This window comes from Homalodisca vitripennis, chromosome 3 (genome assembly GCF_021130785.1).
Source record: "Homalodisca vitripennis isolate AUS2020 chromosome 3, UT_GWSS_2.1, whole genome shotgun sequence".
NCBI classification, from domain to species: domain Eukaryota; kingdom Metazoa; phylum Arthropoda; class Insecta; order Hemiptera; family Cicadellidae; genus Homalodisca; species Homalodisca vitripennis.
Window position 1 is genome coordinate 205,942,354 of NC_060209.1, and position 129,836 is coordinate 206,072,189.

The 129,836-nt window shown below is 35.6% G+C and overlaps 1 protein-coding gene and 1 non-coding gene across 4 annotated transcripts; one reads left to right on the plus strand and one right to left on the minus strand.

Moving 5' to 3' along the window:
- Positions 1-16,597: 16,597 nt before the first annotated feature.
- Trnar-ucu lies at positions 16,598-16,670 on the minus strand. Its single transcript has one exon. It is a non-coding gene; the product is annotated as a tRNA-Arg (tRNA).
- Positions 16,671-16,920: 250 nt separating this feature from the next.
- On the plus strand, positions 16,921-103,444 carry LOC124358054. 3 transcript variants are annotated; one of them, XM_046810338.1, is made up of 11 exons: positions 16,921-17,155; positions 35,075-35,197; positions 38,165-38,372; positions 42,615-42,847; positions 44,855-45,013; positions 45,722-45,938; positions 54,952-55,070; positions 86,736-86,838; positions 96,828-97,019; positions 99,479-101,108; positions 103,209-103,444. In XM_046810338.1, the coding sequence occupies exons 2-11, from the start codon at positions 35,121-35,123 to the stop codon at positions 103,367-103,369; spliced, it is 3,099 nt and encodes a 1,032-aa protein (XP_046666294.1). In that variant the 5' UTR covers positions 16,921-17,155; positions 35,075-35,120; the 3' UTR covers positions 103,370-103,444. The 3 variants fall into 3 exon arrangements, with proteins under 3 accessions (XP_046666294.1, XP_046666296.1, XP_046666295.1); XM_046810340.1 differs by lacking the exons at positions 16,921-17,155; positions 35,075-35,197; positions 38,165-38,372 and adding an exon at positions 39,398-39,472; XM_046810339.1 differs by lacking the exons at positions 16,921-17,155; positions 35,075-35,197; positions 38,165-38,372 and adding an exon at positions 39,618-39,692.
- The last annotated feature ends 26,392 nt before the right edge of the window (positions 103,445-129,836 follow it).

Here is a 129,836-nt window from a genome sequence, read left to right on the forward strand (position 1 = left end):
GAGTATACAAAATTAACTGTAGTGACTGTGAACGCTGTTATATTGGACAAACTGGTAGAAATTTTAATAAAAGGTTTAAAGAACACGTACAAGCTTTGAAAACAAATAACGTGTCTACAATACAATCAATTTTTGCTAAACACTTATTGGAAACTGACCATAACTACACAAATATTGAACAGAACATAAACATTTAGATATCGAAAGGAAAGAAAAGAAATTAAACACAAAAGAAGAATTACATATCTATCTAAATTATAATAAAGATTCTCATATTTTAAATAGTAATCTGAAAAATAAGACAAATCCAATTTTAGAAAAAAATAAAATATTAAATACAGATTACTAATCAAAAATTACAACTGTGTCATTTAAACTTAACATATGATTAAAAGGTCCACATGTGTATATTTAATTTTTTATTATTTATTTATTTATAGATAACCTATAATAATCAGTGTGAACCCCAGCTGTGCTGTTTCAGTGTTGTGTCCTTTATTTTAATTTAAAATGTAGTTTTTTTTACCCAATTAGTGGTTAAAACAACTATATAAAACAGTTCTTAAAAACATTTTTGTTCATAATTTACATAAAAATGTTTTAGATTTTTTTCGTAATCTTTTTTTCCAGTACTTTTCCTACAACTAACCTTACCCGTTAACTTTAATTGTTTTCAGTGTTTGTTTACTATTAGTAGTTTTTCAAGTGAGAAGGTAATGGACAACTTAAAATTTGCCCCCTTCAAAACAACTCAAACTGTTTGGATTTTGATACCATAACTAAATGATCACAATTATTGTTCTAATAAGCAAACAATGAACATCATTTCAGGAAAAACTATTTCTAATGACGATGTCAATAATCAAAACGAGTGGCAAATCGAAACAACTATAAACAAAAGACAATTTGTCAACAGCCAAATGTTTCAGATGTTTCAGATGTTAAGAAACCTTGTAGACCTACAGAGTACGTTGCAAAAACTGCTAGACCTATTGAATTGCACAACAGATTTGAAATGCTGAGTAACGCCAACCTAGGCTCTGAAGAAGAAACGATGAATGACGACAAATGTAGGACGAAGGTGAGGCCTCCACCTATATTTGTCCCCAACATTGTCAACATAAGTAAAATGATGGTAAACATTGAACAAGTAATTAAAAAAAAGAGTCATATTCATTTAAAATGCATAGCTAGAGATAAAGTAAAAAATTAACACTGATACTATTGAAGCCTACCGCGCATTAGTCAAACATTTTAACTAACATGAAAGTAAACTTCCATACATACCAAATAAAGGGTGACAGAGCTTATAGAGTAGTGCTTAAGAATATGCACTTCTCTACGGAACCCCAGGAAATTAAAACAGCTATAGAAGCTTATAACCACAAAGTTAGGAATGTGTCGAACCTTAGAAGTAGCAAATCTAAAGATCCACTGTCAATTTTTTTTTTGTAGACTTAGAGCCAGCATCAAACAACAAAGACATTTTTTAAAATTGAATTCCTACTAAATGCCAAAATTGTACTTGAGCCCCCTTACAAACGTAATGATGTGGTGCAGTGCAAAAAATTGTCAAAGATATGGGCACACAAAGGCTTACTGCTGGTACCAAAACCGCTGTGTAAAATGCGGCTCAGATCATGATACTAGCAGCTGTAATAAATCTGTAAATGTTCCTCCCAAATGTGTATTATGTGGTGGTGAGCACCCAGCCAACTATAAAGGTTGCTCTATTTACACAAAGATATTAAGAAAAAAAGGCTTTTTCCACCTCTAAGACCAGCGTTTAAAAAAAGACACTTCATCCTCCAGTGCAAGATCGAGAAGTAGATAGACCTATATCTGTTCGTACTCAAAATTCAACAGGTAATCAGTCTCAACCAGTATCACCAACCTTATCTTATGCTAGAGTGGCATCAGGTCAATCAAATATAGAAGCAAATCACAATCTGAATCAAATAATTGATGGATTTTTAAATAAGTTCGAAATGATGATGTCCTCAACAAGCCCAGCAATAGGTACATTAATTAACCTATTGACAACTGTCATATCAAAACTAAAATGAATAGATTTTATAGGATTGGACTCTGGAATGCCAATGGCTTGGCCCGACAATGGCCAAGATATTCAACTTTTTATTTCAATACACAAAATAGATATTATGTTAATTTCTGAGACCCACTTTACAAAACTTAAATTTTTTCAAAATCCCAAATTTTACTTTTTTATTCTACAAACCACCCTGACAATACGGCGCATGGAGGTAGCGCTGTGCTAATAGAAAACAAATAAAACATTATGAATTACCTAGATTTCAAGAAGATCATATTCAAGCTACAAGCATAGTGGTTGAGGACTGGATGGGACCACTTACATTTTCTGGTGTTTACTGCCCCCCCGAGGCACAATATTACCAAACTTCAATTCAAACGAATTTTTCGAAACTTTAGGGCCTCGTTTTTGTAGCAGGTGGTGACTTTAATGCCAAACAATGTCATGTGGGGTTCAAGGTTGATTAACCCTAGAGGTAGAAATTTGTTAAATTGCATGAATGACAATCACTTGAGTTACGTATCTACAGGGGGAACCAACCTATTGGCCTTCAGATCCCAACAAAATTCCAGATTCTTCTTGATTTCTTTGTTACGGAGGTATTTCTCCTAACTATATGGAGGCTGTTTCATCTCTTGATTTGTCGTCCGATCACTCTCCGGTCATCCTATCAATAAGTTCATCATTTGTATTGAAAGAAAAGGCAGCGTCCTTATCGAATAAAGGCACAAACTGGGTGAAGTTTCGTGAAACGTTAAATGACAGTTTAAGTCTTAATATATCACTTAAAACAAGAGAGGAAATAGACAACGCTGTGGAAATTTTTAATTTATACTGTTCAGAAATCTGCTTGGAGTGCAACGCCTGAACTTAGTAATACAACGTGTGGCAATATCAAATTACCCAATATATATTAAGCAGCACATTGCTCAAAAACGTCGCTTACGAAGAATATGGCAAAATTCTAGAAATGTAAGAGATAAAACAATGTTTAACAGAGCATCAAGACAGTTAAAGATTTTGCTTAAAAACTTAAAAAACATATGGTTTTCAAGAATTCACTTCAAATCTCTCCCCAACTGAAGCAACAGACTATTCTTTATGGAAAGTAACAAAAAGCACAAAGAAACCGCAAGTGCCCATTCCTCCAATATCTAAACCAGATGGTTCTTGGGCGAAAAGTAACAGAGAGAAAAACTGATTTGTTTGCTGCATATTTTTAGTAATGTTTTCAAACCATACCCTGTAGATAACAACTTTGATAATAGACATGTTGTAAAGGAGTTTCTTGATTCACCTAACCAACTCTCACTACCTATTGGCTCCTTTAAACCATCTGAAATATATGATGAGATTAAAAATCTTAATCCCAAAAAGGCCCCTGGTTATGAGTTAATAACAGGTAAGATACTACAAGAGCTTCCTAGGGAAAGCCATACTCTTTCTTACCTTCGTATTTAATGCTATTTTGAGGCTTGAATACTTCCCATCACAATGGAAGGTGGCTCAAGTTATTGTTGTTCCTAAGCCAGGAAAAACCTCAAAACGAAGTAATGTCCTACAGGCCAATCAGTCTACTACCTATACCTTCTAAATTATTCGAAAAGTTATTTTTAAAACGACTTCAGGTTTTTATAAACTGAATGCAATTTAATTCCCAATCATCAGTTTGGTTTCAGAGTGCACCACTCCACTATCGAACAAGTCCATAGAGTAGCTAATATAATAAGGCAAGATTTGGAATCAAGAAAATTTTGTTCTGCAGCATTTCTCGATGTGAGTCAAGCCTTTGACAAAGTGTGGCATGAAGGGCTTCTATTTAAAAATAAAAGTCATCTACCTCACACTGTTTTACAACATTATAAAATCTTATTTAGAACGAAGGTATTTTCAAATCAAGTTTGATGATTGTCTTTTCAGATCTGAATGAAATAAACTCTGGTGTACCTCAGGGAAGTGTACTAGGACCAGTGCTGTACTTAATTTTCACTGCAGACATTCCAACTAATCAAAATTCTTTGACAACAACATTCGCCGATGACACTGCCGTACTGGCATCTCACTCCAACCATGTTGTAGCATCACAAATTCTACAAACTAACTTAAATTTCTATCACAGTTTTGGCTTAAAACTTGGAGAATTAAAGTGAATGAAACTAAATCTGTTCACGTCACATTTACGTTGAAACATGACACCTGTCCACCAGTGTTTTTTAAACAACATTCAAAATTCCTCAAAGAAATGAAGCTAAGTATCTGGGTGTACAATCTCGATAGGAAGCTGACTTGGAAACCACACATATGGAAACAAAAGGCTCCAATTAAATTCAAAATTTTCAAAACTAAATTGGCTTTTTGGGAACAAATCCCATTTATCAATAGAAAGCAAACTGTTGTTGTACAAGACTGTTCTAAAGCCCATCTGGACGTACGGAATTCAACTGTGGGGAGTTGCTTCTACATCAAATATTGAAATTATACAGCGTTTCCAATCTAAAGTTCTCCGAAAGATATTACAGGCCCCATGGTATGTTCGTAATGAAGTCATTCACAGAGACACGAATATCCCTTTTGTTACTGAAGAAATTCCAAAGTTCTGCATCAAGTATCAAAACAAATTAAACTCTCATCCTCACTACCTATTAATCTGCTACACTTGGCTATTAATCTGTGACAAACAGTGACCATCAATTTCGGCTAAAAAGACATGATTTCTTAAACTTAGCTGATCGATTTTAAAGATGAACAATCTCTTAAATGTTTATGTTAATTAAGGTTAATGAACTTTGATTAACCATGTCCATAAGATTTATCATCAAATTTACTTATTGTTTGTTGTATATAAACAGATTGTAAAATAAATTAAAGTAAAAAAAAAAAAAAATTATTTATAGGTTAAAGTACACACTGATGATGGTTAAAAACCGAAACACGTGTATGTCAATAAAAAGATTTTAAAAGGGTTTAAGTTACTTTTCATTACGTTAATATATATATATAGGTAACCCTATAAGTGGAGTTAATAACATATTACATTTTCGTTTATTTACTGCCCTCCTATTTCAATCACAACAAACATTAGCGTGGCTGATGATTGATTCGTGTATGATGACTTTCTTAGCGGTAATTCCTCTATCGATGTTACGAAAAACTAGGTTTTGTTCATATATAATAGTCCAGGAGAAATAGCAGTTCAAAATGGTCAAATAAATCAATGTTTTCTTACAGCAAACTAATGGCACAATTTAGTCAAATACATCATAAATAAATAAAAAAAAAACATTCCGAACCAAATTCGTCTATTAGGGGGTATAGGAGGGGTGGTTTTTAGGGGTGAAAATGGTTTTTTGCAATTTGTGACTAAACAATGCATTCTATTGAAAAATGTCAAATGAAAAGGTTGTTGGAAATTTTAAAAAATCTACAACTTATGTAGTAATCATTTTTGCCCTAACCTCAAAAATTTTCAAAAAACAGTTTTTTGTTTTTATTTTTTTTCTTTTACAAAAATGGTTCGATTGAGCTGAAAGTTTGATCAAATATACTTTGTGCTATTCTAAAAATACTGTATTTTTTCATTAAGAAATATTCAGCCGTTATAATAAAATTTCACTTGAAAAAAGAATTTTTGATAATTTTCAATCACCATTTTGAAACATTTCTTTAATCAAAAAAGGTTCTCTGACGACTCATGTTTTCGTTTTTTGTCTATTTTGAAGAAATGAAATAAAAAATATGTAGTTTAATTGAAAAAACTGCAGAAAATTGAAAATAAACAAAATATTGACATTTTTCATTATACATTGTATTATTTACGTGGAAAAATTGTTATTATTTATTTAAATTATAATTTTTTTAATGTTGAAGAATTTTCGAATATTTTGAAAAGTTTAGAAACATTGTTGAATGTGAAAGTTGGATTACAGGTATATATAGTACAGGTATATAACAGTGTCCTTGAAGAAAAAGGGCGGGGTCAATTCTATTCTTCTATTATACGGTGCTCAGTATGTTTCTAAGCATTCAATAAGCAGTTGCTTTGTCGTCAGTCAAGTTATATTGGTCTCTGTACATACAATTTTATGCATGCTATTTATTTAGTAATTTTTACGTTTCTTCAGTATACTAATTTTATCGTGCTTTCTGCATTTTATAGACTCATGTAAATGATGGAAAAGGTACCTTCTTGTATCATTTGTAAAAGCCGCGATGGAGATTTGATGAAAATAAAAAGTCGAGGGATAGATACCGGTACTCTTATTTCGTCAAGTAAACAAAGGAATGATCAGCGGTACAAAACATTTCAGAAAATGACTGAAGCACACATTCATGATGGTTGTCGATCGGCATATAATAAACCTCGATCAATTGTTACAGCTTCCAAAGAACAAACAAGAAAAGAAAACTATTGGGAAGAAGATTATGAAAGAAGCACGTGATTTTGATTTTGAGCGTCATTGTGTTTTTTGTGAAGAACCTTGTAACCAAAATAGAGCATTTCGCGGCATGTAGAAGGTTGAGACTAAAGAAAAAATTGTATCAACTTTAAAGGAAAGAGATGTTTCAGAATCATTTAATAAAAGTCTGTTAGTTAGACTGAATTTTCTCAAAGAATCAGATTAAGTTCAAGCTTATTATCATAATAGGTGCATGTCATCTTTTAATGATGGGACAAACTCAACATCCTGTAGACATACATCGAGTGTAGATTCTAAAGATTTCATAAGTTATTGCGTGTATTACTTAAAAAAAAAAACGGAGTGGCTATATGCCCGGTCACCGGTCTTAGTTTCAAAGAACGGGAACGACTATGACGTCACAGACTGTGACGCCAAAGGTTTTGAAGTAGCTCTAGTACTATGCATTGTTATTAAAATGGCGGGTTGTAGAAAGTTTAGTTCTTTTGAACAGTTGAAAACTTGTATCAATAATAAAGAAAATACGGACCATATTCAATTAAGAATAAGTGATTCGAGAACAATTGCGTTACTTTACATTTGTCTGACTCATCCAGACGTTTGTATAACTGACAGTATTTTGCCGAAAACAATAGAAAAGTTAGGTAGTGATGTAGACTATGATATAATACTTTAAACTGTACCAAGATCCCTTCTATAAGAACTTACAGTCCTGCTAAAGTCCGATAATACATAAGTGATTAATAATAAAACTATTTTTAATCGGTAAATGGAAGAATTAATTTTCAAATATCTCAAGACGAGAGACTAATTTCCCTATCACCACTTTCATACAATATACAATGAAATCATAACCATTTTAGTGTTATTAGTAAATCAAACAAATGTTTCAGTTATTTTATGCTATTAAATGACATACATATTTAATATGAAAAAAGTTATTTATAATTAATTATGATTTCTCTTAATGACTATTAATTGAAACATTCCAGTAAAATTGCGAGAAACAAAACTATATCTTAATAAACTACGAAGTATAGATTCTGGTACATAGTTAATTTTTAGTTGATATTTATTATTTTTAATTTATTTAAGCGTACACTTTTATTACATTACCGTTCAATACATTACCAATGCATAATATGTAATTAATAAAATAGTCTACAATATTAATGTGTTTTTTATATTTCTAAGGCAGTGGTGTAAAGGTGACAGTTATGGCTGCCCTTTCGTTACGTCACCACTCATCGCCCGTCTGTCTAATCTACAGACGGTAGCCGGCCATATAGCCACAGCGTAAAAAAAAATTCATCCGAGTGCCAATTTTTCCTTAACGAAATTAAAGAAGATTTTGATGTGATTTCCCAACATTAAATATATTTAAAAAAATGAGTGATAGTTTTGATAACGATATTGTGTTTACTTCAATGAAAGGAGATACAATCATTACATTTAAAAAAAAGCAGGAAAAAAATTGAGTAGAATATGGTATGAATCACGATCAGATGACGTAGAATATGAAAGAAAAGAATTGTTGAAATGGCTGCTAACATAATTTTAGAAGATATCAGATCCGAAGTTTATGAAATCATCTGAGCAAGGTTTGAAATCATTTAAACATGATTTTCAACATTTAATTGAAAATGTAATTATAAGGTGGAAAAAATTTTTGTTGTTATATTTTTAAGTTCAATGAAAAAAAAAACAATAAAATGTACATAAATTATTTAAAAAAAAACTTTTTGAAAGAAATGATGGTTTCAAATCATTCTTGATTCAATTTCAAAAGGATTGTAAAAGATATTATAAAAAAATAAAAAATATATAATAAAAATTACAAATTTAAAAAAATTTACTAGGACTCGAATTCTGTTTTGATTTATTTAAAAATTTCCACGTAATTATTAAATATGCATGGTTCATTATTATTTTGCTTAATGCTTACAAATAGCACTGGTATAACAAAATTATAATTTATATAAATAATAACAATTTTTCCACGTAAATAATACAATGTATAATGAAAAATTTCAATATTTTATTTATTTTCAATTTTTTTGCAGTTTTTTCAATTAAACTACATATTTTTTATTTCATTTATTTTAAATAGACAAAAAACGAAAAAAAAGCCGTCAGAGAACCTTTTTTGATAAAAACAATGTTTCAAAATGGTGATTGAAAATTATCAAAATCTTTTTTTCAAGTGAAATTTTATGATAACGGCTGAATATTTCTTAATGAAAAAATACAGTATTTTTAGTATAGCACAAAGTATATTTGATCAAACTTTCAGGTCAATCGAACCATTTTTGTAAAAGAAAAAAATTAAAAACCAAAAAACTGTTTTTTTGATTTTTTTTGAAATTTTTGAGGTTAGGGCAAAAATGATTACTACATAAGTTGTAGATTATTTTATTTCCAACAACTTTTTTATTTGACTTTTTTCAATAGTATGCATTGTTTAGTCACAAATAGCAAAAAACCATTTTCACCCCTAAAAACCACCCCTCCTATACCCCCAATATACGATTTTGGTTCGGAATGTTTTTTTTATTTATTTATGATGTATTTGACTAAATTGTGCCATTAGTTTGCTGTAAGAAAACATTTATTTTTTCAATCAGGTAACACGACTGGACTATAAAGCAAATTGGCTCTAGTCGCTTAGAATAGTCTGTTACTCATTCTTCTGGAAGCGTTTAGAAGAGTTACTGATTTTTATTCATTCAAATTATAAAATATGAAAATAATATTAATTTACTGATTGTCTGCATTTAAAATATCCCTTCTTGCTTATTTGGAAGAACAGTAGATTTCACATATAGGTGTAATCTCAAAATATCAAACCGGAGATACGTTATTATTTTAAAAGAAACTCATCCTCAGAAATAAATACACCGGAATCTAGCGTTTTGTATGACATCAACTGTTTAGTACTTATGTGTGAACTATTTAATCAACAATTTTACTTCAACATATTAACTCATTAACTCCAAACATAAATTAAATATACAACAAAATCTTGTTAAATTACTTCTTCTAACTATTGGTAATCTTGGGTTAGAATTATAAAAAATGATTGATAAAAGTTAATATACAAAAAACATTGTCGTTATTACAAACACATAACGTTCCAGTTCAGTGTCCACCGTTAAGTGATCTTTGTCATTAGATTGAAACACATTTGAAGCGTTCGTCTTTTCACTATAATAAGATCTACTGAGTTTCACTAATACAGCTGTTCATGGTTATTTCTATTAAATTAATATTACTGTTGTCACTGTATGTATGATATATTAGTTCTTAACTTACTCTGCGTACATATTAACATGGAATGTTAAACAAGTATTTATATTGGTTATAAGGAAAATGTCCTCTTATTACAAGTAAGTTACCGTTAAAACTTGTTATAACTTTCTCGTCCATTTTCTTCATTTTATTGAGTCAACGTCCTTGGCTAAAATGTACATATTTCCTAAAACTGTCTTTCCTCATACTGTCTTTTAACTTGGTTAAATTTTACACGCATTAGTGTATAAGACATTAAAGACATGAAATTGTCAACATTCTTAAAGGTCATATTTGAAATATTCCGTCAAAGTCAAAGAAGGCCAATTTTGGGTAAAAAATGTCAATACCAAGTAAACGAAAATGTTCCTCTGAACCATATTAAGTATTTAATCCTCAACAGACTTTCCCATCTTTGCCTCTGGGTCAGCTACAGATATACAGCAGTTATTAATTATATATATATATATATATATATATATATATATATATATATATATATATATATATATATATATATATATATATTACAAGCAACTATCTCTGGAAGTGTAACATTTACACGTGTAACACAAAAGATAATTGCATTGCCCCTTCATATACGAGTATGGGAACCGCAGACCGCAATAGAAATGTGCAGAACAGAAAGTAGTTCAATATCTGCAGAATATGATACCCTGGTTTGTATGATCCACGGTGTTGCTCACGTCGTAAATATTTCAGAGAGGATATTAGTCCGCTTATATTATTTCAATAACTGAAAATGGTTTAGTTTAGCGTGATGCAATCGATTTTTGGTTTGAGAAATAGTTTTTGTGTTAAATTCGTAGCCCTTAAAGATAACTTCCCAGAATAAAAACGAGAAACTTTTACTATATATATATAAGTTTGGAGGCTGACATTTTTTTATTATCTATAAAAAAATAATGTTAATTTAAGAACATGTCAATATTTTAAATTGTATTTAATTTAAAATATAATCGTTTACTTTTAATACTTGCAATTTCACAAGGAGTGGCAAAAACATTTATCTATTTTTTTATCCAGAAAGTTATCTTCATAGTAAATCTTCATAGAATTTAACATAAAAAGTACTTTTCAAATCCAAAACTGATTGCATTACCTTAACACACCAATCCAGATAAAATGTCAGAACTAGTCACGACCTTTATCCAGATTTATCATCATGAGCAGGCATTCGGGTAATACACAGAAAGAAGCATGAGTCAAGGCACCTCTTTTTTGATTGACAGAGTACGTTGTAATCCTGATTTCAAAGTATCATGTGTGATAAAAAAGTAAATACTTTATCAACCTCACAGGCACTGGACTGACACTGCCACTGCCCTCCTCTCTCACCTCCATCTTCTATGATTGTTGAGTCTAATATTTTCCATGTCATACATTTCTTTTATTTTGCTAGTGTTTTTCAATTTTGCCACTACCTTGTTCGTTTTTGTTTTCATTTTTGTTTCTATTTCTAGGTGAACCAACAAGCTTAGTCCACTAATAAACTTTGTTTTATTATTTGTTTCCGTTCATTCCGACATTTTATTATTTTTATGACTAAGGCGGATGGAAACAACTGGCCTACGCACATGCAGACTGCCTATGTAGGCTTTTCCTATAGATTATTATTTTAATACAGTAACATTTCTAAAAAAGTGAGATGTTTATAGATTAGCTATTATATAAAGTTTTATGTATTTATAATGGTTAATAACGTACTTTGTATACGTTTTGGCTGGAATAAACCTATTCATTCATTCATTCTTACATTATCTCAGTTCTTAGACTTACGCGGCCTGATTAATCATCATAACGCCTGTGTCCCAGTTCGCATCGCATCTAGACATTTCTTTTAAAATATGAATCAGCAAACTAAGTTAAACACAAACTGTTGACATGTCTATTGAATGGCACTGTACGGAAATGCAATGTAAGAAAATTGACCACTTGAAGCTTGAAGCTGAATTGAAGCTAGTTATAATTATATAGAATCGATATTGGCACTATGAACTTGTGCCGGAATCTAAGACTTCCTGTTTATGGTGAAGGAGGCTATTACAATGTGATGGTGCTTGAACTTTTATCTGGACGCAGATAAGATACTTGTAATTTAAGTACTCGCACTGGCCACACTACTTGTAAAAGTGGTCAGTCTTTCCAAAGATTGTATTTTGTTCATGACTGTACATATTTGCTGTTGGAAATAAATTCAATTCTTCAATTATTGTGAAATGGGATTTCAGCCTATTTTTATATTATTTACGATATGGTCAGGTGCTTGCTGTAAATTATTGATTTCTGTTTTCTTAGCTAGTTTAACATCTGTTTACAAAACGGATAACGATGACAATAAACTTTATTTACTTTGGTGGAGCTGAAAGCAATTTAGAAATACTAGGCGTAAAAATACATATTTACCGTGTACTATCTTAATGAAGGCTGAAGAGTGCATCTTAGAAACCTAACAGAAACCACGCACAGATCCACTTTATCAGTTCCAGATTTGCACATAAATTTGAAGTAGACAATTTTAATTAGAATTTGATAGAATTGATTAAAATAAAACGTATTAAGAAATTTGTAAAACTCTAAAAACATGTAACGCTTAAATAAGACGAAGATCATCAGCCTAATATTAAAAAAACATACTACATCAATCCTAACTCATATACACTTACCCAATTCCATTCAATGTTTGAAGCAAGCACCAGATTTAAAATGTTTTCTTTTTACTTTTTATTGTGCCTAGTGCTTTGGATTTTTATTGTAATGAGGAATCCACAGCTGTTATTAGTCCGCCAAACAGAACGCACCTCTTATCGTTAGCGCGTGTCTGAGCCTGCTCAGTCTAGATTTTGTGTCTAGGAATTAATCTATTTTGTAATATATAATAAAACTACGTCAGTGCGAAATGTCCGCAAGTAATACACTCGGTGCGCCAGCCAGGAAATTCTGGGCGTCCCTTTGTCTCCAGGGGAAGACATTTACATGTGTTTGGAGCACATATCAAAAGTTATTAGTATCCTCTTCTTCAAGAAAGACATTTCTTTAGCTCATCAGCTTCGACTATCTTCGAGGAAGCATGCTCATCCACAAATTGTAGTGCAGTTCGTTTCTCGCATGGTGTGGGAGACTTGGTTGGCTACTGCGAGCCACAAGGAAGGGATCAACACCGCAGAGATCTCACTTTCGCTCACACCTGGCAATGAGCAGCTAACTCCACACAATAAGGCGTTGCTGGGCCGGGCAAGCAAGTTCCACTTCGCCGGTGTGGTTCTTGATTTACCACAACTAGACCGGTATGGTAAACTACAACTATTAATAGTTGTTTTATTCTATAAATTAGCAAAACGGAATTATTTCTTTTCCTATTACTTTAGAAAAAATAAATATACTTGCCGAATCGCGGTAATCAATAATTTTTAGTTCTTTTCCTTTAAAATAAGATGTTTTTTATTTTATAAAAAAATAATATATTATTTACAAACAATTCAGATGACCGATTAAGTTTACATTCAGATGGCAAATATTTCTTCTTATTCTTCTTATTATTATTATTAAAAGCTCATGTTATTTTAAATTTACTTATGCAAATATTAAATGGCATTTAAGGCCAGATTTCTCCAATCTAAGGTTTCTGCTTACCTTCAATTCCATTATTTTTTTAATGTATTTTTAATTTATAATTATAGTTACGTTAACATTAATTGTATTACATAAATTTTAAAATTGTTATCCTATACTGTAATTAGAAATTATACAAAGTAGTTTTTTGGAACTCTAACAAAGAAGCACAATTCTAAGCAGACTGTTTTTTATACCAGAAAAAGATGCTACAACCTGCTTTGCACAAAAAACGACGTTACCATACTGGCACTCTATTTCAAAAATTATAAATCCTTACAGTTCGTCAGTTATTTATAAAACCTCTCTTAGTTCACATCTTTTCACACTTTTACTCTATTTTCCAGAATGTTCCTATTCATATAACACCCAATATGCCCGTACCATAGGAATAGCTACTTTACAACTAACTATATGGCTACCTCTCTACAACCAATTCTTATTACATATAAAATATAGTATGAACAAATGTTTTTATATTATTTCACGTTTACAATTTCTTTAACGCACAATCCTTGTCAGTATTTAAAATCCGTATCAGTGACTTGCTCTTGCAAATAGGCGTATCAGAGGCGGAGATCGTTATCCCTGCTGGGTACAGGGGACCTGACCCTTGCTATGACGTCACTATTACTAACCAAACACACACGCGCGCACACGCACACACACTCTCTTTCTCATCTCACTCCTCCACAAATAGATTATTTAGTTTAGCCATAATTTGTCATTTTTATTTAATTTGTTTTACCACCGCTTGAATAAAAAGAACCAACTACACATTAAAATTCGATAAGCAATATACATTTATCCCTTTATCCATTTGACTTTTTTCTTACTCGATATATAACATATTCAGCGTATTATTTACATTTTATGTTGGCGCCTAGATACAACGGCCTTCACACAGATAGAGTTTACCCATTTAGTCTTTCCAGTATTGTTATATTTATTGTGCTATTTGTTACATTTAGCTTACACTTTCTTATATATATATATATATATATATATATATATATATATATATATATATATATATAAACACTTGCAACAAGTGTAGCCTACCTGCCAGTGCCAGAGGGTTTCTATCCCTTTTTGCAATGTGTTGGTAAATAATTTGTTGTTTCTCTGTTATTTGGTACAAAATTTTAATAATTTACCTAATTATATATACAAATTCAATCTATTATAATAAAATACTAAACATAACCAGACTCAAATTAAAACATTTTGTATTAACAAAATTTATTTACATGGAAACGTTTTTGGTTTTTTCTTTTGGGCGTCCTTCTTGTGATGAAAAACCTGCTGGGCTTTATTCAATAAATTCACTGTAAAGTCCAATAAGTTATGAACACACTGTTGAAATTTAATAGTAACATATTCGTAAATAAAAATATTTTGCATTATTTTAGAAGATTAGCAACTGGCACAGTTTTGAAGTCTTTGAGATTAGACTAGACTAGTTTAGTTTTTGTGTGACTGTTCATGGTTTTACACAAAATATAAAGTTAAGGAAAATACAAATAAAACTAACAAACCCACAAGTAAAACTAAACTGTCAATTATACATTGTAAAAGTTATCTAGTTTTTCAAGTGGGATAACATTAAAACACACACACACACACACACACACACACACACACACACACACACACACACACACACACACACACACACACACACACACACACACACAATTTAGCAGTGATGAAAAAGAAAAGACTTGGGATGCAAACCCTTTCTTTTGCATTTTCTGCACATAAATATTGATTCTCTTCTCTGCCCAACAGTATTATTGTGCTGGCTGCACTAAAAATACAGCAGTTCTCTCTATAATTGATAATTTTTTTTTAATACATGTCAAGATTGGTATCTCTGAAAGGACGCCTCAGTATTAAATTTGTTAGATCAACCACATGTGGTCTAGTTTTTTGACAGTGTTTATAAAATGAAAAAATGTTTCTAAATAAATAAAATGTTTCTTTTTGAATTTTTAATGATTTTTGTGACGTCTTTAATATAGGCATAAAAAATTAATATACCCTTAAAATCTGCCTCAAATTGAACAAAAATATTTCATTTCAATAAAAGTATCAACGTTCACTGAACTTCTTTTAGTACTCGTAGATACCTCCAAATGTGCATAAATAAATTATGAAGGAATGTCAATTGGAAGAAAATATATATAATCTTAATGGATTCTAAATACTTCTATAAATGTCAAGTCTATAGCTCAATTCATTAGGCTACTATATCATAATTTCAAATATTATATGATTGTACTGAGCTTTTTACAAATGTATTTATTCTGCGATCTTCTCTTTGCCTACATAGTTTCCCATAAGAACAAAGTAAAAATTTTCACTAACGCTGAACTAAATCCCACGGAATGATATGGACTATCACCATCTCAATGTTTCTTATATGGAAATGAAGGTACATGTAATATTTTAGGTCTATAGATTAGCTGTTTTCAAAAATCGTTCAGACAGACAAACAGAGAGAAATACAATTTTTACAGTCTCTCGAATATTTGCTAACGCTCAGCAAATCAAGTGGTGGTATCAAATTGTAAGTTAATGTTTTAGAGATTCTTGATACAGATTACATTATAAACAAACAAAAATAACTCTCGTTGCCAAAACAAATGTAAAAAGTTTAGGAACATAAAAAACACACATAAAAATTGGTTATTAAATAAGGGCTAGATTGTATTTGTCTAAATTCCACTATTTTATATATGTGAATTTGTAGGTCACCTTTTCAATTAATTACATTTTCATTAGCATTAAAGTTTTGAATGAGGTCCTAGAAATTAATCAAACTCCTAACTGTTAAAATGTATTTCTTCAGCCTCAGTAATTATTCCACCTAATGGAATAATTACATTGATAATGACATATTGATTAATTTGTTAATAATATTCCATTTTTTGTTAGAACATCTATTTAATGTAAATTTTTAAATTTTCCAGTAGTTTGATCTATATATATACCATCAACATTCAAACATTTTAAGTGTATTTGCAACATAATGGAATTACAATTTGAAATAAATGATACCTCTAATAATGCTTGAATTAATTTCACTTTTAGAGATTCACTGACATATTAAATATGTCATAAAATTGTGGAAAAAGAGAGTAGAATAAAAAAATGACATATACATTATAAATTTTGTTTCTACTCTGCAAAAAGTATATTTCATCCCTGGTGGGGATCGAACCCACGACCTTTGGATTAGAAGTCCAACGCGCTATCCTCTGCGCCACAGGGACGATGGAAAGCAAGTGAACACATACAATATAATTGTGACACTAGAAGTCAAGTTACGAACTAAATATAATGATTTACTGAATAGAATTTTATGGATAACCTATTCAATCGATAATTTTAGTTATAACTGATATTTTTTATTTTATTTTAAACACTTTAAAAGTTCCTAGTAATTTGTTTATTCAAAAAAGTGTGTATATTATTATATTTCAACATTATGATAGTTAGTACGTTATTTGACAAACAGCTGTTACAATATAACTTATAAAACCGTTTCGTTTGTTGATAGGTTTGGTCTGTTTTATAAAGAAATGTTTGTAAACAAACAAGTAAACACAACTGCTTTTTTGATACTTTAGGGTATCCGTTTAGAGTAGTACACAAACAAATTACACATAGGCCTATTACAATTATAACAATTACAAATTACGAATAATTTTTAATCTTGCTACAAGATTGTTTATTCATTAATACTTTTTCGTAGCTGGTAAGTAGAAAAGAGATTTCAATTATTTTTGCCTAAATGTTTTGTAATTATATTTAATTTTTTATGTTTGTGCCACAATTCCTATTTTACACATCAGTTTATTTATTATTGTAGTTTTGTTCAAACACATAGGGTTTTAGATGTCCTATGAGGATCTTTACCTTAGAGATAAGGAGTAGGCTAACTATAATGTTAATTAATTTATTAAAGCAGATAGGTGATTAAAATGCTTTTTAATATTGAAATTAACTAGGACATAGTACAATAAGCAGATCCTGTTTTTATATCGCTTATTACAATCATTGATACCGTAATTTATATATTGAACTATCAATCAATAACAACATCTAAAATATGAAATTCAAGTCAAATGTTTCAAATTAATAGAAATAGTTTGAACAATTACTTAATGTCATAAATAATAAAGGAACGATAACAATTGATCAAATGATAAAATTAGGACAGGTAACAGGAAAAATGGTCATTAAACGTAAGAGAACACAAAAACAAAACATCTTGAAACTGAGAAAGACACAGTAGGGCTAAATAATCTTTTGGGTAGACTTTAATAAACAGCCTACACTTTTTATTTGGTTGTTTTTATTGAATTGTTCGATTCTTTTTATCCTAATGAATAGTTCGATATTGAAATTTATTTAACAAAACATATGATTCATACTTATTAGTTACAGTCATTTGTCATATAAACAAGAAACAGCAAGAAGTAACTAATTTGTTGAGAACTTGAAAATAACGATGAATATGAGGAATTATGTGATAAAATTCTAGATATAAATGTAGGTTTGGTTACTGCCTTCACAAAATCGTAAGCTCACTGTTTTTTTTTTTCATTTGTAGGTCTAGGCCATTTATTTTGTAATTTTATTGTTATTAAAAATTGTAATGTGTTACTTTTGTTGTTAATGTATTATAATTCTTGTTTTGTACGATTAGTGTATAATATCAAATTTGGATAATATATTAAATAGTTCGATAATAACAATCGAATAGCCTAACGAGTTTAGGCCGCTTATTAAAGTCTCCCCAATATTTTAGTGTTATTTTGTATAGTTTTATAAATTTAAATATCTTTTTTTTATTTAAAGGAAGTTACGTATAGAACTCAATTGTGTTTAGAATGTGAAAATGTGTGTTCAGTTGGTACAGATGATTTAGTTTTGTTCAAATTAATTACTATTAGTTGATTATGTCAATGAGTATAATATTTAGATGTGGTTTGATAATATAAAAACCAGATCCGCTTATATCTTACTCTACCCATTAACTGGCCTAAAATTAAACAAAGTGCTCATGCACGTTGTAGATTAACAATTTATTTTCAGTAGGTCTAGCAATTAATCAGTGATTTTATATGTTGTCACAAATTATGATTGCAGTCCATATACGGCCACCAAAACATAAATACAACTTGTGAAAGTGAAAGGTGAAAATAGTAACTTAATACCTGTTGGTAGTTGTATCAGACGAATCTGTAGTTGACCTGAATGATGTAGCCTACTGCACACTTCGTTCAACAAAACAGTGTGGGGAGCTCAGCACCAAAATACAGTCTTCATCTCGGCACATCGTTCCATTGTTATTTATTTATATACGGTATACACCTTTTTACAACAAATGTTAAATCCGATTCAACAAGAAATAAATTATCTTATTATACAATATAACAAGCAATAATATATTTAAAGATAACAAGCAATAAATAAAAAACAACAACTATATGAACAATTAGAAAAATATGGCAATAATCATAGCAACGATGTATGTGTGTGTGTGGGGGGGGGGGGTGCATGTGAAGGGGGCGTGAGGTGTGTGTGTGCGTATATTATATTTATATACATTGTGCATTATTAATATGGGCCTACCTACAGGCATCATCACCAATCCAAGGGTAAGTCAATTATTGTTTTCGTTGATGCCTGGCAATTTTAGAAGACTTTGAACTCTTGAGTATTGAGCTCAAAACTTGTCTGGGTAATTCTAAGCAATATATGGGTCAACCTCGATTTTTCTCATATTACAATATAATGTTCCAATAGTTAATTAGAAAAGGAAATGACTAGAATTTCTTGCCGGAAAGCAGTTATAGGGAGCAGGCAACTCATATTACAATATAATGTTCCAATAGTCAATTAGAAAAGGAAATGACTAGAATTTCTTGCTGGAAAGCAGTTATAGGTAGCAGGCAACCGCAAGAATTACCTATTAGTGATCAGGGGCACTGACGTAATCTGGGCTTCAAATTTGGAACTACTCGAGTTAATTTTTTTTCTAAAAGAGCAAGCAGCGCGAAGCGCTCCGCAGCGGGCAAGCATCGTGCGTGATCTTTGTATATACTGAATTGATTCAGGCCAAAGGAATGACACAGATTCCTTTACCAGATTTTTACGGAGATTTTGTATTGGGCGGATTATATTGGTTTACTTTGCTTTCCAGCATGTAATTATGTGTTTAAAAATGTTTTACATACATTACCTACATTATATTGTAATATGTAATAACAATTTATCAGAAATTTTTAATAAAAAAAAGGATCACGCACGATGCTTGCCCGCTGCGCAGCGCTTCGCGCTGCTTGCTCTTTTAGAAAAAAAATTGACTCGAGTAGTTCCAAATTTGAAGCCCAGATCACGTCAGTGCCCCTGATCACTAATAGGTAACTCTAAGCAATATATGACCGTCTGGCGGTTGCCTGCTCCCTATAACTGCTTTCCGGCAAGAAATTCTAGTCATTTCCTTTTCTAATTGACTATTGAAACATTATATTGTAATATGAGAAAAATCGAGGTTGACCCATATATTGCTTAGAATTACCCTTGTCTGAGATTAATATCAAGTTGTTTCCTCTCTCTACACGATCATTGTTACTGTTTATTGAATCTCTGGTTACAATAACAATGATGATGTGGAAAAGACCACTGGTGCTTTTCTTTTATAAAAAGGAAATGCAGATACCCTCTTGAGCCTTATTCTACCGTCCTCATGGTCCACTATCCTATGCTACAATCTTGTCAAACTGAATAAGAGGGATAGTTGTTAGAGCACAAGGTCAATGATATTGAAAAGTGTTACGGTTACAAGCAGGATTTGAACTTACACTATTCCTAACTCAGTTTCAAAGTCCAACATCATCAGCACTTACAACAATCATCCCATATGTTTGGCAAACTTGGCCATGGGATCATGGCATGACAGGCCCTCAACCGTTCTGTAGAATCCCAGGTGTTTAGCTTTCAGAGCTACTTGAATTGGATGCACCCTGAACAAACTTGCAGATGAAATTTGTTGGCTTTAATAAATTTATTAACTGTGTTCACCTTCCGATAGGGAACAGTAGGATGATTTAGGCTAATGGTTGATTTATTCACAGAGATGGATCTAGGCTATCTGAGAAAATATCTCCACTGAGTAGGTATCCCTAATAATCCATTCAGAAATCTATAAAATTAGCAAGATAAAACTGCAAAATATTTGCTTTCAACTAACTTGTTCTGGTTAGAACTGTTTTTAGCCATCTTTTGCATACTGCAAACAGCAGTTTGGTTTCAGAAGACAAACTTCAACTTCAGATGCTATTTTTAACTTCTTGTCACAGATTGTATATTCATTAGATGAGCATAAACACACATATGCTTTGTTTTTAGACCAAAGAAAAGCCTTTGGCGTAGTTCTGCACAGACTGCTTCTCAAAAAGGTTGACCGTGTTGGTATTAGAGGTAAGGCCTTACATTGGGTTTTGTCCTTCATTCTCAACTGTAAGGTTATGGCTATTCCCTATATCGGGAGTATAGGCTGCCTTCGGAAATTTGAATCAAGAATCAAGAATCAAGAAGTTTATTAGCCATTGGTCACAACAATATGAAATAGGCATCGTCAAAATATACAGCATTGATATTTACAACAACAAAATTAGTTATTACAATATTGTACTATAATTATACTAATTTTATGACCAAGTAACAGGTTTAATATAATCTATGAAGAGTGTGCACATGGTTTGTTAATTACGTTATAGCTAATACAGTATAGAAAAAATCAGAAATCTACAAATCAAACTAATCAAAAAATGATATTTATGTCAGAATCTAAAAAATTCTTTTAAAGAGTAGAATGGATTGCATATGAGCCAGTTACTTATCTTTAGTTTAAAAATATTGAAAGGAGTCATTGTAGCAGATGCAGGCAGCTTATTATAAAAAGTTATGCAATTGAATTTAAAAGAGTTGCCGGTTTTGACTAGCCTGTGCTGAGGGAGATCTAAATTGTTTTTACCCCTGGTATTGTGTTGATGAAAATCTTGTCTGGTATTGAAATCTGTAATATGTAATTTTGTATAGACTAGTATATGAAAAAAATGTAAAGGTTAATAACTGTCATGAATTTGAGATTGATAAAAAGTGGTTTGCAATGTTCTAGAGAGCTGCTTCTACTGATGGTTCTAACTACTTTTTTTTGAATGAGAAGAATATCATTCACAGCATTGGAGTGACCCCACAAAACAATGCCATAGGAAATGGTGTGATTGAAAAAAGGCAAAATATGCCACTCTCAAAATATTCACAGCTAACAAAATCCCTCAGTTTCCACATTAGATACAAGACTCTAGATATTTTTCTACATACATGGTCAATGTGTGATTTCCAATTAAGCTTGCTGTCAAGATGAAAACCCAACAATTTTACAGATTGATCTTCATAATTTTCAGATAAGGCTGAGAAGCAGATTTTGCGTTTTCTCCTGATTACATATCAGTCTATTTGAAGTGAACCAATTTAAAGCCAAGCTGTGAGATGCATCCATGTTTTCTTTCAGAGTATTCAACTGCTTATTAGATGAAAAAAGAGTGGTGTCATCAGCATAAATAACAATGTTAGACAACACATTAGAGGGCAGATCATTTATAAAAAATGATGAATAAGAATGGTCCTAAAACTGAACCCTGTGGTACACCTGTGGCCACAGAAAGAGTGGTAGACTGCTGAGCTTGAACAGAAACATATTGTAACTCTATTCGATAGATATACTGCAATATATTAATGGAATTTTCTGATATACCATAGATCTTAAGTTTGTCGAGGAGGATGCCATGATTCACGCAATCGAACGCCTTACTCAAATCAATGAGTGTTAAAGCAACTGACTCCTTTTGTTCAAAAGCATGAAGTGCTTCAACGACTATTTCTGTAACGGCAGAAGTTGTAGATTTATTGGTACGAAAGCCATGTTGGTTATTACTGATTATATTATTGGACTCAAAATGTTGATTAAGTTGATGATACATTATTAGATTCAAAAACTTTTGATAAGATGGGGACTATAGAAATTGGGCGATAGCTTTGGGGCAGAGATCTGTCCCCTTTTTTGTAGACTGGCAATACCTTGGAAATTTTTAGAAGATCAAGAAAATATCCATGTAAATAAGCATTGATTGAAGATGAAAGCTAATGGTGAACTGATGTGTTTTATTGTGTTCTTGACAATATAATTAGATATACCATAAAAGTCGGAAGTTTTAGAGTTTGACAATTTAGCAGCTACCCCCAGTTACATCAGTTGGGGTGATTAATGACCAAGTAAATTGAGGTACACAGTTAGTTAAAGTGTTAGCCAGTAGGTTGGTTGCCAAAATGTCAGTGTTATCAATGTTAGTTTGAATGTCTGCCACCGACTGTATGAAAATACTGGTATAGTTAGGTGTGGATCAAGTGTTGTTGGTGTCACACCTGTGTTGTTTTTGTGTTTCTGAGGAAATTACCTCCCAGGCAGCCTTACCATTTATTACTAGCTCCCTCTATATGATTTTCAAAACAAGCCCTTTTTGCTAGGTTGAGCTTTTTTTTCTATACTCTTTTTTGAAGAATTTATAAAGGTTATATGCGGCATCCATATGCTGAGACCCAGTTTTTCTAAGAATCTTAAAAACATCAAAATAACCTAGCATTATTTCTCTACCTCTTTTTAAATCTTCATTGTACCACAAAAGTTTCTTTGTCTGCTTGCTTTTAACACCAATTTTAACTAATGGAGATGATAAATACCAAATATTGTTATATGTTTTTAGAAAACTGTTAAATTAAAGTTTTCAATGTCAATCTCTTTTCTTTTATAGGTATCAATTATTTCCCACCTTTCACTCTCCAAACTTTCTGCAAACAATTTAATTTGTGTCTCATTTTGCTTACGCATACATTTTTTTTTTGAGGATGTGACTGTCTCATTTGGTCTACATGATCTATCAAGTTTTAGATTTAATAGAAGAGGATTATGATCGGAAATGCAGTCATTCAAAACTTTTAATTCATAACAATCCCTTTAAAAATTTACGAGGATGTTATCGAGACACGAATCATTTCTTGTAGGAGCCTTATTTCTAGCTACCAAGTTAAGAGAGCGTAAGATGTTTACAAAGGTGGTTGTCACTGTGTCAGTGGTTTTATGGAATGGTATAATTGAAGTCACCTCCAATGACTAACTTAGAGGTATGCTGCAAAACCTTTTTAATAGCTTGTTCAAAGTTATCAAAAAATAAGTCCATATTACCACAAGGTGATCTATACAGAGAAACTATTGCAACTTCTAAATTGGGCCAATTTTATTCCTGAAATTTCTAAATTTTGCTCTAGATTAAATTTGCTTAGGTCTAGTTCACTATATTCAAGCGAATCTCTTATAAAAATACCAGCACCCCCATTTTTTTGAGGCTTTGCGACACACCATACTTGCAGCTTTGTAGCCCTGAGGTGTAAATAAAGATATCTGCTCTTCTAGTAACCAGTGCTCACAAATGCTTATAATATCTATAATGCTTAAGTTTAGACAAGTGTTCTAATTCTAATAATTTATTTACGGAGACATTGGATATAATTTGTAAAAATGTTAAGACCGATGTGCAAGTTTGATTCAATGAGTGAACTAGATTCATTGTTAAAGGTTGTTAAATTTTGAAACAGACAAGGGGTTTTTCCATTATTTTCAACTAAGGTTTTTTTTACATTTTGTACTTTTTTTCTTAAAAAATAACTGTTTCTACCTTGGGATTCTACTGTAATATTTCTTTACATTCATCCACTAATTGTTGAGACACCACTCTTTTGTCTGTTTTGGGCGTTTCAAAACCCTGAAAAGGTGAAGAAATAGAAAAAGAAGCTATGCTTCACTTGAGTTGGAGACTGTAGACAAGTCCCATTGTCTCCCGACAGGTGAGGGCTGGTGGAGTGTCCAGGTGGTGGTGTCTGTAGGGACTCAGTCACGGTAGGGTCAGTAGTCAGCTTCACTGGTGATGTCTGTTGAAATACTGCTGAGATGGACTGCTCCTCCAGAGTTGACTCCAAGCTTATCCTTGGGCTGACCTCTATCACAGATGGGCTGGTGGTTTGCTCTTGAGTAGGTATTTCTCCGCAGAGGTCAGGATCAGACTTTGATGTCGCTGAAGTTCTACCAATAGCCTGAACTATCTTCCTGCCAAGCAATTTTTTTCCCATCTTGTTCAGATGCATTCCATGGCGAGTAAAATGCTGTCCTCTCATTTCAGTTCCCATCAATAACATTGAAGCTCTCCATTTCCTCCAGTTTACCGTTTAAAATTGCAATTTCTTTGTTAATGAAATGTTTTTTCTCCAGGTCGTGTCTTTGAAACAATGGTACAAAAATAAAGTTGGTATGGTTATTTTGCTGACAAAACCGATGTATTTGACCTGGAATTACTTGTGCAGCTCGACGGTTTCTGTAGGTAACACGGCTCATATCATTAGCCCCTCCGATTATTACAACCACGTCCTGGTCTGTGAGGTCTGTACACATTGCGTTAGTGTTCTGCAGTATGTGGGTTATTGGGGCTCCAGGACAGGCATTGACAAAAACCTCAGAATCTGGTACTAGTGGTTGCACTGCGTCATACAGATTTTTACCATGACTGTCAGCAAAAATTTGGATTTTTTTGGGTATAAAACTGTTTTTAATTGTTTCTTGTTTTGTGTATGTTTTTAGATTTAATAATAGGCCTTTTCTGCATTAATTTACTTTCATTCTTGTAGTCACTGTTTAGTGTGTTGATTTCAGTCCTGGTTTTGCAAAGGTTCATCTGTTATCAGCCCTGATAAAATGTCATATTTGTTTGAAAGTGTGATAGAAGTATTTGGGAGGGTTGGCCACTCATTCAAAGACTTTGTATTAATATGTTTACCTTTTCTGATTACTTCACAGAATGTTTTCCCTGATTCGTCCAGATGATTTTTCTTTATGGGTATTAGAGAGGGATTTTAAGTCCTCTTTAAGTAGTTTGGTTACTTCAATTAGGTTCCTATGGTCTAGCATTAATTCTGAATAAAGGTGTTCAAGATTTTGGCATTTCATTTCTTTTAATTTATTTTCTTCTAATATATTTTCAAGTTTCTTCTTTTCTTGTATAAGTTGTTCTTCTGCATTTGCTCTTTGTTTAGATATCCGTTCTATTTCGTTCTTCCAAATTTTCTCTTTAGAGTCCAGCCTTAATATGTCAACTTCTTCCTGTAATTTCCAAATTTTTTTCATCTTTTTTGCTGCAATTTTTCTTGGTTTCATTTAAACTTGAAAGAATGTCTTCCTTTTCTAAATCCAATAATGACAGTGTTTCTTGAAGTGATTTATTTTCAATTAACGCTTTTGTCAAAGCTTTGAAGCATATTTGTCAATAATTTAAATACATTGTTGAACATGAGTGATCGCATTCCTCTGTAATCTTGTTAAATTCCTCCATAAAGCTCAATTGCTAAGTGTTCAACTTCCTCAGAAGCCAGTGCCATTTCAAGAGAAATCATTCTTAAGATAAATCACATTAAGATTACACTAGAATAAATGAGAGATAAATACTTTGTGTATGTGTAAAATTAGAATTTATATTGGATTGTCAAAAAATATAAAATTCAATTAATAAGTCATTGTATAATTTGTTCACAAATTATTAATTCATGCAAAAAGATATTATGTCAGTTGTGGGAGTTTTAACCATCAACTGTTTACACTGTAAGCAGACAAGTTGTACAGCAGATGGACTTGACAGCTGATAATGTGAACAAACTGCTGCTATCAATTAGGCAACTGATAAGTGGACAAGCAGCTGGCAGAGTACAGCTGAGTAGTGCAGGTAAATGGTGGGGGGTTGGCAGTACTGTAACAGGAAATAACTGCTCCAGTCAGACAAATGCACCAGTTATTTACAATTTTAATTAATTTTTTTCTTTTGTTCTATAAATTCCAAACTGTCAAAGTCTTAAATCCCACATATATAAAATAACTGTTATATCATGAAAGTGATTTGTTATGTGCTATTTACACTTAAAAAAGGCTATTTTATGAGTGGTTGAAAAACATGTGCTATATTAGAGAAAATAATGAGTGTTTAAATAATCAAAATATTATGTAGTCTGCAGTAAAATAAGTTATATTTAACTGTGCTCCAGGTAAAGTACACTTCACTCAGTAAATATAGTAAAATTCATCACTGATAATTTAGTATAACTGCTTTAAAATTAACATTGTTTAAGCACTAAAATAAACACCACTTATTGGTGCAAAGACCTTGGACTCAATGAACTGCCCATTATTGAATCTAGTGAACTGCCCACATAAGCGTGGGTACCACAGGGTTCTATCCTTGGGCCGATATTTTTATTCTGTTTATGAATGATAGACAAGAGACATTAGACAAAATTCTTTATTCAGCAAATGATGTTGCTAAAAACGAATCCCAAGTTGCCATTAATAACATTACAAAAGCTCTTGAAATGGCAAAATGTTACACAAGTAATGTAGTTTTGGTGGACTTGCCTAATCGATATGATCTGGCTGAGTGGTCGTGTGTTAATGAAGAGACAATGAAATTCTGAAGAAGCTCTCTGAGAAGTATCCTAATGTGACACTAGTTGAAGCCAGTAAAGCAAATAAACACTTGCATACTAGACATGGTTTACACCTTAGTGTTAGTGGTAAAAGGTGGCTGGCTCATGAAATAATACAAGCAGTAAGAGACAATCCAGAAAAGCGACCCACATCATCTCTAAGTACTGAATCGCCAGTGTTGCAGTTAGCCCAAACAAACAAAGTCAACAACTCAGGAAACTCACCATCTCCAGTCCCAAGTCACCTCCCGCCCTCGCCACTGATGACAACACAGTAACTGACTTCATTGGATTTAATATCTTTCATTTGAATATCCAGTCGATCAAAAATAAACTAGACATGTTAAATATTTGGATAAATGAACTTAACATAACTATCGACATAATAACAATTAATGAACATTGGCTTGTTGAGGAGGAATTACTTTTATATCCTCCACTAGGTTTTAATTTAGCCAGTAGTTATTGCAGAAAATCTCCCCTTATAAGAGGAGGAAGCAGTCTATATGTCAGGGTAGGGATGGAATTTCAGATAATTAGCTTGGAAAATTATTGTCTTCCTCTTGTATTTGAAGCTTCAGCAATTTTACTAAAAAAAGAAAATTTCTTAATTGTAACTATTTATCGCACACCTGATTCTGATGTTAAGATTTTCTTCTGTTTACTAGATACACTTTTACAATTTTTATCAAAAACATACAAAGAAACCATAGTTTTGTCAGGAGATTTTAACATAAATATAATTAAAAAATCTTTTGAAAAGGAGTTCTTTCTTAATTTATTTCGCACTTACAATATATATTGCTTGAACCTGGAAAAAATAAGAGAGGCATGTTTAGACAACATTATCACTAATATAAATACAGGAAAACTTAAATGTAGAGTAGTAGAACCCACCTGTCTGACCATGCTGGCATCTTAGCTAGCTTATATACGAGGGGGTACCCAAAAGTAACCGGAATTGTATTGCTGGCAGCCGGCAGCGTGTAGTACACATTCCTGCCGCTAGGCGTGTGTCGCGCAACCCATTGCGAGCTCAGTGACCCCAGTTCCGTTGTCCTAGTGCATTATGTTCGTTCGTAGTGACTGTTTTCGCTAACCCTGTTTTGTTCTTGTTTCGTTTTTTGTCATGGCAAGTTTAAGTGAACAACGTGCAGCTGTGAAATTTTGTTTTTTACTTGGTAAAAATGCTGCAGAAACTATTTTAATGTTGAATACAGCTTACAAAGATGATGCTATGGGGAAAACTCAGGTCTACAAGTGGTTCGCTCGATTTAAAAATGGCGACATGTCGATTGAAGACAAACCTCGTTCTAGACGTCCATCAACCTCTCGAACGGACAAAAATGTTGAGAAAATTCGTGAACTTGTGCTCACCGACCATCGACAGACAATTGAGGAACTATCAGAGAGTAGTGGGTTAACTTGGAGCTCGGTTCAGCGAATTTTAACAGGAGATTTAGGACTGAAAAGGATTGCTGCCAAATTTGTTCCTCGACTTCTGACTGACCATCAAAAGGCACATCGAGTTGAAACTTGCCGCCTTCTGAAAGAACATCTCGAAAATGATCCCGATTTTCTGGAAAAGGTAATTACTGGTGATGAGTCATGGTGCTATGGTTATGACCCAGAAACGAAGCAACAGTCAAGCCAATGGAAGTCGCCATCTTCACCTCGTCCAAAAAAATGTCAGCAAGTCAAATCAAACATCAAAACCATGTTGATTTGCTTTTTTGATGCTAAAGGCATTGTTCATTCTGAGTTTGTTCCTCCAGGTCAGACTGTCAACCAAACATTTTATTTGGAGATTTTAAGAAGATTGCGCAACAGTGTTCGCCAGAAAAAACCCGATTTGTGGCAGACTGGTTCTTCCACCACGACAACGCACCGGCACACACAGCCATCTCAGTTAGGCAGTTTTTAGCCAAAAACGGCATGGTTCCGCTGCCCCATGCACCTTACTCGCCTGACCTCGCTCCATGCGACTTTTTTTTATTTTCACACATGAAAAGAGGCTTGAAAGGTCAACGATTTGACAGCGTTGAAGAGGTTAAGAAAAAAACGAAGCTCGAGCTTGCAGCCATTCCTAAAGATGACTACAAAAAATGTTTTGATCAATGGAAATACCGTTGGGACAAGTGTATTAGTTGTAATGGAGATTATTTTGAAGGAGATAAGGTTGTATTGTAAAAAATTTGATAATATATAATTTTTATAAAATAATTCCGGTTTTTTTTGGGTACCCTCTCGTAAATCTAATCTGACAAACATACAATGTGCTGTAAAAACGAATAACATGTACAAAACAATAAGAGTGATGACGCCTATCACCATTGATAGTTTAAAAAAACTACTTCTTGAAGTAGATTGGACTAGGCTTCAGTTTTTTTTTACTGTTGACGAGGCATTTCCTTATTTTATTAATTTATTGACTAGTTTATATGAAGAAACATGTTATTTAAAAGAAGTTATAGTTAAAAATCCAAAAAGGCCAAATATTTAATGGTTTACGCCAAAACTTAAGAATTTTAGAAGCTTTGTTTTAGTTTGTTATGACAATGTAAAAAATAGTAAAGGTACAGAAAGAGAACTGTTGGCTAAATCAGTGTACAAGGATAAGGAAGCTAGAAAACGGTATAAAACCTTGATTAAGGAAGAAAAGCTATTGACAAATGAAGATTACATTAAGAGGTCCAAAAATAAATGTAAAGCCGCATGGAATATTATTAAAGCTGAAAAAAGCACAGAATCACAATCTCATGAGACTTATATTGATTCTAACGTTTTTAATGATTATTTTATAAATGTAGCACTAGATATGAATAAAACTCATGTACCTGCTGATTTTAGTGTAGCTCTTAACTTAGTAAATAATTATGTAAATAGTTGTACTCCAAGAAATACGTTATATTGGAAAGTAATTGTTGTTGAAGATGTCCTAAAGTGTGCTTCTGAATTAAATCTATCGGGTAGTGAAGATTACTTTGGTTTTTTGAATAAGATTATTAAACAGATTATCAGTGTCATAGCTGAACCACTAACATCTATTTAATCGAATGTTAATTGAAGGCACATTTCCTCAATGTTTAAAAATAGCAAAAGTAGTTCCTATCTATAAGAAGGGTGATAAAACAAACCCTTCCATTTATCGTCCCATATCTTTAATACCTATTTTTAGCAAAATATTTGAATACTGTATCAAAAACCAATTACAAAACTTTTTCATGCTAAATGGTCTCTTATGTAAAGAGCAGTTTGGGTTTTTACCAGGACTGAATACTACAAAAGCTGTAGAAACTCTGGTTTGTAATATTATTCATAATTTTGAATATAAAACAACATCATCTGCAACCTTAATTGATTTGTCTAAAGCCTTCGACAGCATACTTCATGAGTTACTTATAAGTAAACTTTATTGCTATGGTGTGCAAGGTAGTGAGTTGAATTTGTTGGTATCTTATTTGAAAAATAGAAAACAAAATGGTTGTTCAGGGTTCTAATTCGTCTCTCATTAAAACCATTCAAATTGGTGTGCCACAAGGCTCAGTTTTAGGTCCTTTTTTATTTATTGTTGCAGTTAATGATTTTCCTTTCAATTTACCCTGTATGTCAGTTTTGTTTGCTGATGATACTACTCTTCTAAATCACCATAGTACACTTAATGGTTTAATAAAACAACAAGAAAATGCAATGAAGGTAGCAACTGAGTGGTATCAGGCTAACAAGCTTGTTGTAAACAATAGCAAAACAGAAAATATAATTTTTTCAATTGACAAGGTAATTTACAAATGTTTTAAACCTGTTAAACTATTAAGAATCTTTTTAGACAGTAGACTAAGCTGGGAAAGCCATATAGAAAGTCTTGTACTAAATTGGCGAGAGTAATTTTCCTACTGCGCAAATTGAAACTCTGCATCACCGAAGAAATGCTAATAACCTCCTACTATAACTTTTTCCACTCCCACTTAGTCTATGGAATTACTTTATGGGGAAATAGTTGCCATTCAAATAAAGAGTTTGTCTGGCAAAAAAAAGCAATAAGAATTATAAAAAATCTTAATGAAAAGGAATCTTGCCTGCAAGCTTTTAGGGACTTAAATATCATGATGTTGCCCTGTTTATATATATATATATATATATATATATATATATATATATATATATATACTAGCTGACCCGGTGAACTTCGTTTCACTTACCTCTTGGCCATGTCGCTACCTTTGTTAACATATTTACATATGTACTTTATCAATTTGACAGAGTTACAAAAGTGTTGGACAATATTGGCGAGTACGGCACAATCCAACGATTATCTACATCAAAATTTTGTCCTTTTATCTTCACAATTACAGATCGCCCACCGTCCTCAACTGATTGCCGACGATACAACGGGTAACCATCATTTCCCGAGATGGTTTCAGCAATCAATGCTCTAGGGTATCGCTTAGAACACTTGCCGTCGACCATACAGGGGGAGTTGTTGAAAACTCCGCAAGGTCCATGTATCATATGTTTACTTACTACTGCATGCAATTTTGGGTCAAGTGTCTCATCGGGAATCTCGGCTAAAATTATGGAATCAATGTCTTCTGGCCTGAAGTTATCAACTAACCAAACTAATATGTGCGCATGTGGCAGACCACGCTTTTCCCACTCAACAGAGTACATCCAACAACGTACTTGGCCATACACACGATGCTTTATAATGAAATTCATTAAAGATTTTAATTTTTGCTTAAACACTCTGGCAGTGATTTCATGCCTATCAATTGGTGTTTGGCCGTGTAGCAATTCTTTCTTAATTTCCATCCATTGCGGGTTACAGGTGAATGTAATAAATAGGTCTGGACGGCCATATTTTCTAACATACGACATCGCATCTTGCGCGTATTCGTGCAGGTGGCGCGGGCTTCCAATGTAAGTGGCCGTCAAAATTGTAATTTTTTTCCACATTTTCTGCATTTGCAACGGCATTAATAACATCACGAATCTGTATGAATAAAAATTCATAGAGCTGACTTTTTTGTTGGTTTCAGCACCTGGAATCAGAAATGATAAACAATGACATTTTTGCATACATTAAATATAACACATTTATTGTCAAATTATCATCATTATCATATCGGACAAAAGGCAATCAATACAGGTAATCAATTTAAAGCTTTCTGGTAAACTATATTTGTTGTCTTTTTTTGCGATGCGTAAACATATAAAGATATACTTTACTGTTACACATGGTGTAACAAAAATCTTCGACATAAAATATTGGGTGCTGTCAGGCCCAAACACGACAGTACTTTATTTGTCATCAATAAACACATATATTCTATCATGATCAATGTCTAATTGTAAATATCAGCATTAATTAGTAGTGTAGGATTCGAAGTTTGACATCGCACACGATGTAGCACATCCTCAGACATGTCATCCCTATATTCCATCCACAAATCTTCCGGATTGGAAGGGAAACATGTGGATATTATAATCGGAAACAATATTCGAATTTGATGTGGTGAAGATATGATGGAATCCTTGAGCGTATTATCCCAATGTAAATCATCCTCGAGTAACTGTAATAGTTAACACGCCTCACGGTAAGTAGCACACAGATGTCCATCAACTGTTCTCAATTGTTGAAACGATGTCGGACCACGAACATTCACCAATAACAATCTAAGATAATAACATTCAGCGTTATTTGGATTTACTGTATTTGTCGGCACTATAATCGATTTCTGGATCGTAGGAGAATGCTGCTCGTTCCAAGTTCACAGGAGCATTGCGTTTGCGGAATCGGTCAATTTCCTTTTCCCGGGCTCGCTGCTGTTGTGATCGATGTGCCCGAACTCGTTGCATTCTTTGTCTATCCACTTCATTCTGATTTACTGTAGAAATGTGCCATACCAATACGACTGTTATCATTATCAGTCTCTTGCTGGTCATTAGTGCGATTAGCACGTGAGGTAGCTCGCCGCACATTCGATCTACTTCGACGACATATGTTAGGTCGTTTTCTTCTCGGCATTGTAAGCAGTATCTGATATTAATGTTTTGCACTAATGATGTTATCCTATAATGGCGACAGCTGTTTTACCCAAAATTGCATACAGTAGTAAGTAAACATATGATACTGAGACACTTCGTCATTTGTATTTGTTACAGCTGTTAAACTAATTATCGATACATAAACATCAATTAAACGTTTGACAGGTAAGAACAGTTTGTATGGGAAAATGAAATTGTCGTTTTTAGTATTTTCCTTGCAATTTTGTTATATTTTCTCATCGTTTAAACCTTCCCTGGACTTCCACGAACATTTCAAGACCAAAATTAGCCAAATCGGTTCAGCCGTTCTCGAGTTTTAGCGAGACTAACGAACGGAAATTCATTTTTATTTATATAGATATATTATTGTTTACTGGATGTGAAAGCAAATCTGCAAAATTATACTGTTAGAAAAACCATACATACTTATAAAACTAGAAAAAAGTACATGTTAGAGCTGCCAAGGACCAGGCTTGATAAAACAAAAGGTAGTCATATCTATATGAAAATAAAACTATTTAATAAATTACCAAAAGGAGGATGGATTGTAAATATAAATAGGTTTAAACGAGTTGTAAGCAAATGGCTTAAAGAAAAGGCATTTTACTCTGTGAATGAATATTTGGCCTGTGATATTAGTTCCTTAAGTTTATAATTTTGTCTAGTCAAGTTTTAAGTTTTAACTTTTGTTTTATAGTTTGGAGATTTTATGTTTTAACCACATGATTTACATATTTAAATATTTATTATTGTTACGTTTTTAATTGTATATGTTATTTGTGTTTTTTGTTCAGTCTGTGGTTTTTATATATTTTACCCTACAATGCTTTCTTATTTCTTAAATAGTGTTATACAACCACTCTCTATTTATACCAGTTATTAGTTTTGTAAGTTCTTACGTCTTTTGCAAAGTTCCTGTTAATTTTAAAATAAGTCTCCAGTTCTAAAATTGTTAATTTTTTAGGTATTACTGCCCAATAGTTTGACGAAGTCTATTGTAACTTATTATGTTGCTTAATGACTAATAAAATAAAAACATCTTGAATCTTTGTTCTTCAAAAGAGGGCCATACGTGTAATTTTTGAACTCATCTGAACTCAATCATTTAAAGGTTTTTAGAGGAAATAATTTACTTACTTTTCCTAGTTTATACACTTTGGAATGCTTGACATTTGCCTTTAAACATAAAGACTTGTTTCCAATAAAACAAACAACTTATAACCTTCAAGGAAATAATTTCTTGGCCCTTCCAAAACATAGGACATACTTCTTTGAAAAACATGTTTATTCTTGTGTCAAGCTTTTTTTCAACTTGCCCACAAAGTTCAAAGAGGCCACTAATTTGAACTCTTTTAGGAATAAGTTAAACAAGTTTTAATTCTAAAAGAGTACTACAGCATCCATTGTTTTTTAATTGATAAAACCTTTTAGTTTTAAGATATTTAGTTACTTTATGTAGGTACTGATGATTATTATGCCATTTACATTGTAAACAATAATAAAGCATTTTGAGTTTTGAATTAGGATAATACATTTCCTCAAGAATACCTAGCCAGTTGTTTTTTAGTGATTTGTAGCACTTGAAACTGCCAGGGATTAATTTTATACTTCCAGGTTTGAGATTAGGTTCTTTTATTGTACATAGGTACATTTGATCAAATTTAGTTCTCATAAATTTTATTAATGGGCATCATTTTGTACATCTAAAAATATCTTATTAGTGTTTTAAACATTAGACTTCCATCAATACAAAATTAATAATAAATATTTAAATATGTCTGTAAGTAGTCATTCACAAGTCTTGAGTCTTAAAATAAAAAAAAATACAGACATAGAAGCTTAGCACAATAAGACATAATATGTTATTGAGAAGCATTTAACTTTTTACATTATGTTTTGTTGTTAAAAGTCCTTGCATGTCTTTATTTAATTTAATATTAGATATAATTTGACTTATTAATTTAGTTGTGTAATTTTACAGTGCCTATGATTCATAGCAAGAGCTTGTCTGTCAGTAATTTCAGATAATGGATACTAAAGCAAATGTCGACAATGAAACACCAAGCATACACTCAGAACATGTCAAAGAAGAGTTCTATAAATGGTAAGTTTGTATAGGACCATTTTAAAACAATTCATAACTCAAAATTTCAGTTAATATTATAGTGTACTTGAATAATTTAATAGATAATAATTATGATCAATCTTTAAAGAATGATTAATGTTTTTTTGTTTTTTGTTTTTTTTTTTTTTTTAAGGAGAGGCTGATCCCCTTTTTAAGCCTTATTCTGCCCGTCCAAATGGGCCATTGGCCTGTGCGAGAAACTTATCAAACAGAATAAAGTGGAGAGTCGATACAGTACAAGGTCGATGGTACTGATAAAAAGTGCAAAGGTCACAGACAGAATTTGAACCTGCGCTATCTCTAACTCAGGCCTAATGTCCCGACTTAGACGCTCGGTCATCGGCACTCCCAAAAGAGTTGTTTTCAAAAGAAACACATAAAAAATGTTTACATGCATAAAATATAAACAGAATACATTTTACTCTTAAGTCAAATTCACTCATTACAAAACTGAACACAAGGAATAAGGTGTGAACAGAAAGGAAGTTCTGATTGTATTTTGATTGCGTCCAAGCATAAGGAGATCAAAGATGATTGGATTGGGAGATCGGCGGTTTGTGGCGGCAGTGAGACGTTTGTACCATGAACAGTTGGTCGGGGCGGGTCCGTCCTAGGGGTCTGTGGGTGTGGTGCTGGCATTGTGTGTGAGGAGTGTGAGTGAGATAAAACACCATATATATATTATTTATTTCTAAAATATTCTTAATAGTTTTTGGTTCTTATTAAAAAAGGAAGTTGTAATATTATTTTGTGTTATGATTGTATAACTATATTTTTATTTATTTTTTTAGAAGTATCCTATTTATAACTTTTTAGTGTTTAGATTAATGTTTAATTTAATGTCTTTAGTAAAGTAGATTTGTGTTAATATTAATTTGGTTAATATTTGTTAATAATTATTGTTCAGACAGGTTAAGTGTAAGAAAGGGCCATGAGGCCCTAACTTTGCCTGTTTAAATAAACAATTTTTCATTTCATTTCATTTTCATAAGAATGAGTGGATATTTGTATATTTTTTATCCTCCTCAGCACTGAAGCAATTTTACACATGGAAGACGGCTCCTCACCCATCACCGAAAATCATATAGAATAGAGACAAACTTCCAGTTGGAACCGAAGCTTACTCAGTTTTTGGAACATGTCTGTACCTCAAGACAACACGCCATCTTCAGCAGCCCATCTGAGGGCTGGCTGTAGTGAAACGACATTCAGTTATAAGAAAAGTTTTATAAACTTAAAATACTCTTAAGCCCTCAATTTTTATGATAGGATTATGGGAGATGTCTTATTTAAAAGATATGATCAAAAAGTATTGAACCATATTTTGATGGTTTTTATTTATTGTATACTTATTGTGTACTTAGTTAATAAAGTACAAACAAGTCTGAGATTTTTTCTGAGTCACCTATACAGATATCTCTCAGAGCTCTTTAACAGAAAATAAGAGAGTAAAAGTGGTTGAAGTTTACATTGTTGTTATGGGGCTAAAACCAAGATGGCTGCCAGTGCAGTCAGCTCAAGTTACATCTCTCACTGACCCATTGGTTCTCCAGTATTGTACAGACGATACTGTTGATCTAACAACCTGAACTACTGTAATTTTTACAATACGATGCGATATCCGCACAACCATACATTGTTTTGGATTATTTCAGTTAATTAGTATCCATCCACTTCCCGTACCTACAGACTTCAACCCTGGTCTACCATGAAGAAATTAACACCATTTATGTTGACTTCTTGTGGTTTTGTGATGCTTATTTACAGATGTAAATTTTATTTAAAATGCTGCTGTATTTGATATTAAATGTGTAGTTTATTTTCTCACTATGAGAAACTTTAATCAAGTAAAAACTCATCAACAGATGATGTATTATTTTGTATATTTAAATCTTATCACATAATGTATACAGGTGATTATTACAAATCAACCAAAACCGATGAGACTGTCAAATAGAAATTACTAGATAAAACCTTTCACTTGCAAAAGAATAGATTCCACATCCATATAAGGATTGTGTGACAGATAAATTTGCCCAATAATAACAGTTCTCTAAAGCAGGGGTTCTCAACCTTTTTGCACCTACGACCCTCTTTTTGTGTTGACACCCAACCATAAATTGTAATTGGGAGGAGGGAGGGATGAAAAGCTCAACACCACCAAATAAATAGGACTCGTATCCTGTAAAATGCTGTGGTTTTATTTTATGGCATTCCCTCTTTAAATATAAAAGATAAAATCTAAATTTATGTATCCACTAACAAAAGTATGACAGTAAAATCAATAACATGTAACGTGAAAAGGAAATAAAACTATAATATTTGTTATCACTTTTTAAAGCCCGCAAACGAGCGCGATCAGCCCATGCTGATACTTGTGGGAAATTTTATGAAGTAATTTAGGATTTTATGAACTATGATGACTTGGTCTTCTGTCTGCCTGATTTGACCAGTAAAACTGGTAAGCTTTCTTAAACAAAAACGTAGCATCCGTGATCCTTCTGTGACACCCGACGTAGTCTTTCGCGACCCCCCAGGTTGAGCACCCCTTCTCTAAGGCAATTGTTAGAGTGCTTTTTAGAGAAGTTAATTACTAATGTTAAATAATGAGCCGATAATGTGAGGGATCAACAAAGTTTTAAGAGAATGATGAAGTTGTTATCTTCAAATTTGTTTGTTGGGGAACGTTGGTTTCTGGACATAAACAAGGAAAATATATGCCTTTAAAAAAATTCTTGGATCTAAATTTAATAATTTAAGTTTTACGTTCATGTAATTTTATATTAGTAAAAATATTAATACATTTCTAAGAATTTATTTTATATCCTAAGGTAATATATTTCAAAAATATACAGAAATACTATGACCTAAAATTCTTACTTTTCCGTCTAAATCCATGACCAACAAGATAGAGCAATGAGTACATAGCAGTATTTACTATTGCAGGTTTGAAAGTCGGGGTCTCCTGTCTGACTTGAGAGCATACATGCGTCAGCTCATGGTTAAAGCTTTGGAAGAATCAAACAAGAACGGGAAAACTGTACGACCGAGTAAAGAAGCCACCTCTCCAAAACTACAAGCAATCAATCTACTGATGGTGGACTACTTGTTTCATGAAGACTACCTGTATACTGTGTCCGTGTTTGCCTCTGAGGTAAGAGTCAGTCTACCATGACTTAGAGTTTAAAGTTTAACACATCACTGATGGTGGACTACTTGTTTCATGAAGACTACCTGTATACTGTGTCCGTGTTTGCCTCTGAGGTAAGGGTCAGTCTACCATGACTTAGAGTTTAAAGTTTAACACATCACTGATGGTGGACTACTTGTTTCATGAAGACTACCTGTATACTGTGTCCGTGTTTGCCTCTGAGGTAAGGGTCAGTCTACCATGACTTAGAGTTTAAAGTTTAACACATCACTGATGGTGGACTACTTGTTTCATGAAGACTACCTGTATACTGTGTCCGTGTTTGCCTCTGAGGTAAGGGTCAGTCTACCATGACTTAGAGTTTAAAGTTTAACACATCACTGATGGTGGACTACTTGTTTCATGAAGACTACCTGTATACTGTGTCCGTGTTTGCCTCTGAGGTAAGGGTCAGTCTACCATGACTTAGAGTTTAAAGTTTAACACATCACTGATGGTGGACTACTTGTTTCATGAAGACTACCTGTATACTGTGTCCGTGTTTGCCTCTGAGGTAAGGGTCAGTCTACCATGACTTAGAGTTTAAAGTTTAACACATCACTGATGGTGGACTACTTGTTTCATGAAGACTACCTGTATACTGTGTCCGTGTTTGCCTCTGAGGTAAGAGTCAGTCTACCATGACTTAGAGTTTAAAGTTTAACACATCACTGATGGTGGACTACTTGTTTCATGAAGACTACCTGTATACTGTGTCCGTGTTTGCCTCTGAGGTAAGAGTCAGTCTACCATGACTTAGAGTTTAAAGTTTAACACATCACTGATGGTGGACTACTTGTTTCATGAAGACTACCTGTATACTGTGTCCGTGTTTGCCTCTGAGGTAAGAGTCAGTCTACCATGACTTAGAGTTTAAAGTTTAACACATCACTGATGGTGGACTACTTGTTTCATGAAGACTACCTGTATACTGTGTCCGTGTTTGCCTCTGAGGTAAGAGTCAGTCTACCATGACTTAGAGTTTAAAGTTTAACACATCACTGATGGTGGACTACTTGTTTCATGAAGACTACCTGTATACTGTGTCCGTGTTTGCCTCTGAGGTAAGAGTCAGTCTACCATGACTTAGAGTTTAAAGTTTAACACATCACTGATGGTGGACTACTTGTTTCATGAAGACTACCTGTATACTGTGTCCATGTTTGCCTCTGAGGTAAGAGTCAGTCTACCATGACTTAGAGTTTAAAGTTTAACACATCACTGATGGTGGACTTCTTGTTTCATGAAGACTACCTGTATACTGTGTCCGTGTTTGCCTCTGAGGTAAGAGTCAGTCTACCATGACTGGCAGTTAGGAGCTCCCCACCCATTTTAATTATCGAATAAAGTTGAATTTGATTATTTTCAAAATTCTGCGCAAAAGTATCAAGTGAACTGAATTGTCTACTCTTAAAGTATGAAAACTTAAATGACCTTAAACATGATCTTAAAACCAATAATCTTTGGAACAGCTAAATAATATTGTTAAAGTATATAAATCACAAAAGAGAACTGTTCACTTAAAGACTTTTTATATAATTATTAAGCCTTATGATTACTGTTTTAAGCCACATTGCCAATTTCCACTATAAATATAAAATCCTATTTTTCAATATATTTATGATATTATCGTATTATGATTATTGTTATTTTTATTTTAAAACATGGTGAATTTTTTCATTACTAACCAAATTAAAGCATTTTGTTATAAAGATTTTAATTTCTGCATTGGTTTTCTTCTAATTGTGTACTGAAAAAAAGTTAATGAGGACTATAAAACAATTAAGCATCTTTAGAAATAAGCAATACTTTCACATCCATGCTTTATTGTATCATGTATTGCAACTTATACTGACACTCTAACTTATGTGACACAGACTGTGCGTGAGCAGAGGTTGGAACCCAGCTCGCAGCATAGTTGCTGACTATATAAGTGTATGTGTGCTAGGCCAAGATCCTTGACAGTCTGCCTCAGTACTCCAACTATGTAACACAGACTGTGCGTGAGCGGAGGTTGGAACCCTGCTCGCTGCATAGTTACTGACTATATAAAGTGTATGTGTGCTAGGCCAAGATCCTTGACAGTCTGCCTCAGTACTCCAGCTATGTAACACAGACTGTGCATTAGCGGAGGGTGGAACCCAGCTCGCTGCATAGTTACTGACTATATAAAGTGTATGTGTATGCTAGGCCCAGATCCTTGACAGTCTGTCTCAGTACTCCAGCTATGTAACACAGACTGTGCATTAGCGGAGGTTGGAACCCAGCTCGCTGCATAGTTACTGACTATATAAAGTGTATGTGTATGCTAGGCCCAGATCCTTGACAGTCTGTCTCAGTACTCCAGCTATGTAACACAGACTGTGCATTAGCGGAGGTTGGAACCCAGCTCGCTGCATAGTTACTGACTATATAAAGTGTATGTGTATGCTAGGCCCAGATCCTTGACAGTCTGTCTCAGTACTCCAGCTATGTAACACAGACTGTGCATTAGCGGAGGTTGGAACCCAGCTCGCTGCATAGTTACTGACTATATAAAGTGTATGTGTATGCTAGGCCCAGATCCTTGACAGTCTGTCTCAGTACTCCAGCTATGTAACACAGACTGTGCGTTAGCGGAGGTTGGAACCCAGCTCGCTGCATAGTTACTGACTATATAAAGTGTATGTGTATGCTAGGCCCAGATCCTTAACAGTCTGTCTCAGTACTCCAGCTATGTAACACAGACTGTGCATTAGCGGAGGTTGGAACCCAGCTCGCTGCATAGTTACTGACTATATAAAGTGTATGTGTATGCTAGGCCCAGATCCTTGACAGTCTGCCTCAGTACTCCAGCTATGTAACACAGACTGTGCGTTAGCGGAGGTTGGAACCCAGCTCGCTGCATAGTTACTGACTATATAAAGTGTATGTGTATGCTAGGCCCAGATCCTTGACAGTCTGTCTCAGTACTCCAGCTATGTAACACAGACTGTGCGTTAGCGGAGGTTGGAACCCAGCTCGCTGCATAGTTACTGACTATATAAAGTGTATGTGTATGCTAGGCCCAGATCCTTGACAGTCTGTCTCAGTACTCCAGCTATGTAACACAGACTGTGCGTTAGCGGAGGTTGGAACCCAGCTCGCTGCATAGTTACTGACTATATAAAGTGTATGTGTATGCTAGGCCCAGATCCTTGACAGTCTGCCTCAGTACTCCAGCTATGTAACACAGACTGTGCATTAGCGGAGGTTGGAACCCAGCTCGCTGCATAGTTACTGACTATATAAAGTGTATGTGTATGCTAGGCCCAGATCCTTGACAGTCTGCCTCAGTACTCCAGCTATGTAACACAGACTGTGCATTAGCGGAGGTTGGAACCCAGCTCGCTGCATAGTTACTGACTATATAAAGTGTATGTGTATGCTAGGCCCAGATCCTTGACAGTCTGCCTCAGTACTCCAGCTATGTAACACAGACTGTGCGTTAGCGGAGGTTGGAACCCAGCTCGCTGCATAGTTACTGACTATATAAAGTGTATGTGTATGCTAGGCCCAGATCCTTGACAGTCTGCCTCAGTACTCCAGCTATGTAACACAGACTGTGCGTTAGCGGAGGTTGGAACCCAGCTCGCTGCATAGTTACTGACTATATAAAGTGTATGTGTATGCTAGGCCCAGATCCTTGACAGTCTGCCTCAGTACTCCAGCTATGTAACACAGACTGTGCGTTAGCGGAGGTTGGAACCCAGCTCGCTGCATAGTTACTGACTATATAAAGTGTATGTGTATGCTAGGCCCAGATCCTTGACAGTCTGCCTCAGTACTCCAGCTATGTAACACTGACTGTGCATTAGCGGAGGTTGGAACCCAGCTCGCTGCATAGTTACTGACTATATAAAGTGTATGTGTATGCTAGGCCCAGATCCTTAACAGTCTGTCTCAGTACTCCAGCTAAGTAACACAGACTGTGCGTTAGCGGAGGTTGGAACCCAGCTCGCTGCATAGTTACTGACTATATAAAGTGTATGTGTGCTAGGCCTTTAGCTAAGTAACACAGACTGTGCGTTAGCGGAGGTTGGAACCCAGCTCGCTGCATAGTTACTGAGTACATAAAGTGTATGTGTGCTAGGCCTTTAGCTAAGTAACACAGACTGTGCGTTAGCGGAGGTTGGAACCCAGCTCGCTGCATAGTTACTGACTATATAAAGTGTATGTGTATGCTAGGCCCAGATCCTTGACAGTCTGCCTCAGTACTCCAGCTATGTAACACAGACTGTGCGTGAGCGGAGGTTGGAACCCAGTTCTCTGCCTCGCTTCTCACAACAGGAGACGGAGGACATTCTTGACACCTTGCGTCTGCCTCCCACACGACAAGCGGCCCGACAAGCTACCCAGTTGTATTTGTCAGGACATGAGAGTCTATTCACCTGCGTCGTCCGTACCCTCACTTCGTCTGGGTAAAATACTCATAATTAACGGCAAACTCAGCAACACAGTAAAATATTATTTATCCTGGAAAATTTGAAGTACAACCAAAATTTTTAAATTAGTTCATAAGCAATGCAGTATCTTTTTAATGTGTGAGAAATTCCTTTATCCTTTGACTTGTGCTTTTTTCTTAGTAATAGCGCCCTTAAAAATAAGCTGTTTTATATTAGATTTAGTTTTTTTAGATGATTTGGGTTTACTAGTAACGCAGTAGATGTGTTTTTAAAAACACTCAATTAAACGTTTTTGAAGTTTTTCTTGTATTTAAACAGAAATTAATCTAACTATGCACACAAATTATATTTAAAAAATAGTTGAATAAGATAAAATATTCAGTATTTTCTCATAAATATACTAAGGTAAAGGTTAGGTGCAAGTTAGTAACAGTGCTCAAGTCTCCTCAGACACACAAAGTGGGACATTGCAATTGTGGCACATCTATGTCGTGTCCTGACGCTGCTACTTGCCGACATGCTCTCCTCGGTTTGTCCTTCTTATCTGTAGCAGGGATGGTGGCGGGAATATGCCGAGCAGTAAGTCTCAGGGGAGCATCTTAGCTAAAAATTTGTGTGTAAGACTTTCTTGCGCTACTTTACCTGTAATTACACAAACACCTACGTTTATTTACTCACAGTAAACACAACAAAACATTTGCAATCAGGACAACCGGGAACGTAAAAGTGAGGTTAAAACTTGTATTCACTACACAAACAGAAATAGAATCAGCTGATTAATTCGAACAACCGATTGAATACCTTCAGTTGAGTCTGAAAGAAATAAATAAAAGAAGAGAAACTGTAATCTAGTGGGAACGACGAAAACTACTTGAAAATATTTCATATTTATTCCGCTAGATATAATTTGTAATCAGGTAAGAGGTTATTCATCATGAAACATTATTGTGAAAACTGTTTAGCACCGTAACGCTTCCTGCACGGTTATCAGGATTACTGCAGACATGTAGGGCACTCCTGAATTTGTTTCAGGATCACTAATTAAAGTGTTAATCTATCATATGTATTAACATTCTTCTTCATTTATTCTTTAATTCATATTTGTAATAATTTTAAATTCTAGCAGTGTCTTAATCTTAGTAATTATTCAGTTTTTAATTACTATAGAAATTGCATAATTTTAACATTATAAATTAGAACCGTAGATTATGATTTATGAGCTAAATTTCGTATAGGTAGATGTGGCAGCATATCGTCTCAAACTGTAGTTGACTCTTACAGCTGTGAGCACAGCCATTGCTGTGGCCTACTGAGTACGGCAGTCACATGATGTTTATAAGAAAGAATACTTTCTATTGAAAGTGAATGTTGAACAATTATTGAAGGTTAACTTTGATCCAGGTCAGCAGTATAATATAGTCTAATGAGCGGTTGACTCCTATCAGTGATCTTGTCTTAACATTTTCACTGCTACCTAAATATGAAGTACAGATGTTCCCATGTGCTGCATCGTTCATTATCGGACTCGGTTCCTTATTACTCAGTTTAGGTTTCTGCACTAAATCTAAGTACGAACTAAGCACACAGTAAAACAACTAACACTTGATAAACAACAATATCACAGTCATAACCTCAAAAACACTAACCTCTGTCTGGTAAAATGGTAGAAACTTTGAAACTGCGTGTTTGTGCTCCCACAAAACATTGGTCAACGATGCACCAAATGCACTGGTGCGTCCACAGCAGTGAATTTGTTGAATGATTCTGAGATCAGTGCAGTTTGGTCATTTTAAAGTTCCCATGCATAGAAAAATATGTTTCTGCTATACAAATGTGTAGTAAAAATTATTTTTTTCAGTCCCTTTTAACACCTTTATGTAGTTTTTATTTGTGAATAAATTAAATTTTTACTGATCCTTGAGGTTCAAATTATTCACGTTCTGTTGTAGTTTCAATGAACAACTTGTAAATACTGTAGTAGTAGTAATACAAGAAGTACTTGTTATACAACCTTGATAACAGGCTGGACCAGGAAGTGGCAATGCGAGGAGCTGAGGTGGACCAGGACGTGCTCTCTGTAGGCTGTAGCCACCAGTTGTGGAGTCAGGAGATGGAAAACTTGCTCTTGCTGGCTGGTGTGAAGCTACAACACATTCGGCGCATGCAACACAAATGGGCGCAGTGAGTAAACACGCTTTGTTCGTGATATCAGGAGTCACACTGTCCAGATACTTAACCGATAGAGTACTAACGTCTGGATATCCGGCTGTTTGGAGAAGTGTCAATAAATACTAACATCCAGATTACTAGACTTTTTGTATTATTTATATTTTAGTCAAATTTATCATATTTTAGTACTAATCTCATCACAAGAATACATATTTATATATACACACAAAACAAAATAGTTATTTGTGCTGTTACGCAATTGTGAGATTTTTGTAAATGTTACAAAAAACGTGTTTCTCAATAAAAATTATTCAAAATTTATGATTGTGTGCAGTTTTAGTTATAGTATTCAGTGAAATAAGTAGTTTTATGCTCAAGAATCCTTTTGGATTTTTTTCCGTGACAAAATGGAAAAACATTTTTTTTTATTTTTAGATAAGTACATTACGTATACCGTTTTAGTTTTTTGTTTCATGTAATATTATTATTTGTTTTGCTAAAAAATTTCTTCTCATATGGATAAAAAATCATGAATTTTGATCAAAAATAAGGAACTTACTGGTAATAATGTAAAAGTTATACAGTGGCCTGCCATGTGCACAGGTAGATATCACTGGTATTCCTCTGAAACAAATTAAATTTGGCAGGTACCTAAAGGGTTCAACTATTTCAACTTGAAAACTGTCTTTGAAAGTCATTGAAACCATTTTTGTATGACAGGATAATAGAGGAAGAGAGGATGATTGTGAGGCAGGAAGAGGAGGCTCAGCGGATGGAGTGGGAGCGGGATATAGAGCAGCGAGTGAGAGTGGAGGTGATGGAGCAACTGAGAGAGCGACAGAGCACAGTGGAGCTGAGAGAGCAGGGCCTCACCAACCTGGCAGAGCAACTAACAGCTGTTCATGACGACATTAACGACCGACTCTCTCAGCTACAGGTATTATCAGACAATAGTGCTAAATTTTAAGCATTTTGTTTTATATAACAATTATTATTGAAGTTTGGAAAATTAAACTAAACATTTCCATAATAATTATGAAAAAATGTAGATATCAGGTAAGTTTGCCTGCATTTGTTACCAAGCAGTTCTCGGAAATAATCTAAAAATGAAATACAATAACAAAAGTGTCTTATTTGTTGCTATCCCGTTAAACAAATTTTATTTCAAAACTGTCATAAACTACGTTTGATACCAACAATAGAAATTAGAAGACTTTGTTTATGTATTGACTTGTTAAATACACTGTGCATCTCTAGCAGTGTATTTTCTTTTATAATGGACAAATAGCACAAGTTGTAACAACCAGTTATTGAACATAAGAAATACGTTGCAAAGAGTGTTTACAGAACATAATAATAAGACTTTGTTCATATGTCACTGTGCATCTCTAGCAATGTATTTTCTTTTATAATGGACAAATAGCACAAGTTGTAACAACCAGTTATTGAACATAAGAAATACGTTGCAAAGAGTGTTTACAGAACATAATAATAAGACTTTGTTCATATGTGTCACTGTGCATCTCTAGCAATGTATTTTCTTTTATAATGGACAAATAGCACAAGTTGTAACAACCAGTTATTGAACATAAGAAATACGTTGCAAAGAGTGTTTACAGAACATAATAATAAGACTTTGTTCATATGTCACTGTGCATCTCTAAGCAATGTATTTTACTTTTAATAATGGACAAATATGCACAAGTTGTAACAACCAGTTATTGAGCAATAAGGAAAATACGTTGCAAATAGTGGTTTTACAGGATACATAATTAAATAAGACTTTGTATTCATATGCTCACTGTGCCATCTCTAGCAGTGTATTTTCTTTTATAATGGGACAAATAGCACAAGTTGTAACAACCAGTTATTGCGCATAAGGAAATACGGTTTGCAAAGACGTTGTTTACAGAACATAATAATAAGACTTTGTTCATATGTCACCTGTGCAATCTCTATCAATGTATTTTCTTCTTTTATAATTGGACAAATAGCACGAAGTTTGTAAACAACCAGTTTATTGAGCATCATTAAGAAATACGTTGGCAAAAGATGGTGTTTACAGAACCTAATAATAAGACTTTGTTCATATGTCACATGTGCAACTCCTAGCAGTGTATTTTCCTTTTAGATAATGGATCAAAATAGCCACAATTGGTAACTAACCAGTTATTGAACATAAGAATACGTTGGCCAAAGACAGTGTTTACAGCAACATAATTAATTGACGAAACTTTGAGTTTCATATGTCCCACTGTGCATCTCTTAGCAATTGTATTCTTTCTTTTTATAATGGACAAATAGCACAAGTTGTAACAACCAGTTATTGAGCATTAAGAAATAACGTTGCAAAGAGTTGTTTACAGAACATAATAATAAGACTTTAGTTCATACGTGTCACTGGCGCTGTGCATCTCTAGCAAGGTAATTTTCTTTTATAATAGGAACAAATCAGCACAAGTTGGTAACAACATCCAGTTATTGATTGAGCATAAGAAATACGTTGCCAAAGGAGTGTATTACAGTGTAAGCATAATTAATAAGACTTTGTTCATGCGTGTCCACTGTTGTGCATCTCTAGCAAGTGTATTTTTCTTTAATATATGACAAAATAGCACAGAAGTTGTAACAACCAGATTATTGAAGATAAGAAATACGTTGCAAAGAGTGCTTTACAGAACATAATAATTAAGACTTTCGTTCCATATGTCACTGGTGCATCTTCTAGCAATGTATTTTCTTTTTATAATGGAACAAATAGCAACAAAGTTGTAACAACACAGTTAATGAGCATAACGAAATACGTTGCACAAGAGTGTTTTACAGGAACATAATAATAAGACTTTTTGTTCATATGTCACTGTGCATCTCCTCTAGCAGTGTATTTTCCTTTTATAATTGGACAAATAGCACAAGTTGTAATCAAACCAGTTGTTGAACATAAGAAATACGAACGTTGCAAAGAGTGTTTACAGAACAAATAATAAGACTTTTGTTTCATATGTTCACTGTGCATCTCTAGCAATGTATTTTCTTTTATAATGGACAAAATAGCACAAAGTTGTAGACTAACCATTAGTTTGAACATAAGCATCCAAATCAACGTTTTGCAAAGAGTGTGGTATTACTAGAACATAATAATAAGAACTTTAGTTCATGGTGTCACTGTGCCATCTCTACGGCAATGTATTTTCTTTTTATAATGGACAAATAGCAACAAGTTGTAACAACCAGTTATTGAAGCAATAAGAAATTACGTTGCAAAGAGTGTTTACAGAACATAATAATAAGACTTTTGTTCATATGTCACTGTGCATCTCTGGCAATGTATTTTGTCTTTTTAATGGACAAATAGCACACAAGTTGTAACAACCAGTTATTGAGCATAAGAAATACGTTGCAAAAGAGTGTTTACAGAACATTAATAATTTAAGAACTTTAGTTCATATGTCACTGTGGCATCTCTACAATGTATTTTCTTTTATAATGGACAAATAGCACAAGTTTGTAACAAACCAGTTTATTGAGCCATCATGAAATATCGTTGCATAGAGTGTTTTACCGAGAACATAATTAATAAGACTTTGTTCTTATGTCACTGAGCATCTCTAGTCTAGCATTGTATTTTCTTTTATAATGGGACCAAATTAGCGACAAGTTGTTAACAACCAATTATTGAAGGCATAAGAAATACGTTGCAAAAGGTGTTTACAGAACAATATAATAAGACTTATGTTCATAATTGTCACTGTGCATCTCTAGCAATGAATTTTCTTTTTTATAATGTAAATAGCACACAAGTGTGTAAGCAACCAGTTATTTGAGCTAGAGAAAATACGTTGCCAAAGAGTTTGTTTACAGAACATAATAAATAAGGACTTTGTCTCATTATTACACTGTTGCATCTCTAGCAATGTATTTTCTTTTAATAATGGACAAACTAGCATCAAGTTGTAACAACCAGTTATTGAGCCATAAGAAATATACGTTGCCAAAGGAGTGGTTTACCCGAACATAATAATAAGACTTTGTTTCATATGTCTCACTGTGGCATTGCTCTAGCAAGTGTTTAATTTTCTTTTATAATGGACAAATTAGCACAAGATGTAAACAACCAGTTTATTGAAGCATAAGAAATACGTTTGCAAAGGAGGGTTTCACAGAACATAATAATAATAATTTGTTCATATAGGTCACTGTGCATCTCTAGCAATGTATTTTCTTTTAATAATGGACAAATATGCACTAGTTGTAACAACCCAGTTAATGAGCATAAGAAATACGTTGCAAAGATGTGTTTACATAACATATATAATTAAGACTTTGTTCATATGTCACTGTGCATCTCTAGCATATGGTATTTTCTTTTATCATGGACAAATAGCACAAGTTGTAAACAACCAGTTATTTGAGCATAAGAAATACGATGCAAATGAGTTGTGTTACAGAACATAATAAATAAAAGACTTTGGTTCATATGTCACTGTTGGCTATCTCTAGCAATGTATTTTCATTTATAATGGACAAATAGCACAAGTTGTAACAAACCAGTTATTGTGAGCATAAGAAATACGTTTGCAAAAGAGGTGTTTACAGAACATAATAATAAGACATTGTTTCATATGTCACTGTGCATCTTCTAGCAATGTATTATTTTTCTTTTATAATGGGACAAATAGCACAAGTTTGTAACAACCAGTTGTTGAACATAAGAAAAATTCCGCTTGCAAAGAGTGTTTACAGAACATAATAATAAGACGTTTGTTCATGTGTCAACTGTGAGCATCTCTAGCAATGTTATTTTCTTTTATAAAGGACAAATAGCACAAGTTTGTAACAACCAGTTTGTTGGAAGCATCAAGAAAATACGTTGCAACAGAGTGTTTACAGAACATAATAATAAGACTTTGGTTCATGATGTTCACTGTGCATCTCTAGCAATGTATTTTCTTTTATAAATGGACAAATAGCACAAGTTGTAACAACCAGTTATTGAACATAAGAAATACGTTGCAAAGAGTGTTTACAGAACATAATAATAAGACTTTGTTCATGTGTCACTGTGCATCTCTAGCAATGTATTTTCTTTTATAATGGACAAATAGCACAAGTTGTAACAACCAGTTATTGAGCATAAGAAATACGTTGCAAAGAGTGTTTACAGAACATAATAATTTCCTCCACTACGTTGAGAATAAATAAATAAACGTAAAAGTGTACGGCTACATGTTTAGCCTAAACTTGTCATTAGAAGTCACATCCTATTGAACTACATTTACGTTTAAACTACTCAACAGGGATAAACAGTGGTTTTTACACCAGTATCTGGTCAAACTTGAAGGAAGCAAGTACACAACCAGGTTTTAGTTACATTTAATCCCAGTAACTATTGGGTCGGTTTTCAAATTTCACATGTCTCTCTCTCTCTACAAAGTCTAGATTCTCCTAAATAGTTCATTATTTGCCATTCTTTGTACGAGAGGAAGCCAAGCTATGCAGGACCTGAACTCTTCAATATTCTTCCAGACCATCTGAAAATAAACAGTGGCAGAAATGCTTCAAGAAGAAACTCCAAGAATAGTTTCTACAGAGGACATTTTACTTGAAGAATTTATAAACTAGAGGAACCATAAATCATATTGCTTAAAATGGTTCATCCACTGTTTTCTACATTGCTGACTAATATTATGTAACTCTATGTACATGAATAAAGAAACTGTCTATTGTCTATTGTCTATTAAGTGAAAAATGCCTGATCACATGCTCTTCCCCTAGGACACCTAAAAAGCTTGAAAAATACAATTATAATAATTTTAATTAATTTATAAAGTAAAACTACATAACCATTTGAATTATGTGTAGTTTACGTAGTAGCTTTCTTACGTATAAAATATAATAAATTAACAGTGTTCTGTGTTTGACCTTTTCACTACGTATTGAAATACCTGATCTTGTAAATAATAACATAATATCTAAATGTAATAACAGTGTTTATTAATATCTATTATTTTTGGCTGCTAAGGTTTCACATTTTTGTAGTTTCCCATAAATGTAACTTTGTCGTGTTTTTTAGCACTGAAAACACTAAAACACTGCTGTACTTTAGTGATAAAGCTGACATATTAATCGAATATGCAAAACTACATTTAGCACGAACTGTAGCATTGAAACTACTAGTATTCCCAAAAAAAAATGATATAGTTTTTTTAGAGTCATCAAAAAGTTTTGATAAATCACTTTTTGTTACACAAACATAGATTTATTTACAAGAATAATTTAAATTTGATGCTACACTCAGTAGAAGGTAATCTTATATTCATATATTTAAAAAATGTATGAAATTATCTTAATTAAAAAATATTTGTGCTGTTTAGGAAAAAATATGTGTATATTCTTTCAATCTTGTTATAAATGTGGGAGAGAGAAAAATAAAAAGTACTCTTTATTTACTAATGCCTAATAGCACACTATTTCCGTCAGTCTATCAGTCCGGCTCTAGCAGCCAAGTAGATAAGACGTGTATTGCGCTATCAAGTTCAAGGTCACGCGACTGTTTGCTTTGGTGCGAGTAAAAGCCTGATATAATTACGTAATTTAACCGTTCAATTTGCTAGCATGCCAGTGATCTGCGGTATTTGTGTAAAGGAATGTCACCCAGGTGATAAAAATGTTATAAAGTGTAGTGGTTTGTGTTCGGCTGTGTTCCACTTGCAATGCACACGACGGATGGAGTTACTACCAGAACGAACCTGAAGGACTTCAAGTGTAATGACTGTAAAAGGGATAATCCTACATCTGTAAGTAGCAATGCTTCGTCAAGTCTCACTACTACAGTGACGAAAGAGTTTCTAATCTCAGTATTGGAATCGTTTAAGCAGGAAGTCTCAGGCGAGCTGAAAAAGTATTCAGAGCAATTCGAAGAATTTCGTACATCTGTACAATTCCTCAGACAATATTGACAAGTCAAATGATCTAACTGCTAAGTTGAGAGAAGAATATGCTGCCATGAGGAAAGAGAACGAGCATTTGCAGGAACAGAATAAAAAACTGAATGAAACTGTGACTGATTTAAGAATCAGAGTTAGAAACCTTGAACAGTACACTCGAAAAAATAATATAGAGATCAGTGGAATACCCCAGACACCTAACGAGAACAGCCTTAATCTGCTAAAGGACGTAGGGAGAGCTATGGGACAGGAACTAGTGGAAGCCCAGGTGTCAGCGGTGCACAGAGTTCCAACCTACAAGGCCGACAGGACGCCCTCCATCGTGGTCCAATTTACGGGAAGGATGCAGCGGGATGCCTGGATCACAGCTTTCAAAAAGAAGAAAACCCTGACGGCATCGGAGATTAACCCTATCTTCCCTAATCAGCAAGCCGTATACGTGAATGAACACCTGTCACCAGAAAACAAACAGTTACTAGGCCAACTTTAGAAGAAATGCAGTGAAAAAAATGTGAAATTTGTCTGGGTGAAGGAGGGGAAGTTCTTCGTGAGAAAAAAGGAGGGGGGAAAATGCCACAAGGTAAATAACATTGAAGACATTGAAGTATTATTTAAATAGGCTATAGGCAAATGCATAGTAACATGTTTGTTTATGTTTTCTTTAAATTAAATTTTAAGTTGTTAGTTTGTAACGGAGTAAAACAAATTGTACTATGGTAATTTTTGAAGGATTTACTCAAAATTACGATAGCCTAAATTGTAATTTTTTTTAATTCCCCCAATGAACTTCAAAATATAACTTTCATTCATGTAAATATAAGAAGTATAAGAAGAAACTTTGATTCCCTACTCGTTGAGCTAAGCCAATTAAACACAAAAATAGATTTTATAATTCTATCGGAAATATGGATACAAAGTGAGGAAGTAAATTTTTTCAAAATTCCGGGATATAATGTTAAAGCGAAGTGTAATGACACTTACAGGACCGGAGGAGTGTTGTGTTTTTGTAACGAAAATGTTAATGTTAGGGAAGTGGAGTGTACAATGACAACTGCGGATTGCCTTTTACTTAACGTCAAACTTGATAATAATCATTTCAACATATTTTGTATATATCGATTACACGAATTTTCTGAGTATAATTTTATTAATGAATTGGAAACCAAACTTTTAAATATAACTAATAATACAATTTTCATTGGCGATGCAAACTTAGATATTCTAAAAGATCTTCCTTGTGTGCATAAGTATATGAACCTAATGTCGAATAATGGTTTCATATCGGTGATAAATAATCCTACAAGAATTACTCTGCACAGCTCCACTTGTGTGGACCATATTTTTATAAGGTTCAAAAATATAAACTTATTCAATAGTGCCATTTTTGACATAGGTTTAACAGACCACTGCCCTGTTGGGCTTAAGTTGAAGCCTACCGTTATAAAAAATGTGAAATCCGAATAATTTAATAAATGGGTTTATGATCTGGAAAAAATTAAACTTGAAATAGAACTTTTTGATTGGAAGGAAATTTTAACTTCAACTGATGTAAATCATTGCTACAATGAATGAGTCCCACAATGCTCAGTCATCTCGGCTAATTTGTTTATTATTTTTATTAATGATTTGTTAAAACAAAATTTTAATGGCACAATCAGTGCCTTTGCTGACGATGTTGCTTATTTATATTCAGATACATGTAGAAATAACTTATGGGAAAAAATAAATAATGATCTTAGACTGTTAAGAGCCTGGTCTAATAAAAATAAAATGTTAATAAATGTAAATAAGACTAAGTTTATCAATTTTGATTTAAAGGGCTTTGGTTTTGACGTGCCTGTGAAATATCACGAAGAAACTTGTACAACCTTTATTACATGTAAATGTATTGAATTAGAAGAGGTAAATTTTTTTAAGTATTTAGGTGTATATTTTGACCAGAAAATAAATTGGAAAAAACACATATCTTTCATCCAAAATCAAATTAGAAGTAATGTTAGGAAGTTTTATTTTTTGAGAAATTTTTGTGACGAAAAGCTGTTACGTACTCTGTATTATGCACTAATTTACTCTAGGTTACAGTACGGTATTGTATGCTGGGGAGCAGCTCCAAAAACAAAAACAGACGAAATTAGAGTAACACAAAACACTTTTATACGTTTAATCTTAAGGAAAAAAGGTGTGATTCTTCTTATCCTCTTTACCAACAATTACAAACTTTTCCCATACAATATATTTTTATTTATAAAGTATTAAGATTATTTTTTATAAGAAGCGGAAATAGAAATAATATTGAACAACAAAAACAATATGTCACAAGAAATTTGCAAAGAGGTCTTATCCAAAAACCCAAAGTTAATAAACTAGCTTTCAGGCGTTCGTTTTCCTACATGGGTCCACATTTGTTTAATCAAATTTCAAATAAAATTAAAAAAATTAAAACCTTAAATTCTTTTTGTAATGCTATAACTAATTGGTTACTTAGTCAAACTGAACAGATAGATATTATACACAACAGATTAGTCTAAAATATTCTTAACTGAATTCATTCTTTTTCTCATATGCAAACTAAAATTCGTCCCCTTTATAGACAATTATTTTATTTTATTGTATTCTCTATTAATTAGTAACCAATATAACAAAACAGTTTGTAGAATCTTAATATTATTTCCATTACTCTAAAATGTTAAGATAATATTGTCATTAGATAAATTGTATTTTTTACATAGATGATTTAAAGTCTTTAATATATTATCAGACCTTTCCCTGTTTATTTTTTAGTTTTATCTAACCACGCAACTTGTTAATGTGGTTAGATTATATTCCTTAATAATCTTGTTTGTAAAGTTTATATTTTTTTGGAATAAATCTCATTATCATTTTGGCAGTAAATAAAAAATATATTATTTATTATTATAAAATTTTGTATTTTGATGTACTGCCCCCTGATTGTGCATAGTATATTCTGGCTACAAAAACAGATGGTTTGGCTGAATGTTACAGTCCCAGAGGGAAGAGTTGCGAGCCAGAGAAGAGCAGCAGGAGTCAGACAGGGAGCAGCTTGAGGAGAGACTCAGCCAGTTGCAGATCCGGGAGGAGCAACTGGAGAGTGCTGTTGCCAGGTACAGAACATTAGTACATTCTTGTACAGAGACGAGCTAGAGGAGAGACTCAGCCAGCTGCTGATCCAGCAGGAGCAACTGGAGAGTGCTGTTGCCAGGTACAGAACATTAGTACATTCTTGTACAGAGACGAGCTAGAGGAGAGACTCAGCCAGCTGCTGATCCGGCAGGAGCAACTGGAGAGTGCTGTTGCCAGGTACAGAACATTAGTACATTCTTGTACAGAGACAGACAGAGACGAGCTAGAGAAGAGACTCATCCAGCTGCAGATCCGGCAGGAGCAACTGGAGAGTGCTGTTGCCAGGTACAGAACATTAGTACATTCTTGTACAGAGACAGACAGAGACGAGCTAGAGGAGAGACTCAGCCAGCTGCAGATCCGGCAGGAGCAACTGGAGAGTGCTGTTGCCAGGTACAGAACATTAGAACTTACTTGTACAGAGACAGACAGAGACGAGCTAGAGGAGAGACTCAGCCAGCTGCAGATCCGGGAGGAGCAACTGGAGAGTGCTCTTGCCAGGTACAGAACATTAGAACTTACTTGTAGAGAGACAGACAGAGACGAGCTAGAGGAGAGACTCAGCCAGCTGCAGATCCGGGAGGAGCAACTGGAGAGTGCTGTTGCCAGGTACAGAACATTAGAACTTACTTGTACAGAGGACAGACAGAGACGAGCTTGAGGAGAGACTCAGCCACTTGCAGATCCGGGAGGAGCAACTGGAGAGTGCTGTTGCCAGGTACAGAACATTAGAACTTACTTGTAGAGAGACAGACAGAGACGAGCTAGAGGAGAGACTCAGCCAGCTGTAGATCCGGGAGGAGCAACTGGAGAGTGCTGTTGCCAGGTACAGAACATTAGAACTTACTTGTAGAGAGACAGACAGAGACGAGCTAGAGGAGAGACTCAGCCAGCTGTAGATCCGGGAGGAGCAACTGGAGTGTGCTGTTGCCAGGTACAGAACATTAGAACTTACTTGTAGAGAGACAGACAGAGACGAGCTAGAGGAGAGACTCAGCCAGCTGTAGATCCGGCAGGAGCAACTGGAGAGTGCTGTTGCCAGGTACAGAACATTAGAACTTACTTGTAGAGAGACAGACAGAGACGAGCTAGAGGAGAGACTCAGCCAGCTGTAGATCCGGCAGGAGCAACTGGAGAGTGCTGTTGCCAGGTACAGAACATTAGAACTTACTTGTAGAGAGACAGACAGAGACGAGCTAGAGGAGAGACTCAGCCAGCTGTAGATCCGGCAGGAGCAACTGGAGAGTGCTGTTGCCAGGTACAGAACATTAGAACTTACTTGTAGAGAGACAGACAGAGACGAGCTAGAGGAGAGACTCAGCCAGCTGTAGATCCGGCAGGAGCAACTGGAGAGTGCTGTTGCCAGGTACAGAACATTAGAACATACTTGTACAGAGACAAACAAGGAAGCAGCTTGAGGAGAGACTCAGCCAGCTGCAGATCCGGCAGTAGCAACTGGAGAGTGTTGTTGCCAGGTACAGAACATTAGAACATTCTTGTACAGAGACAGACAGAGACGAGCTAGAGGAGAGACTCAGCCAGCTGCAGATCCGGCAGGAGCAACTGGAGAGTGTTGTTGCAAAGTACAGAACATTAGAACTTCTTGTACAGAGACAGACAGAGACGAGCTTAGAGGAGAGACTCAGCCAGCTGCAGATCCGGCAGGAGCAACTGGAGAGTGATGTTGCCAGGTACAGAACATTAGAACTTACTTGTACAGAGACAGACAGAGACGAGCTAGAGGAGAGACTCAGCCAGCTGTAGATCCGGCAGGAGCAACTGGAGAGTGCTGTTGCCAGGTACAGAACATTAGAACTTACTTGTACAGAGACAGACAGAGACGAGCTAGAGGAGAGACTCAGCCAGCTGTAGATCCGGCAGGAGCAACTGGAGAGTGCTGTTGCCAGGTACAGAACATTAGAACTTACTTGTAGAGAGACAGACAGAGACGAGCTAGAGGAGAGACTCAGCCAGCTGTAGATCCGGCAGGAGCAACTGGAGTGCTCTTGCCAGGTACAGAACATTAGAACTTACTTGTATAGAGACAGACAGAGACGAGCTAGAGGAGAGACTCAGCCAGCTGTAGATCCGGCAGGAGCAACTGGAGAGTGCTCTTGCCAGGTACAGAACATTAGAACTTACTTGTAGAGAGACAGACAGAGACGAGCTAGAGGAGAGACTCAGCCAGCTGTAGATCCGGCAGGAGCAACTGGAGAGTGCTGTTGCCAGGTACAGAACATTAGAACTTACTTGTAGAGAGACAAACAAGGAACAGCTTGAGCAGAGACTTAGCCAGCTGCAGATCCGGCAGGAGCAACTGGAGAGTGTTGTTGCCAGTTACAGAACATTAGAACTTACTTGTACAGAGACAGACAGAGACGAGCTAGAGGAGAGACTCAGCCAGCTGTAGATCCGGCAGGAGCAACTGGAGAGTGCTGTTGCCAGGTACAGAACATTAGAACTTACTTGTACAGAGACAGACAGAGACACAGCTTAAGCAGAGACTTAGCCAGCTGCAGATCCGGCAGGAGCAACTGGAGAGTGTTGTTGCCAGTTACAGAACATTAGAACTTACTTGTACAGAGACAGACAGAGACGAGCTTGAGGAGAGACTCAGCCAGCTGCAGATCCGGCAGGAGCAACTGGAGAGTGATGTTGCCAAGTACAGAACATTAGAACTTACTTGTACAGAGACAGACAGAGACACAGCTTGAGCAGAGACTTAGCCAGCTTCATTAATCATTACTTTTGTGATGCGTCTAAAGATGTTTGCTTATCCAAAGGTCTCACAAAATAAAAATTTATCAGTATCGGTTCTTGTGATTTTTTAATGTTGTTGTTGAATTAAGGAAGGTCAATATAAGCTCTATCGTCATCATTATCCTGACCTTGTTTATAAATTTATTTATTTTGCCATTTGTTGCTTCCACAATGGTTATCCATAATACTTATTTAAAAATGTTTATATTTACCCATGTTCAAGCTCAGACCATGTGAGCACTTGTAAAGGTTAACTTTAACTTTGGTACTACTAGTAGTATACTATGGCCGTTCCTGGGACAAAGCACCTGAGACCGGTTCTGGGACAAACCGTGTGAGACCGAATCTGGGACAGAATTGTTAGAGAGCGACTAAGAGTGTGAGAATGGGTGGTCAGAACCGCGCCGCGCGAATCACCACGCATGTCATCGCTGTCTCGTCACCGCCACCGCGCAGACACCACGCGTTGTTACTGTAAGTATACAAACAACCGGCACGCGCCTCGTCAGCACCGCGCCGCGCGACTGCTGAATCGTCACCACCACCGCGCCGTGCGAGACACCGCGTGTTGTTTCTATAAGTATACAAACAATCAGTACGCGCCTCGTCACTGTCCAGTCACCGCCGCGCCGCGCGAGACACCGCACCTTATAAATTACTAGTTTGGTATATTGTAAGTGTATTGTGGATAGTATCAGGAATTAATGAATCAGAAAAGTCGGAAAGAAATCCTGCTTCGAGCATTAGAGGTTCATAAACCCGTGGTTAAGCGATTCCCTAAGAGAAAAATTGTAACTTTGGGTATTGATGATTTGTGGGCTGCAGACCTTGTTGTAATGATTAGGTTTTCAAAGGAAAATGATGGATTCAGATACATACTTAATGTAATTGATACGTTTTCAAAATATGCGTGGTCAGAACCATTAAAAACTAAAAGCTCACAAGAGGTTACTAAATCGTTTGGTAAAATATTAAGAAGAGCGAAATTGGTTGGTCACAAACCCCCGAACCTTCTTCACATGGATAAAGGACGAGAATTTGTTAATAAGGAATTTAGAGAGTTTTTATACAAAAATCAAATAAAGTTATACCATACTGAAAATGAGGGAAAAAGTGCCATTATAGAGCGTTTCCATAGAACTCTCAATGAAAAAATGAAAGTGCACTTTGAAATTCAAAACTCTTTTAGTTGGGTGTCACATTTACAGAAGCTTCTACGTCAATATAACAGTAAATTTCATAGCACTATAAAGATGAGCCCATCAGAAGTGAATTCAAGCAATGAACAAACTTTAAGAAACATGTACGCAAACACTGGACGATGTCTAGTATTCAGACCCAGACTTTCGGTTGGAGACCGCGTAAGAATTACTATAAAGAAAGATGTATTTGCAAATCAATACCGCAGAAATTGGACAAGAGAAATTTTTCGGATTGTGGCTGTCAACAAAACTTGCCCTGTTACCTACAAAATCGCAGACCAGTCTGGTGAGGAAATAATAGGATCGTTTTATGAAAAAGAGTTACAAAAAACTATGTTCTAGTTCAGAGTCAATTAATAATGCTCTCATCCTTCCTTCCACTCATCCCACACACCCACCCTCTTCCTACTCCTCTTCCTATTCTCATCCATCCATACCTCATCCTTTTCCATCGTCAATCGCCCATACAATAAGAGAGTAACCAGCTCTATAATAATGGTGTTTTCTACTGCAAGCAAGCAAACAGCATTTCTCAATGCTACGGATGGTCTTCGAAGATCATCAGTCAAGAAATGTCCGAATTGTGGAGCAGAGGTTACTGCATCTAACCTATCCCGCCACCAAAAAACAAAGAAGTGTATGTCAGCGTCAAATCCACCAGCTTATGCTTCTTCCAACGGATTCAATGAAAAACCTCCTTCGATGAAACAAGTATGTTCAAGGTGTGGTGCTGAAGTCAGGAACTCCTCCATGTCCCACCATAAAAAAACAAAGAAATGCATGTCCCCGTTAGACAGACAAACTCTGGATTTTGATATGTCTATGTTGCCAGAGTCCTATTCAAATCTCAGACCTGAAGAACAAAACACGATTGCTGATTTTGATATGTCTATGTTGCCAGAGTCCTATTCAAATCTCAGACTTGAAGAACAAGACGTGATTGCTGATTTTGATTTGTCTATGTTAGACACTCCAGAGTTCTATTCCATAATTAGAACTATAATTGGTCCATGTACAGCTGACGCTCCAAAGTTTGAACCACCAGTAAAAAGGATACACCCCGATTCATCGAAAATTAAATCAATACTTGGTCCACCACCATTTGAAGTTCCGGATAAGTCAGACTATTCACTGCATATACCATATAGTCCTGTATACAATTCACCTCAAATGGATGCAGCAACACCTTTTTTTGAAAAATTTGAAATTCTTCTAAATTCTCTCAGTTAAAAGTCGTCCAAGTTTATTATAACTGGCGATTTTCAATATCGACGTTTTGGACCACACTAAACCCCTTAACCCAGCGGCTACGTGATATTCTTAATTCTTTTGCTATAATCTGGTCAGTAAACACGCCAACACGAGTGACCACCACATCGAGCACAGCCATCGACAACGTCATCACAAACATTCCAAACGCCACAATCTCTGTACTGGATGTAGCCATAATCTGACCACTATGCTCAGGAGACCATAATTAATAATTTCAGGCCCAAAATTATAACTCATTCAGCCAAAATGAAAAGGGACTTGAGTTCGGAAAACATCGCCCTTATGAATTCATTTTTAAAAAATGAGTCATGGACGTTTTTAGATCAAATTGAAAATGTCGGATAAAGCTTTTTCCGCGTTCCACGAACGTTTTTGTTTTTCTTTTGAACATAGCTTGCCCGTTTTAAACACTTTTAGAGAGCGAAAAAAGACAAAATCTAATTCGTGGATGACTCAAGATATTTTGAAATTACGTGAACGTTTGAAATTTTTACAATTCCATCTACGTGCAAACAAAAAACGAACAATTCAAAGCTTTTTATAGAAATTTCAAGACCAATTATCGAAAAAGCAATAAAAACAGCAAAAGCACGTGAAATCGAAAAGAAGTTATCAAATTCTGAAAATTTTTCCAAAAACTGCTTGGAGCATCATAAAAAATTTAACGACACAGCCCAATGAATCAAAACAATATAAAATTCCAAAACTCTTAATACAGAATGAATTAATTACAGATCCATTAAAAGTAGCAGGTGAATTCAACGCCTTTTTTTTCGTCGGTTGCGTTATCCGATCCATCTTTCAAATGCTCCAACCAAGTGTCATTCGTGGGACCGGTCTCTTCCATGGCACTGTCTCCAGTGAGTGAGGAGGAGGTGTCTCGTCTGATACAGAGATGCAAACCAAAAACATTCATGTGACATTAACGGCATGTCTATGTGGCTGCTCAAACGCTGCTTTAAGCACATTTTGACTCCACTGAAAAATTTGATCAACATGTCTTTCGCTCAAGGCATTTTTCCTTCCACCCTGAAAACAGCGAAAGTCACGCCAATTTTCAAAAAAGACGATCCTTGCCTTGCAAGCAACTATCGTCCTATTTCAATCCTTCCAGTCATAAGCAAAATTTTTTGAAAAGCTTTTTCTGTCGAGATTAGAGGGGTTCTTTGAGCGTTTTGATGTTCTTTGTTCTCATCAATTCGGCTTCTCAGAAAAAACAAATCCACTATCGATGCCGTCACAAATTTAATCGAAACCGTTGTCGATGGACTGGAGAGACGGGAACATGTGCTAAGCATATTCCTTGATCTTTCCCAAAGCATTCGACTATGTACATCATGAGACATTGTTGTGCCAGTTGAAAGACATGTGGTGTTCGAGGTCTGCCGCACGAATGGCTTTCGTCTTATCTCAGAGATAGGAGCCAGTGTGTGCAGATTGCGAATTCCCTGTCAAAAGAGGTAAAAATGGCCTATGGTGTCCGCAAGGATCTGTCCTTGGTCCAGTACTAATTTCTTGTGTACGTCAACGGGTTGAATTCGTCGCTCCTAACAGGTAAAATGGTTCAATACGCTGACGATACAACGCTCTGTTTTCAAAGCTAAAACAAAGAACCAATTAGAAATCAATACTTTTTTAGAACTGAATTCATGTATTCAGTATTTTTCAACATTGAATCTGAGAGCGAACAGTTCCAAATCAAATGTGTTAAATTTTTGCCTTCGACAATATGAGCCCGGAGGATTGCGTTGCTGTGATGGTGGATGATGTCCTCCTAGAGGAAAATGATTCTACCAAGTTCTAGGGATGTTGCCTTGATCGAGGCCTGACATGGGACGATCACATAGAAAGCATCTGTTCAAAGGTTTCTTCGGGCATTTTATGCTTTACGAAAATCTCTCCAAGTTTTTGCTCCTTGGACTTACTAAGAACGGCCTATTTTTGGCCTTGTATATCCTCATATAACATACGGGCTGAGACTGTGGGGCAGCTGTTCTAAATACAAATTTGAAAGAGTATTTAGAATTCAAAAGAAAGCGGTCCGACTAATTTCAAAAATTGAAATTCAGAGATTCATGTAAAAATTCCTTTAGGGAGCTTGAATTACTGACTTTGCCCTGTCTCTATATCCTTGAGGTTGCTCTGTACTGCCGATTCAAGTGTGAGTTGGTCCAAGGCAGGGACGTTCACCAATACGGGACTAGAGGCCGGGACAATTTCCGTATTCAACAGCACAGAACCGCCATGTTCGAACGTCTACCATCCGAGGTTGGCGTAAGGTTCATAAATAAGCTCCCTGATGAGATAAAAAATTTAAATGATCCTACAAAATTCAAAGCTCGATTGAGAAAACCTAATTGGTGTCGAGGGGTGTTCTACTCTGTTGAAGAGTTTATGATGAGCCGCTGGGATTAAATTTGAAGTTAATTGAAATAAATTGGCTAGTCCTTTAGTTCTGTTCTAAATTGTAATCAGCATACCTGAAAACTTTTAATGACTGAATTGACTTGCATTTAAATTGATTTATTTTTTAATTAGTTTAATTCATTTTTAATACATGTATATTGACGATTGTATACAATTTGCTTAAATTGTGAACACAATAAAGATTTATTATTATTATTTATTATTATTACCTCTACATTTCCCAGAGAGTCCAACATACAACATGCTTAGTCCGACCGATGTACGTGCTCAAACAAAACCCCAGAAGAAACCATGTCCAAAATGTAGTAAGGAAATAACGGTTTCCAACATGGCTCGGCACCAAAAATCTCAGAAATGTGCTAGCAACCAGCGTGATATGACATATAACGAACGTCTGAAAAAGATGGAAATCAAACCAGCTCCTAAAAGTAAAATGTGTTGGATTTGTGAAACACCAATAGAGTCATCCAACTGGAACCGTCACAAACAATCGAAACGCCATATCCGTTTGTCAGCACTTCATGAAGGTCCTCGATACAGGAGTGAAATATTACCCATTACGAGACAGACACCAAGACTGCCGGCACCTACTCCAGACATCAACATGCTGGTAAAGAAATACCCAAAACGACCAAGGGAAGTCAAACAAGTACCGAAGGTCAATACAAACGACATAGCTCTTGAAGCGATGATCCGAAAACCGACTAGACCACAAAAGATTCCTACAGGTGTGAAAAAGATTATTAGTGAGACACCGACTAGTACAATTAATAGTGAGAATTCAATTAGCCCTACCATGGAAGAGAGACAGCTTCTGTCTGAAACAGAATCACCTTCAACACCTCATCTGGTTCCGGTACGTACTCCAGAGGAGTCACAGACAGTACTTGAGGAAATATCAGAAGTCCAGTCGGCATTCACGGGAAGATTGAAAACGTATGTGATTATGAACAAACGTGGGATCAAAGATCCAAAAATGTTTCTTGAGATATGCAAACCACTCGTTGTTGAAAAACTTCAGGAAGCTGTAAAAGAAAAAAATCTTAAGGTAAACATGGTTTATCATGCTGAATTCAAGAAAATAATAAACGATGTGGAGGTGACTCAAGTCATGAACTTTAAAACAAAAAATGAAATTCTTTACTCGACAACGTCTCTGTCTGACTATTATAACTCAGCAAAACTTAAGATGTTGGTTGAGATGGAGGAGTTTGAGGCAAACGGTTCTCAATGGTCACTAAAAAGTGTGAAAGACTTGGAGATCAGAGTCAACCGATATGTTCCTTTTCACGGATCCAGCTATGTGGTTCTACCAAAACAGATTCAATCCAAAAAGGCTGTTATTAATGTAAAAAACGAAGATCAGAAATGTTTTATGTGGTCTATTCTGGCAGCTTTACATCCAGTTAAGGTTCATCCAGAAAGAATCAGCAATTACGAACCTTTCAAACGAGAGCTGCTTCATGCACTAGCAACTTGCGAATGCCCCATGAAACTTGATGATATAGCAAAGTTTGAAAGACGTAGTGGAATATCTGTTAATGTCTATGCTTATGATGACAAGTTCGATATATTCCCGCTGAGAATAACTGATAACGAGATGGAAAAACATGTTAATCTACTGTTTATCAGAGAAAAACAAACACTCACTACTGCTGGATCAAAGATATGTCCCGTTTGGTTAGTTCACAGATCTCACGAAATGGACATAAGATGTGGATATGCAATAGGTGTTTGCAACACTTTACGAGAGAGGATTTACTCATCAAGCATAGAGAAGACTGTAACACACACGATGCTGTGAAATTGGAACTACCAGAGCCAGAAACTGTAATTAGATTTAAAGATTTCAATTGCTCAATGAGAGTGCCCTTTGTGTATTACGCAGACTTTGAATGCTGTCTAGCACCTATTTCAACATGTCAACCGTGTAGAGTCGATTGTAATGGTAATCATCAGTCGTTCACTATTAAATATCAGAAACATAATACCATTTCCTTCTGTATGTATGGGGTGTCAGAGGACGGCTTTTCCAAACCACCGATTAAATACTTTGGAGACGATGCTGCACATGTATTTGTAAAATCATTGATTGAGGAGTCGATAAGGATTAATGAACTTTACAAGAGTGAAGCAATAGTCCCCATGCAGTTGATGACAAAAGAGCAACAGGAAATGTTTGAATCTACTACTACGTGTCACATCTGTGGAAATTATCTTGGTGATGATCGTGTTAGAGACCATAACCATTTGACGGGTTTGTTTAGAGGAGCAGCTCACAACAAGTGTAACATCAATTTCAACAAACCTAGGTTCATTCCTGTTTTCATTCATAATTTAGCAGGTTACGACACTCACCTATTCATTAAAGAGTTTGGTAAGTTCAAAAATCGCATATCATTGATACCCAACAACGAGGAGCGGTACATTTCCTTTACGGTCAGTGTGGAAGGTGGAATTGAACTACGATTCATTCAAGTTCATGTCACAAAGTCTCGATAGGTTGGCAAAGAATCTGAGTAGATCTCAATTCAAACACATCTCAACATATTACAGTGGTAAGAACCTCAATTTATTGCTACGAAAAGGAGTGTACCCTTACGACTACATGGACAGTATAGAAAAATATAGTGAAACATCACTACCTAGTCAAGAAGAATTTTACAACAGACTGAATAAACAACACATAACAAATGAAGATTACAAACATGCGTGCGATGTATGGACCGCCTTTAACATTCAGAACATGAAAGAATATACAATGCTATATAACGAAACCAATGTCTTGTTGCTTGCAGATGTTATGGAAAACTTCAGGGATGTATGTCTCAATACATACAAATTAGATCCTGCTTGGTATTTCACAGCACCTGGGTTGGCTTGGAACGCAATGCTAAAAATTACAAAAGTCGAACTGTCCCTATTGACTGACATCGATATGGTACTCATGGTTGAAAAGGGTATTCGTGGTGGTATTTCACAGTGTTCTCATCGATATGCGAAGGCAAACAATCCCTACATGAAAGACTACGACAAATCGAAACCAAACAATTACCTCATGTACTTGGATGCAAACAATCTGTATGGGTGGGCAATGTCTGTAAAACTACCATATGCAAACTTTCAGTGGAGCAGTACAGACATCGATGTAATGAAAGTTAGTGACGATTCACCCAAAGGCTACATATTAGGAGTTGATTTGGAATATCCTGAAGAACTACACGACGTACACTCTGATCTACCTCTCGCTCCAGAACTTAGAGTCCCACCAGGATCGAAAATGGCAAAGCTTCTGACAACTCTCTACAGCAAAGAAAAGTATGTCGTACACTACAAAAATTTAAAGCTTTATTTGAGTCTGGGTATGAAACTAAAACATGTTCATAGAGTTCTTAGTTTCAGTCAAAGCAATTGGTTGCAACCGTACATTAATCTGAATACCATGGAGCGTACAAAGGCGAAAAATGATTTTGAGAAAGACTTTTTCAAACTTATGAACAACTCAGTTTTTGGAAAAACTATGGAAAATATGAGAAATCATGTGGACATTCGTTTGGGTACTAAGTCCAAATTAGTGGAAAGATGGGTTAGCAAACCGAACTTTAAGAGTCGAACCATCTTTACAGAAAACCTAGTTGCTGTACATTTTAGTAAGAAAAAACTTTTGTTAAATAAACCTATTTACGTAGGTATGAGTATTCTAGACATATCAAAGACACTGATGTATGATTTCCACTACAATGTAATGAAAGAGAAGTATGGATCTAATATAAAAATGGTGTATACCGATACCGATTCCCTGATATATGACATCAAAACGAAAAACTTCTATGAAGACATGAAACATTTAATTGGATTATTTGATACAAGTGACTACCCCAACCCCAACCAATATGGGCTTCCACACATAAACAAAAAAGTTCTGGGTAAAATGAAAGATGAACTTAATGGTCGAATCATGCGAGAGTTTGTAGGACTATGATCCAAGATGTATGCGAGCAATATAGAAGACAACCATTTCATAAAGAAGTCTAAGGGCGTGAAAAAAGCTGTAGTTGAAAATGAAATTACCTTTAGCAACTATAAAGACTGTTTGTTTAGTAACATCGAGCACTTCAAAATGTTTGTTTAGTAACATCGAGCACTACAAAACGATGAATACAATTCGGAGTCAAGCACACAATCTCTACAGCGTAGGACATCATAAAGTGGTACTTTCATCAAAGGACGACAAGCGTTTCGTACTCGAAGACAATATCCGAACCCTAGCATGGGGTCATAGAATATGCGAAAACTGTTAAATTGTAAATGTATGTAAGAGAACATACTATGGAAATTCAAGTGTATTGCAGAGAGAAATTCGAAGACCAATTTTTACCTAGACCGTTACAGTGTCTTATTGTAGGACCGTCTGGAAGTGGTAAAACGAACTTGTTATTGAATTTCATTTACAACAAAGATGGAGTTCCGTTCAAGAATCTATACGTGTTTAGTCGTTCAATAAAACAACCTGCATATGTAGATCTGCGTGAACAATACAGTAGATTAGAAAAAAAACCTTAGAAGACACACAGCGTTTTTCTATTCGTCCTGTCAAGATCTCATTTCTATCGATGACTGCAAACCAAACTCACTTGTGGTATTCGATGACTGCCTCCTAGAAGAACAAACTAAAATCAAAGACTATTTCATTAGAGGACGTCATAAAGGGATTTCTTGTGTCTACCTGAGTCAGACCTATGGTCGGGTTGATATGCAGGTCATACGAAACAATATTAATCTGTTGTGTCTGTTTACAATGACCAATTACTATACAAAGAGAGTGTTCCAGGACTTTTTAGGCTCTGACATGACTTTCAACCAATTTGAGGCTCTCTGTTTTGATTAATTAAGCTATTAATACAACAGCTAAACCACAAAAAAGGAAATACATGTGCAATTTAAAAAGGAAACTAAGTGTTGAGTAATACTTCGTTGTACAACGTTACAGCAAACGTGATTTAACGTTCTCTAAACGTAATTTGACGTTCCAGTATAAACGTAATTTGACGTTCTCTAAACGTAATTTGACGTTCTCTAAACTTAATTTGAAGTTCTCTAAACGTAATTTGACGTTCTCTAAACGTAATTTGACGTTCTCTAAACGTAATTTGACGTTCTCTAAACGTAATTTGACGTTCTCTAAACGTAATTTGAAGTTCTCTAAACGTAATTTGACGTTCCAGTGTAAACGTGACTTGAAAGATTTGAATAATAACTCTGTATCTATTACTATAAGTATACAACATGGCGAATAAACTAGATGCAAAAGAAGCAAGGCGACTTGAAAAAATTCAGAGTGTCTGGGCTGCAAAGTTCAAACGTGCTGAACAGGATGAATTAAAAAACTTCTCAAACATAAATACTATATCATCAAATGCTAATGAGACGTCTGCCAATCGTAACATATCAATAACACATGATCGACTGCTCACTGTTTCTAAAGCTAGAAAGTTGGATGAGTTAAACCGGAAATTACAAAGTGAGTTTGCTCAGACCCATTTCAAAGAGTTAGAAGATGTTCGTGAAAATGAGAAAAAGTACGAACCAATCACCAGAGCCATTAGGGAACAACAACATAGAGAATTGGAAATACAAAAGATACGTAGTCAAAACCGTATGAAACAGTTGGTAAGATTTCAGCCTCAAGCATCAGATCGTCGAACGTTTGAGGATGTAGATTACGATGATGAGCCAGAAGTACAACCTCAAGAGCAAACGATGAAACAGTTGATGGATTCTAAAGTAGTAACACTTGGTTCTCTAGGAGCCCGATACCTTCCATAATCCAACGACAAGCAGTTTGGTATTTGGTACGATGAAAAAACAGAGCAGCCGATGATCGGTTCTGAACCGATTACATTTGATTATGATGATATTATATTAATCAGCTCTCAAAAGAAATACAAAGGGGGTCTTTGGAGATTGTTGACGAAAAACAATATAGTAGAGAAGGATCTGTACACCGATGAAGACTGGAACTCTTACAAGGACATATTGGTGAGGACAAACTTGCTTTTCCAAAGAAACAATCCCAAAAGTAGTCGTCCCAAATCAAGTCAAGGACTAAAGTGGAAACATGTGATAAAACCTATTTGGGATGAGTTGGTGAATGGAAAGTGGCAACAATTGGTTCAGGGTTAAAGGTTTACAATGAAAATCCAGTCGAATATAGGTACATAAAGAACTTCAAAGACCTCATTGACAGGTTACACTACATCCAAGCTCAGGAAGAAGCTGGGAACAACAACTTTCATAATGAAAAACTGTCTGTGGTTGATTTCCTTCACGATGAAATGGAAGACCTAATGGCTACACCTAAAGGGTTGAAGTACCTAGTCAGATGTTTGTCTGTTTTGCCTGAACATGTTATAGAAGGTAAAGGGTTTTGAACGACATCATTAACAAGTTACCATTCGAGTTACATGCGCCCAAAAACTGGAATCTTGATACGTACAACTACTGTGGGCCCGGCACCCAGCTTGACAAGAGACTTGCTAGGAGAGATAAGGGAATTAATCCCCTCGATGAAGCTTGTAAGAAGCATGATATATGGTATAGGGATCATAAAAACACAGAAGACAGGTGGGAGGCGGACAAAATATTACAAAAGAAAGCTTGGGAGAGGGTTACCTCAGATGATGCTGACTTGAATGAGCGTATGGTCGGCCTAGCAACAACAGGAGGAATGTGGTTGAAACGTAAACTCGGTATGGGGTTAGGAACTTCAGGATGTATCTACCCATCAGATATATAAAGCAATGAAAGCAAATATTTTTTACCCTATATATAAGAGAGGATATATTAGAACAGTGATCAGTGGTAAAACCAGTGATGGAGAAACTGTATATTGAATTTTCGAGTGGTATAGCAAGAAGTGAGTATAGAACTGTAATGCCAGTTTCAGAGCTCAACTTCAATGCACCCAACAACAATACAACATTCAAACTGGATCATGGAGACGCATTTTATGATTCACGCATAATGTACCACATTCAAGGAAAGTATGTGCAAAAATCTGATGGATCTGATTATCAAACTAACTCTACCGTCAAACTGGTAGACAACTTCGCGGCCTTCTTGTTTTCAAGAATAGAGCTGAGGAAACACAATACATTGATCGACACAGTAGAACTCCCCGGCATCACTAGCACTATAAAGGGGATTGTTAGTTACAGTAACACTGAAAAACAAACACTCTCAAGTAGTGGTTTCTCATCATCGTTTACAGGAGGTGGGAAGTTTGAAGCACTCGGTACACTTGGGCATTTAGGATTAGGGTTCTTTGACCACCTACGTTACCCGATGTACAAGGGAGGTTTTGAAATCACATTTTCTAGGAATGAAGATAATGATGCGTTGTTTCACTGGAAAGGGGCAGGGTCCACAGCAACGGATCCTGGCGATGGGAAAATTGTGATAGAGTCGTTTGTGTCACGAGTCCCCATAGTTGATTATACCAGCACTTCCAAAATCCAGTTAATTGATGGTTTGAAACATTTGAGTGACAAGGATGCTTTAGTCTACAACTTCTTTCAATGGCAATGCATCGACAAAAGAGGGGTGTTCGGTTCATCGTTCAGCTTCGATATTACAAGTGTTTACAGAAATGTGTACAATCCTAGATTTGTTATAATCGCACTTCACACAAACAGAACAAACACTCAGGCAAAAGATCCTAGTAGATTTGACAGCTGCAACATCAAAAATGTGTCTGTGAAAATTAATGGAGAAAGGTACCCTCAGGAATTGCAGAATTTTGATATTACTAATGGTATATACAGGATCATGTACGATCAGTACCTAGGGTTCCGAAAAATAAACTTCGGAGACAATAACGTGTTAGTAAACCTGAAATAATTTATTGATAACTCACCTTTGGTTGAAATTGACACACATCTACATCAACCAACAACAGACAGATCTCGAAGTGACATTCAGATTGAATTAGATTTTGTAAAAGCTATTCAAAATCAAATCAAAATCAAAATGTCTTTATTACGTGAACATTAAGTACAGTAATTTGTCAAAATATAATACATAATGCAAAGTTAGATAATTACAGTTTAATAGTGTCATCATTGTGAGTTTAGGAGGTTTATGCTTCAATTTTTAAAATCACGTGGTTCCAGTGTTAGCAGATTCCAGGAACTCTTCAATGGTGTATACAGGTCTCTTCAGCAAAAACTCTCGAAGTAGGTTCTTTAGTCTGTTTCCTGTCAGGCTGCGGAGGTAGTCTGGTAGAAGGTTTTTAAATTTCCGGCCAATGTATGAAGGTTTCTTCTCGTATAAAGCTGTTCTGTGTTGAGGTAGGGTGAGCCTTGAGGCATGGCGTGTGGGGTAATTATGGAGGTCCATGTGAGTCTGCAGATGTAGTTTATCTATGTGCAAGATGGCTTCATAAATGTAAAGTGCAGGTACTGTAAGTATGCCTAGGGTCTGGTAGGCCTGTCGGCAAGTTTGTAGTGGCTCAAGGTTTGCAAGGGTCCTGACTGCCTTCTTTTGGAGTACCAGAACTCTCTTGAGGTTTCCTTGGGAGGTTCCCCAGACTATAAGGCCATACCTAATGTGAGACTCTATTAGCGCATAGTAGGCTATTTTTGCCGCTTCCAGAGAGCCTACCCATTTAATACGTTTAACAACGTAGATGCCTGTACTAATTTTATTGCATATGTTGTTTACATGATCTGCCCATGTGAGTCTGCTATCGAGAGTTACTCCCAAAAACTTGATCTGGTTAGCCACTGATATATTGGGAATGCTTGCTGGTACCTCTTTCTTCCTGCTAAAGTGTACCTGTGTAGTTTTGTCAGGGTTTATTACTAAGTCATTTAATTTACTGTAGATTATGGCGCTCTCTAATGATGTGATAGAGTTACTGTACAATTGTTCAGCTGTGTCATTTCTTAGAAGAAGAGTGGTATCATCTGCGTACATTATGCAGCTCGTACTTTCATTTTGAATTAGAGCTGGGAAGTCGTTAGTCAGCAGAATAAACAAAATGGGTCCCAACACAGATCCCTGTGGGACTCCTCTAGTAATTGGTTGAGGACAAGATCTGAACATGCTAGTGACGCCAGATGTAGTATGCTGAATCTCCACAATTTGGGATCTCCCTTTGAGATAACTATCAAACCACTTGTTTTCCAGACCTGTTACTCCCAAAGCTGCAAGTTTTTTAGAGATGAGGCTGTGTCCTAAGCAATCAAAGGCCTTACTGTAGTCTAGGAATAAGGCAGTGACAAATTGTCCCTCCTCTATGCTGTCAATTATAGATTCGACCAGACTTATGATGGCAGATAAAGTAGATTTTCCCTTCTGGAAGCCATGCTGACAGTCAGTAATTAAGTCCTGTTGTGTAAGATGTGTCATTAGTCTCTTCAATACTATTTTTTCAATAATTTTTGAAAACGTTGATATTAAGGAAATGGGTCTATAGTTTTTTGGGTCAGTTTTTGGTCCTTTTTTGTGCTGGGGATAGACCTTGGAGACTTTAAGCTTTGTTGGGAATTGGCCCAGGGAAAATGATTTATTTATAATTGATGCAAGAGGATGAATCAATTCCACTGCGCAATGCTTTACAACTTTTGATGAGTATTCGTCTGTACCACTCGATGATTTGTTTTTTAGGTTGTGTATTACTTGACTTACTTCTTCCCATGTTGTGGCGGTCAGATCAAATGGTTGTATTAAAGGGTGGTTTAAGAGGTTTAGGTCCTCTTCTAATCTGCTGTCTCCTGGCTGTTGGTTGTTTTGCTGTAATGTCACTTCTGCTATCTGAGTAAAGAAAGTGTTTAGTTGTTCAGCTACCTGAAGAGGATTGTCTACCACTGCATCGTCAATGTTTAGCTTAGGACACGTTTTGCTAAGTTGTTTGGCATTGGTCTCTGTATGTATTATGTCCCATACAGCTTTGGATTTGTTGTCAGATGTCATTATTTTCTGTGTATTTGCATTTTGTTGCAACATCCTTAGTTTTCTGTCATACTTCTTTTTTATGTTTACCATAGTTTCTTTATCTTGTGCCCTTCCGGTAATTTCATAGGTGTTTGAGGCTCTTAAGTAGGCAGCTTTTATCTCAGCTGATTCTTGGTCATAGTAGTGAATTGGTTTACTCTTAGTTTTATTTTTGCTCTTCTTGTGAGGGCAGGAGATGTCAAGGGCAGTTTGCAGCACTCCTTCGAATATGTTATATGCTGTTTCCGCATCTTCAGCATTATAGACAGTATCCCAGTTTTTTATGGAAAGCAGTGACTTGAGCTGGTCAAGGTTTCTCCTTCCCATTTGTCGCCGAAGAGTTTGCGTGTTGTCGTCATTTTTACAAAAGTCCAGGCTACATATTTGGGCGGTATGATCCGATAGTCCAGTTTGTAAAATTGTTGCACTAAGGTCATGTTCTGGAATATTAGTGCATATACAGTCAATTGAAGTGCTTGTGTCAACTGTAATGCGAGTTGGTGGCAAAGGGAGCCTTCTTATGTTGTGTGTTGCCAATTCGTTGTCAAACATCAGGCTGTCCGGGTTGTTGGGTTTTAATCTGTCAATGTTTATGTCTCCTGTCAGAATAAACGACCTATTATGTGCTTGACTATTGTCCAGAATGTTTGATAGGATGTCCAAGCTATTTTGAATGTTTACCCCGGGAGGGCGGTATACGCCAAGGAGAAAGAGATGCTTCCCTTTGATTATAATATGTGCCATTGCAGCCTCAAATAGTTTTTCTTCGCAGTGGTTACTCATGTCTATGGCCTCTATATTGTTTATTAAGTTGTCTCTACAATAAATAGCAACCCCCCCCAGTCTATGTTCTTTTCTGCAGTATTCAGATACGAGAGAGTATCCTAGAAGTTTTGTGGTTTCAATATCGCTTTGCTTGAGACCGTGTTCTGTTAGAACCAAGAGGCTGGGGCATACTTCACTTAGTAGATGGTTTAGCCGGTTTATTTTTGTATTGAGACCTCTTATGTTTTGATGACATATTGTCAGGTAGTCATTTTTATCTGCTGAGTGCTGCCTAAAAAACAGTTTGTTTCTGTTGAAGATGACTCTGAGCATTGCGGAATTTTTATATTACTATTGCAGCTTGACATGTTGGTATGGTCTAGAAAAGAATTGGAGTGGTGTACGTCTGCTTGCACCAGGATCTGATGTCCAGGTTCCTGTGGAGATGGTGGCGGTAGAGGAAGGTGATGATTAGGTGTTGCCAGGGCTATTTCATCTGTCTCCTGTCCTAGTGTTTCCAAGAGAACTGGTGAGATCTGAAGCAGTGCCTCAGAAGAAGAAGTCATTGGCATCATGTTCCTAGTGACTGCAGAATTTTCCTGAGTTTTAGTCATAATCTGAAGGTAGAATTGAATATTCATTGCAAAAAACTCATCCAAACTTTGATTTTCAGGCTTCAGTTTTGCATACATAGGTGGCGATTTTTGTAAATTGTGTTTTTTCCTTGTCTGACTTACATAAAGCTGAACTTACAGGGAAGATGTGTTCTCTTACTTTAGTCAGTATGGATTCAGTGTTGTTAACGCAGATTTGTCTGGCTTCTGCGGTCAAGTTGTGGTGAGGCATAGTCCTGGTTGTCAATGTTGATTTAGTGTTGTTAACGCAGATTTGTCTGGCTTCTGCGGTATTGTCTGGTATTGCATCTCCACAGGGGAGCAGCGGCACCACAGCATATGTTGTCGTTGTATCTGAGGCACATTTCTCATATGACATTACTAGAAACATAATCAAATTCCTGTAAAAACAAATAAAAAAACAAACAAACAAAAAAACAAAAAAAGTAAAATAAAAATGATTAATTTTTTTCATTAGTAGGGGCAATTATTGTTTTCATGTCAGTGTTTTGTATATAAGAAAGCGTATAGAATGGAAAGTCAGCATAATTATACAGTTCGGCTATCCGAAGCTCAAAAACGTAAGCTTCGTACAGCGTACAAAAGACGGAAACCTACAGTAATCAGATTATCTAATGAACAGCTGTCTCATGGAAGTGATCGTATACTTCTTTCTGGAGAGCAACACAAAGCCGTTTCTAGAGCTGTTAAGAACAAAAAAGGTTTACAATTGCTTCTAAGTTACAACCAACTCGTATCTAATAAACAAGGAGGGTTTTTGAAGGAAATTATGGAAATGGTGGATTCGTCAGTTCCTGGAGGTAAACGCTTCATCTCTCCATTAATAAGAAGAAAGGTGGCTCCTTTACTGAGAGAAAAATTTATACCTTGGTTAAAGAGTTTAGTCGATGAGGAGTTGGACACCATTATTGAAAAAGACCCTACGAGTAGAGGGTTGAAACGACGTATTGGTCGGAAGCTTGATGCATTGTTGTCTGTGAATAAAAAAAAAGAGATCTTCCCGCTGTCTCTTGATGAAATAGAAAAATTAGCAGGTATATTAAACATTAATGAGTTTAGAGGTGTTTTCATGCGACAGTTACTTCCAGACAAACCTACAAATATTGAACGTGGTATTGTAAATCTTGGTGACCTTTTATCTGGTGGTACTCACTGGACGTGTTATGTGAAACGTGGTGAAAAGAAATTCTATTTTGATTCATATGGCGATGTCAATCCTCCAATAGAAGTAGTCAAGTACTTGGGGCCAAAAGGGTTGGTTTATAACTCAGAGCGTATTCAGGGGTTTGACGATCCTCCTATCTGTGGACATCTGTGCCTGGAGGTTCTACGACGAGATTCAGTTGGTGAGGACTGGGAACATATTCTTCGTAATATAAGATACAATAAAAATGCATGGAAACCGTGGTTTTATTTTCAACAGATTTGGAGAAGAAATTGAAATTGGGTCAATACCAACTCAACCCAATTCAGACCCTTTTCCTGACGAGATAATTGAGCTTGCAAGTGATGTATCAAAAGTCTCACAAGATTTATCCGAAGTCAAGAAATTATTGGAATCGCATTTGGTAAAATCGGAAAAAATAATAAATGCGATCGAGATTGTCCCCACTAGTGCCGTAAAAGGTGAAAAGATATGGGGCAGCTTCCTACTGAAAAACCACCAGAGAATCGGTCAAGTGAGCAAAGCAGTGGAGCCATATGATGTGGTTGTCAAAGTTCAATTGAGTGAATTAGAAGGCAAGATATACATCATGCAGAAAAAATTCAACAACAAAATAAAAAATATATGGAAAGAGGTTTTGAAGACTTCCATGATGGAAGTAACTTCATCTAAAACTTGTATAGAATTATAAGTATATAAAAACTGCAACCATGCCATTACTCAAACTAACTGGAACTGAGTCTGTACTGACTCTCCATCTAGAACACCCCATCCACTTGGATCCAAACACAGAGTATTATATGGCTCTTGTTGGATTTTACTCTGAGAACAACATATACAACTTGTTGCAACATGCAAAAGTCTATTTTTGAGAAATACATTTCATTCCGAAACCACTGATACTTCAATGTGGTTACTGGACCATAGAACAACTTGAAAAGAGTTTCAGAGATTACATAAAATCGTTGAATCTTAGTATAAATTCTGACGATTTCAAGATCTTTAAAGATGGTGACAAAATATCAATTAATTCTCCAATTAAATTCTACTTGGATAAAACCGTTAGTGATCTCTTAGGTTTTGAAAAATCTGATGCAACAAACTTACAAAAAGAATCGACTTACTTCAACTCAAATAAAAATGTAATTGCATCGAATCCACCAAATCTCAGAGCCGTTGATGTCATCGAGATACACTGCAATATTGTCAACAACAGTCTTGTCAATCATGATGTTCACTCTCACAAACATTTGGAGACAGCAATCCTCTACTCCTTTTCCCCTAATGTACCACACGGCTACAAAATATCTCAATCACCTCAAGAAAAACACTACATACCTCTTCGGAGCGGTTTACGAAAGATTCAACAGATCACAATCACACTTGTATACCAAAACAACCAACTGCTCCAGAACAACCATATAAACAACATCGTCTATTTAGATCTAATCAGTAAATCACACATACATACTCAAAATTGTGGTAAATAAAAACGCGTGGTGTCTGCGCGGTGGCGGTGACGGGACAGCGATGACATGCGTGGTGATTCGCGCGGCGCGGTTCTGACCACCCATTCTCACACTCTTAGTCGCTCTCTAACAATTCTGTCCCAGATTCGGTCTCACACGGTTTGTCCCAGAACCGGTCTCAGGTGCTTTGTCCCAGGAACGGCCATAGTATACTACTACTACTGTCACTGGTGGTGCCTTCTGACTTGACAGTCAGTTTCTGTGGATCCCTACCTGTCTGCATATCTTTGCTTGAGGTCTTTAACTCTGCCATAACTCTAAAGGATGAATTCACTAATGAAGCTATATCACTAAGGAATAAATGCCATGAAGTCTTAAACGCCCTTAATTTGGAGTATAGGAGACAGCAAGAAGACATTGAAATGTCTTTTTATTTGGACAAGGACTCTGAACAAAGAATAAATGATCAATCAATCAATCATTCTTTATTACAATATCATCAAGACATGTGATAGAGTCAAGGTACAAAATTAGTGATTCAAACTAAAGGCTTAATATTCTGCTTCAAATGTTCATGTTGTCCTGATGCAGTTGGTGTTTTCTATAAATTCTTGAAGAGTGTAGACAGGTCTCTCAAGCAGCCACCTCTTAAGTTCCTTCTTCAGCTCCAGTCCTGTCAGGCTTCCCAGGGTTGGCGGGAGCAGGTTTTTCAGTCTTTGGCCAGCGTATGTTGGTGTTTTCTCCTTAAGGGATGTGCGATGTATTGGCAGGATGCATTGTGACGCATGCCAGGTATTATAGGAGTGGAGGTCTCTTCCTGTAGGGACATTTGTTCTGTCGACGTGCAGTATGACTTCCTGTATGTAGAGAGCCACCACAGTCATTATTCCTAGTGTTTCAAATGCTTTTCGGCAGGACTCCTGCGGCCCAAGGTCTGCAAGAGCCCTTATTGCTTTTTTTTTTTTTGAAGGATAAGTATTCGGTTGACATTAGCAGCTGATGTTCCTCCCCATATAATGAGGCCATATCTGATATGGGCTTCTATTAGTGCATAATATGCTGTTTTTGCTGCTTGAGTACCACCAATTTGTTTGATCCTTCGCACAACGTAAATACCTGAGCTGATATTCGTGCACATGCTGTCTATGTGGTGATTCCAGGAAAGCTTATCATCCAAGGTTAGCCCGAGAAATTTCATATGTCTTTCCATCCTGGGGTCTCAAGAATTTCTTCTCTCTTCCTGCTGAAATTCATCTGGGATGTCTTGGAGGATGACTGCTAGGTCATTTGCTTTACAGTATTGAAATGCTTTATTCAGAGCGGTTGCTGTGTCTGTGTAAAGATCATTTGCACTGGTGTTTTTGAGCAGTATCGTTGTATCGTCTGCATACATTACTGTCATTGTATTCGGGTTCTGAATATAGCTAGCAAAATCGTTTGTCAGCAGTATGAATAAGACTGGTCCCAGGACGGATCCTTGGGGCACACCACGTGTCACTGGCAATGGGTTGGAGCGGTGCTTGCTCGTGACACGGTTCTTGGTTTGTTGCAATTCTGTGACCTGCGTTCGCCCTTTCAGGTAGCTAATGAACCAGCTTTTTGACAAATGTCTTACTCCAAGGCCTTCTAGTTTTTCTGAGATTAATTCATGCCCTAGGCAGTCGAAGGCCTTGCTGTAGTCTAGAAATACAGCTGTGACAAAATTTCCTTTGTCAATTTGTTCTACAAGAAACTCTACCAGGCTCACTATGGCAGAGGTCGTTGACCTACCTCTTAAAAATCCGTGTTGGCTTTCTGTTACAAGATGTTGGTGGTTGAGGTGGCTCATAAGTCTTCTCAGTGCTATTTTTTCGATTATTTTGGAGAATGTCGATATCAAAGAGATCTATAGTTTTGGGTTTCTGTCGTTTCTCCTTTTTTGTGTAGAGGGTATACTTTGCTTATTTTGAGGTCTGAGGGAAAGTGACCATTTTGAAAGGATTTATTTATTATGCCTGCCAGGGGGGCTGTCAATTCATGTTTGTGGTGTTTCACCATCTTTGATGAGTAGTCATCGACACCACTTGAGGATTTGGATTTTAGGGAGTCAATTATATCTTCCACTTCTTTAGGGGTGGTTCTACTCAAAAGGAGCTCTTGATGGGTGTTTCCTAATGTTTGTAGGTTGATCACATCATTGACTTTCTCTAGTAAGTCCGAGTGTTGTTGAAGGGTGGTTTCAGCTATCCGGGTGAAGAATGTGTTCAGGTGTTCAGCCACCTCTGCGGGATCACTGGTCATTTGATTGTTGATTTTCAGCTGTATTTTTGTATTCCTTTCTTTTTTCCCTCTTCTTTCTGAGTTTATTATCTGCCATAAGGCTTTTGATTTATTGTCAGACTGTTCGATGAATTCAGCTGTTGAAGTTTGTCTTAGGTTTCTCAGTTTCAGATCATAACTTTTCTTTTTGGTGATCATCTCTGCTCTGTCCCGTAAGGTGCCTGTTGTTTCATGTTTGTTCAACGCTCTGATGAAGTCTTCCCTGAGAGTTTTAACTTCTTGATCATAGTACATGATATGCTTGTCTGCTTTTCTGTATCTGTTGTTTGATTTTCTTCTAGGGCATGTGTGTTCCAAAGCTGCTTGTAGGATTGCATTGAATATGCTGTAAGCTGTCTCTGCATCAGTGCTCTGGTGTACACCGTCCCAGTTCTGTTGTGCAAGGAGTGATTTAAGACAGTTCAAGTTCCTTGTGCATAGATTTCTATTCACTGTGGCCTCTATACTGTTATCTTCAAGTTGAATGTTCACCCAGCACTGCTGTGCAGTGTGGTCTGACAGGCCTGTTTGAAAAACTTCAGCGCTGATGTTGGTCTGTGGGAGGTTAGAACATATGCAGTCAATTGATGTTGCTGACTCAGGGGTTACTCGAGTTGCAGGCAGTGCCAGCCTTCTTATATATCTTAATACTAGCATCGGTAACTTCAAATAAATCTAGAAACTGCTCAACAAGATATTGCTTTCAGTTCAAAGACTGGGAGGTGGAGAGTCCAACGTCAACATGGGTGCCAACATCTGGGAAAGAGGTACTTGGGATTATCTCTTCAATGAAAAGCAAGACATCTGCTGGCCTGGACGATTTCTCTTCAGTGATGCTCAAGTACTGCCGTTATGAATTATTGACTCCATTGTTACATGTTTGCAATCTCAGCCTTGGCCAGGGTCTATTTCCGAGTAAAATAAATACCTCTAAAGTTGTACCCATACTTGATACTTGATACTTGATGTCTTCGTCTTTGACTGGTAAAACCAGATAGACTGTGTCAATTTTGTTTAAAACTGTTTGCAATTTGTTCAGAACAATTTTGTCAAGTATTTAAAACTATATACACTATTTACAAAGGTTTATGGTGGCAGGACTAGAACAGTGGGTCATCTTCAAGTTCCTTGAGTGCATAGATAGGCCTACTTGTAAGTCTGGACCATATGGCTTCCTTGAACTTAATAGTGTTCATATTTCTGATGCTTTCCGGTAGGCTGTTGTATAGTTTGACCGCTGCTATTGGAAAACTGTTCAACGATTTTGAAAGGCTACATTTTAGGGTGTTTAGGTCTTTTGCATGGCGGGTGTTGTAGCCATGGACATCTTGTCTTCTCCCAAACAGTGATTCATTCTCCTTTATGTATATAAGCGAGTTCATTACATATTGGCCTTGAACCGTTAATACCCTGAGGCGTTTGAAAATAGGCCTACAATGCTCCAGATGGTCTGAAGATGTAATGATGCGTAGCGCCTTCTTTTGGAGAACAAGTATTCTGCTGCATGCTGATGCATGGCCCCAGAGCAGAATACCATAGGCTAGGTGGCTGTGAAAAAGTGTGTGGTACACCGTTACCAGGCACCGCTCTGGTACAAAGGTTTCTCAGTTTTCTCAGCAAGAAGATAACCCTGGAGAGTTTTGTGCAGACTTTGTCTATGTGGCAATTCCAATTTAACTTCGGGTCCAGCCAGAAACCGAGTAATTTAACGGCCTCATCACAGTCCTCTATGACATCTCCATTTTTTAGAGTACAGAATAACAGTTGTGTTTTTTCTTCGTTTAATTTTAGTTTGTTTGTTCCTTCGATCCCATAGGAATTTAGCTTGCTAAGTAGTATCTTATGCGGCACACAATCGAATGCTCGGCTCAGATCACAGAGCACAAGAGCCATTAATTCGCCAGCCTCGAAAGCTTCCATTATCTTTGATGCTATGGATAATAAGGCAGTGGTTGTAGAACGTCCACTTCTGAAGCCATGTTGGGTGTTGCTGAGCAGATTGTTGGACTCAAAAAAATCAACCAACTGTTTTTTCATTATTGACTCCATGACCCTTAGACACCACTGGCAGAACTGAAACTGGCCTGTAATTCACCAGTTCCTCAGGATTTTCTTTCTTGTAGATGGGGACTGTGGGTGCAATCTTCAAAGCATCTGGAAAGATACCTGGACTTAGACACTTGTTTATTACTACTGATAGAGGATTTGCTACTTCATGGATCACCGCTTTCAAAACAAAGCAAGGAACACCATAGATATCCGGGCTTCTAGAGTTCTTTAGCCTATTTACTATTTTTATAATATCTAGTGGCCGCACCTCTAACCAGTGGTCTAATATAGGCTTAGGCCTATTCGCAATATACAGAGGGTTAAAGTCCATCTCCGGAAGGTTTGTCACTATCTCTTCAACAGCCTCTATGAAGAAATTGTTTATGTTGTCGGGACTTTCTGAGCAGGAAGCATATGGCTTCTTAGGTCTGTGTGAGTTTATAATATCCCAGGCCGCTTTACACATGTTGGAGGATGACCTGATGGTGTGGACGTTGAAGGCCTTCTTAGCTTCTGTTACTTCCAGTCTGTACTGTTTATTTGTTTTAAAATATAATGCATAGTACTCATCACGGTCTTTTGGTGAGACTGCTGATTTATAATGATCATTTAAAAGAACTACTAAGTTTTTAAGCCTGCGCAAGTCTGCTGTATACCAAGATTTATCTTTAAACTGACATTTAGTTCCGTTTTCTGGATTTTTTTAAAAGGTTTTAATGGAAAAAGTATGTCAAAATTGTAATTAAAGGTTTGAAGAAATCTATCAAAGGAGTGCTCAGATAAATAGTGATCACCCAATTCAATTGGCCAGTTTACGTTTTTTAGAGCCCTCCTTAGCAAAGGCAGCTGTTCATCCTTGATGACGTGCTTTGTAAAACTATACTTATCATGCCATGAAACTTCTTTGTGTTTACCATTTCCCAAGCTTGACTTTATTGTCATAATAACTGCACTATGGTCCGCAATCATAGGTTCAATGACTTCCACCTTATAATCCCAAGAATCAAAATTTGTAGCCATGGAATCTAGGCATGCTGTGCCTCTTGTGGGTAGTCTGTTTGAAATGTATAGGCCATGACTAATGAGCATGTTTGTAAATAAGAAGGGCAGCAAACACAAGTTAGAAAACTAAAAACCCATTTCGTTGGTGCCTACATTCTCCAAGTTGGTAGAGAAAATAATACTGGCAAGAATATTGGTCCATCTGGAGGGAAATAACCTACTTTTATCAGCGCAACAAGGGTTCACCCAGCAAAAGTCTACTACAACTGCACTCGTAGATCTTGTAGAACACATGATAAATAAGATCGAGGAGGTTGAAAGCGTCGTAGATTTCTACTTCGACTTAAGTAAGGCCTTTGATTGCTTGGATCATGCAATGATACTGACTAAGCTTGAATACTTGGGCTTTAGGAACACTGCTTTGTTATGGTTTGCAAACTATTTGAAGGATCAAGACCAACTGGTTGAACTTAAGCAGAACATGAAAGGAATAAAGGTCTCGTATAGATCCAATAGACTCCCTGTAATGAGAGGTATACCACAGGGTTCTGTCCTAGGGGCTGTTCTGTTTGTCCTGTTCACATCTGACTTTCCAGCATACATGGAACCCTACAGTAACACCATAATGTATGCCAATGACACAGTTCTTTTGATTTCTGGAAAGAAAGAGAGGCACTCGAAGTACAGTCATACATTGCATTGAATGTAGCTGTTGAGTACTGTGCAGTGAACGACCTTGCTTTTAACGAATCAAAGACGAAAGCAATGACTCTTGGCAGCTTGAAAGAACAATTGTCAGGATTCCCCAACCTCGACTCTGTAAATTCAGTAGAGCATCTTGGTGTTGTGGTCGACAATAGAATATCGTGGATGGACCATGTTGATAAACTGTGCGGCAGACTGAGTAATGCCATCTGTGCAGTTAGAAGAATCAAGCATGTTGGCACAGAGGATATAGTGAGAACAGCTTACAACTCTCTGTTCGAGTCCTATCTCAGATATTGCATTGTCTTATGGGGCGCTAAGGTGAGTGGCAACCTGGAGCGTGTTCTCATCATTCAAAAAAAGGTTATAAGAATACTGGCGAGATAGCTGCAGGAGTGCTTTTAAAGAAATGGGAATATTGACAGTCACTAACATCTACCTGCTGGAAGTGATATACCTAGCATCCTCAAGACAACTGCAGCGCCACATGGACACTTACACCTACCAAACCAGGAATGCCACAGACTTTGCTCTGCCGATTCACCACAGTAGTTGCTTTCAATCAAAGCCTTCATATGCTGGAGCCAAGTTTTTCAACATCCTTCCTGACACAATCAAGAGAGCTGACCCAATTATCTTAAAGAAAAAACTTTAATTATTTTAAAAAAAAATCTTGGTTGCTCCGACCGTTCTACACCATAATTGAATTTCTGGACTGGCCAAATTTTACTATGTAAAGCAAGTTCTGGACTGAAATTACTATTACAAATGTATTGTATTAAGTGACACCATTTTCAATCTTGAAGATTGTAAAATAAAGGGAGGAAAACAAACAAAAACAAATAGGCACCCCTCTCCAAGAATGAATGGTTACTGAAAATGAACCTGATAAAGAAACTTTGAAAAGAAGACAGTGTACAAAAACATCCAAGCTTCAGCTAACGAACATCCCACTTTCACTCTACCATGAAAGTCATGGGAAAGATATGTTGCAGCTACTTGAAAAGGAGTTTGGTCAAAAACCATATTTTGTAAAGCCTAGCCTCATAAAACCTGGTGCAAAACATCGGGAAATTGTTAGGGGAGTGAAGGCGTAGTCATGTAGTTTTAAGAGCAATGATTTTGTCATAGTCATTGGTGGCACCAATGATATTAATAGTACCTGTGAGAGTGGCATTGCAGTTGTTTAGGTGGAACTGCTTGCGTCATTACAAAACACTAAATGCTTGATCTCTACTGTACCGCCCATGTACGATCTCAGTCCTCACTCAAAAGTGAAATAATTAATAAGGTACAATAATAGTAATATTAAGGAGCTAACACAACCTTTTACAAACATAACAATTTTAGATCTGGGTTTCAAACCTTTTAATATGTTTTTGAAAAGGGGAGTACACTTTCATAAAAGAAAAAGTTTATGATTTGTCTAGAGATTAAGCAAATTATTGAGTCGTGGTCTGCAGAGGATCCTCCTTTGGGGACCTTGACTTGACCACACTGTTCAGCCTCCTTTGATCCAAGCATCCCTGTCCCATCCCGAGACCATAGTTCTCCCTCTTAATCAATCAAGTTATTGAGTCGTGGTCTGCAGAGAATCCTCCTTTGGGTTCTGGGACCTAGACCGCTGTCACTGACCACACTTTTCAGCCTCCTTTGATCCATGCATCCCTGCCCCATCCCGAGACCATAGTTCTCCCTCTTAATCAATCAAGTTATTGAGTCGTGGTCTGCAGAGAATCCTCCTTTGGGTTCTGGGACCTTGACCGCTGTCACTGATCACACTGTTCAGCCTCCTTTGATCCATGCATCCCTGCCCCGAGACCATAGTTCTCCCTCTTAATCAATCAAGTTATTGAGTCGTGGTCTGCAGAGGATCCTCCTTTGGGTTCTGGGACCTTGACCGCTGTCACTGACCACACTGTTCAGCCTCCTTTGATCCATGCATCCCTGCCCCATCCCGAGACCATAGTTCTCCCTCTTAATCAATCAAGTTATTGAGTCGTGATCTGCAGAGAATCCTTTGGGTTCTGGGACCTTGACCGCTGTCACTGACCAAACGGAAAATTTTTGACCTATTGTCAACATTTATCAAAGAATATGCTATTGAATTGGCCTCCACATTAATACATCTGTTCAATGGCTCAGTGTCTGAGGGCGTTTTTCCTGATGATTTAAAAATCAATAAAACTATTCCAATATTGAAAAATGCCTCAAATAAAATAAATCTCGACTTTTTCGGGCCTATTTCTATAGCTCCTGTATTTTCTGTATTTAAAGTTTAAAAACAATTTTTCACAATAGGCTCCTTGACTTCTTAGAATCTAATGGTATTTTATCTCCCTGTCAGTTTGGTTTTAGAGCCAACAGAAATACTTCATCTGCAACTGCTTATGCTTTAAGGCAAATTCTAATCTTCTTGGACTCCAGGGAACACACTCTAGACTTATTTTGTGATCTGAGCAGAGTATTTGATGTGGTCTATCACCAAATCCTGCTTAGCAAGCTTGAAAGATATGGAATTTGAGGAGTTGCACTGAATTGATTTTATTCTTATTGAATTGGTCAAGTTTAGTCAAGTTTAGAATTGGCCAAATCCTCAAAAATGAAAACACTCATTTATCAGAATTCTCGATAGTCAAGACAGGAGTACCTCAATGCTCAGTGCTGGGATCTCTTTTATTTCTTCTTTATATAAACGATCTTCCTGATTTCCTTACCAACGAGCTTCATTAGCTTTCTCTGATTGTATCCTTTTTGCAGATGATATCTGTTTGAGTTTCAATTACCGTAATTATCAAGTTCTCTCCCAAAATTTTCTTGAAACTTCTTAACTGGTTAGCTGCAAATAAACTTCATATCAATCTGGCTAAAACTCAACTCATGGAATTTCATTCCCAAATTACACAAAACCTTTCACATCATTTTTTTTTTCAATGATCACTCTTTGAACAGTGCTCTTTTCACCAAGTTCTTGGGTGTCCACTTAGATTACAGTCTTAAATGGGACTCCCACATAAATTACCTTGCAAAACAGCTAATTCAGCAGTTTATGCCCTGAGGTGCTTATCTTCATTTGCTTCCCAGGAAACTCTCAAACTGCGTTACGGTCGCTTATTCGAATCCAGAATTAGATATGCCATAATATTGTAGGGTTTTTGTGTTGCCAATTTGTCTAATAGTGTCCTCTGTCTGCAAAAGAGGACTCTGAGAGTAGTTTGGGGGATTGGACCAATGGGAGAAATGTAGCCACTTGGCCAGAAGAGCTTTCTGTAGTATACAGGAGGCCCTCGGATAGATGCTGATGTGAGGCAGCAGGTCCGATCACATATTAGGTTGCTTATTCAAACCTTTTGTTTTGCACGAGATGTATAATATATATAATTACGTTATTTTTGGTATTAGGTATAAGTTTGTTATTATTAATTATTTGTTTATTATTGACTGATATGTATTGACTTACACAAAAAACTTAATGTTCAACTTTGTCAGTAAAGATTCAATTCAATTCAGTACACTCTCCTACGTTTACTAATTTTTCACTAATAAAACTATAAATCTGTGATAAACAACTTACAATTATGCAAATTCAACAAGGTTATAACTGAATACAGCCAAGAACGAGTCACAGTTTCCACCTGATATTGGCAAATAAACCGCTCTCACTGATGACGAAATAAAATGCAGATTGAAAGGTTTTTATTTTATTCATGTAACTGATATCTTCACCCGTCACTGTACAGAACCTGGCAGCATTTGGAAATCTCATAAGCAAGTGGGATAATTTCTGGAGACGATATACCGGATGTGGGGCAATTTAGCCAGGCCACCTCTATCCGATATATCGGCACGTGTGTCTTGTAGTTTTAGTCTGATTTTTATGTTAAGTTTTGTTTGTCCACAGTTTCAAAGACCAAGTTGCTGTGATAACATCTATAGATGAGCGAGAAGGTGAAATATTAAACCCCGAGGTCGAGAGTAAGACAACTCGAGAGGCCTGTGTTCAGGTACATTCTCAATTACAGATACATGTGTGACACTGCTACTTTGTTTTGTTTTATTTTCATTGATCTTGCAACAAACCATTAATTTCAGGTTTTACTAAACTATTTTCACAATAGACAATTTTATTTTAAACAACAGATCAATTAATCCATTAAATCATTTATATGAGTAAAAATGTTCTCTATATATTTCAAACAACCGTTATAAGCTTTTTTATGAATAATGCATTTTATATAACATACGGTGGGATTAAGTTTTGGTTTCAGTTTAGTCAGTGGCCAAAAATGCACAGAGGCTGTTACGGCTCTTGAGCCTATAATATATCATGATACTGCAATCTCACCGATGTTGCTTATTACATTGTCTATATATTAATCAGTTTGAACAGCAAGCATTTTTTTTTTTTATTTGTGAAAAATTAAATATTAATTAAAATATGAAGTATTGTGTCTTTTTTATAAATAATTAAATAATAGTTAAAAATATGATAAACACTTACCATAAAATTTCTCATAATCATGTAGTCTTAAATACTTGAGAAAAATAAAATGTATTGTTATTATTCACTTTTTTGTTTCAGTCCAAAAACTTGTCTGTCAAACAATGACAATTTAACTGTATAATTTACAGTGTGTTCCACATGTTACTGTGTAATTTACAGTGTGTTCCACATGTTACTGTGTAATTTACAGTGTGTTCCACATGTTACTGTGTAATTTACAGTGTGTTCCACATGTTACTGTGTAATTTACAGTGTGTTCCACATGTTACTGTGTAATTTACAGTGTGTTCCACATGTTACTGTGTAATTTACAGTGTGTTCCACATGTTACTGTGTAATTTACAGTGTGTTCCACATGTTATGCACTCTGAAGGGATTTTGGAAACGATAAGAGATACAACAAAGATTAAATTTACAAAGTTTTTCGTAATAACAAAACTAACAAATAAAAGTAGCTAAGTTAATAAACTGATTGCGTTGTTCACAGAAATTATATGACAAGGTCAGTCTAAAAACTACTCTTGCTGATATTTTTGTTATTGATTTGCACAATAGTATGTTAGTTTCAAATTATAACATATTTTATAATCTTGTAAAAATTAAAAATCATCAGAATGACACAACCAATAATTATTAACTAAACCACATTTATTTATTAGTCATGTTATTACACACAACTTTGTCCATTTAATCTTTGATCTTATAGTTGCCAAGATTTCTTCAGTGTGGATAAAATTTGGAACATACTGTAAATATGTAAAACAACTCTTTTACTTTCATTTTGTATGCTTAACACACAGTATCACTTGATGCTTTAATAAAGTTCAAAATGGCCTTCATTGGCATCAATATAGCATTGCACTCATTTCTTTTCGTTTGCAAACACCTTACCCAACTGAAGAACAGTTATTCCTCGAATGTATGCCGTTATCGCAGCTTTAAGTTCAACAATCATGTGTGGTCTGTTCCGATACACTCTTTGTTTTGCTGCACCCCATAAAAAGAAATCGGAGGGCATTATTATCAGACCTTGCAGACCACAAATTCTTAAAAATGATTTGTTCACCAAACACGTTGTACAGGAAAAACCATTGATATGTTAGATGTATGTGCTGTTGCTCCGTCTTGTTGGAACTAACCATTATTCATTTCCACTCATGTTAATTGATTCATGAAATTTTCTAAAATATCAGAACAATAAAGATTACTATTGACTATGTTAGAAAAAAATTGGTCCCACAACACCTGCTTTACTCACAGCAACTCAGATTCAAATTTTTGCTTTGGACTGTTCGTGTAAAGGATCCGGGTTATTTTCCAACCATAGTTGAGTACTTTGGGAATTTACATAACCTCCCTCACAAGTGAAACCACAGTTATACATGAACTGTATAAAACATTACGTCAAGGATGTTTTCGGAATGTTGGTCAGAGAAACGCTGAAAACAATGACAATAATTTAGTGTCTTTTCATTATCTGAAGGTATCAGCTGTTGAACACACCTTACTTTGTATAGAAATAGGTTAAGTTCTTGTCTGAACATTAACCTAATTCTCTTCCTCTGTTGGTGTCAGGGTAGTCAACTGGCCAAACACTTCTTGGTATCAAACGCCTTTTATTCCTTTCAAGAGTCGTGGGTAGCCGCTGGGAATATTAAACTAATTCTCTTCCTCTGTTGCTGTTGGGTTAGTCAACTGGCCAAACTCTTCTTGGTGTCAAAAGCCTTTTATTCCTTTCAGGAGTCGTGGGTAGCCGCTGGGAATATTAAACTAATTCTCTTCCTTTGTTGGTGTCAGGTTACTCAACTGGCCAAACACATTCTTGGTGTCAAAAGCCTTTTATTCCTTTCAGGAGTCATGGGTAGCCGCTGGGAATATTAAACTAATTCTCTTCCTTTGTTGGTGTCAGGTTAGTCAACTGGCCAAACACATTCTTGGTGTCAAAAGCCTCTTATTCCCTTTAGAAGTCATGGGTAGCCGCTGAGAATATTAAACTAATTCTCTTCCTCTGTTGGTGTTGGGTTAGTCAACTGGCCAAACTCTTCTTGGTGTCAAAAGCCTTTTATTCGTTTCAGGAGTTATGGGTAGCCGCTGGGAATATTAAACTAATTCTCTTCCTTTGTTGGTGTCAGGTTACTCAACTGGCCAAACACTTTTTGGTGTCAAATGCCTTTTATTCCCTTTAGAAGTCATGGGTAGCCGCTGGGAATATTAAACTAATTCTCTTCCTCTGTTGCTGTTGGGTTAGTCAACTGGCCAAACTCTTCTTGGTGTCAAAAGCCTTTTATTCCTTTCAGGAGTCGTGGGTAGCCGCTGGGAATATTAAACTAATTCTCTTCCTTTGTTGGTGTCAGGTTACTCAACTGGCCAAACACTTCTTGGTGTCAAATGCCTTTTATTCCCTTTAGAAGTCATGGGTAGCCGCTGGGAATATTAAACTAATTCTCTTCCTCTGTTGCTGTTGGGTTAGTCAACTGGCCAAACTCTTCTTGGTGTCAAAAGCCTTTTATTCCTTTCAGGAGTCGTGGGTAGCCGCTGGGAATATTAAACTAATTCTCTTCCTTTGTTTGTGTCAGGTTAGTCAACTGGCCAAACTCTTCTTGGTGTCAAAAGCCTTTTATTCCTTTCAGGAGTCATGGGTACCGGTGGGAATATTAAACTAATTCTCTTCCTCTGTTGGTGTCAGGTTAGTCAACTGGCCAAACACATTCTTGGTGTCAAATGCCTTCTATTCCCTTTAGAAGATCATGGGTAGCCGCTGGGAATATTAAACTAATTCTCTTCCTTTGTTGGTGTCGGATTTGTTTTCTGGGTGTTTGGTCACTCAGGGTTTTTAATCATAGCATTTAAATCCTAGACTCCTAATTGCAGAGTACTTTCCTCTTTGTTTAGGACTATTGCTTCAAGATTTATAAGTGACTTTTAAGTTTTATAATTTCTTTGTTGGCTAAAATTAAATCTTCATTTAAGGTTTTTAATTTTTTTTTTGTGTGTACCATATTGATTTCTTGGGTTACATCATGTGTGGTTCCTTCATTTTCTTCTTCAAGTCCAAGTGTAATATCAATTTATATCCATTTGTCACAAAACCAGTTTCTTTGTGACTTATACGAGCCATTAATCCTGCTGTAGACAACGATGTACACTTAAAATGGTGCCATTTATAACATAGCCCCTTACATAAAACAGGTTTACATTTGTGAACACTCTTTGTACACTTTCCACATGAGTACTTAACCTCTTTCACCATTTTATCTGCCCCAAATTATTGTTGAAAATATACAGATGTTGCAATAACTTCTTAACAAACCATGTATTAGTAGTTATATACAAAAATAAATATTACAAATTTAATATAAATAAATAAGTTAAAACATAAATAAATAAATATTAAAACATATAAAATTTCATTTAATAAAACACTTGTATAGTCAGTTTCATTGAAATAATGTAGCAGATAATACTGTAATAAAACTGTTCTTATTTGGGCTAATCCAATAAAAACACAACTTTCAAAATAATGATAGTCCAATTTAAATTTTAAAGCAAAAAGTTCAAACCTGATGTTGGTTTGGAACCCGGCACTTTCAGAATTACAGGAGATGTCTCTACCCACTGAGCTATCTCAGATGGTTGATAGTGACAGGCCATCAGCAGTTGATAGTGGCAGGCCATCAGCAGTTGATAAGGTTATTTGTTAGTCTGGAGTATATCAATGTTCAGATATCAGGTCAAAACAGACCATTAAGTTAATTGAAGGAGGAGCTCTTCTTATTGGAATACACTACTTTGTAATAATTGATGAACGAAAAGTCACAATTCTCCAATAATTTTATTTTTAATACACAAGGCCTTTCAGCATCAAAGATGCCATCGTCATTAAGTTAATGTTTTCACCACATAAAAAACAAACTCATAAGTATATAAATCTGAAAGCAATTTTCTTATTGTTAGATTTTAAAACTGTCACTGGTAATAATGTTAAATTTTCTTGGCTTACAGTTAAAATATTCATGCAATAAACAGTCTATAGGTTATAATTTCCAAGCAATTTTCTGTGCTAAACCTAAATTAAATGTCTAGTAATCACACAGTACTGTTAATATGTTTTATATTGACACAGTTTTATTTGCAGATAACTTAAAGTAGTATATTTTGAGACATAATTAGTTAAACAATCTCATGATTTTTGGAGATTTCCTTTTGAAGGAAAATAAAAATATTGAAAAGAAAGTGTTAGCAGCTTCATGCAACTTCATGCTTTGTCTCCAGCAAGGAGGCGTGATCTCTCACGTTTGGGAACAGACCAACAACAGTTTTACTAATATGCCTGTAATATGGTTATTACTACAAAATTACTTAAAAAGTGTTTCCTGAAGATTTTTATTTTATATGTGTACAAAATGTTTATATTTTTGTTATATAATATTTGAACTGCAAAATCGTTAAATAATGCATATTTAACAATGCCACAGGGAGAAAGTTTCAAAATATAGTATTACAAACTTAGTAAACATTATACAGCTTTGTAATTTTAAAAATTAACCATTTAATTAATGTTTTTGGTTCATTAGTTACACCTTTTACATCATCTGTAACTTTATTGATTGACTTACCAGTAAAATGACACTGACACTTGTATATGTAGAAATGATGGCCTTGACTGCATAATTCTATGGATTTTCAGGTTTTTTTTTTTTCGTAACACACTTTCTTAAGTATTATATCAGTAATAATATTTTTTAATTGTGAGCCCTTAATTTTCTATTTGTGTATAGTACTTAATTTCTTCGTAACTATTGTTAAATTGTTCCAAAATTACTGGAATAAATGGATTTTTACATGTCTATATTTGTTGTTTTATCCTTGTAATACAACAACTACTGAAATGTGGTAATTTTATATTTTTTTAAAATAGTATTTAATTGTTTTAACAGTTGACTGAACATGTTACAGTAACAATGATGAAATGTTCGCCCTACTCAAACTACTTGGTATTACAAACCCTGGTCAAGTATGACTTCTGTTAACCCTCAACCCTCTCTGGCACTGCCTGGGAGCACACGTCTAACTACTTGTATTACAAACCCTGGTCAAGTATGACCTCTGTTAACCCTCAACCCTCTCTGGCACTGCCTGGGAGAACACGTCTAACTACTTGTATTACAAACCCTGGTCAAGTATGACCTCTGTTAAGCCTCAACCCTCTCTGGCACTGCCTGGGAGAACACGTCTAACTACTTGTATTACAAACCCTGGTCAAGTATGACCTCTGTTAAGCCTCAACCCTCTCTGGCACTGCCTGGGAGAACACGTCTAACTACTTGTATTACAAACCCTGGTCAAGTATGACCTCTGTTAACCCTCAACCCTCTCTGGCACTGCCTGGGAGAACACGTCTAACTACTTGTATTACAAACCCTGGTCAAGTATGACCTCTGTTAACCCTCAACCCTCTCTGGCACTGCCTGGGAGAACACGTCTAACTACTTGTATTACAAACCCTGGTCAAGTATGACCTCTGTTAACCCTCAACCCTCTCTGGCACTGCCTGGGAGAACACGTCTAACTACTTGTATTACAAACCCTGGTCAAGTATGACCTCTGTTAACCCTCAACCCTCTCTGGCACTGCCTGGGAGAACACGTCTAACTACTTGTATTACAAACCCTGGTCAAGTATGACCTCTGTTAACCCTCAACCCTCTCTGGCACTGCCTGGGAGAACACGTCTAACTACTTGTATTACAAACCCTGGTCAAGTATGACCTCTGTTAACCCTCAACCCTCTCTGGCACTGCCTGGGAGAACACGTCTAACTACTTGTATTACAAACCCTGGTCAAGTATGACCTCTGTTAACCCTCAACCCTCTCTGGCACTGCCTGGGAGAACACGTCTAACTACTTGTATTACAAACCCTGGTCAAGTATGACCTCTGTTAAGCCTCAACCCTCTCTGGCACTGCCTGGGAGAACACGTCTAACTACTTGTATTACAAACCCTGGTCAAGTATGACCTCTGTTAAGCCTCAACCCTCTCTGGCACTGCCTGGGAGAACACGTCTAACTACTTGTATTACAAACCCTGGTCAAGTATGACCTCTGTTAAGCCTCAACCCTCTCTGGCACTGCCTGGGAGAACACGTCTAACTACTTGTATTACAAACCCTGGTCAAGTATGACCTCTGTTAACCCTCAACCCTCTCTGGCACTGCCTGGGAGAACACGTCTAACTACTTGTATTACAAACCCTGGTCAAGTATGACCTCTGTTAACCCTCAACCCTCTCTGGCACTGCCTGGGAGAACACGTCTAACTACTTGTATTACAAACCCTGGTCAAGTATGACCTCTGTTAACCCTCAACCCTCTCTGGCACTGCCTGGGAGAACACGTCTAACTACTTGTATTACAAACCCTGGTCAAGTATGACCTTCTGTTAACCCTCAACCCTCTCTGGCACTGCCTGGGAGAACACGTCTAACTACTTGTATTACAAACCCTGGTCAAGTATGACCTCTGTTAACCCTCAACCCTCTCTGGCACTGCCTGGGAGAACACGTCTAACTACTTGTATTACAAACCCTGGTCAAGTATGACCTCTGTTAACCCTCAACCCTCTCTGGCACTGCCTGGGAGAACACGTCTAACTACTTGTATTACAAACCCTGGTCAAGTATGACCTCTGTTAACCCTCAACCCTCTCTGGCACTGCCTGGGAGAACACGTCTAACTACTTGTATTACAAACCCGGGTCAAGTATGACCTCTGTTAACCCTCAACCCTCTCTGGCACTGCCTGGGAGAACACGTCTAACTACTTGTATTACAAACCCTGGTCAAGTATGACCTCTGTTAACCCTCAACCCTCTCTGGCACTGCCTGGGAGAACACGTCTAACTACTTGTATTACAAACCCTGGTCAAGTATGACCTCTGTTAACCCTCAACCCTCTCTGGCACTGCCTGGGAGAACACGTCTAACTACTTGTATTACAAACCCTGGTCAAGTATGACCTCTGTTAACCCTCAACCCTCTCTGGCACTGCCTGGGAGAACACGTCTAACTACTTGTATTACAAACCCTGGTCAAGTATGACCTCTGTTAACCCTCAACCCTCTCTGGCACTGCCTGGGAGAACACGTCTAACTACTTGTATTACAAACCCTGGTCAAGTATGACCTCTGTTAACCCTCAACCCTCTCTGGCACTGCCTGGGAGAACACGTCTAACTACTTGTATTACAAACCCTGGTCAAGTATGACCTCTGTTAACCCTCAACCCTCTCTGGCACTGCCTGGGAGAACACGTCTAACTACTTGTATTACAAACCCTGGTCAAGTATGACCTCTGTTAAGCCTCAACCCTCTCTGGCACTGCCTGGGAGAACACGTCTAACTACTTGTATTACAAACCCTGGTCAAGTATGACCTCTGTTAACCCTCAACCCTCTCTGGCACTGCCTGGGAGAACACGTCTAACTACTTGTATTACAAACCCTGGTCAAGTATGACCTCTGTTAACCCTCAACCCTCTCTGGCACTGCCTGGGAGAACACGTCTAACTACTTGTATTACAAACCCTGGTCAAGTATGACTTCTGTTAACCCTCAACCCTCTCTGGTACTGCCTGGGAGAACACGTCTAGCTACTTGTATTACAAACCCTGGTCAAGTATGCCCTCTGTTAACCCTCAACCCTCTCTGGCACTGCCTGGGAGAACACGTCTAACTACTTGTATTACAAACCCTGGTCAAGTATGACCTCTGTTAACTCTCAACCCTCTCTGGCACTGCCTGGGAGAACACGTCTAACTACTTGTATTACAAACCCTGGTCAAGTATGACCTCTGTTAACCCTCAACCCTCTCTGGCACTGCCTGGGAGAACACGTCTAACTACTTGTATTACAAACCCTGGTCAAGTATGACTTCTGTTAACCCTCAACCCTCTCTGGTACTGCCTGGGAGAACACGTCTAGCTACTTGTATTACAAACCCTGGTCAAGTATGACCTCTGTTAACTCTCAACCCTCTCTGGCACTGCCCACTCTTGCATTTTTATTACTTTAACAACTCTATTCAAACAAAACCGTTCCATGTTATATACATCTTGGCAAATATTATTAAATCCTCTATAATATAGCAATATTTGATCTATTATTAAGCCTATAAGGTAAACTAAATCTAAATAAATACTCAGTTATACAGGAAATGTTTGTATTGTTAAATTAAAATAAGACTACATGTCTTGTACAAAGAACTGTGGAAACAATACAACAATATGTTAGTAAAATGGTACTTGCAGGAAGTTATAAATAGGTCTAATAATTCTATATGATAGCAACTGAAGTTGGAAAGAATTTGTATGAAAACGGCTAAATCACTATCAATGAAGAGATCCATAAAACATTTTATATATTACTCCTAAATAGCATCACCAGGCATAGAAACATGCAATGAACAAGGATTGTTTTGCTTGTTTTATTGTATTGTTGTTTGGATTTACTGAAACAACAGTAGTGAAGGTTACATTTGACAATGTCATCTGTTTTATAGCTGTGCTATATTATTATGAAATGTTTGTGACAATAAAGTTTTATTTATTTAGGACAACAGAACAGTCAATAGATATTTGCATCAGCAACTCCACAAGGCAGAGAACAATGATTAAGTAGTTGATAGCCAGTCTATCAAGCGAAATACCTGGGAGAGGGTTAAACTAAACAGAATCTGTGATTGGCTCTATTTACTGAAAAACCTAACCACCTGCTTTAATTAACAACCTCTTTTGGCTTACACCTGAATCTGGAAAATACAGCGTCAGGTGTGCTTGAAACTTTAAATTTAGTACAATTTGTAGCAAGACATTTCCATGTAACTGCAGGGAAAATGGAAAAAATAAGAATTTTTAAGTACTCCAATAATTGAAAAGTTTTTAATATATCACATTTTACAGTTGTTGTTTCATTTAGTATAATTGTTGTTATTTGATTTTAATCTATATTTTAAATATTTCAATGAAGTTTAGTCTTTTAAATTTCATGACCAATCCCTGTCATAAAATTATGATATAATGTGATGCTAAAAATAAATAAATGATAGACCCATGCAGTCTTCTTAAAGGCTCTATAGTCTAGAAAACCAAAGCCCTTGTCCAAATCTGACTCCATTTTGTTTTAGAGGATATGATTTTCTAAAATAACGTCCTTACAATTTTTCTTGTATCTAAATAGGTTAAGCTACAATATACCCACAACATGTTTGTAAAGCCTAGGGAATTTTATGGCATAAAACATTAATTTGTTTATAATATTGTAGCCTTGCATAATAAAATTATGTAATATACACCAAGATCTCTTAGTAACCAATTATCTTCAAGCATCGGCAGTGTAATTGAACAATGGCTTGAGCTTAGACTTCAATGTGTTGAGGCTTCTACAATGTTATTAAGTTACCAAAAGTTTTAATTCTGACTATTTGATGATTCTCAGGTTTCATCTGCTGAGATGCAGCCAGTCGTGGCTGTTCACACGCAAACCACAGTTGCAGCAGAGGCCGTGTACACGCAGACCACAGTTCCTGCGGTGACTATGTGCACACAGACTGTAGACTGTGTAGATCACGAGCAACAGACATCGCAGGGCAACGACCCAGACCCACACCTGCTACTGCAGTTGCAGACAGTAAGAATCTTGCTAGTCAGTATCCTTAGATAGTTATGGAGTCTGCTGCCAATATAGTCAGATTTATACATCACAGGGCAATGAACCAGACCCACAGCTGCTACTGCAGTTGCAGACAGTAAGAGTCTTGCCAGTCAGTATCCTTATATAGTTATGGAGTCTGCTGCCAATATAGTGAGATTTATACATCGCAGGGCAACGAGCCAGACCCACAGATGCTACTGCATTTGCAGACAGTAAGAGTCTTGCCAGTCAGTATCCTTATATAGTTATGGAGTCTGCTGCCAATATAGTGAGATTTATACATCGTAGGGCAACGAGCCAGACCCACAGATGCTACTGCAGTTGCAGACAGTAAGAGTCTTGCTAGTCAGTATCCTTAGATAGTTATGGAGTCTGCTGCCAATTTGGTCAGATTTAGACATCGAAGGGCAACGAGCCAGACCCACAGCTGCTACTGCAGTTGCAGACAGTAAGAGTCTTGCTAGTCAGTATCCTTAGATAGTTATGGAGTCTGCTGCCAATTTGGTCAGATTTAGACATCGAAGGGCAACGAGCCAGACCCACAGCTGCTACTGCAGTTGCAGACAGTAAGAGTCTTGCTAGTCAGTATCCTTAGATAGTTATGGAGTCTGCTGCCAATATAGTCAGATTTAGACATCGCAGGGCAACGAGCCAGACCCACAGCTGCTACTGCAGTTGCAGACAGTAAGAGTCTTGCCAGTCAGTATCCTTATATAGTTATGGAGTCTGCTGCCAATATAGTGAGATTTATACATCACAGGGCAGCGAGCCAGACCCACAACTGCTACTGCAGTAGTTCTCTAGTAGTCTTAGCCCTTCGCCCCATGTAAGTATGATGTGTGGCTGCTTGGCTTGAAGGAGGTAGATTGATGCAGTTCTTGTTTTGCATCTCCTGAATATGTTTTTGAAGAAAGTCAGCCTGGTACATAAAAAGTATATGTAAATATTTTGTCTTTATAATTTTTTTTATAATGGATAAGTTTTTCTCCTCTTATCTCTTCTTCCAAATTTGTCTTAGAACATTCTACAGACATCATTTGACAAGTACGGTGATGAATTGACTGTGACTTAGGATTCTAGAACAGGTTTACTGATAATGTGCAGTTGATAAAAATTTCACTGCAAATTGGCAAATCAGAATTATTTTTATTTTAGTCCAGGTTGATAGTCAACATAAGATTTATCCGACTCATTTATAAAGATAAAGAATTAAAAAGAAGTAATTTCTGTGGCTATTCAATCTGATCCAGAGTGGAGAGTGTTTTAATTGGAGACATTTTTTATACTCCCACATTAAATTTATTTAAAAAGCGCTTTCGCCGGTTAAGGCATCATCAGTTTGATATTGTTTACAGAAAAAAACATATATGTAAAATAGAATAAACATATGATAAAATAGAATAAAATTTAAAACTAACTGTAAAGACCAAAAACTAATAAATTATAAAAGAATTATGTAGAAAAATATGGTTTGCAATTCATAATTTTGGAATGGATTTCTTTTTTCACTAATGGTATAAAACTGATGATGCCTTAACCGGCGAAAGCGCTTTTTAAATAAATTTAATGTGGAAGTATAAAAAATGTCTTTTCAATTAAAACTTTCTCACTTCCACCAAGAATACAAAGCAGAAAGTGGAGAATGTCAGGAAAATTTTAATGCAAGCCATGAATATAATTTTAAAAGTATTTATTTACTGTTAGAACATAATGCAGCAAACCACAGTTCAAAAGCTTCATTACAACACTGCGGCTGTTGAAATAAGGTAAATTTTAACTTCAAACAAACACCAGTATAGGAAAAACTTTTAAGGAACCACTCTATTAGATAACAGTGCAGTTTGGTTTAATACAGTGTCCATTTTCTACTGTATGATGGTAAAAACCTTTAAAATGATATGCATCACCTTCATTTGTATTTAAGATTTCCGTGCCGCTGGCTACAGGGCATCCCCTCCAAGCAGGCGTGTAATGGTTATTGCTTAAAAAAATACTTAAGGTAGCCATATAACATTTTGCAAAGTTTGTAAATTTTATCTACTATGTTATCAAAATGCGTTTAATTTTAATTGTAAAAATGTTAATGACACCATTTGATTTATAATTTTGTGGAATGAATAAAAATCATACCGATTTGATCAGTTGAATCATCGAATCAAGTTCTTCCATTACCGAATATATCAGACCTTATGCCTGGTCGATGATATAGGTACGTTCAGGAGTTCTGTAAAATTGTTTGTTTTTTCTCTAAAACTGCATTATTTTGTAGTATTATTTCCCATATTTTACCTACTGTTTTTTATTGTTGTATGCTTGTAACTGGTAATGTTAAAATGTTATGGAATGTTACACGTGTCATGTCTAACCTTAACTATAAGGGTCATAATCATCGAATATACGTATTGTTTTACATCTTGAACTCGTGTTTGTTCTAGGATCGGCAAAAAATCAATGAGTTACAAGAGGAAAATCTGGAGCTACGAGCTCACTCTCTACAGCAGCGACGCCGTATCGACGAGCTGACCAATCGGGCAGCGAGCTTGTCCAGCCAGTTAGAGGAGTCGCAGGTAGCAATGGCACTGCTGAGTGGGCGAGAGAGTGGTGCGGTGGTAACCCCCACCCCTCCAGCACCGACCTTCATCGCTCCCACGTTTGGATATAACAGCCCCCAGAGGATAGGAGCCGGAGAGGAGTCACTGTTCACTTCCCGGCCACAACAAACCACTCCCAGGGCAGACGGCAGGAAGCGGCCGGTACGATTTGCCTTCAGTCACAATCAGAACCAGACTTCTGAGGAATCCAGTCCAACAGACGAAATTATTCACAATGCCAGAGCACGGATCCAGCAGTTAGAAGAAGAAAGTGCGGCGGTACAAAGAAACTACCACGCATTCCAGACTAGGCTGATGTCATCAGACTCTGTGATGTTTCCCCCTCTAGGAAGTTCCCTGAGAACTCGCAACACTCCCCTGAGGGTGAGGACAAGTAACGTAATGCCTTTCTTGCCCTTCTCTAATGTACCTTATCCACACAACTCTGTCAGCTATCGATCCACATTCAGACCTGTGGTAGATGAGGAGAATGAAGACTCCAGCAGTGATCAGACCTCACTGTACGAGACAGGCAGGATAGAGAATGTGACAAACTCTAGAAGGTTATTCACGCAGAGGAACATGAGGCAGTTCGAAAGGTGGAAACAGTTCAAGAAAAAGTTCCAAAGACGTGACACTCTAGATCAGTGCAGGCGAAACATTCGTCAATCTCAGAGTAACACTTCCTCAGAGGATGACGAAGGGGATTTGAGAAATGCTAGAAGGCGACAGGAACTGATAAAGCAGAGTAAGTTGTGCACAGTTCAGCAAACCGAATCCCACATTTCTGATGCTACTGAAGCAGACAACGGACAGGAACTCGATCAAATTCCTGCACAATTAGTCAGCAGAAACAGTAAAGAGGAAAATAAATCTGAGGCCAAGGTTCCTACAGCAATGATTACTGAACATTACGAGCAGAGTTCAGTACCTGCAGAAAAAGTACTTGTATCAAATTTAGAATCAACTGTGGAAGATAACCTAAAATTATATGCGGATCTTGAACAGTCAGTTAAACTCATAGAGAGTGTCAAACTACTGTTGGAATCTCAAAACGTTGTAAATCCAACGTCCACTTTGTCGAATGGCAGTCTAGCGGTAGTAGAGTCTTTGCCTAGAGACTCACAAAGCGGTTCACAAAATGGAATTGCTGTGTCCGATAACAGCAGCTTCCCAACAGTACAACGATTGTTCCCACGGTCCAGAGTGGAAGCTGTTGACAAGGTAAACAGTGAGGGAGATAATGTTGAGACCGTTCGAACAAACCAAGACAGAGTGAGTATATCTGAAGAGATCTCCAAAACAGTGATAAATGAAAGTGTAACTGTACTGCCAAGCAGAGATGAAGAACAAGAAGATGATGTGCAGGAAAACATTCCTGTACCACTTTCTGTACCAATGTTGAGGTTGGTCTCTCCCGGTTTGAGTGTAGCGAATGAGGATTTCATCGACACAGCTGCTGTTACTTCTTCAGGTTGGTACTCCACAACTTCCAAGGTAGCTTCCTTAAATATATAAACTAATATAATTGGATAAAGCCTTACAGCAATCTGACAGGACTTGTCACAACATTGAGCCGTGTGCATTCTTAATCATGGACTTAACGTGTTTTCGGTGTCATTCATACAAAAATTCAAGAATTTTCCAACATTTTAAGAGCTAAAAAATAAAACTATTATGAGACATAGTGAGTACATTTTTTCAGTGGGCACAAACATTTTAACACCAGATTTTAGTAATGATCATGGTTTTGGATAATTTTTGAAAATTAAGTTCTCTCCAGTTACTATTCACAATGCAAGTTATTTTCTAGGATCAAACTATAGATGACAAAATTCAGTTTAATGATAATGAGGTATTTAGGTGAAAGTCTACACTATATTGTTGTTCTGGGCTCTAGCAGATTCCAAAACCAGACCTGTGTTCTTGTCACTCTTCTTTATTTTACTCGAACCTCAACTTCTTGGGGTTATACTTCTCTAAAGTTTAGCCATATCCTCAGCCTGATAACCTCAAATTGTCTTCTACTGCCATTCACAGCTCTCTTCTACAGTGTTGTTTTAAATGTTGCAGAAAAGTTTGCTAAGTTTGTAGTGGTTCAATTTTAATAATAAAATCTGTGCATCAATGTGTATAACCTAAAAACTAAATTTTAATGCCACCTCCAATTTTACATTCTCAGGAGGATGTCCTGTAATTAACCAGAAGAAAATCTTAATGTAAGCTCAGGTCAAGTTAAGTGTAAAATTTTAAGGGTATTGAAGAAATGAAAACAATAATATGAATAAAACAATTTGAATAACCCAGAACTAGATTACATTTCAATTACTTGAATATAGCAAACTATATAGTTCCAGTTCTATTGTGCCGCAATTTTATAGATGGGATTTACACAGTCAAAAAGTGGTGTGACACAGATAGAATTAACTTAAAAAGTTTTAAATCTGCAGATCCTCCCTCCTGAAAATGATGTAAACATGTTGCTTTAAGAGGACCAACACTTGCGACACACGTTATCACATAGGCCACCATAGTTTTGTCTCATCAGAACATTTAACCTTTTACATGCAGAGGCTACTGCCAGGTTTATTTGTCACGCACAGAGCTGCTCCACATTCGACAAAAATGTAGCGTGTTTTTGCCCAGCATGATCAACTTACCAACATCTTCATTTACAAAACTGCCGTAAGAATCTCCTGATTTGTCTCTCTGGGCCTTGGTTGATAAACTGAGTCCACATCCCAATGCCATCATTCTCAGAAAAGTTACACTGCTGAATGCTTAACTCACAACAACGCATCTGGACAAATCTAAAATTGATAAAACGTCCTTATCTTTATTACAACTAATTCCTGCCGTACCGACTGAATCAGAGTCAATATAAAAAATAAAACAACTTGCAGTAACAACTTCAAAAACGTAATTGAATAAACTAGAAAACAATAACGTTTTCGTTCTAACGTCCAGATAAAAAAAACATCTCTGTGTGCTTTCGTGAGAGTTCTCTAGTTGACCATCAGAGTGTAACAGCACTACTGTGGGTTTGTAGTGGTTCAAATAACCACTATTGGAGACCAATGTCAGGCATAGTGTAGCGAAGCAGCTGTTTGGAACATAAAGTGGTTTTGGCAATCAAGGGGTTAAAATTATAGGCAACAAGACCTGGTTGTACACAAATTTTCCATGACTTCTCACGGGACATTCTCTTAAGAGGTAAAGAGTGATTTGATGTTAATCAGCATTTTATAACTAAATTTTTATTGATTAACTGTTATATTTTATTGTCATTATGAAATGTATGTGTGCTAAGCAGTTTATAAGGATCACTAGAAAGTAAAGAACTGCAACTACGTACTTGCTGCTGCAACACTCTGTACAGCTTTGTTCAAATTTGAATGTTAAACAAGGACAATTCAGTTAAGGATAAAATTTGTATTGCAATGTCGGATTATTCACCTCTAAGTCACATAAATGAAGTAATGAAAACTTAATGAACGAGTCTTTTGAGAAAATGTAAAAGTCTAAGGTCAGTCAAAAAATTATAAATAGGGTAATAAATAAATTTAAATTTCAGACATTGTAGAACACGAAAGTGGAGACAGAGGAACGACTTCTTTGACTTCAGGCAGTGATATTCTCAGAGAACTGAACCCCTCCAAGACAGAGTCCAGCGACAGTGTCGTGTCCACCGGCCTGGCAGACGTCAGCAAACTCTCCTCAGACTTCTGGGACTGAACACATTCATTTACTCCACCAGTGTATCTAATGTACATAACAAGATTTGTAGTAAAAACTGTTGGTCTTACTTAACACCCAGCTCACTGTCTGTAGGGATGTTCACCTTGTACTGAAACTGCATTTAAACCAATAAGTATCCTGCTCGGCTCTCAGGGTTACAGGACAACAGATTGTCGTCTACTCTTTCCTTCATATAGATACTTGTAAAAACCAAAGATGTTCTATAATGTGACGATTACAATAGAATGTAGATTGAACTGTAACTATACAGGGTGTCTTAAAATTCCCATCCCCTTATTAACTTTCTTATGAATAGAGATGAAGTGATTTACTTTGGGACATGTTTATATAACCAACTGAGGAGTTTTTTTATTATGTATAAACATTTTTAAATAGAAACTCCTAGCAATTGACACATTATTTTGAAAGTATTATAAACCTCACAAGGATATATCAAATAAGGATATAATTATAACAAGCTGTAGCAGATGCTCCATTGTTATATATGACCGGTTTTTTTACTTTCTACACACCGTAACGTAATGAGTTTGGAATTTCTATGTATAAGTACAGTAGTGGTGGTGAGATAGTTTACTTGATGATGGGAATGGTAGGGTATTTCTCTGTGTAAGTATTTCTATACCGATAAAAATATATTTTATCCGTTAGTTGAAAACGATATTTTAGCATTAACAGACGTACGATTTTGAATGTATCTTTTTATTGAAATGGCTGATTGTTGTTTTATTTGTAATACATTAATATCAGAAAGTGCTTCTGTGAGTGTTGTGCGTGGCTTACAAACATTAAAAACTGCAAGTATTGACAGAAATGACGGTCATATAAATTATTTAAATACTTTGACTCCTGTGAAGGTGCATGTTGATTGTCTAAAAGTGTATATAAGTAAAAATTCAATTGCTGCATCGAAGCGACGTGCAGAAGACGATGAAACTCCAACTGCAAAAAGTCCACCTCGTAAAAAACGAGAACAGGTATTTGATTTTAAAACACCTTGCTTGTTTTGTGGTCAAGTACAGGGCCTAGTAAGAATATATAAGGATGTCCTTAATTATATTATTCTACTGATGTGTAATAGCATGTAAACCATAACGCTCCCATAGTAGCAAGCGGGTAGACGCGGCAGACGTCAGGTTTGTGACGTATGCGGTCACGTGACCAGGGGGTCACGCCGGCAGGCAAAATGGTGCAGTCCTTGATACTAGGCCCTGGGTCAAGTAGGTGATGAAGTCGCAGAAAAAAAAGTATAAACAACCCATCAGTAAAGTAAGTACTCTTGATTTTAAAAATAAAGTTTTGACGAAAGTTGAAGAAAGAGGCGACTTGTTAGGAAAATTAGTCAAAAATCGTATACTTTTTGAACATACCTTGGTAGCTGCTGAGGCTAAATATCATGCAATTTGCTACTCTCATTTTTTAAATCGAATACCTACTGATAAAAAGCATCACAAAGATGATAACATCACACAGGCCTTTTTTTATATAGAAAATAATAATTATTCACAATTTACATTAAAAGAGTTGAATGATGTACGTACCGGATGATAAGACTATCATTTCTAAATTGAAGGAGAAGTATTTGACTGATATAATAATTGCAACTAAGGTTGGGTCATTCACTATTATATTTTTCGTGACACAGAGTCAAATATTTTATCTAAAGGTTGGTACAAGAATAAAAAAGCTCACGCGAAGAAGAACGATTACGAATAGAAGAAGCTGCTGCGGCGATTAATTATTAGAGAAGATATTCGATCATCTGTAGTTGAAACAAAGTCTTATCCATCTCCAAATAATTGATTATTGATTATTATTAATAAATAAATATATAATTCAAGTTCATTTGAAATATTTATTTTAATATTGTATGTTTGGTAAAAATAAAATAAGTATTATTTAGAGAATATATAATTTATAATTAATATCTATAAATATGGTATATTAAATAATAAATAATAATAAAATTGAATAATAATAATATTATTAAGTAATAATAATAATAGTGACTGAATTTTCAAGTATTTTACAACCAACAATGACTTCTGCTGATGACTGAACTGCTCTCACAGACGATTTTGTTACCCACTGGTATACTTGTCTACTTCACATTAGTAGTGAAGAGGATGACAAGTAAAACAACTGTTCACATTCAAGTATTTTACAACCAACAATGAGTTCTGCTGATGACTGAACTGCTCTCACAGATGATTTTGTTATCACTGGTATACTTGTCTACTTCACATTAGTAGTGAAGAGGATGACAAGTAAAACAACTGTTCACATTCAAGTATTTTACAACCAACAATGAGTTCTGCTGATGACTGAACTGCTCTCACAGATGATTTTGTTACCCACTGGTATACTTGTCTACTTCACATTAGTAGTGAAGAGGATGACAAGTAAAACAACTGTTCACATTCAAGTATTTTACAACTAACAATGAGTTCTGCTGATGACTGAACTGCTCTCACAGATGATTTTGTTACCCACTGGTATACTTGTCTACTTCACATTAGTAGTGAAGAGGATGACAAGTAAAACAACTGTTCACATTCAAGTATTTTACAACCAACAATGAGTTCTGCTGATGACTGAACTGCTCTCACAGATGATTTTGTTATCACTGGTATACTTGTCTACTTCACATTAGTAGTGAAGAGGATGACAAGTAAAACAACTGTTCTCATTCAAGTATTTTACAATCAATCTTGAGTTCTGCTGATGACTGAACTGCTCTCACAGATGATTTTGTTACCCACTGGTATACTTGTCTACTTCACATTAGTAGTGAAGAGGATGACAAGTAAAACAACTGTTCACATTCAAGTATTTTACAACCAACAATGAGTTCTGCTGATGACTGAACTGCTCTCACAGATGATTTTGTTACCCACTGGTATACTTGTCTACTTCACATTAGTAGTGAAGAGGATGACAAGTAAAAAAACTGTTCACATTCAAGTATTTTACAATCAACAATGAGTTCTGCTGACGACTGAACTGCTCTCACAGATGATTTTGTTATCACTGGTATACTTGTCTACTTCACATTAGTAGTGAAGAGGATGACAAGTAAAACAACTGTTCACATTCAAGTATTTTACAACCAACAATGAGTTCTGCTGATGACTGAACTGCTCTCACAGATGATTTTGTTACCCACTGGTATACTTGTCTACTTCACATTAGTAGTGAAGAGGATGACAAGTAAAACAACTGTTCTCATTCAAGTATTTTACAATCAATCATGAGTTCTGCTGATGACTGAACTGCTCTCACAGATGATTTTGTTATCACTGGTATACTTGTCTACTTCACATTAGTAGTGAAGAGGATGACAAGTAAAACAACTGTTCACATTCAAGTATTTTACAATCAACAATGAGTTCTGCTGACGACTGAACTGCTCTCACAGATGATTTTGTTACCCACTGGTATACTTGTCTACTTCACATTAGTAGTGAAGAGGATGACAAGTAAAACAACTGTTCACATTCAAGTATTTTACAACCAACAATGAGTTCTGCTGATGACTGAACTGCTCTCACAGATGATTTTGTTATCACTGGTATACTTGTCTACTTCACATTAGTAGTGAAGAGGATGACAAGTAAAACAACTGTTCACATTCAAGTATTTTACAACCAACAATGAGTTCTGCTGATGACTGAACTGCTCTCACAGATGATTTTGTTACCCACTGGTATACTTGTCTACTTCACATTAGTAGTGAAGAGGATGACAAGTAAAACAACTGTTCTCATTCAAGTATTTTACAATCAATCATGAGTTCTGCTGACGACTGAACTGCTCTCACAGATGATTTTGTTATCACTGGTATACTTGTCTACTTCACATTAGTAGTGAAGAGGATGACAAGTAAAACAACTGTTCACATTCAAGTATTTTACAATCAACAATGAGTTCTGCTGACGACTGAACTGCTCTCACAGATGATTTTGTTACCCACTGGTATACTTGTTTATTTTTATTTTTATTTATTTATTACAAACTGTGTACATTATCATAGAGAAAAGTACATGAGTCATATTAATATGTGTCTTCCTCTTTGAAGTTGGGCTTGTTGTCCCGTCCCCGTCATGGTGCGTAGATCTCATTGTCTTGTAGGGGTTCTCTTCTCCAGTTCTCAAATTCTTCTATGGAGTAGAAGGGTCTTTCTAGGAGCCATTTGACTAGCAAGTTCCGCATCTCCTTGGTACAGTTAGTGTTTTTTATTTTTTCGGGCAGGATGTTCAAGAATTTGGTCCCTTTATAAGTTGGCTGCCTTTCAAAGAGTGCCAATCTGTGTTGTGGTAGGGTATAGTGGCTGGCTGTTCTTGTGTTGTGAGTGTGCACATTGTAACCTCTTTCAAGTTCTTGCTTGATGGCATACATTACTGTTTCTATTATGTATAGAGAAATGACAGTTAGTATTTTATTTTGCTTGAAAGCTCTGCGACAGTGGTCTCTTGGATTGAGTCCAGCCAGTATACGGACTGCTTTCTTTTGTAGAATTAAGACTCTTTGCATGTTTGATTTTGAGGTGGCACCCCATACTGCTATCCCATATCTTAAGTGTGCTTCGAGAAGTAGCGAAGTAGGCTGTCCTGACTGTGTCATCACCACTTATTTGTTTCAACCTTCTTAGTACGTATAGAGCTGAGCTCAGCTTCCCACATAGCTCGTTTACGTGAGGTGTCCATGATAATTTGTTGTCAATGGTTATACCTAGGTACTTAGCCTCTTCAGCCCTCAAGAGTTCTGGCAGTGGGACTACTTCATCTTTTCTTCGTCCAAAGATAATCTGTTGGCTTTTCTTCCTGTTGAGGACAAGGTCATTTTGTTGACAGTATTTTTCTGTTTTGTTAAATACATCACAAGACTCAGCCTCCAGACGGTCAGGTTCACAGTTTCTGTTCAAGAGCACAGTGTCATCTGCATACATCAGTGTTTTATAGAGTTCGTCTAAGAAGGAAGGGAAGTCACTGACAAATAGAATATACAGGATAGGTCCTAAGACCGATCCTTGCGGGACTCCTCTTTGTACGCTTTGGTGGTTTGAAATTATTGTTTGGGTTGTCCCATTACAGGTTGTTCTGATTGCTACAGCTTGGGTTCTGTGTTTTTAGGTAGCTTGCAAACCACGTCAGTGATGTTCCCTTTATTCCCAGTTGTTGTAATTTTCTGATTAGCATTTCATGGCTTATGCTGTCAAAAGCTTTACTAAAGTCAAGAAACACTGCTGTTGCTGTGTCTCCCAGCTTCTATTGCTTGTATCAGATATTCAACCAGGTTTATTGTGGCAGTAGTTGTTGAGCGGCCTTTTATGAAACCATGTTGATCCTCTGGTAGTAGGCTGTTTCTGATGAGGTGGTCCAGCAATCTGACTAGCACAGATTTTTTCTTCACATTAAAGCACTGTCTACTTCACATTAGTAGTGAAGAGGATGACAAGTAAAACAACTGTTCACATTCAAGTATTTTACAACCAACAATGAGTTCTGCTGATGACTGAACTGCTCTCACAGATGATTTTGTTACCCACTGGTATACTTGTCTACTTCACATTAGTAGTGAAGAGGATGACAAGTAAAACAACTGTTCACATTCAAGTATTTTACAATCAACAATGAGTTCTGCTGACGACTGAACTGCTCTCACAGATGATTTTGTTACCCACTGGTATACTTGTCTACTTCACATTAGTAGTGAAGAGGATGACAAGTAAAACAACTGTTCTCATTCAAGTATTTTACAATCAACAATGAGTTCTGCTGACGACTGAACTGCTCTCACAGATGATTTTGTTATCACTGGTATACTTGTCTACTTCACATTAGTAGTGAAGAGGATGACAAGTAAAACAACTGTTCTCATTCAAGTATTTTACAATCAACAATGAGTTCTGCTGACGACTGAACTGCTCTCACAGATGATTTTGTTACCCACTGGTATACTTGTCTACTTCACATTAGTAGTGAAGAGGATGACAAGTAAAACAACTGTTCACATTCAAGTATTTTACAACCAACAATGAGTTCTGCTGATGACTGAACTGCTCTCACAGATGATTTTGTTACCCACTGGTATACTTGTCTACTTCACATTAGTAGTGAAGAGGATGACAAGTAAAACAACTGTTCACATTCAAGTATTTTACAACCAACAATGAGTTCTGCTGATGACTGAACTGCTCTCACAGATGATTTTGTTACCCACTGGTGTGCTACCAAAGTTATACAGCGATAAAGATTAAGAGAACTGGCAACAGACAACTAGAATGCTCCACTGGCTGAGAAAAATTGCAGTCAAAATGTTATAATTATGTGAAAATATGTCTACTTTTATGTTTTCAAAGTCTTTATTTGCATGATCTTCAAGATCAGTAGTTGCGTCAATTTACATAAGAATAAGAATAAGAATGTATTTATTCCACCATCAAATAACAAAGGTAAACATATGTAAAAAAACTTGGAATGACTAGTCACCGCATCAAGTAAAGGTGACTAGCACAATGAAAATAAACAAGAACTTCTTACATCAAACAGTCTAAATATTACTTGTAACCTAGCGGTCCGCTGCAGTGTCAGCACTTATTTATTTAACTGAACCAAAGTACACTTTACATTAATACGAGTAAGTAAAATAAACTAAGTAAACTATTCACTTCACTAAGTAACCTCGTCAGTAGGTGAACTAAAAACATCCAATACATTAAATAAAGCCAAACAATTGAATACTTAAAAATATTTACACAAACGCATATAAACTCTATTCCATATATCTACAATAGGAATTCGATTTTAATTTTCATAATTATAGCTAATGTAATATTTCTACCAGGTCATTAATGTTGTCTTTATCAAACAGCCATGATTTTAATTTAATCTGAAATAGCCTTATGTTTTGACTGTTTTTTATGTCTATCGGTAAAATATTAAAAATTTTTGGGCCTAAAAATATAAATGTTTTACTGAATATAGTTTTATTCACTTTTGGTCTAATGTATGTTACTTTTGAAGCTGCCCTGGTATAGAAGCGAAATTGTTTTGAACATTTATTACCACTACGTATGTAAAACAGTTTTAATACTTTAAAAATAAAAAGGTATTTCAGAGGCAGAATTTTTTGGAGGCGAAATAGAGGCAAGGACGGTTCGTGTTTGGATTTAAATGTTATGATCCTTATAAAGTGTTTTTGTATGATTTCTAATGGATTTATTGTGGTATTGTTTGCTGCACCCCACACTTCTATACCATAAGTCAGTCTTGAGTGGATTAAGGCAAAATATAGCATACGTAAAAGGTCATCGGTTAAAAGATTTCTTAAATAATAGAACGTTTTTATATTTTTTCTTAATTGGGTCTGTAGATGATAGATGTGTTGCTTCCATGAAGCGTTTTCGTCTAGAATTACGCCCAGATATTTTATATGAGTTACTTGACTAATAATCGGGCAGGGACAGTTATCATTGATTGAGCAATTTAAATAATCGTGATATTTTAAAGTATTAGGGAAAGAGTATTGTTTTAGGTCAAAATTAATAAAGTTTGTCTTTTCAGCATTTATTTTCATTCTGTTGTTAATACACCAGGTTCCCAAGGACTGCAAATCTTCATTAATGTTGTCCCATATGTTTTCCCAACTTTTCTTGGAGTAATGGATGGCAACGTCATCGGCAAATGCTATTATTTTACCCTTGAATGGAACATTCATTAAATCGTTTATGAAAATTAAAAATAGTGTTGCAGACAGTACCGATCCCTGGGGTACACCTTTCACAATAGATTTTGCGTGACTGAGACAGTTTTGAATTTTTACTTGCTGGGTTCTTTCTTTTAGAAAACTACTAAACCAGTTTAGCAAAGGTCCTCTTATTCCAGCGAGTTCTAATTTGTCTAGAAGTATGTCAATGTCAACAAGGTCGAAGGCCTTTGAAAAATCTATAAATAATCCTGTACATTTATGACTATTATTTATGCTGTTTAAAATTCCCTCCATAAAAGTTGCAATAGCCGATTCTGTACTTTTACCTTTAGTAAAGCCAAATTGGTTAGATGAAAAAAAGTTGTTGCTATTTAAAAATGAAAGTAGCCTAGATTTAATGCACCTCTCAAGAATTTTAGATATAATAGGCAATAGAGCAATCGGTCTGTGGTTTTGTATCATTTCGGGGCTGCCTTTCTTAAAAATAGGTACAATTATAGTTTGTTTTAATTTAGAAGGAAATTTGCCTGTTTCAAAACTTAAGTTGACAATATATGATAATACTTCAGATATAGCAGTTTCAATATGTTTTATTAATTGGACTGATATATTGTCAATTCCAGTAGATCTTTTATTATTTAGGGATTTAATGGTATTTGCTATTTCTAGCGGAGTGACAGGACTCAGGAACATGGAATGCGGTTGACGGCGACAGTGTGCGAGGGCTGCCTCGCGAGGGGGGGAGGGGCCGGCTATCAGCTGTTGAGAGACTGATACAAAGTATTCATTGAATATGTCGGCTATTGATTCTGGCTTATCGACTATGGTGCCGTCCTCCAGTCTTATCTTAGTAGTTAGTTTTTTATCAGTTCTATCAATTAGACTGTTGATTGTTTTCCATTGATATGCTGAATTACTTGCATTGCGATGAATTAAATTGTGGTAGTAGTTTTTCTTTGTACAATTTATCTCGGTTTGAAGATTGTCTTTAAATTTATTAAAGTAATTGCAAAAAGATTTGTCATACGGTCTATTTTTCAAAATTTTTACTAATTTGTTCCTCTTATTTATTTTTTTTAACAGTGATTCCGTTATCCACGGACTTTTGAATTTAGCTTTGCTGAATTTCGGCAGAAATACTTTTTCATTGGTATTTGAAATTATACTTTCATGTAATGTATCATAAAACATATCTAGTGACAGGTCAACGTCTGTCGTATGATAGATTGCATCCCAGGAGGAAGCTAATAAATAATGTTTAACACCCTCAAAGTTAATTTTTTTAATTGCCACTTCTTTGTTGCGCTGCAAATTGTGTACATTAAAGTTATTTAGAGTTAATGCTGTTAAACATAAATATAATAAATAAACATAATAATACATTTCGTATACAAAGACAACAAGAATCAAAAAGTTGTACACTAAGGGTTGTTCTGTGGTCTCCATTCAAAGAACTCAGTGATGGAGTAGAATGGGTTGTCTTGCAGCCAGGCTCGCAGATCTTTTCTAAACCGCTGTCGGTCTATCCTCTTGAGGGCTTCTGGTAGTGAATTCCAGATCTTCGCATCTCTTCGCACGGAAAATTTTCTTTCAATTGGTGGATCCTAGAAGGTAGTTTCTTAGGCAAGTTTGCTGATTTTTAATCAACTAGTAACATATAATTTTATTTAATTCGTTTTTTACATATGTGGATAAATTATAATAGTAAATTGATTTATTTAGTGTAATAATAAACCAATTTGCCAATTAAAAATATACAGAGGTTGTTGCATTTGTTTCGTAAAAAAATACAGTATATTATTATATAAACAATTCAATTCCATTTTCTCAAAACCTAATTTTGAGTTATACACAATTATCTTCCGGCAATGTCTTCAATTTTGTATTTCCCACTTCAAATAATTCCGTAGAAATTTACTAAATTAAAAATATTACTTGTTTGATCAGTTCAATATTTGTACTATGTCACCTCTTGTCCTATTTTAACATTTTGTTCTACGCAGTTCTGCAAGTAGTTTGAAATGTTTTGTTTGTTATGCACTCATTCCATATTTCGTTCAACTATTCCTTAAATTTAAATACTGTCTATATACAGGGTGTAACAAAAAGGTTGGGCTGGCTATTAGCTATGCATTTTCAGATTTTGTGTGTGGTTCTAAGCTAAAAATGAAGAATAACTTTGTTCTAATTTCCACTTTGTTTAGCTAGCCACCATTTTGTATTTTTTATTAACAAACTGTTATCTCTAAAACTAGTCAAGCTAAAGAAAGGACAAAAATGTTATTTTCTTTAATATTAACAAAATGGCGACTGTTTAAAACTTTTAGTCAAATAAAAAAAACCAGTATAATTATAAAAAATGTACTTGACACCAACTATTTGGACAATGTTATTACAATTCCAACGGCACTTATTTCAACATTAACAAGATCTGTCAATGTATAAGCGAGCCCAACCACTTTAAAGATACTCTTGTAGAAGCCAGGAGCAACAAACAACTAATACTTGTTTGGTGCTCCCGGCTTGTGCAAGTGAAAACACATCACCAGCCCAACCTTTTTGTTACACCCTGTATATTGTACCAAGATTAGACTTGGGACATACGTGCTCCTACTTGATCACTAACTACATTTTACTTGTTATTACGGTATTTCAGTACCTGCACTTGCACGTTTATCTACTCTGTCAACATTACGGCACAAATCACTGTCAGCCCACGAAAACATTCATATCTATTCGGAGCTAATTGTTTTACAATTATATAAGGAAAGTTGGTATTTTAACTGTTTCTTTGTCACAGAGAAACTTCAAATGATAGACTTTAATTACTTTTCCCAATTACAAAAATTTTAATTCCTGGTATCTGGTGAAATATTAAATAGTTTATTCCATAATTTTCTAATTATTCTTAATTATTTAACTTTTTAAATAAAAGTCTACCATACTTAATATCTTTAAAACTGTATTACACACTAGTTTTGCTGGAACCCTGGAACTGGAAGTCACTTTTTCCTCATATGGCAGGCCATTTTTGAGTGTTTTGTACCTGTACTTTACAAATGTTATAAAAACTGCATTTTTACTATAAACCTGTATGTGTAATACATTATTTTTGTTGGGAAATGTGGAGATAATTATGGTATGAAAACATTGTGCATAAACTATAAAACATGATTACCTACACTAAAGATTTATTAAGTGGTGGGACAATTTATTCTTCATTTTATCTAGTTTCAGAAAATATATAATGGTATTCAGGGTCTCTTGAAGAAAAATTAAATATATTGTAAAAACAACAAATAGTACACGAAAGACTAAATTAGTTATTTGGGTATGATTATTTTTCAAAGGTACAAAAATATCAGTGTTATACTAAATGTTTCTAAAATATACCAAAGTTTAGAGAATTATATGCACAACAAAACATTAAATTATTTACAAATTTCTATTTTTTTTTATCTGTGAAAAGTGGTGCAACATTCCTAAATTTGTTACTATGGGTACAATCATTTTCAAAAATTAAAATTAAAAAAAGTAAATTTTGAACCTTTTCTGAAATATTTCTTTTTTTTCCTTTATTACACGGACATGAAGTACAGTAATAGTGTCATACAAAATTCAAAGAGAGTCTGTCATTACACAAGTAAAAATGTTAATATATTTTATGTCGTTCAATATTAGTGCAGTTCTTTCTCAGCTTGGCATTGTCAGGAACTCTTCAAGGGTGTACTGTATATTGGTCTTTTCAGTAGGTAGTCTTGAAGTCCTTTCTGAGTCGATTTCCTGATAGATTTCTAATGTTTTCGGGGAGCATATTTTTGAGTTTTCTACCAATGTATGATGGTTTATTACCAAAAAGAGCAGTGCGGTGTTGAGGCAATATGTATCTGGAAGCATTACGGGTATGGGTATTAGCCTAGTTTGGGGTCCCAGACAGCGTAAAGGGAACCGAGGTTTCACTTTCAAGGCCAAGGTTGTATGAGTCTGACAGGTCAATCAATCAATCAGTATGCTTTATTCGTGAACATCAAGTACAGAATAAGGGTCAACAATCGATAAAACAAATAAAAAAATTAAATCTAAGTAATACATAAGGTCATGTCTCTCCTTGGGATGTTCTACAGCATGTCACAAATTCTTCCAGGCTGTAGATTGATTCTCTCGGCAACCAGGTCTTCAGGCTTCGTTTTAGAATTTCAGGATTGTCTTCTTTCAGCTTAGGTGGGAGTAGATTATAGAGTTTCGCTCCTGCATATGATGGTTTTTTGGAAAATAGAGATGTCCTGTGTATTGCCAGGCTGAAGTCTTGAGCATGTCTTGTTTGCAGGCCATGAAGATCACCATTTCTAGTAAGTCCTTGTTTGGAGGCATGTACAATGACTTCAATTATATAAATAGCCACAACTGTCAATATTCTTAGTGTTTTAAATACCTCTCTACAACTATCTTGATGTTGGAAGGAAGCCATGATTCTTACTGCTCGCTTTTGAATGAGTAGGATCCGCTGAAGGTTCTTTGAGGACGAGCTGCCCCATAGAATCACTCCATATCTAACATGAGACTCAAAGAGCGAGTGATAGACTGTCTTTGTAGTCAATTCTGTACTCACTGCCGTGGTTCTTCTCAGTACATACAAAGCGGTGTTGAGTTTTAAGCAAAGAGAATCAATGTGGCTGTCCCATGAAAGTTTGTCGTCAAGAATCATTCCAAGGTGCTTCGTTTGTTCAACAGTTGCGATCTTGGGTGTTCCAGAGACTTTGTTCTTGTGCTTACCCAAAATCATCTGTGTTGTCTTCTCTTCGTTAAAGACCAAGTCGTTTGCTATACAGCCATGCTGACAGATATGTATGAGGCTATTTCTAAAGCCTCAGCTGATTTGTTGTTGGATAGCAGCACAGTGTCATCAGCATACATGATTGTCTGACTGTAAGGTTCCATGAATGTGGAGAGGTCGCAAGTGAACAGAACGAACAAGACTGGTCCCAACACAGACCCTTGGGGGACTCCTCTTTTTACTTCTCGTGAAGCAGATTTTATATTTACTGTTCTTCCATTAATAGTCTGTTTCAGTTCTACTATTTGTCTTCGTTCACTTAGATAGCTATGAAACCATTGAAGTGCAGTGTCTTTGATTCCTAGCCTGTCAATTTTTGTTAAAATTAAACTGTGGTCAAGGCAATCAAATGCTTTGCTAAGATCCAAAAATGTGCTATTAACCGTGTTTCCAGCTTCGATGCAGTCAATAATTTTTTCTACAAGTTATTTACGAGCAGTCAATGTTGATTTTTCTGGTAAAAAGCCATGCTGTCCAGCAGGTAAAAGATTATTCAGTTGTAGGTGATGAAAAAGTCGTATTAATACAACTTTCTCAATAACTTTTGAGGCTGTAGGTAATAAGGAAATTGGCCTGAAGTTTTTCATTTCATGTTTCTTTCCTTGTTTGTGTAGTAGATATGTTTTGGAAATTTTGAGCTCGTCTGGGAAAATTCCTTGAGATAGAGATTTATTTACAACGTCTGTTAGAGGATGAGTTAATTCAGAAGCACAGAATTTGAAAAGTTGTGAAGTGATGTCATCAATTCCAGCTGCAGATGAGGTCTTCATTGAGTTGATTATCTTGAGAATTTCTTCCCCAGTAGTAGGCTGAAACGTTGAAAGAGGGTGGTCAGGTTGAGCTAGATGTAGAGCATAAGAGGAAGACTGATGAAGACAATTCACTTTTAAGGTCTCTTCAGCTATACTTGTAAAATATTCATTAAAGAGCTCAGCCACTTTTCTAGGCTCTTCAGTTGTCCCTCCTTCAGTATTTATCTTCCACTTCATTTCACCAATATCTTTTCTTGACACTCTCTCACTGTTCACAACTTTCCATATAGCTTTGGTTTTGTTCGTTGATTGTGCTACAAAATACTCATTAGCTTGCCTTCTTAAGCTGCGAAGTTTCAAGTCATAGGTCTTCTTTCGTTGTATCATCTCAAGCCGATCAGCCTCATTCCCATTTAAAACATACAGTTCTTGAGCTTCAATAAACTGTTTTCTTAATTCTTCAGCTTCAAGATTGTGCCTCTCTGGTTTAGGAGTTCTTAAAGGTCTGTTGCGTGATGATACAGGAGGACAGGTTATATTTAAAGCATCTGCTAATATTTACATGTAAAGTATTTATATGCAGTTTGGGCATGAACAGCTTGAAATACAATTTCCCAAGTTTGAGCATCCAGTATTTGTTTGAGGTTTGTCAGATTTCTTGTATTAAAGTGTCTGCGAATTGAAGTTGACGGCTTTTTAATTTTGGAAGGAATTGAAATGGTAGTTAGCTGCCCAGTATGGTCAGATATGCAGGTATTCACCACATCAACTTTGACTGTGTCCATATTAGTATTGATGCAGACTACATCAATGGAAGAAATTGAGGTTGGGGTCACTCTTGTGGGTGGCAGTTCAACCCTGAGGATGTCGTATGATGTTAAAAATTCTTGCAACCTTATTGTATCGTTATTTGTTGGGTCCAAGCTGTTAGCATTTAGGTCACCAACAATAACTACAACACTATTGTCACCACAAAGAATTGTGCCAAGCGCATTCCCGATCAGTGCCAGAGCATCAAGTATAGGAGTGCTGGGCGGACGATAAATTCCAAGAATAAGAAGAGGTAAATCTTTATCGGAAAGAAGTTTTATCCCAGCCATCTCACAGATAAGTTCTTCACTGTGTCCTTCTATGTCAAGACTTTCTACATGGTTATCAAGTTTCTCACTCTTGTAAATTGCAACTCCGCCCTTTTAATGGTAATCCCTCCCATATGCCGTTACAAGGTTGTAGTCCATAAGTTTAGTACTTTTTATTGTCGTTGGATCAAGTCCATGCTCAGTTAAGACTAGAATATCAGGGTGAGTCATGTTTAAAAGATGATTAAGTCGGTCCACTTTCTTACTGGAAAACTGGTCAAGTTCTCTAATGTCAAAAAAGTGCAAAATGTTGGGACATTATTGAAATGAGAGCCTAAAACAAAGCTATAACAAGCTATAAACCGTACCCATGATATATCACTCTAACATTGTAGCTCCCAAACACTTTCACTGCACTGCACAAAAGCCTAGACTGACCTAGGCTTACAAATTACAACATATCACATATAAACTAATTAAATTAATAACAAAACCCCTACATATTGATTTGAAATTATCCATAATAAACTGTTTATACGTAATTAATACTATCTCACTAAATAAATACTTAAACCGAATAGTGATACCTGCTTCAAAATGGCTAAATGAAAATCAGCATTCTGGCAAGTTTATGATATCAATGTTGTCAAAACAGCAGAACAAATCAGCAATTCTTTCTGTAAGAAATGTTATATTAATAGTGGTGGTGTTCACTTATGTACTACAGTGGAGTCCCGCTAATCCGAACACGTGTAATCCGAACGTCGGTTAATCCGAACAGGTCCAGGAGGAATTATTTATAATGATAATGAATAGTTATAGGAACTAATTACTTAAAAAATGAAAATGGGTGCATCATTTCGTACATAAACAAAGAAAACTTTAATTAAATAGACATATAGTATTTTATTAAGACAAATTGTGTACGGTACAGTACATAAATAATGAAGTTAAATACGTACCAAATTGAAACTTATAGGTTAAGTATGAGTTAAATTACTGTATTAAGAAGTGAAATCAAACAAAAATTGGACGTACAGTACTGATATTATTATTGAGTACAATATTAATTGTTAAAAGACATAAATTCAGTTATTGTCTTCTGTCGCATTGAAGAGAGTCTATTGGATGACGCGTAGTTTCACCATCGTGTCACAAACATGATATCGGCAGGTGTAGCAGTAGCCTGTTGCTCTAAGTATCGTAGTGCAGGGTTAAGCGCTGCTGCACCGTCTGCGTGTGGCACCAACTCTCCTTTATCACCCAGGTTCTTCGTCGTCCCGTAGCGCGTGGACCCGTACTATATCCAGTACACTCACATTGCTTAACAATAGAACTCTCACACTAAATACGGTAAATATGCTTAGTTTATTTGCTTAGTTAAATGCAAACACGTTTATTTGTCAGAAGAAATACAATGCAACAGTCAGAAAACATGTTTTAATAAACAATGTTGATAATTCTATAACAAAATAGACCCATTCTCAAGTTTAAAACCGTATTTTTCTGTAATTCTGGCTAATCCGAACAATCACATAATCCGAATAGGGCTCCGTCCCAATTAGGTCGGATTAACGGGACTCTACTGTATATGAACTGTCAAAATGGGTGCTTGTCTGATCAACATTATAATATCGTTTATCAGTTCCAGGACTAATGATGAAGAAAAAACCACCATTACTTGTTTTACTATATTTAAAGGATGTTATTATTCCTCAGTAATAAAAAAACCTCGAGTTTGTCCTGTTTTTAAGGCTTAAAAATAAGCCAGAAAGTTACCTGCCTGGAATAAGTTCCATTATTGTAGTTGGGGAAATTTATTATCCTGGGGTCTCACCACAAATTTATGTTTTCATTGAAACAAAACATCTTCTGGCAGTTCGGCTTTCCAAGAAATAATCTTATCTACCATTCAAGCTTTGGATATTCAGATAAGGGACATCTCTCAGGCTTTTGCTCAGATCACATTGATTGAGTCAACAAGACTTTGATTGTGGATGTGGAGATCACTACGAAACTGTCTTGTTATGGTTTTGGCAACAGTCAGTTTAATTCTTAAAATTACTTCTTAATTATTTACTTAAATAGTAGAAAAAATATAAATGTTTGGGATTACAGAAATTAAATATGGTGTACCGCAGATGTCTATACTTGGTCCACTGCTGTTTGTCATACGTATTAATGATCTACCTTTCAAGAATCAAGAATCAAGAATCAAGAAGATTTATTGTCGTTAAATACACACAGGTACAATAGACATTGTCAGACAATATAAATATATATAATCTATTAAAAGTTCTATGGTGGTTATAACACAGTAATAAGTAATGTTTTTCTGTAGTAAAGTTTATACGTAAGTGGTTTACTTTTCTAAAACTATGATAAATAAAAAAAATTGCATAAATAAATATTCACCAGTGCTAAAATTCAAATACTTACAAATAGGAAACACAAATGAATAATTTATCACAAAAATTTACATTGAAAAATGAATATAACAAATTAAAATAGTTTGACTAGAATGCTGAGCTTAAATTAAAAGATTTCAAACTGGTACAATTAAAACTAACATATAAACAGTACAAATTAAAAACAAACATTTTATAGTTAAAAAGATGTATCAGACCATTTAAAACAGACTATCAGAAAATTATGGTACTTGTATCACAGGACTAAGAAATTCATCCACAGAGTAAAAAAGGTGCAACCTTTAAACCAATTCTTAAGAACTGTTTTAAATTTATTTAGACTCGTTGTCCATGCACTATCAGGTAATTTATTAAACAACTGCACCTCCATAAAGCAGTGACTTTTTTTTAAATTTTTTCAAGTCTTACTGGTATTAAATTTAACATATATTTAGCTCTTGTATTATTAAATTATGGAATGTCTTGACGCACCACATATTTGTCTAGATTTTCTTTAACTCTCATTAAGCAACATTATATATACATAGATGGTACTGTCATTATGGGAGAAACTCTTTGAAAATCGGTGGCGACAAGATTCCCTACCCTTCACATTCTTAATCAATCTTAGAGCTTGCTTTTGCCACAAAAAAAACTCTTTGGGCTCCACTACTATTACCCCAAAGAAGTATTCCATATAAAAAGAGTGAGTGAAAAAAGGGCAAAATATGATGTTATTAACATTTCTCTACTTACACATAAAACTTAATTTACGTAATAAGTATGTTACCCTAGATAGCTTTGTACATAGACTACTTGTATTGAGTATCCCAACTAAGCCTGTCATCCAAATGTACCCCTAACAGTTTAACTGATTTACTTCCACTTGTTACAGCAGTTCTTAAACTGAAATAAAAATATTCTCTGTTTTTACTATTGTTTACATTTAAGAAATTTGCTCTAAACCAATCACAAGCTACCCTCATTGCATTACCTTGCACCAAGTCTAAGCTAATCAGGTCTTTACCAGAATTGAGTTAAAGTTGGATATCATCCGCATATAAAAACGGACATACATGGGTACACTAAAAGCAAAATCATTTATAGCTACAATAAACAAAAAAGGCCCCAGGACCGAGCCCTGAGGGACACCCATTTGAAACTAATTTGAGCTTTGATACGTCAGAACCTTGAGCTACCATTTGCTTCCTATTACTTAGATAAGAGGTCATTAAATTCAATTCTTTACCCTGTATACCGTAACAATGAAGTTTTTTTAAAAGCAGATCATGAGATATACTATCGAAAGCTTTCGACAAGTCAATTAAAGTAGCTGATAACATATCTTTACATTCAAAAAACTTCTTAAAATTTTTTTCAACAACTGATTCAACTGCTTTGATAGTGTTTTTTACCAGGTAAAAAACCAAACTGCTCCTTACTAGTAGTAGTTCTCCCTCAGCAAAGTAATTGTACAGTTGGTCTTTTATACAGCACTCAAAGACCTTACTAAATATAGGAACTAATGATATCGGGCGATAGTTTAGAGGGGCACAATTTTATCTCCTTTCTTAAAAATTAGGTACAACTTTGACAACTTTAAGAGTATCTGGAAAAAAACACTCTGCTCAAGCATCATGTTAAAAAGAAGTGTTAAGGGCTCTAGAAATAATATCTATTATTTCCTTGACTACTTTGTTGGAGAAACCATAGACATCTTCACTTTGTGATGAACTCAATTTAGAAACATACTTGAGCACATCTTTTGAAGGAATCTGCTTCCAGTGGAAAACGTTATTCTCAATATTCATGTCAGATATATACCTATTTAAAAAATGGATGGCAGCTTATATTACAGTTACTCGCTACATTATTTACATTTGATATTGTTTACAGAGTTAAATAAAATAGTCATTAAAAATTTCTGAATAAATTTTTGTTTCCTGATTTGCAGGTCTTAAATTAGCTTCTAATCTAATAACATTCCAAGCAGCTTTTACACTTATTTTTAGAACTAAGAATATAAATTTTCATGAGATTCTAACTTGGCTTGTTTTATTTTTTACTTTATAAACATCTTTTAGCATTTAAATATGCATCTTTATATAAATTTTCTTCAGCAAGACCTTTATTATTCTTATAGCAATCATACAAATACATAACATAATCTCTATATGACCTCAGCTCAGGTGTAAACCACTTATTCTTACATATATTTTTATTTAAATCTACTTTTATTTTCTTTATCATGCAGCATTCTTCAAAAGAAGTTGTCAAAAAGTTAATAAAATCATTAAAAGCTAAATCAACTGTATAGTATGTTTTTAAGAAATTCCAGTCAACCTCACTTAGCACCATTCTAAAGTTTTCTTATTGCTTTGGGAGTTAAGTCCCTCATTCGCTTTGAAATATGTTGTTTGTTTGGATCATTACCCATAAAGTCGTGGAAGACTGCTAAAATACCAGAGTGATCAGAGATATGAGGCTCGATGATCCTGACATTCTATATCATTTTTTAAACATATTGGTAACAATGTTATCAAGACAAGCTACATTTCTTGTAGGTTTCATGATTTAAACAGTATAAATTTAAAGAGCGTAATGTATTGAGAAAGTTTGTAGTATTTCAATCATCTTTTAAAATATCAATGTTAAAATCTCCTGAAAATAATAATATGTCTGGAAGGGTACTTTTTGTACAGGAAACCAACACAACTATCAAAAGAGGACAGAAAAGCAAGCGAGGTCTAAACCTGGTGTGCGATATATTGTTGCTACAATAATGTTGGTCTTACTCAATAAAACTGCAGTTACTTCAAACACAGTATCAATACAAAATTTTTCCAAATTCAATAGGTGGTAATCCAATCCATTTTTTACAAAAATACTACACCCTCCTCTAGTAATGGCGGTTTTCTACAATAAATATTTGCAAGACTATACCCTTGAGGAACAAAAAGCTGACTATCTTCTATGACTAGCCAGTGTTCATTTAGTGTTTAAAATACTACAATTTAGTGATTCTAATTAAAAGTTCTAACATTTCAATTTTCTTCCTAATTGACTGAACATTTAGATGGAAAAACATTGAAAAATTTGCATTTATTATCAACATATGCTACTTTAAACGGATCTAGAATTATTGATGTGGAGTTTCCCGACACTGTGGCTGCCTCTTCTTCACCCGATGCTGTTGTCTCCTCTGTAGCTGCGGCTCGGTATCCCTCTGCACACCATCCGGGTTGGTTGGACTCTGGCTCCGGGAAGCTTCAGCAGTGTCACAAAAAGTCTTAGTTGCCTCACGAATTTTGTCTGCAAGCCACAGTTTTTTCCCTTATGATTGAAAATGCAGACCGTGGCCGAGTTGTGAGTATGAAGTTTTCTGTCCAGCATCATGTACATTCACCAACTTGACATTATTATACTGATCACTTATTTCTTGTAGAAAACCATTAGTCCTCTTAACTTCTTCATTTGACACATGACCATTGCACTAAATCATATCGATGTGGAATATTTAATAGTATTATATTTTGATTTGAATGTTCTTCAAGTGTGTCTTTGATTATATATTATTGCTTCATTTGTCTCATTCCTTGAGACGTCATTAGTACCACAAAACACCACCAAATGTCTGTCACTTTATTAAATATTTGCAAAATTTGGAATGAACTACATTTAACCGTGTTATTTCAGAAGCCTCAAATTGGTTTAAGAACACTGATTTGATTAAATGAATTAAAAACTCAAAATGTTCTATTCAGTTAATAACAAACAAACCAAGGAAGCAAACTGATAATTATGACTCACAGTACTCTTATCAAGCAATACACAATTCCTAGCAAATATATTGATAAAAATAAGCACTCGCATCATGTGCTCATTGGGACACACACAATAATCTCAATTATCACAGGTAATATTGCTCCTTAAGTGACTTTCTTATATTATATGAGCTGGTTATGTGAAGAAATGTAAACAAGATTAATACTATACTTCTTCTCCAAAAAAGGACAAACAAATATTTACCAATTCACACATTTAAAATATTACAAACCTCAAAGTTAATTGTCTTAATTTTTTTTATTTGTTGAAATATATTTTTTAAACCTAGAACTTTTATAAACTCACAGTGATAATTCCTTGTACAACAGAAAGGCATAGAAGTTTGATATTAATAAATTTAATGAATTAGAAAAACAAAATAGTCAACTTAGTCATTTCTTCAAAAGTATACAATCATTTCTTATTATGACTTCAAAAATATGATGAATGTGTTTCAAAAGGATTATGTCTATTAGACAACCCTTTTTATTCACTGAAAAGAATTATTTTGCACAAAATTTATAACAGACTAATTTTTTAGACTAAAGATTTTGTAATATCGACTGATTCTACTACCACTAGTTCTCAAGAGTAGTAGTTTTTATTTTAATTAAATCGTCACCACTTACAACACATTAAATGCTCCAAGTATTAGTACAAATCGCATTTCTATAAAAATTATTGCTCACATTTTTGGAAATCTGGATTTCATTTAAAAAGCCTGTCCTTCACTTAGTGTAACAAAAACTTAAGACCAACAGTGTGTTGATTTATTTCAGGTATTTACTACCAGATCGAAGCACAACATTAATATCGTCGTGTTTGTTTCCGATCTTCTTGACATGTTAGCAGCATTAAATAATCTGTCTTCTTAGTAGTAGCTTCGCAAAATAGCTGTTGTTTGTAAACAGTAGAAAAGGTCAATCAAAACTAGGTGTTTGTTTGTAAATCCAGATTTAATGGATTATTTAGAGAAAACATATTTGAGGATATTTTATTAGAAATTGGCTAAGGGAATGAACACGAATCAGTAGAACACTTTGAAAATGTAGAACCTGATAACGATAAATGGGTGAGTAGAAGTGTACCGAGCCACTCCAGTCATGTGAGGGTTAAAACAGGTTCGCGACAGCTATGGAGCAGTTCCATTGCAACGTGATTATGCTAAAGAATGTACCAATTAACACATTCACGACGACGTGTACCCCATTGGGTACACACCGAGCTTTTGTAAAGCACATCATGCGCCCGATGGGATGGTTTGTTATATGTGGTCCTGCGCTTAAATAAATACCTTATTACTATTGTGTACTCCGTCGGGAGCACGATTGCTTGATTTTTAAGGTAAATTTTTAGATACCACTTGGGGTACACTGAAAAACATTGAAATACATTTTTTTGTGAAAAATTGTGAAGCTTACAAATATTTCCTGTTATAGTTTAGACGATTAACGTACAAATAACTATTACAGTTTTTTGCCTTTATTATTTAAAAATTCAATGGCAAATAAAAATGTCCGGAAATAAGCTGTTGTCGTGAACGTGTAAAGTGGTTGAAATACTAATAATTTTTGCAAACCGTCAAATTGCAATTTTGTTATAACAGCATTCATTTAGTTTTGTTGGGTTCAATATCACAAAAAACAACAAATATGGTAAACTAAAAATATGAATGTATAGTTTTATTAAGATCATAATTAGATATTGATAGTGACATAATACAAGAAAAATATTATAACATTTTTAACACTATAAATTAAAATTACGATAAATAAAAACTATAAAAAATTGTCACTGATCAGAAATGTGCCGAATAGTAAAAATCTCCAGGGCTAACAGAACTGGGTAGAAGAAAAAAATAAATATAGCCACTCTGGATTCGTTGTAGTATATTCACAGTTATTTCATTGTTCCTGTATTGGTACCAAACAATCCACATTTCAGTTAGAAGAAACCACCTCTATTCGTTGTAGTATATTCACAGTTATTTCATTGTTCCTGTATTGGTACCAAACAATCCACATTTCAGTTAGAAGAAACCACCTCTATTCGTTGTAGTATATTCACAGTTATTTCATTGTTCCTGTATTGGTACCAAACAATCCACATTTCAGTTAGAAGAAACCACCTCTATTCGTTGTAGTATATTCACAGTTATTTCATTGTTCCTGTATTGGTACCAAACAATCCACATTTCAGTTAGAAGAAACCACCTCTATTCGTTGTAGTATATTCACAGTTATTTCATTGTTCCTGTATTGGTACCAAACAATCCACATTTCAGTTAGAAGAAACCACCTCTATTCGTTGTAGTATATTCACAGTTATTTCATTGTTCCTGTATTGGTACCAAACAATCCACATTTCAGTTAGAAGAAACCACCTCTATTCGTTGTAGTATATTCACAGTTATTTCATTGTTCCTGTATTGGTACCAAACAATCCACATTTCAGTTAGAAGAAACCACCTCTATTCGTTGTAGTATATTCACAGTTATTTCATTGTTCCTGTATTGGTACCAAACAATCCACATTTCAGTTAGAAGAAACCACCTCTATTCGTTGTAGTATATTCACAGTTATTTCATTGTTCCTGTATTGGTACCAAACAATCCACATTTCAGTTACTCCTAGTAGTATATTCACAGTTATTTCATTGTTCCTGTATTGGTACCAAACAATCCACATTTCAGTTGAAGAATCCACACCACATTTCAGTTAGAAGAAACCACCTCTATTCGTTGTAGTATATTCACAGTTATTTCATTGTTCCTGTATTGGTACCAAAACAATCCACATTTCAGTTAGAAGAAACCACCTCTATTCGTTGTAGTATATTCACAGTTATTTCATTGTTCCTGTATTGGTACCAAACAATCCACATTTCAGTTAGAAGAAACCACCTCTATTCGTTGTAGTATATTCACAGTTATTTCATTGTTCCTGTATTGGTACCAAACAATCCACATTTCAGTTAGAAGAAACCACCTCTATTCGTTGTAGTATATTCACAGTTATTTCATTGTTCCTGTATTGGTACCAAACAATCCACATTTCAGTTAGAAGAAACCACCTCTATTCGTTGTAGTATATTCACAGTTATTTCATTGTTCCTGTATTGGTACCAAACAATCCACATTTCAGTTAGAAGAAACCACCTCTATTCGTTGTAGTATATTCACAGTTATTTCATTGTTCCTGTATTGGTACCAAACAATCCACATTTCAGTTAGAAGAAACCACCTCTATTCGTTGTAGTATATTCACAGTTATTTCATTGTTCCTGTATTGGTACCAAACAATCCACATTTCAGTTAGAAGAAACCACCTCTATTCGTTGTAGTATATTCACAGTTATTTCATTGTTCCTGTATTGGTACCAAACAATCCACATTTCAGTTTCTATTCGTTGTAGTATATTCACAGTTATTTCATTGTTCCTGTATTGGTACCAAACAATCCACATTTCAGTTAGAAGAAACACCTCTATTCCATTGTTCCTGTATTGGTTCATTTCAGTTAGAAGAAACCACCTCTATTCGTTGTAGTATATTCACAGTTATTTCATTGTTCCTGTATTGGTACCAAACAATCCACATTTACAATCATTTCAGTTAGAAGAAACCACCTCTATTCGTTGCAATGGGCGGTTGTCATGACAGATCCAATGAACTTTTTACTGCTTTGTTGTCGCAGTTCTGTAACTTGTTCAGTTACGGAGTGTTGCGACGAGACAGCTCCGGTCCCAACGATCCATCTCTACGGGTGCGGATGTGGGTGATATTGAACAGGAAATTAACGATGCGAGTGGGCCTAGGTCATGTAAATAATCAATATATAATGTAAATATATGTTTTACAATAGATATAGAGTATTGTTTGCACCAAAAGTAATAACAAGTTTGGTATGTGTTTTATTTTGTTTATACATATTTCACAGGTTTTTTCTGTTAATATCTATACTTGGTCTTAAATGGGTTAAATTTAAGTAAAAATATAATTTAAATCATAATCCAAACCTAATGGACAATAAGATTTTCATAAAATTTGGAATGTAGGTATAACTTTTGAATATTTTCACAATTCTTTAACAAGTTGTATTGGTGTACTTAAAAAAAATGTCTAAATACAATCAACTAAAACTATTACAAAACATCAAATCTTCACAAAAAGGAAAATTTTTACTTCAACACACTTTCAAGATTTCATTTACGAGTGTACTCGCAGACAACGGGCAGGCAGATATAAATTAGAAAACCTCAAACCAACTTCCGAGCGGGTTCCTTTCAACCAATTTACAGTCTAACCTTAACACGTTAAAGGTTATTCAACTTTTGCTGAATGTGACGCCTCTGTACAATGATTGTTACTACCACATTGTAGTGTTGACAGGTGATCTCGTGTCTCATACTTCGACAGTGGCAAGAACTGACATCACCGACACCACGAAACTCTTTATGTAATATCAATTTACAGTCTAACCTTAACACGTTAAAGGTTATTCAACTTTTGCTGAATGTGACGCCTCTGTACAATGATTGTTACTACCACATTGTAGTGTTGACAGGTGATCTCGTGTCTCATACTTCGACAGTGGCAAGAACTGACATCACCGACACCACGAAACTCTTTATGTAATATCAATTTACAGTCTAACCTTAACACGTTAAAGGTTATTCAACTTTTGCTGAATGTGACGCCTCTGTACAATGATTGTTACTACCACATTGTAGTGTTGACAGATGATCTCGTGTCTCATACTTCGACAGTGGCAAGAACTGACATCACCGACACCACGAAACTCTTTATGTAATATCAATTTACAGTCTAACCTTAACACGTTAAAGGTTATTCAACTTTTGCTGAATGTGACGCCTCTGTACAATGATTGTTACTACCACATTGTAGTGTTGACAGGTGATCTCGTGTCTCATACTTCGACAGTGGCAAGAACTGACATCACCGACACCACGAAACTCTTTATGTAATATCAATTTACAGTCTAACCTTAACACGTTAAAGGTTATTCAGCTTTTGCTGAATGTGACGCCTCTGTACAATGATTGTTACTACCACATTGTAGTGTTGACAGGTGATCTCGTGTCTCATACTTCGACAGTGGCAAGAACTGACATCACCGACACCATGAAACTCTTTATGTAATATCAATTTTACAGTCTAACCTTAACACGTTAAAGGTTATTCAACTTTTGCTGAATGTGACGCCTCTGTACAATGATTGTTACTACCACATTGTAGTGTTGACAGGTGATCTCGTGTCTCATACTTCGACAGTGGCAAGAACTGACATCACCGACACCATGAAACTCTTTATGTAATACCAATTTACAGTCTAACCTTAACACGTTAAAGGTTATTCAACTTTTGCTGAATGTGACGCCTCTGTACAATGATTGTTACTACCACATTGTAGTGTTGACAGATGATCTCGTGTCTCATACTTCGACAGTGGCAAGAACTGACATCACCGACACCATGAAACTCTTTATGTAATATCAATTTACAGACTAACCTTAACACGTTAAAGGTTATTCAACTTTTGCTGAATGTGACGCCTCTGTACAATGATTGTTACTACCACATTGTAGTGTTGACAGGTGATCTCGTGTCTCATACTTCGACAGTGGCAAGAACTGACATCACCGACACCACGAAACTCTTTATGTAATATCAATTTACAGTCTAACCTTAACACGTTAAAGGTTATTCAACTTTTGCTGAATGTGACGCCTCTGTACAATGATTGTTACTACCACATTGTAGTGTTGACAGATGATCTCGTGTCTCATACTTCGACAGTGGCAAGAACTGACATCAC

Bases quoted from the DNA above. Each gene is read 5' to 3' on its own strand.
- LOC124358054 (XM_046810338.1), top strand. From the start codon at position 35,121: ATGGATACTAAAGCAAATGTCGACAATGAAACACCAAGCATACACTCA. The intron at 45,014-45,721 runs GTGAGTAAACAC...TTTGTATGACAG, and splicing joins ATGCAACACAAATGGGCGCA to GATAATAGAGGAAGAGAGGA. The intron at 97,020-99,478 runs GTAAGAATCTTG...TGTTTGTTCTAG, and splicing joins TGCTACTGCAGTTGCAGACA to GATCGGCAAAAAATCAATGA.